Below are 144,179 nucleotides of genomic sequence, written 5' to 3'. Positions count from 1 at the left end.
CCAGCCTGGTCTAAAAGAGCTAGTTCCAGGACAGGCTCCAAAACCACAGAGAAACCCTGTCTCAAAAAACCAAAAAAAAAAAAAAAAAAAAACACATTCAGCAATGAATCAGGATACAAGATTAACTCAAAAAAAACCAGCTGCCTTTCTTTACACAGATGATAAATGGGCCGAGAAAGAAATCAGAAACTCAACACCCTTCACAACAGGTACTAATAGCATAAAATACCTCAGAGTAACTCTAACCAAACAAGTGGAAGATTTGTATGACAAGAACTTTAAATCTTCAAAGAAAGAAATAGAAGAGGACACCAAAAAAGTGGAAAGATCTCCCATGTTCTTGGGTAGGTAGAATTAACAGAACAAAAATGGCAATCTTACCAAAAGCAATCTACAGGCTCAATGCAATGCCCAGAAAATCCCAGCAAATCTCTTCACAGACCTCGAAAGAATGGTGCTCAAGTTCATATAGAAAAGCAAAAAAATCCAGGATAGCCAAAACAATCCTGTACAATAAAGGAACTTCTGGAGGCATCACAATCCCTGACTTCAAACTCTACTACAGAGCTACAGTACTGAAAACAGCCTGGTATTGGCATAAAAACAGACAGGAGGACCAATGTAACCAAATCGAAGACCCAGATATTAATCGACACATCTTTGAACATCTGATTTTTGACAAAGAAACAAAAAAATATCAAATGGAAAAAAGAAAGCATATTCAACAAATGGTGCTGGCCAGACACTGAGAGAACCAATTAATAAATGGGACCTCCTGAAACTGAAAAGCTTCTGTAAAGCAAAGAACATGGTCAAAAAGACAAAATGACAGCCTACAGAATGAGAAAAGATCATCACCAACCTCACATCAGACAGAAGTCTGATCTCCAAAATATACAAAGAACTCAAGAAATTGGTCATCAAAATAATGAATAATCCAATAAAAAATGGAGTACAGAACTAGACAGAGAACTCTCAACAGAGGAATCTAAAATGGCAGAAACACACTTAAGGAAATGCTCAACAACCTTAGTCATCAGAGAAATTCAAATCAAATCAACTCTGAGATTCTTTCTTACAACTGTAAGAATGGCCAAGATCAAAAACACTGATGACAACTTATGCTAGAGAGGCTGTGGGATAAAGGGAACACTTCTGCATTGCTGGTGGGAGTGAAAGCTGGTAAGGCCTTTTTGGAAATCAGTATGGCCATTTCTCAAAAAATTAGGAAACAATCTTCCTCAAGACACAGCAATACCATTTTTGGGTATATACCCAAAGGATGCTTAATCTTTTCTTACTATTATTGGATATTGTGGCCAAGTAGATGTTTCAACAAACAACCTGTTCTACTATGCACACACCTTTACAGCAATGATCTAAATCTGTTGCTAATGTTTGTTTTCTGGGTACAGCTTTTGACTCAGTTCCTAGCTTCACTTAGAATCAAGGATACCATAGTGCAGGACATTAACAGGACATTAAGCTCAGTGTTGTCTTTAATAAAATTCTAATCTTTTTTAGCTAAATAAAGTGATGTTTAAAGTATAAACAAACAAGAAAAACACAGATCTTCAGTATATTTGAAGAAATTAAATATAACAAGATACAGAGATACATAATTTATTTGAAAGGGATTTTTTAGCACAAGTGAAAATTTATAAACTCAGAAGAATTTTTCTGAAATGTGAGGAAATTGTCTTAAGTAATATATTTCTCATCTATTTTTTTTGCTTTCCAATATTCTATTGTTCATTTTGGATGCCATTTCAGTGCCTTTGAATTTTATCCCTTCCTCTTCACTTCCTCTTGCCTGCTCTAGTCATTTCCATTTCCTGATGATTGTTCCTGCTGTAGCAGGATTCAAATCTCCTTAGTACGCTAAGCTCATCAGTGTTGGATTTGTCTTGTAGAGCAATACAATATGTGCTTATATCATTTTCAGACTGGTAAACCAATTTCATTGAGGATGGATTTTCAAATTACCATCAATGTAGCTGTGGTTCTTTTAATAAAAATATTTCCTGATATATATATGATTAATTGATTTCTTAACTGTTTTCTGAGTATTGCATTCTCTGCATTCTCATTTCATCTTTAAAACTAAGTGATGCCAACATTTGATCTTGTAATTCTCTCTTTATTACAATACATGCTTTTACAATGCTAACTAAATGCACATCTTTCTCCACAAACAATTAATAAATAAGTAAACATAATAATTTTATGTTTATTAATTATTGCAGCTGAAGGAGACATGTGAATTGTATTAGACCAGATACTCTTATGCTTATAATAATGGTCTTGACTTTTTTGCAAGAACACAAAAATTTCATGCATTTTTTTCTATGGGTGCTGCATAAATTTTAATCATGTTTGCCTTGAGGTGAATGTAGGTCAGCTCATCACTTTCTAGTAAGTGTATGGGCTAGCACATTTCTTCTCTGATTTGTTCACATCTATAGTCTTTTGTAAAGTAAGAAGTATTTTTTTCTCATGTGAAAAGTAGGATGAAATATGAGTGTTTACCCATGTAGAGGTACACACAGGACTCTCGGTGATTCTTTTAGACATCTCAGGAATGTACATGCAACTTTAGATGGCTTTCTTGCTGCCTTATATATCACTGTCTCTTCTCTCCTTTAGTTTATAAAAAGCATGACAGTGGACCAGGATGAAAACTATTTTCTAATTCTACAAAAAAATATTAGAAAAAATATTATTATTATCTTACTAAAGTAAGGGCATAATTGACTTACCAAGTATGGCACTTAATACTGTGAATAACCTATCCAAGTTGAGGGACTCACTGTCCATTATTATATGTGATATGCTTATGTACAAAATACACTTGTTTCTAAGTTGAAAAGATATATAGATAAAATTAACACAGATACTTATTATGTAAGTCTAAAAATAATTAAAGAATTGCTTTAGTATTGTGGAACAAAATTGAAAAGCCCCTTTGATGTGAGATTAATAAAAACTCAGAGACAGAAATTGGGGTTCAACCTGAAGATCAAAAAAGCAAAACAGCCAGATACTGGCTTTTACCTTTACTTCAGTCCGAAATGGCAATCCTGCCTCCAAAAATGAGTCTGAAACTGAGAGCTGTCTCCTGTTTTATAATCCTCTTTAGTTATGGGATTAGGGGAGTGCACCACTACTGCCTGGTTTCTATGTCAAACTAGTGTGGCTACTGGGATTGAAGGTGTGTGTCATTGCTGCCTGATCTGTAAGGCTGGCCAGTGTGACTGTTTTACTTTTATGATCCTCAAGCAAACTTATTTATCAAAATACAAGTGAAATGTCACTACACGTTTTCTATTCTGAGATTTTATTGAAGAGTAAACCATTTTGAATTAATGAAAACTATTGAGTATGCATAATTGTGTTTAAAATATTTGTACTTACTAATGTTAGTGATGAAGTTTTAAAAAATAAATATAGTAAGCTATACTGATTCAATTGGAAACCATGGCTGTGTTTAGATTATTTTTGTTTATAATGATTAGCAATATATTATTTTCACTTTCATTAGTCATCAGAATACTGAGGTAAGACAGTAAACGTTTGCTTTCAGAATTATCAAAGTTATTGTATGTTTTCTCTAATCCTCTTACCTTCTTATTCTGAACTGTGATGTATGATGCTTATACTGGCTTTGCCTTGTGTTCTAGGCTGTACCCTTGAAGGACTAGCTGATGTTTCTCAGCCACACTCTACTTCAAATTCTTCAATACTGAAAGGAAACCCAGGTGTTGTGGCATGGAACTGTAAACTTAATCTGTAATCAGTAGGTATAAATTCGGGTGGTCACCTGAAAGTTTTCTCGATTAAACGAGGGGTTTCAGGCTGTCCTGTAATACATAAGATATAAGCAAGACTTTGCTTTAAATAATAGCAACAAAGAAGATAAAAGAATGAAAGAAAGAAAAAAGAAAGAAAAATAAAAAAAAAATTAAAAATTCATCTTAATTCATGATAGACTACCTTTCCTTTCCTGCGCTGCTTGGTTCCAAATCTCATTTTATTAGAGTTGACAGTAGAAGATGGGGAGGAAAGCCATTATTGAACCATTAAACTTGATTATATATAATATCCTTTCATATATCATGTTTTACTTAGAACACATATCAGCTTCAGAGAAGAATAAAGTGTACAGGTTAGTTGCACAGAAGACCAAAATACACGATCATGTTCTTAGAGTGGTGAGACAGTTATCCTTGAACAGAACTCTCTTCTTGGATCAGGAGACCTCATATGTCATGCTGTTGGGAGTTGTGAGGCCCAGTGAAGGATACTGTCTGTTCTTGGAACAGAGTTATATCTGAAAGGTTTTCCGGGGACTCAAGCTTTTGGGAGACAACCACACCTTACTGATTTTCTAGAATTTTTGTCCCTGCCTCTAATGGGATAAAATGATTGAGTATGAAATGTTCACTAGCTTGTTGATTTGTTGAAGAAACAGGTAGAAACTGTCTTGTGGAGTCAGTTGTTTCCAATCACATTTACATGGGTTCCAGGAACTGAACTCAAGTCTTTGGGTTTATACAGCAAGTACCTTTATCTGCTGACTATCTTACTGGCCCACAGAATGACTTTCTAAGCCTATGGTTCACCTCAAGAACCATATGGTTTTAACCTTATATATGCATGTGTGCACACACCAAGCGTGAATGTTCTTTTTATTTCCTTTCTGTATGATCCTGGCATTCTATTGGTTTTGTTTTTCTATGTCCTTAAGTTCTCCCTTTCCCATATCCTTGGCTTATTGGCTATGAGGCTTGCAGAAGGCTTCTTTCCATCATTCTGTATGGATCCTTTATTCCCTGAAATACACATCTCTCCTGCCTCCACATCTTTTTGTTTTATCTTATCTTTTTAGGAAGTATCTCCCGTGGTAATGCCTGAGAAAAGATGCATGAACAGTAAAATCTTTAAAACCTGCATGGCGGAGAATCTCATTAGTCACTCTCATATTTGATACATTGATTTTCCAGTTGGGAATCATTGCTCCTCAAATTGTTAAGGTGTGTAGCTTTAACTGCATTTTAGGTTTTAGTTATTAATCTTTGCACTCCCAGAAAACAGAAACTTGTCTAAAATCTTGCAACTAGGACTCTACCCATTCTCAGGCCCACAAATGGCTTAGTTTAATTGCTTGACATAATATTTTTTTCTTTCTTTTCCTCTTTGTCTCTAATTTCCAATTTATGATGTTTCAAAATCATCAATCTAGTGTAGGTCTTTGAAAATAGCATAGAAAACAACATAAGGAGAAATATGTTTCTGACAATTTCTTCTCTTTCTCTGTTTTCTCTGAAACGATTTTTCTTCATATTCAAATTCTTAAACCAACTGACAAACAAATGTTTCTAATCTTTTCATTCTGTTTTCCTTACCCATTTCCACATTCGATTCTTCTGACATTGTCTGCCGTATTTTCATTTCTACAATTGCATTTTAAAATCAGCAAGAACTTTTTGTGTGTGTTTGCTCTGTTTGCTTTTTTTATTTATAAACTTATATTCTTATTATACAGTTAAAAAGATCACATTTTTCTGAGGAAGTTGAAGTTTCTCAATGTTAATCTTTTCTCTTTAATAATTTTGTTTTCTACTAATTCTTCATTTAAAAAAATTTGTTTGTTCTTAGTCTTTTGGTGACTCCTAACATGAGTTGATTTGCATGTGGTTGTTTTTATAGTTAAGAGCTACAATGGAATAGCTATATAAAGAAATTAAAAATAAACAGCTTTAATCAATAACCACAAAATATGGAATAGATGAATGGTTATTGCTTTAAGCTATTCATCTTGGATTAGATTTCTACACAACAGAACCTATGGGATATAGTAGGTGGTCATTATATAGTAATAGCCATAGAGATTCCAATGAAAACCATTCTTGAACACAAAATTACTCGCTTGCTCTATAGGACCTGGTTCTTGACTGACTTGGCTGATTTATTTTGTCTTTTACATGTTTCTAAAACCATCATCTACACTGGCTGGCAGGTGGATGGTCTAGGGCCTCAGAGGCTGTAGTTGGCAGCTTGTTGTCTGAGACTTTTTTTTCCTTTTCCTGTTCTTGCAGACTAGATTGGTCTCATTTACATGATATTCTTAGTATCCCAGGGGCAGTAGAGAGCAAGACCTAATGCACAAGTGGCTCACATGCATCTGTTTTGTATTGTGCTTGTAAATGTTCTTTTGGCCAAAGCAAGCTACATACCAAGCCCAGATACACAGGGTGGAGAAACTGCTCTCATCTCCTAGCGGGAGTATCTGTAATGTTATACAGCAAGATGCATGAGCAGGCCCTGTGGTTATGTTTATCATGTGCAATGGAATGGCTCCCAGCTGTTCTGCTGAGTATTTTCAAATATCATATTCCATAAGTATTTTAGGAACATTTTACCAAGAGTGAAATTTTCAAGGGGGTTTGAGTCTGGCTATGTAAGTTCCAGTTGGAAGAGAAGCTGGAAAAGCACCACCAGTCACTGTCATGGTTCGAGCCACACAGCATGGCTGGCACTTGCGAGTTCCAGGGCCATGGATGTACAGACAAGCCCTCAGGCAAAATACCTAGCCGCACTGGGGACCTTAAAAGGCAATACTAATTGTACAAATCCTGGAGCATGGGAGGTCATTCCATCTTCAGAAAAAAAAAGTTTATCATTCCTATCCTTGAATATGATTAGCTTAATGCCTGCTCTTAATTTTGTTCTGAAGACTTTTAGCTAAAGAATGTGTGATTCACTAGCAAAGACTCACAAACTTTGACAATGTCTTCCTTTATGTGTAGATAGATCAGGGAAAAAAATGAAAATCGAAGAACCCACAAACATCTCTGGAACCATTGCCTTATCTGTTTAATAAACTTTGTATATGGCTGAGACCTGTGTAGGGTGCTGACTTCTTCAAAGATGCCTGGAAGTGTGTATGTAATGCTGTTATACAGAGGTGATATGAAAAGCGTGTTACCCTTGAGGGAAGGTAAGAAGCTAAGTGGGAGCAGCGGATTCTAGTGGACCAAGAACAAGTTTGAGTGGGGAAAATTCTGCAAAAGAGTTAAGACAACTGAGGAAGAACTCAAGAGTTATCCTAAATATTTACTAATATTATGATGAATAATTTTAATGGATTACTATGAAAAACAATGGTCTTGGTGAATCTGAAGAAAGGATACAGATTAGCTGCAGTAAATGATCAGAAGTAAGGCAGAAGTGGAACAAGAAAGGTTATACATGCTTAGCACAGAGAAAGCTGAGTCAGGAGCCTCACCAGACTGAGACTAGCCAGAGTTCATGAGATCCTGTCCTTTTTTGTTTTAAGTATTTTTAATGCTATGTTTAATATGGGAGTAGAATGGAAATAGAAGTTAGAGTTGTACATTTTTTTCTGTGGATGTGGTGTGGTATGGTGTGGATAGTGTGTGTACATGTGTGCATGTGATTGGGATCCCCCTCTGTATGCTATGAATATGTTTTATTACTATTGGTTAATAAAGAATCTGTTTTGGTCAATGGCTTAGCAGAATAAAGTCAGGCAGTAGGCAGAGTTAAAGATGCCATGTAGTTGCTTAAGGAGACAGATGCTCCAGAACCTTTACCTGTAGGCTACAGCCTCTTGGTGATACACAGATTAATAGAAATGGGTTAATTTAAGATGTAAGAGTTAATTAAAAATAAGCCTAATCTAATAGGCCAAACAATGTTGTAATTAATACAGTTTATATGTTCAGAACTGAATGGCCAGGAAACAAAAGAACAGCCTCCGTTTATGTGTGTGTGTGTTTGACTTTTTTTTTCTCATACAGAGTAGTTAACTGAAGGGAAAAGAAAGCCATTCTATTCTTCAGCTCACTAATATTCAACAGTAAAAATGGAAGTAGGTTTCCATGAATCCTATTTCTTATAAATTAGATTCTAGAAGAATCAGATTCTTAGGGTGCAGTTTACTATCAGGATGTTAACCAAAGCAGGCACTTGAGACCAACACCTGAACTAAGGGTGATTAGAGGAGAAAGTAGTACTAGGGACGGCCACAACTGCTCCACAGAGACCACCAGGTACTGTAATAGCTATTGACAATATTCCTAACAGAGATAAAATTCCAGGCCTTTGTTCTCTGGCATGCACTGATATTTCATGTAGGCTACCCTGGAAAGTGTGTAGGCATGATGGGATGTGGTTGAGTTCTCTGCAGCTAGGGCTGACACTAAATGAACTGTAAGCTCAAGTTAATCTGCTGTCAACATCCTGGAACCTAGTGTATCAATCCTGTCTCTGGTGAACGATCTGAGAACATGACCTGTGCCTGGCCCATTACCTTCTCCTTCAAACCCCTTTTGTGATCTTCAGCTATTTGGGCCACTCCTCTTTATAGTGATGATTTATTTTCCAAGCTATTGTAGGGAACACAGTTGAGTATAAGAGGTAAATAGTATTCTCCTGTAAAAATGACAGGGTAGTATTTTGTTATGAATTTAAGTTGAACTTTGCATATCACTTTATTAACTGGTAATATTAGCACTATATTTTGTGGGGTCATAAAAATATATTTATCTCTAAGTGTAAAAACAAAAATTAGCCACTCTAGCTCACTACATCTCTTACACATGAAGAGTCTGCAGAATTGCAAGCACGGAGCATGCTTTCTAAATATTACAAGCTTAATTTCTATAAGCATTGAAACATTATGCTATCATTTCTGCTTCAAGAATCAAAGCAAGGCACAGTTGGTTAAAATGAAGCAAGTAACATAACATTTTTATCTTGGTTTATTTCTTTTGCCTTCCCCCTTCCCCCTCCCTCCATCCTTCCCTACCCACCTCTGTCTCCTCATCCTTTATCCTTCTATTGCCATAATTCCTTTGATTTTTGACTCTTCTGTTTCTGCCTTATAAGTCCATTCCTAAGAGTTAATCTATGATAGCCATCTCATTCAGACTTGTAATAGCAACATGTGAATCTTTGTCATGTAAGAGGACATGGGGATTATTAGCACAAGGATATTGTGAGAACTGGCAAATCATTCTTTTCACTGCACGGAGAAAACCTTATTTTAACAAGACTTACTTTTGGATAACATCTCTTATGCGGAAATGCAGAAGACTCCTTTTTGGGATGCTTGCCAAGAAGTCCTTACAAGTATTTCCTTAACTGTTGAGTATGGGAGATTAAAAGAAGCACTGTGACTAGGAGGTCCACAGCTAGCTCATGAAGTATAGAGGGACAGGTACCAAAATATTCGAGATCTTGGTTCTGCCAATAAATAATTATGAAATTTAGATCTTAAATAAACTGTATTAGGACTTCCATTGCTGAAGGAAGTCAGAGCAAGAATGCAAAGCAGGAACCTATAAGCAGGAATCCATGCAGAGGTGTTGTGTAACAAAACTTCGCCTGGAAAGACACAACACATGCCTACTCACTCCAGATGGAGAACTCATGACACACCAAAGTACGGATAAAAACAGCATCCAATTTGGTGAACCAATAGGTTTTATTGATTTCACTTACAGGGGCAGAAATGACTCCAAGACAGCTGTTAACAGCAAAGCCCACCCCAGCAGCAGTGACAGCTTGTAAACCTGGGAACCTGGAGCACAACACACAGCCTGTAGGTAGCTTAACAGGGTGGGCAGTGTGCTTCCCAGGTGGCTCAGCTGGTCTGAACCTTCCAGACAGCTCTTCAGGCTTTCGCTTCTTTCAAGTAGTGGGGTCTGGATTCAGTTCTTTTTCTTTGTAGCTCAGCTTCTCTTGGTTTGAGAGGAGAAACTCTTAGCTACTTTGAGTTGCTTCCCTTCCTATTTAGAGAGCTTCCCTATAGGATGTAGTGTTTCAGTCTGGGAAGAAACTGTTATACCATGGAGAAATTCTGCTTACTGGCTTGCTCCTTATAGCTTACTCAGCCTGCTTTCTTAACAGCATCCAGGACCACTACCAGCCCAGGGGTGGCGCTAGAATGAGCGGAGTCTTCTCACATCAATCATCATTCAAGAAAGTGTGCTCAGGCTAGGCCACAGGTCTATCTGATGCAAGTATTTTCTCAGTTGAGGCTCCCTTTTCCAAAATACTCTAGCTGTGTCGAGTTGATATAAATCCAGCCATCATAACTGACCCCTTGTCAACTCAAAACACAAATGAATCACTGCTAAACCATAGCCTTTCCTTTCTTTTGAGGACAGCACACTCCATACTCATCTCTGAGTTCTCAGCCGGTTCTTCAGCTTCAAGTTTCAATATCAACACAAGGCCCACCCCAAACACAGTTAGCTTTGTCACAGCAGTACTGCGGGACCTGGAGCCAATAGCTGTCTTGGGTAGGATTTCTATTGCAGTGAACAAACATGAACATAAACATAAACACCATGAACAAAAGAATCTTGGGAGAAAAAGAAGTCAGGGCAGGAATTCAAGGTGGAACCCTAGAGGTGGGAACTGATGATGGAGAGGCCAGGGAGAAAATGCAACCTCTCAATGGAGGTTCCCTCTTCCAACATAATTCTAGCTCGGGTCAAATTGACATAAACTATCCAGTACATTAGCCTATTCAATAGGAAATTATAAAATGAATACATTTTCATTATAAAATTTTATTATAAAATTATAAAATGAATATGATTTCATCTCTTTCAAAAAGAAAAAAATAGGACTTTATATTGCTATTTTGCCAGAGGAGAATTACAATATACCATCAATACAGGGTCTATATAACAAATATGGGTTTTAAAAAATAGTGGTATTCATAGTTTATTTTTTAGGAGTTAGAGCATTAATGTGGTGGTAACATTCACTGACCACTCTCTGTTACTACAGAAACCAGCACGGTTGAAAATGGAAATCTATCTACAGCTTGTAGTGAGACTTTAAATTGTAGTGTTATTATGGATATATGTTTTACTATGTTAGAAAAATATTTAGAAAAGGAAATGGAATTCTAAAATCAAAAAATACAAGCCATTAAATAAAACATATCATAACCATTTGAGTATAGATTATTTATCAATGTCTAAATATATATACGATGATATTCACTGAAAAGTTTTATAATCAGAAGAATATATCAACTGGAGTATGCACTAACACAAATGCATCTAAGAAGTATGTGGAAAATCATTGTAGGCTAGGTTTTCTGGGAAGCAGATGTTAAGATGGAGATTAGTAGGTGAGACATATATTATGAAGTGTTCTTGGAATCCCAGTCTGTGGAAGGGAGGAGGAAGAAACAGGACTGAGTTGAGAGATGAGTCAAGTTTCAGTGTAAGGCTGAAGATAGCCTTTGGAGCTGTTATGGGCAGCCAGAGTTGGCCCAACTTCAGCTGGAATCGCCATAATATTTTCTCTTTGCCCTCATCAATCACTGAACCGAGGACTCCCCAGAGAGGACACGGGTCTCTCTATCCTAAAGCAGATGGTAGTGCTGCCAGCTGAGCCTACCGGAAATAGTACTCGTGGAATCTTTGGCCAAAGACTTTTCTGGGTATGACAATGCTCCATCTTCATCACAGAACATTATAGATTTAAATGTTATTAAATAAAATAATGTCACATTTGAATATGCATACATGATCAACTGTCCACTAACTTTTTTATGCTGTAGTTTTCTTTCAGTAAGAATTATTGAAACTGGGCTGGGCGGTGGTGGCTCATGCTTTTAATCCCAGCACTCGGGAGGCAGAGGCAGGTGGATCTCTGTGAAGCCTGGTCTACAAGAGCAAGTTCCAGGACAGGCTCCAAAACTACAAAAAAAAAATTATTGAAACTGATATGTTAGTAAATTTAGAATATTCCCTATAATGTAGTGGCCACTGTTCAAATGTGAGTATAAAATGTCAGTATAATTTCCTGCACCCAGAAAGGTTAAAATAATATAATTATCACCATTCTAATGATAAACTCTTCTCTAGATTTAGATATATTGCTAAGCGAAAAAATTTCAAGAAAACATTTCATTCATGGTTAATTTCAAAAGTAAAATAAACCTTTAAAAACTGCATATTGATCTGCCTATATCCTCTGAATTTTTCATTGTATTTTTAATAAGTTTACCTAGTGTAAATATTTTAGCAGCTAAAATTCCCTTTTGTTTTCACCTAAAGGGTCTGGAAATTATGTGCATAGTCTTTAAAAAGTACCTTTACTATTTCGAAATACCAACCTACAAAACTTAAGAAATTGGAAGTTATTTAAACTAATCTAGAAAGATAAATGCAGTATTAAGTTTTTTATGCTAATTTGTAGCCACTTTTGTATGCTTGCCAAATACTTTGGCAGAAGTAGGAGGGAATTGTTTGGTTTCAAAATAATTATGGAAGTTGGAGAATGTGTACAGTTTTCATCTCCTCCAGCTAATTTATATGTAATATTTGTTTTCTGATGAATTGACTTCTAGGTTCATATTTCAGGGCTTCTCTGTCAGTAGGAAACTTGGCAAGAACTCTGTAGATAAAGCATTCAGTGGTGTTGGAGCCTGCAGCAGCGACTGGACCAACTCCCATCCAGTGCTTAACTTTGCTCTAAAAGGTTTCCTTTAAAAGAAAGAGGGGAGGGGGAGGGCAATTTTGGATGAGACACTTGAGTGAATGAACTTTCTCTCCACCAAACTTCTCTATCCTCTTAGCTGTTGAATTAATAGAAGGCTTGTGTGTTTTTGTGGAACAAGCTCATTATGTTTTTTTCCACTCATGGAAAGAAATGTAAGCTAAGTACATGAGAGAACTTAGAGACTGTACACACTTGAGCCCGTCAGTTTCTCTCCAGTAGAAAAGAAGATATCGTGCTGGGCAAAGTGTAATCTGCAGAAAAAAGTTAATTGATTTTTTTATCTAATTTTATAAAATTTATATTATTCAGTGGGGTGTGTGTGCACGCGTGTGTGTATGTGTGTGCATGTGCACATGTGTACACAGAGTGTGTCAAGGCACACACTGTGAAGGGCAGAGGAAAACTTGGAGAATTCGTTGTTTCTCCCCTTATACCATGTGGGTGCCAGGGATTGAACTCAGGTCAGACTTGGAGGCAGGCATCCTCACCTGATGAGCCGAATTAATTGCCCTCATCTAACTTGTAAAGATGTAAAGTATTCTAAAATCACACTCAGATCTCAAGTCCTGTACTCTTGAGTTTCCAAAAGGATGTAGTTTCGCCATTAGTTGGCTTATCAGCAACACATGATGATGTTAAAAGTTTGTTTTCTATGACGTTTAGTTGGTTTTGAAAGGGATCCTAGTAAGTTTTAGACTAGTTCGCTGTGGAGGTGTAGTAATAGACTAAAGTCAATATGAATGGCAGGAAAGAGAGTACTTTTCTCACATGAAGATTTGTGGTGACACACGACCCAGTAGGTAAATCCATGTTCTGTCCTCTAGAAGCAAAGGGAAATAATCCTATTCCAAGCCCACTGAAAGGAATCCAGTATTCATACCTCTACAATTCCACGATGAAGTCACAAAGTATGATAGAACATATTACTTTTCTGGAAAACTACCCTGAATGGTCAGATATAGAAATACCCCAGAATATCCCTCTATTCTTTATTTAGAAACAAAATTTTGTTGAAATATCTGTTGTATTAAGAATGGCAGGCCGCTTCCTGCCACCCGGCTAGCTTTACCCAAAATAATTACATGGAAACTGTATTCTTTTAAACACTGCCTGGCCCATTAGTTTCAGCCTCTTATTGGCTAGCTCTTATATATTGATCTAACCCATTTCTAATATTCTGTGTAGCACCACGAGTTGGCTTACCAGGAAAGATCTTAACCTGCGTCTGTCTGGAGTGGGAGAATGATGGCGACTGCTTGACTCGGCTTCTTTCTCCCAGCATTCTGTTCTGTTTACTCCGCCTACCTAATTTTCTGTCCTATCAGGCCAAGCAGTTTTCTTTATTAGTTAACCAATGAAAGCAACAGATAAGATACAAGACCCACCTCCATCAAAATTTGCTAGAGATAGAATTGAAGATAAATAATAACCTAAATGAAGTTTAAACAAAAACTCCAAGTTCCTAATATCTGAATTATGAAGAAGTGTTAATTCTTCATATGGATACTTTCAATTTCTTATAGTCATGCATTCTTTAGCTGTAGCAATCTTTTCTGCCTCGTACAAGCAGAAAACCAACTGTATTATGTATTAAGTTAATTATAGAAAATAGAATCATTTATTCAAATAAATTGTAGACAGGAGATTCTAGAATAACAAAGGATAACATTTTCAGGCTACTTCTCAGGTCCTTAAATCAACAGTTCTCAAAGTTTCTTCCTGGGACTAGCAACATAAACATATGGTACTTGTGAAAAAACTTCACACTCTGGGATTTTATATCAGAACAGCTAAATCAAAGTCCTTGTCTAAGGCTCATTAATTTCTATTTTAGCAGCCCCCTATGTGATTCTGAGACCTACTGAGGACTGATAACCTTTGTGTTTGAAAAGACTCACATACTTCCACTAAAATTATACTCAGATTCTATCACTTATATGTTTCAGTTTTGAATAATTGTACTCATCAATGTAACAAAGTCTTAAATACAGATGAAGATCATAAAAGAGAGTTGACCTGTTGACTTAGTTTCATGTATGGTAATGTCAACAGCTCAACTCTTTCAGGACCTTGAGTTTTGAATAACATATACTTTAGACATTGGCACAATTATTTTGATTTTTTTGCTTTGTTATTTCAAAGAATGAGAAACAGAAAACCATCAAAATGCTGTGAGTGCTTTTTAAAGTATAATTCATGCAATTTTACGCAAAATAATACCTGTGGGTTCGTATCTAATCATTATTACCTACACCAGAAATTACAAATATTTAGTGTCACCTAGACAGGTTACTTGATTCTATTGATTTTGTGTTTATTTATTAGGGATGTTGCTGGGTACCAAGCTGCAGATTTGGGTGTGCTCAATGCCTTCTTAACCACTGAACTGATTTTTTTTTCATGTGGAAGGAAAGGCAAAGTCAGGAAAACAAACTTCTGAAATGTCAGCAGTGAGTCTTAAAAGATGGTGACTTCAAATATGACTACAAGTCTTCCAGTATGCATTTTTATCCTTCTAGGAACCAAAAGCTTCCTTTCAGAAGCGTAAAGCTGTCATTCATCTGGAAATTGAAGAAGTGCGGCTCTTGTTGACTTGTGAGTTTCAGAGCATGTGAACGGATTTGGCTTTCCTTCACCAATTAATGGTGGCTATTTGTCATGACTTGGGCCTCCAGCCAAAAACAGCCTTCTTTGTTTCTCTCCTTGGCTATGAAAAGCAAGTCCTTTTAAGTCTCAGTCCCCTTGGTTGGTCTTTTAGCCAGGACAGCAGGAAACTCTGTAAGAGTCTGTCCAGCTCTTAATGTATGGATTATGTCTTTCGACTGGTGTTGCCACTTAAGTAATTTAAGCACCCATTATTGTGACAGATAAATAGCTCTTTGACATTTTTGTAATTTCTTTGGCATCCACCATATACAAGACATTTGGGACATTCTGTCTGAGGTAGAGCAGGACACAGCACAAAATCATCAGATCTGGCCATGTCTGAATGTACCCAACACTTGGCAACCCTACCGGCTGTAGATAACTGACAGAACACTCTAGAGCAGGAGTTTTGCTTGCCCTGACCCCATATTTGACCATATCTAGTGATGACAACCTGTCTTCTGAAGCTGTGCAGATTAGTTGTACGAATTAGCTCACCATGAACTCCATGCTGAAAGCTACACTTTATTACCATAAATGTAGGATTCTATCATCAATCCAAACTCTAATCTTTGTAGCCACACAGGTGAAGTAATGGAATCTCCTCAGACATTTACTGTTAGCTATGATATTGCTTTGCAAATATTATCTTGTGAAGGGGGAGGGTTTAGGTTCTTGATTCTTTATTTTTATCTTACCTGATTAGTCAATCTTGAGTTTAGCATAGAGTGAAACATTTCTGTGTGTGTGTGTGTGTCAAATTGTGCTGGTCACTGAAGACCCTCTCTATTTTCTGTTCTCATAAATTGCCCCATTTATCATTTCAACTAACATCCTTCCTTAGATGAATATTGTACTCCCTTAGGTTTTAAATAATGACTTCATATCAACTATTTTAATTAGTATTTCCTTTCCATCAATTTTCACCAGTAAAGGAAAAAGCAGGTTTTGGGTTTTGTTTTAGTTTTTCATTTCACATAGAACCTAGACATGTAATTTTCTGGGCCATGAGCTCTGAGCCTTTTCAGCCTTTTCCTTTAACAACTTATTCATATATTTATTTCTCAATTCCTTCCTGTCAACCTCTGTATCCTTTTCAATCACATCTCTGAAAATCTGGGATTAATTTTTACATTGAACAGTCTTGCTTGGAAGAAGTTATGTCTTCATAGATAGAAAGTAGTTGTGAATCATATCTAAATACTTTATTATAATATGACTTTAGTACATTACAAAAATTTATAGGATATCAAAAGTTTTCCAGTTTTTAATAAAATCTTACTAAGTTTGTTGACATGGTATTTGCAATAGAAACCCCAAATCACAATATTTTTACTTCCATATCATAGATTCCAAGGAAGACTTTACATTATTCATAACATTTAAATACTGCAATTCAACCTTGAAATGAAATCCAAACAAAATGTGAAGGAGCAAATGATGTCCCTATTTGCTTGCTGAGCACAAGAACATTTGAGTTTTGTATACAACATTTTATTTTTTATGCACAACATGCCATTTTAATATATTTTTCATTTAAATGGTAATATTTGATTTAAATTTTTTGTATGTTGATAAGTTAACAACTGGCTTTAATTATAGGTTTTATATATATTTTAGTGTTCTTCATTGATTTTTCAAAGTCTACATAGTAAGTAGAATTGTCACAGCTGCTTTAAATAAAAATATTTAAGTAGGCAAGTAATAGTTTAACAAAGAATTGAATCTTTGGAGATATAAGCTGCATGAACTAATTTGAAAGTAACTCCTGCTATCTCCCTTGGAAGAAAATATGTTTTCAAGTGTGTGTGTGTGTGTGTGTGTGTGTGTGTGTGTTGTGTGTGTGTGTGTGTGTGTGTGTGTGTAGTTGAAATGCATAAAGACATGGCATGAAAATACTGTAAAGTGATAACTCATGAAGTTTCCAAAGTTTTTCTGTTTTTTATTGATTTGTCAGAAGCATTTTGAGTTAGATGAGAGTTTTACAGACTTAATGATTTTAACCTAAAATTTGAAGTCCTCAGGTTTTAATACTAGTGTTCTGTAAAAATTAAAAAAAAATGAAAGAGGCATTAAACCTAGAACCATATACAGTGCCATTGTAACAAACACTTCGGGAAAAAATATTCAAAGAACCCAAAAAGAAAATGTTTATTTTGGCTTACAGTTTTAGACATTTTTATCCAAGGCCGGCTGACTTCATCGCTTTAGGCCTGAGAGTAGACAGAACATTTTGGCTGCAGGGACGTGTGATAGAGGAGGTTACTCACCTCAGTGGTGTCTGTGGAAGAGGGGAGGAGACATGGTGAGGGAAGGAGTGTTTTCTAACACTCATGTGACAGGATATTCCCTTCAGAAGCCTGTGACCCCGAGACTGGATCTTAACTTACTGTTGGCCCATTCAGACGAATTCACCAATGAATGAATCCACTGTACAGTTCTCATGACCCGGTCACCTCTCAAGACCTTGCCTCTACATACTACTAGAGTGTTGATCGAGCCTTTATGATTATAGATTTTGTGGATTGCTATTTAAGAAAGGGCTTAAAGAGGACAAATATTTCTTGTTCCACAATGTCTGGTACCCCTGCTGGGAAGACCAAAGGATAACTACGTCTTAAAAAGTGTGAAGGCAGGAGAGTCTACTTTAAAAATAAAGTCTACTTGCAGTTTGGCATTTAGACTGAGTCTGTTGACTTGAATGTTTACACAGGGCTTCTTCAGATGGCGCAAATTCCTTCAAGTATGTCAAGTGGATTCTCAAAGGACATGTCACAAAAGAGGCCTATGAGAGTGAGTGATTAATGTGATTCGGTCAAAGAATGGTGATTCTTTCTAACCCAGTGTTGAAAGTCACTATGCACCAGTGTCACAGGGCTCTGTAATAGAAATGAACCACTTAAGATTAGCCCTGAGTTGCTGGATGGCAGTGGTGCACGCCTTTAATCCAAGCACTTGGGAGGCAGAGGCAGGTGGTTCTCTGTGGGTTCTAGGCTAGTCTGGTCTACAGAGATAGTGCCAGGGCAAGCTCTAAAGCTACATAGAGAAACTCTGTCTTGAAAACCAACCAAAGAAAAACAACAAAACAAAACAAAAAAACCCAACAACTAAAAAAAGATTAATTCTAAGTTAAAGATGTGGGACACAGGAAGAGACACCACTTATGGTAGGAGAATCAAAATGGTCAAACTTTATATATGAGTGCACATGTTTATATGTGCATGTTCACGTATGTGTGGAGGTGCACATGAATGTGAAGACCATAATTCAGCCTTTTGGTTTGTTCTTCAGCTATCATTCACCTTTTGGAGATGCCAGGGTTTCTAGCAGGCTGGAGTTTGCCAGGTTGGTGAGACTGGCTTTCCTGAAAGTACCAGAGATCTGCATGTTCCATGACTGGGATTACAAGTATGTGGCATCATGGCTAGCTTTTCCCATGAGTGGTGGGCATTGAATTCAGGTCTGTGTGCTTATACAATAAGCACTTTACCAACCACGCTATCCCTTTGATTGTACATGCTCTTCAGTATTTTAAAACCATCCAAACAGCATGTGATTATACCAACACATTATCGTTTTTCTATATTGTTTAAATTTTATCTTATTTTAATTATTCTCTGTGGTGCATGTGTGTGTGATCATAGGTGCCCATGAAGATTGGAAGTATCTGATTCCCCCTGGAACAGAAGTTACAGGTATTGTATACACCCCAACGCCAGGAACTGAAAACTTGGATCTTCTGCAAGAGTAGTACACACTCTTAACCACTAGGCCATCTCTTTAGCTGTCTTTTAGCCCATCTTTTATTTTTTAATAAAAGAAGAAATGTTTGATATCACCTTTGTTGTATACAGACCCCAAGTCAATACTTGGAAAGTCTCACTCCTAGAATTTACATCTTTGCACATGGATTAACTATGGTCCTCTCTGGAAATGGAGCTGTGTCTACAAATTGCTCCCTGCCTACAGCTTATAGTTATCTTTTTAATGATTGCATTGCATGATGTAAAGTGTTGTATTAGCATCCAGAAGCCAGAATTCTCATGTTTTTAGTGAAGAAAGAAGCCATCCCAAAGGAACCCACACAGCAAGGTACTTTGGGTGCTTATTGGGGTGGGGTGGGGGGTACATTTCAAATCCAGGCCAAAACCCAGATACACCTGTAGTGAGATCCTATTAGCTTTCTGTTAGTGTACATCTGAACTCCTTATATAGCCTGAACTGAAAGCCAGTCTGGTCTGCAGAGCTAGTGCCAGGGCAGGCTCCAAAGCTACACAGAGAAAGCCTGTTTCCCAGATTGACCTGAAGCTCCTTATATAGCCTGCCTAGGTTGGCACTAAACTTGTCACCTTCTTATGTCAGTCACAAGATTGAGAATAGCGTTATAAATGAATTTAAAGTGATCTTTTTAATTGCCTTCACAGTAGTTTTCCTTTTCCAACAAATTTCTTTTTTTTAAATTACCCTCCTTGTTATGGTGCTGTTTTTAATTTAAAAACAGATAAGGGACTAGCATTTTCAGAGACTGCAGCACCCATTGGTTCAGACAGTCTCCCTCCTGTGGTTGACCAGGTCTTGACTTCTAATGATCTTTGCAAGGTCTCTACAACCATCTGATCCTGTTCTGAGAAATTCGAGACATGTCACAAAAGTGGAGCATATACAACTAGAGGGCCTCACTGGACATTATCATCATCATCATCGTCATCAAAGAGATATTCAAAATCATTTTAAAAGTCTGCATAAACTACATTTTCATTGGCTGCCACGTCCATGAAGAACCTGATGCTCCCTCCAGCTTCTTCCAGGGCCTTGTGCCCTCTGGGAACATCTCATCCATGGCCGCTTCATCTCAGGGCAGCAGCGTTGCCTCCAACAAATTTCAAGACAGAACTCATTAAGCATGATGTGTATATCAGTAGTTGTAAACAATTTAATGTATTTTTTTTTTGTACATGAAGGCTAATAGTCTATTCAGGATATACTTTGTTGACATTTTCAAATTAAAGGTTGTGAAGGTATAAGCTTTGTCATTAAATTTAATTCTACTCTCATTTATAAGATAATCAAGGGGAAAAAAATCTAAGTTTATTAAAATATCTTTTCCAAAATTCCAAACACTCAAAATCCCCATCATGTAATTTCAGATTTAAATCTTCTACATCACTTTAAATTTATTTAGTTGAAGTAGTAACGATAAACATTAATATTTTCTATATTTATCATCTCTCTAAGAGAAAACATTATCACATTACAGAGGAACCCTTAGCAGAGACATCTAATATCATGCTGAAGTATGACATTGCTCCATAAAGTTTCTGACATCGGACCAATGGTCATGAGGAATGAACACAATATCATTTATGTTGAAGTTTTTATTTTTGTTTTTGACTTCAATTCCTTGTAAAAGCAATTTACATAAATGATTTGCTTCCTAGTGTGCCTAGTTTGGTTGACACCCACATTATTACAGTGATGAGGACAATCTCTCCCTGGGTGAAGCTAAGCCTTTGTCTCCTCCCTTGTGCCAGCCAGTCACCTGACCAAGGAACTACTCTCAGGGAGCACGGTTCATGCTTAAAGAAATAGGAAAAATAATAATGCCCCTTAAAGGAAAATTTTACCTTTCCTTCCCCAAATTTTTGCCTTTACTGTCATCTCCAGGAGCTGTCATGAGGATTTTTGGGGGTCTACTCACATTTCAGAGAAACATTCATCTTTCCCCCTTTCTTCTCTTCTGTCTGTTTCTGAATTAGGCCAGAGCCTAATCACTCTTTTCCTGGCTCTCTGAGCTTCCCTTCCCCGTTTTGTCACCAGCTGCCTGTCAGCCACATGTGTCTTGTCTCCATGCATAACTTCACAGCCCTTTCTCTTTCCCTCCTAAGCTCCCGTCTATAAATCTATGATGCTCTGCTCTTTAAATCTCAGCCTCTGAGTCCCTTGAAATTCATCTTTCAACTCGGGAAGAAGGGAACCTGAAAGCCACTAAATGGAAGTGGCTTTACGAGCCACCAAATTTCCAGAATCCTGGCTCACCGGGAAGAACTCTGTAGTTCCCAGACATCCCAATATTCCTTATTAACTTTTCAGTGGGAGTTAGTAGACTGTTTCCCTGTATCTGTCCACATGATTGGATTATTTGTGCTTCCCATCCAGTTCCGATTACACTTCTTCTTCTTAAGAACTTTGTCCTCTACTTCTGTGCTTTACCCAAAGTTTTGTTTCTATCAACACAGCAAAAATTAAATAATTTCATCTCCAATGTTGAATTTTAAAACAAATCAATAGTAACATTACCGATAAAATTAGATCTATCCCCCTGGCACAATAAAAGCTAGAATCCCAGTGAAAACAACTTTTACTATAATTGAGTGAGCTGTGATTCGGAAAATCTTTGAGAACCATGTAATCAACAGGAAGTTCTTATTAAGGAATTGTTGCTCACATAGCAGACTAATTGACCTTCCCTTCTATGCAATTGACAGCAGCAACAATAAACCTCTTAGAATGTGAGTAGGTATGGTTGATTTAAAATAGTTAAAGAACTATTTACCTGGGTCAGGTCTAACAGTTGGGGAGCAGTACATGTTATGTACCTAGTCTTCAAGGTACTGCCAATCAGTTCAAGGATTGTCTTCCTAATAGCTGATACTTTAGTAAGAATTTGGTGTCTTCTGATTTTGTTGCAAAATAAGAAGTATTAACAGTGATGGAAAGAAAGTTAAGAGAAACTGTATATTTGAAGAATAGCATGAAAAACAGTTTATCCCAAGCATTGGCTCCTCTCTGCCATATGTGGCAGGCCTGCCCAGCCTCTGCTATCTCACGATGTTTATGTTTCCATGATTTCAAATGTTTCCTTCATTCAGCTTCAGAGAAGTCTCAGGACAATCAGGAGCCAAATTATCTAGTAGAACAAAGACCTGTCAGAGTAACAGGGCTGGTTTATCCTCCCACCATCAGCACCCAAGATCAGAGAGAGTTAGGACTCCCTCGCTGCTTCTCTCAGAACACATTTCATTTTATCAACGGGCATTCTGCACGCTGACTTTGAAAGGGAGATAGTGGATATGCTGCATCTGGAAGAGATCAAGCTAAGGCGAGGCTTGCTGGGTCATTCTGCAGATGTAACCATGTGCTAAACTGAGAACTCCATTCTCAGAGCAAATGCCTCACACACTGCAGGAAGAGGCTGGGCAGAAGTCAGAGCTACACTGTGAGGATAAATTCCCCCTCCTGGTTTTATTCAGTTATCAGATAAATCTCTTTGCTAAAAATGACCAGTTAAGCTAATCCTAAGCAGGACAGGACCGGTATTAACCAGGACTGAACCAGGTGAATGGGGATATGCCGTTTCAAGGACAGGCTTTCAGCAGCCAGGGTCAGAGGCACAGCTCCACACTGTCACCCTCAGCAGCCTGAGAAGTTCTCTAATCTTTTAAGGACCTCAATTCAGATGAAATAGGATCTTTGGTTTGGATGTGGAAGAGAATATTGGTGGGCGTCATTGTGAAGTGGAGTTTGAGGTTATTAAAAATATAAAGGTGTTCAGAGAAAGAATAAAATACACCCAAGAGAGTGGGTATGGGTCTTTCGTCACTGTTAATACTTCTTTAGTAAAAGTTTATTAAGATACATTTTTATTCTTTTTGTTTGTTTGTTTTTTGAGACAGGGTTTCTCTGTAGCTTTGGTGCCTGTCCTGGAACTAGCTCTTGCAGACCCGACCAGGCTGGCCTCGAACTCACAGAGATCCGCCTGTCTCTGCCTCCCGAGTGCTGGGATTAAAGGCGTGTGCCACCATGTCCGGCCATTTTTATTCTTTTTATTTGCTATAGTTTTATTCCTCTTATTTAGTGTGTGAATGTGTATATGGTATGGATATATATAAGTGTATTCTCTTCTCTCTCTCTCTCTCTCTCTCTCTCTCTCTCTCTCTCTCTCTCTCTCTCTCTCTCTCTTGTACATTTGTAAGCATTTGTGTGTCCATGCCTGTGTTGGATGCCTTCCTCTTTCCTCCACTTTATTTATTGAGGAAGGGTCTCTCGCTGAACTTGGAGCTAGCCCAAATTTGGCTATGCTCTGAGGATTTTTTCTCTGCCTCCAGAGTGCTGGGGTCATAGGTAGCTGCCACGGATGTTTGGCTTTTAAGTAAATTTGGGGTATCTGAACTCTGCTTCTCAGTTTGTACTATGAATGCTTTGTCTACTGAGCCATCTCCCCATCCTTATTTTTAATATGGGGTTTAAGTACAGAGATTAAAAGAAAGAGAGATGCTCAGAGAAAGAAAATGACATACCGAAGTGTTGGTGTGGGCTTCTCAAGGCATAGTCAAAGTTATGTGCCATAGCATAATCCTACATACCACTGCGCCTTTCAAATGGTACCAATGATTTCTCAAAGTGTTTCCAAGAAACATTTTAATCTGTCCACTTTTCTATTTGTTTGGTTGATGAAATTATGGGATGGCTATGGAGAAGGCTTGGATGAGATTATAGCCTGATAAGGTTAAAACACAGAATCACTGAAGTCATAAGGTCTTTGGATTGGACCTTTTACTATACCAGACAGTTCTAATAGGAAAATCTGATAGAAAGATTCTCAATTACGGGTCTGGAGATGAGAAAGGAGAAGGGCCTCAAGCAAATGCTAGCCCTGCTGGGATTATAATTGCACTTCCCAGCTGGAAAGAGGTTTACATCAGACTTGGATGGATCTTTCCTTTCCCATGTCCCCTCAACTTCCCATCTTCTCATTGTGGTTCAAGGCAATATAGAGGTGGGGAGAGGTCTGGAGAGATAGTTTTGTGCTAGAAACATGCTTGCTGCTCTCACAGAGGAGCAGAATTTTGTTTCCTGCACTCACATGGCCAGTTCTAGGGCATCCCACTTCTTTGTCTGGGCTTCGTAGGTACCAGACACATACATAATGCATTTATGTCTATAGAGGCAAAACTCTCATACACATGAAATAAAAGTAGATAAATCTTTTAAAAAGTAGAAACATGAGGGCAGGTACTTGAATTATTGGCAGAAGGAGGAATGGAAGTTAAGTGTATGAGTGATATTTTAGAATTATTGACTTTAAAATTATCTTTAAACATTAATTTATTTATTAATAAAGAGTCAACCTATGCTGTCAGGAATTTTATAGATGATATAGTTTAAATAGATAAATGAATTTTTCCTGCTGTGAGTGAGACACATGTTCTAATTAGTCTATCTATCAAATGATGAGGGCTATGGTATCTGGTGGTAATTCCTCCAGTCTGTTAGAAAGGCAGCCTACATAAGTTGAAACTAACAAAGCATTGGTGTCAAATAACTGGGTTTATAGACAACTGAATCACTGCATAGATCCATCACTTTGGTCCTGAATGAGACCATAGACAGCTGAGTCACTGAGTGGATGGATCACTTTGGTCATGGGTGGCTCTATATTGCAGCTGAATCATTGACCTGCCATATCATTTTGCTCAAGACTGAGTGACGTAGGTGGGTCTTCTTTCTATGTGATGCTTTCATTGGTTAATTAATAAAGAAACTGCTTGGCCCAATTTCTTTGGTGGTGTGATAAGGGTCTTTCTCTGTGGACCTAGATGGTCTAGAGCTAGTTATGTAGCCTAGGCTGGCCTTAGACTAATGGCCGTCTTTCTAGCTTACCTTCCTAAGCAGTATGACACTAGGCTTAGAATCCAAGTTTCTTTATTTTTATAAGTTTTAACTCAAATAAATCTATTTTCTGTTTTCTTTCATTGAAAAGCAAAGCAAAACATCAACAACAAAAACCCCATGTGTATATGCATGTGTGTAGGGGTTCCCTTGATGCTAGAGGAGTCAGATCCACTGGGGTTAGAGGTCATAGGTGGTTGTGAGTCACCCTCCATGGATGCCAAACTCCCGTCCTCTATGAGTACTGTACAAACCCTTAACCAAGGAGCAGTCTCTCCAAAGCCCGGACTCCTAGTTGACCTGGCAAATGAAGAAAGAGAACTACATACTGTGTCCCAAAGCTCTGTGCTCTCTAGACCTTTTAAGGCTTGCATGCAGAAAATAAGATATTGAGTGCTCAGCCCTAAATGGGTCATACATATCCCACTCTGAGCCCCAGGGCTCAGAGAAGAGACAGCATATAGTAAGATCCCGGGGTGGTAAATAACATCAAAGAAACTGTTTTTCGGGTACCACAGGGCAATTGCACAAACTCGTAACAGCTGTAAGAACATACATAGGACCAGCACAGGCTCCAGACTGATAGAATCTGGGTGTAGGCACAGGTGGGCATGAAATCCCACCAGTATCTGAGGAGCTATTTGGCATGTGATAACTCCCCGAAGAGGGAGACTCCGTTGAACACACTCTAGGGTAGGCCCTATTCTCAAGAGTGGCTGGGCAACACAAACTGGACTTGTTGGAGGGAAAGGAAAATGATAAGAGATACCTTCAACTTGGTGGAGAGGGTGGCTGAGGGGGAGATGGAGTGAGTATGTTCAAAATGCCTTCTATGAATTCTCAGAGAGTTAACAAAAGTATTCTCTAACAGATCTGGATCATGCATCCCTTTGAAGTCTCTTCCTATTATGCTCCAGAAGTTAATCTTTGTGCCCTCCATCGTGTGTGCAAGCGTGTGCATCAGTCCATGCTGATCTTACTAGCTGGGGAGACAGTATGGTCAGCTAGCATCTTGGCCATAGACACTTAGCTGAGTCTCTGGGAGACTGCAGAGACACCTCCCCCCTCCTGCCGCCCAAGACTATTCCTGGTCTATTGTGTCCTATCAACTGCAGGCTCCAGCCTCCACACGGAAGAGTATCACAGTGTTGCAGTCTGAGGATGTTTGTGAAGTAGGCAGAATGAAGCAGGTCTTGTCTGGTCCTAAGGCTACCATAAAAATCCTCAGTCCTAATCTACTTAGAACCGTGTTTGGTTTGAATGGATCTATCTTTTTAGGGCCTTGGTTACTGTGCCGTTTCTTTTAAAGTTCTTTTTAAGTTCTTCAGGCCCAGGGAGCTCGTAAGGAGCTTGTGGCCAGACCGCCACGCCACGCCACTCTGAGGTCTGTTCCTGACTCCCACATGGTAGTGGAAGGAGAGAACCATTAAATTCAATGAAAGTAAACCAATGAAAATAGTTCAGCATTTTAACATTTATCATACACTATCGGCTTTACTGACAACTTCTTGGGCTGTCTACCTACAGTATCTCCCCTAATTTAGGATTCTCTTTTATAGGGTTTATGTAAAGCGCCTCAGCAATTTTTAATAGAGTTTTGACACAAGACAAACTCAAACGAATTGGGAGGGACAACCCTACAGGCTTGTGGCTGGAAATGAAAGAATGTCTGTGCTCCTTCCTCTCAGAGGCCTCTCTTCCCCCAGAGCTCTGACTCAGGCATGAGTAGGTGGGTGAGCACCTGCAGACCATCAGCCCCAAGAGCCCCACGGTCGGGGAGTGGGGCCTGGATGTGTGCCACCCTGTCTCACTTTGCTGTTCCCATCCGGGTTCTGGGTCTCAGGGCTGGGACTCAGGTGCCAGCTGCACCCCTGCCTGGGCGTTGCCCGGGAACCGCGCCGCCGCAGTGCAGCTCGGACCCCGCGCGAGCACCCGCCGGACTCTCTCCCGGCCCGTACGCGTTTGCGGCTCAGGCCCTGGGATCCAGCACCGCCTGCGGCACCCAGGCTGCGCCATGGGGAATCTACCATCTGCTGCGAAGCACTGCCTCAGCTACCAACAGCTTCTCCGCGAGCATCTGTGGAGCGGAGAGTCAGTGGCAGGGGCACTGGACCCCGCGCAGGTACCACCTCGCGGCCTAGGGCGCCCCCACCCTCTGGCACAGCCTCTTCCCTATCAACCTCACCCTAATTCCCTTTGTGTCACCTCTGTATGCCAGGACCCTGCCCGCAGCAGCTCCGCTGTCAGTGTGCAGCTCTGTAGCTGAAAAGGCTTTTCATCCTTCCTGCTGTGAACCAGTAGACTCGTCCTTGCAGGCCTAGCAATTTCCCTATTCCGGACCATTTGCAGGTGGCCTATAGGAGTGATCACGTCTGTGTGTTTTCCCTTGGAAGGGATGCATTATCTAATGTAATTTAAATCCACAGGCGTTCTTTCAAGGACAGTGCCTCCTTGTAGTGTGTAACAGACTACAAGCTTGTCACCTTGTGGACTAGAGAAAGGAGTGAAGCCAGTACACACGAGGAAGGTACACTACGTTAAAATCACCTGTCAGGTCAGAGCGGTGACTGTCTCTAATGTCGCTGTGTTTTAACAAAATCAAACAAACTTGAATAAAAGGATTATATAATGAAATTTTTCCTGTATTTTCCCGAAAGTTGTAATAACTGTTGTCATGGACTCCGCAAGGTTTTGACTTTTAGCTTCTTTAATTATAAGTGCCTGTTTGCCTTGTAAACAAGGTAGTTCCTGTTATTTTAGTGGGCTAGTCCAGTTTTGTTATGTGATGCTGCACCAACTATTCTAACAGTAGTTATTTTTTATTTTATTTTATTTTATTTTATTTATTGAATTAATTTTTTTTGTGCAGTCTCAGTCCAGTGTTCCAACAGGTGAAATTGAAACCTTGGATCCACAAGTAGGACCCAGAATTTGTGGGCTGTTTTATAGATAGTTTCTGCCTCATCAACTAGAATATGGCCAGGGCTATTCACAAGAGTCCTAGAATCAGCTCGGTATCTATCAACAGACGGATGGATACAATACAGAAGATATGACGTATGTATACAACAGGCTATTATTCAGAACAAAGAACCCAATCAAGTCTTTTGCAGGTAGGTGCCTGGAACAGAAAGTCACCATGTCACATGAAATGAGCCAGAGCCTGAAAAGATTAGCCCTGCATGTTTTCTGTCTCCTGTGGTGAGGGGGTGGGGGCGGGAGAAACAATGAAACAAACAAAGGAACAATGAAAGCAGAGACTGGGAGAAATGAAGAGGATCAGCAGGGTTAATGACTGTAACGAGGCAGTAAATATGATTGCGCATGGAAGTGTCCTGACGAAATCCATTATTTTCTACAAGTAATATGTATTAATAAAAAGGCACAAAAGGATGGATAAGGGCCCCCTGATAGAAACCCAGGGATGACCGAGGTGAAGTGGGAAGTCATGCTCTATCTCCTCCCATGTATTCTCGTGTGAACTTCCTAGAATGCTACCAACAATCTCTAACAGTTTGTTTTACACAATCAAGAATCCCTAACATTTATTTTTTTTTAAAGATGAAATCACACGATTTTATTGCTTAGGTGATCTTTATAGATGTGTGTATGTACATTCTGTGGGCTTTGTAGATGGTGACTAACATCAGGATAATGGGGGATGGTTTCCACTTTATCTGTTAAGATGAGGAAACAGGGGAAAAGAAGATTGCTTGGATTACTGATGAGGCAGTAAAAGGACATGACTTTCAGACTCGTGTACTTTTCTGGAAAACTCTCTAAGACATTTTAGCACCTTCCAACTCTTCCGCCTGTGACCCTCCTGTTTGTTCCTTAATTATGCCTTGCAAACCACTTCTTTGGTTCAGCTCTCTTATCCTTGTGTCCTTGCCAGGCTCAGTAGCTTCTGTCTCTCTGGGCCATCGTGCCGGCCTGTCTTACAGCTTATCTCCTCTCATAGTCCTGGTTATTATTCGTGTCCAAGCTCTTGGCTTTATATTTTCTTCTCTTTTCCGAGCTTCAGACTGCACTTAGCTATCTCAACAGAAATTGATACTCAACATCTCCACCTTGCATTCGTGTCCTCTCTTCCTGGACTGGCAAGTTCTTTCTGGAAAATCAGCCTTGTTCTATGCACAAGTCCTTCAAAGTCACTGGATGGATTTCCATACATTCTGGGGTCATCTGGGAAGAGGGACCCTCAATTAAGAAAATGCCCCCAGCACATTGGCCTGTGGAAAAGCCTGTAGTGCATTCCTCTTTGATTTGTGATTGATGTGGGAATGCTCAGCTCATTGTAGGCAGTGCCACCCCTGAGCGGGTGTCTTGGGTGCTACAAGAAAGTAGTCTGAGCAAACCAAGAAAACCAAGTCAGTAAGCAGAGATTGTCCATTGTCTCTGCATTAGTTCCTGATTCCTGGTTCCTCTTTTAGTTTCTGCCTTGACTTCCTTCAGTAATGGACAGGGATATGGAACTGTAAGCTAAAATAAATTCTCAAGTTGATTTTGGTCGTGGTGTTTTATCATAACCACCAAAACCCTTACTACAACATTTTCCAAACAGATTTTTCCCCCATGATTTCCTGTTGCAAAGAATCCTCTCACAGTTTGTTTTGTTCTACAAGGTTCAAGTCGAAGGCTCCTTGCCCTCCATTTCCATTACTTTTAAAGCATCACGGAGTCCTGGAATTTCATTCTTGAAATCCTTTCTAATGTATCTATTTTCCAGCTTCACCAGCACTTCAATTTTAAAATAGCTCTATGTGACCTCCATGTGACTAAACCATTGCCTTCCCCCTTCTTACTTTCAATTTTTTCCCTCCTACCCACTGTATAGACAGTCGAGAAGTTCTATATTTCAAGTAAAATCATGCCATTATCATAACTGTCTGTGAATTCCATTGTTTTCAGAAATCGACAAACAGCACATTGACTTGGGTCTCTGAAGCCTCCAATAGTCTTCATTCACCTCATCTTAAACTATTCACTTAGTTCTTGTGGTATTTTTTTTGCATAGTGTCCTTCTTTCTGCTGTCTATAAATCATGTTCCCTTCGCTTGTTTCATTCCTCTGCTAGAAGATATTTCTCAATTAGCTTTTATTCAATCTTCAGCATTCAATGTGAATGTCACGTTTTCATGAAAACTTCCCATTAGTCTTGGCTATGATTTTACTGTATTATATACCTATTGTATATTAAATGGGTTATCTATTTATTTGGCGATTGTTTGGAATATAACTCTATGCCAAATATTAAGGCCAAATAAAATCCAGAAAAAACAACCCATAACTGGACTTACCACACCTAACAAAATGCCTGGTTAGTTCTTATGATCAGTATGTACTTGTTAAAGAAATGAAGGACTGCTCATCTGTACAGAGGACAAGCCATGCATCTCATATTTGGGAAAATGTTTCTAAAACAATGATTAGCACATTAGTTTGTAATACACAACTGTTCAATTTGTTCAAAATTAACAATACCAAGCACTTGTTATCATTTGAATCGTAGTACCAGTGTGTGTGTGTGTGTTTACGTTTATGACTTGTCTTTTTATTAAATAGACCTCAGCCAGGATTTGATCATGAAGAAATGATGAAAATGAAATTTGAATACTGTAAATGAACCATAAGGAACTTTGCCTCTCATTTGCTGTTGAATTTGATAGATGATATGATAAACAGGGCTGGGGGATGCATTCTGAGATGACTTGCTTGCCATTGGGATTGATAGAAATGTCTCTGTGTGAAAGAGTGCCATGCTAGCTACCAACAGGCTAGAAACCAACTTGTTTTCCTCCTTTCTTCATTTCTCCCTTCCCCAAAGTATCACAGTGTGCTGTGCAACTTACTATTTGACTTTGTGCATAAACTAGCTAGCCTGCCTTTACTATAAAATTTCTCTGTACACATTAAATATAAAATATCCTGATGAATTAGAGGTAACCTCTTAAAAATCAATTTATCAGGCTAGTAAAGTTTAATACCTATCTCTAATTTTAAACTATATGCAATATTTGTGCTTAAATTTGGTGAAGGAGTAATCTAAACTCTATACATTTTTTTGTGTGACCCTGTAGCTTTAGCATTCTTTCCAAAAAACTTGAAAGGACTGGAGATTAATTTTTAGAAGAAGAAACAAACTCACTTCTTTCTATTTATTTTGTGTTCTTTCTTAACTGTTAACTTTCATTTCTTCATTTTTTACTTTATTTTGGAATAATGTATTTTTAATTTCCCCATGGAATTAAACTATCAGTTATATGCTTTTTAAAAATTTATGTTCATAGTTGTTAACCATAAAGTGTCAGCATCTAACCTTGACTTACTAAACTATAATATGCCTGGTATTATAACATGTAAACTGAAGATGTAACACAATGCACTGCTGCCTATTGGCTTTTGATACTTCTTGTTGTATGTGCTTATTCTCCACATGGGATATTTAGAAAATGTTTACTCAGTCACTGTTAATTTTTATTTATGCATGCATTTTTTCCTTTCTTCTATATTCATTTATTCATTTCCAGTCCTGCTTTGGAATTATTTTCTTTAACCAGGAGTATTCCCTTCAGTCTCCTCTTTATTGAAAACCCACTGGTATGCAGGATTGTGATATGGCTTAGTGGGCAAAGGCAGTTGCAACCAAACCTGATGACCTTAGTTTAATTCTGGGAACCACCTTGTATGAGAAAAGAACCAGGTCCTACAAGTTGTCCTCTGACTTCCACACAGACACACACACTCACTCAAACACACACTCTCACACACAGCCCCCAGACATTAAATAAATAAATGAACACATAAATAAATGTAATTTTAAGAAAACTTAAAAAGAAAAACAGCAATTTGGTTGCTCAAGTACTGGAGAGGCTGAGGAAGGAGACAACTAAATGAGACAATGGGAAATTCAGTGAAATGCTCTCACAAAATAAAAGTGTTGGAGTGGTTAAGAAGAGAGAAGAATGAGAGCGATAATCTAGCATGCACGGGTCTCTGAGTTCAGTCATCAGTACCACAAACAATGTATTTGCTTGTTTTGTGTAAAACCAGGCAACGATTACTTCTTTCAACATACTTGTGTGTATAATACAATAGAAACAAGTGACTATTAATATAAACACTTATGACACAAAGGATTCAAATTAATAAGTAATTTAAATACATAGAAACAATAAAAAATGCAGATTTCTTAGCAGTTACAATGAAAAGATTAACAAGCAATATCAGCTATTTGTCTTATTTCTTGTCTGATAGTAATGTATCTTTCATTCTCTTTTTGATTTCCAATCACATACATTAAAACTATTTTCATGTTTTTAGTTAGTGGCATGTAGCAATTCTGATAACTAGATACTTGTGTATATTTCACATTTCTTACTGCATTTTTTTATTCCCTCTTTTCCATGTTCAGTAGGTACATTGTCTTCTTGTATTCTTTTGTGCCAATTCCTTCTTAAGTGCTGTCTTAGTGTCAATCTAATTATTGGATTTTATAACTTTATCTTTCACAATTTTACGTGTGTATGTGTGTGCAATGTATTTATGGTGTGTGTATGCCCGTGTGTATGCAGGTACATGTGCACGTGTGTGCATGTATTTGGAGGCCAGAGGTTGATGTGGTTTTCTTTGTCTCTCTCTACATTATACACTGAGGCAGGTCTTTCACTTAAACCTAAAGCTTACTGTTACTGCTAATTTTGCTAGTGAGCTTGATCTGGACATCCTCTGTCTCTGCCTCCTGAATAATAGCACCACCACGCATTTATGTTGGCGCCAGGAACCTGAACTCTGGTCCTTATGCTTGGGCAGTATGATGGTTAGTTTTACTTATCCCATTAACACAACTTAGAATTGCCTGGGAAGAGAGTCTTAATGAAGGATTGCCTACATTGGGTTAATCTGTGAGTATGTCTCATATAATTAATTATTATGGAAGATCCAGCCTGCTGTGGGCATCACCATTTCTTAGAAAGGGAATTCCGGACTATATAAGTGGAGGAATGGAACTGAGCACAAGCAAGCAAATTACGAGAATGCATTTGTTTATCTCTGCCCTTGACTATGGATATGATGCAAGCTCCTGCCACAATGGCTTCTCTACTATGATGAACTCTTACCTGGAATAGTAAGTCGAAATTAACCCCTTTATCCTCTTAAGTTAATTTTTTCAGAATATTTTATCAGTGCAACAAAAATAAAACTAGGGCAGGTACAAGCCCCAAGCCAATGATTGATCTCCATAGTCTTGATTTTATAATTATTTTTATTTAAAAATTATTTTCATTTTATATACAAACCCTAGTTCCCCCTCTCTCCCTTTTTCCTGCCACTGCCTCTGCCTCTGCCACCCCTCTCCTCACTCCCCATCCACTCCTCAGAGGCCTTCCTTGGGAAGTTGACAAAGTCTGGCATACCAAGTTGAGGTAGGACCTAGCCACTCCCCCATGTATCAAGGCTGAGAAAGGCATCCCACCACATGGAATTGGCTGTAGCCAATGAATTGCTCATTGATCAATGTTTAAAATATATTTTTATTTTGACTTTTTTCACTCTTGATCATTCTACTCCTCTCTTTTTTTCTCTCTCTCTCCCTCCCTCCCATCTTTTATAAAGAAACTAGTTGCCTCTTTTTAAAATATGTGTATGACTGTATCTCTTTTCACTTTTATGTGGTGTGCTAGCAAAATAAGTTTATACTCTAACATTCTGCATTTATCTTCTGTTTTGATATAAATATCTCTTGAAATCCAATACTCTGGTTACTCACTATCTTTAGATGATGTAAGGTTTGATTGTGTCTGATTTGACTGTTGTTAGAGCTGTCCTATTTTCTCCCAAATCTATCAGTCTAACATCCTCACCACTCCAAAATTCTTATTTTAATAATGTTCATGTGCGTCAAGGGTATTTTACATTTAAATAAATACTATTGCTTGGAGAAAAGTTGTATCTCAAATTAAGAATTTGTTCACTTTAAAAGTTGCTTCATTATTTTTTTAAGACTGAGAATTTGAACTATCATCTCCTAGTAAAATGGATTATCAGTTTTTTATTTAGACTATTGAGCATTTTATATGTGAGTATTATATTTATATCACTTTTATCCCTCTATCTCCTTCTAAAACTCCTGTCTCCCCCACACCCTCTAAAATTGATGACGTCCTCTTTAATCATCATTGTTACATATATGCATGTATGTATATGGAAATACAACCTACTGAGTCCATTTAATGTTGCTCATATGTATATGTTTATGGCTGACCACTTGGCATAGGATAACCTATCAGGTCACTTGTTCCTGGGAAAGTTGAGTCTTTCTCATTTAGCAAACATTAATTGATTTGGTTAGGGATTTGTCATTGGTATGTCAACTGGTATTGTCATATTGTTGGCTTTATTTAGGGTCAATTATTCTATGGTTTAGATTACATAGGTTCAGAATCCCTGTCATATTTGAAGGCACTATCTCGTAGCAGACATCCTGGTCCCATGGTTCTTAAAATGTTTCTGGTCCCTCTTCTGCAATGTTGCCTGAGACTTGGGTGTAGGGGTTATGTTATAGATTATATCAATAGGAGATGGGCAGCCAAGGATCAATATTCTCTGCATTTTGACCAGTTGTGGATTTCTGGAGTTGTCTCTGTCTGTGCAAAAAGAAGCTTCCATGATGCGAGATAGAAGGGGGATAGTAGGATACAGCTGCTATCAAAGGGAAAATGGGAGAAAAAAAAGCAGAAGACACTACATACTTTAGATATAAAACTTGGAGAAATTAGCTGGATCTGGCCCAAATGCTTCACCCCTGAGGACTAACTCTCACAGCATCTGAAGGTGCTATGTATGCAAGCCACCAAAGGAGAAAGCAATCAATATTCTATCTAACTGTGAAGCCTATGGACCACAACAGTGGGCAACAGCTACCTTCAGGAGTTCCATTGTGATATATCTTAGGGTAACCAACAGCTGTCATATCAGACTCCAAGCCTGCCCAATAGGAAGGAATTCAAGCCTCTTCTGTATACCTAGGCAACTAACCAGTTACTGGTGAGGTCATGGATCCTCGAGGGGACTTTACTACTGCCACATTTTTAACACTATATAATTTCTAACTGTGCTCTAAATATTTATCCTTAAACCCACACGAGAACATTTTTCCATTTTTACACTATTACTTATCAAATAACTTTATGTCAAATTTGCTCACACTTAGATTCCTGAATGGGCATGCCTGGCCTGGATATGTAAAAACATGGCTGGAAATCATGACCATGGCTTAGTTCCTATATTACTAGGAAGTGTACTTCTTTGTGTTTTATAATATGTGTAATAATTTTGTATCCATGTAGTTTTTTTTTTTTACTCTAGGTCCCCCACCATCTAGCTTCCAAATAAACATACACAGAGTCTTATTTTTACTTATAAATGCCAAGCCTTAGCTTGGCTTATTTATAGAAAGCTTTTCTTAACTTAAATTATCCAATCTACCTTTTGCCTCTGAGCTTTTACCTTTGTCTTACTTCTGTGTATCTTACTTTTATTCTTACTCAATAGCTGGCTGGCTCCTACCATCCTCCTATCTTTATTTTCTTGCTCTTTGATATCTTCTTCTCCCAGATGTTTCCTCTTTATTTGATCTGTTTTCCAGCCTCACCCATCTTATCCCCTTCCTTGCCACTGGCAATTCAGCTCTTTATTAGACCAAACAGGTGTTTTAGACAGGCAAAGAATCACAGCTTCACAGAGCTAAACAAATGCAACATAAAGAAACACAATAATGATCTTTGAATCATTAAACAAATACTCTACATCATAAACAAATGTAACACATTCTATAATATATCCTCATCTTCTTTAATCAAACTATATTAATTTGTATGGACTTTCTGTGTCAAGTACTTTATTTATTTATTTATTTATTTAAGATTTCCGTCTCTTTCCCGCCACCGCCTCCCATTTCCCCCCTCCCCCAATCAAGTCCCCCTCCCTCATCAGCCCAAAGAGCAATCAGGGTTCCCTGCCCTGTGGGAAGTCCAAGGACCACCCATCTCCATCCAGGTCTAATAGCTGTATAGCTACCACTGTTAGATGCTAAGTACATTCCAGGTGTCACCTGATTGCTTATTAAATTGTCACAGTAGTCTATTTAATAGGTTTCATGAGGAAGGCACACATTGGTTAAACAACTTGTTCATAGCCAGCACCTAGCAAAGAGCAGAGTTAGGTTGGGAACTCCGTAAGTTCCATTTCCAGAACATTGAGTTTGTACTGCTGTTTCCACTGTAGTCATGAGAGGAATCACTTGTGGAGTTTATTGAATATGCTAGAAGCTCTTACTCAGCAGCATGCAGCTGACTGCCAGCTGTCTTTGTGTTCCCTTCACCCTGCCTTGGTGAGCACTTTGCTGGATGGGGCTACCACTGCCTACCAACTGGAGTCAGCCTGGGCTAGTATCGTCCTTCCTTTTCTGCGTCTTTCCTTGGCTCTTGGCTTTTGCTCATGGGGTTCAGGTTGCGGAGAGACTGCTGTGAGTTTTGACTTCCCTTCTGCCCTCCCTGAGGTTGGGAGTAGAATTCATTCTGGAATAGAACTGCATTGGATACAAAAGGAAAAACAACTCGGTTTCCAATAAATTTCCTGTTCCCTTCAATCTTCAATATTTTCTGTCTGTCTTTGGATTTCTGTTGGCTTCTGGATTCCTTGCTTTGTCTGATTCCAGCTGGCTTTCACATCCTTCCTTCCCCCTATGCTGTGAGCTGTGTGATCTTTTTTTTTTTTCTCCCATCAGCTTCAAGCTCCTCCAAGTCTTCTGGCTTTTCTTCTGGTTATTCACTCTGTGCTGTAACTTTCTCTGACCCTTTCTTCTCTGTTTTCCACCCTGTTACTCACTTAGCTTTTAGTTTTGTTTCTTTTTTATTTTTCCTAGTCAACCAGGAGGCCAGACATCATGGACCCAGAGACGTCTTGTGTTGCTTGCAGGTGACATGTGGTGTTGGAGAGATAAAATCAGAACACGTATTTAGATCATTTTAAATGGATTCTGGATTTGTAAGGTTTTGTCAAGCCTGGTTAAAGTCCTAAGAACAAAAGCAGCTTCTAGAATTCTGGTTTCCTACTAGCAGCCTGGCAATTAGAAATCTGTGTAGGAGAGATAAATTGCTGCCTAGTTGAGAAAATTTAATCCCTGGAAACATTTGATTGTTCTACACTTAAACATGTAGATGAAAAAGAATACCTTTATACACATTTGCCTTCTAACTGTCTTAGGCATCAGGAAGGTTTGTTTTGGGGATCTTTGGTGGTGGACAATGAGAGTTTGGTGGACAATGGTGTGGGAATAGTGTGATGAGTTTGTTCAAAACATTTCTAGTTTTCAAATTTTTAAAATTTCTTCTGTTAAATTGAAACTTTTTATAACCCATTTTATATTTTCTTATAGAAATATTGATTAGTGATTCTTATTCTCAGAACCTGTATTTCAAAATAAGACTTTACATGAAAATAATTATACATCAAGACTCTTAAAATTATCCAGATCTATGTGGTTTAAATTTTAATTTATCTGCCATTTCACAATGTATGTTAGCATCAAGTAATTAGATGCATTCAATAGATAAACTTAAAAGGCTTGTGTGTAGCTCAGTGATAGAGAGCCCTTTTCTAGCATGGGAAAGCTCCAATTCTAATTCCCTGCATTAAAAAGGAATTTAAAAGCTATTCTATCATTTCTCCATAGTCCTAGAGGGATCAAAGCTGTGTATTCTTTTTTCTTTTATAACAATATATTATATAATTATACAATATATTTTATATTCTTTTACCTTCCCAAAATGCCTCTAAGATCCTCTCTAATTCCCTACTCACCAAATTTCACAGTCTCTCTCTCTCTCTCTCTCTCTCTCTCTCTCTCTCTCTCCTCTCTCTCTCTCTCTCTCACACACACACACTCACACACACACACACACACACACACACACACACACACACACACACACAAATAAAACCAAATCAACCAAGAAGAACCTACTCCTGGGCATAGGGTCCACCCTGGAGTGTGATTGATACACACAGTGACACTTCATTGGAGAAAACTAATTTTCTTTTTCCACGTAGACATAAATTGCAAATAGCTTCTTGGTTATGGGTGGAACATTGTGTTGACTTTCCCTTCTTAGTTCCCAGCCTTTGTCTGTTTTGAACCTGTGTTTTCTGCCACAGTGTCTGCGAGTTCATATGTGTATCAGTCCTATTGTGTCTAGAAGATGTAGCATGAATTCTAATTGTTCTTAATACTGAAACCTTTGAGTCAGATATTGGGGGGTGAAAGCTGCAAGATCAGAGAAGCAGAGCAGTCAGCCACTAGAGTTCTTACCTCTACTGAATCCTCTGATTGAAGGGGCAAGATCCTGTCTCCACAAATCCTCAGACTGAATGGCTTGTCCTGTATCTATAAATTCTCAGACTGAATGCTGAGCTCCTTTCTCTTCCTGTCTTATATCTCTCTCTCCTCCCACCTTCTTAGTGCTAGGATTCAAGGTGTGATCCACCACTGATTGGTCCCATTTCTCTTTTAGACTGAATCAATCTTGTGTAGCCCAGGGTAACCTTGAATTCACAGAGACGTGTCTGCAAGTCTCTCAAGTGCTGGGATTAAAGGTGTGTGCCACCACTGCCTGGCTCTAGGGCTAACTAGTGTGTCTAACTCCACACTCTGATCTTCAGGCAAGCTTTATTTGTTAAACCACAAACAAAATATCACCACAAAAGAGATGCCATTTTCTTGGAATTATCCATCACCTCGGGCTCTTTGAACTTTCTCCCTCCTCTTCCACTTGTATCCCTGAGCTTTGAGGGCAGAGGTTTGATAAAGGCAACCTTTTTAGAGTTGGTATGCCAAAGTCTCTCACTGTTTGCACATTGTACAGATTTTGGTATCTGTGTTAATTACCATATACCAAAAAGAGAAGCTTCTCTGATGAGGGTTGAGTGATTCACTAACCTGTGGATGTAGTAATATGTTATTAGGGGGTCATTTTATTGCTGTATTTCTTTAGCAGAATAATAGTAGCAAGTTTTCCCTTGGGCCCCTACCATCTCTTGTCTCAGCTTCTTAGCCATTTTAGCAGTGTCAGGAATGTATTTCATCTTGTGGAGCAGACCTTAAACCCAACCACAACGTGGTTGGTTATCTCTGTATCATTTGTGCCACTATTGCAAAATACATATTGTAAGCAGGCCACATGTGTGTTTCAGTCCACATAACCACAGAGCTAAGCCACCTACCAGGAGACCAGTAAGTGGTGATCTTACAAAGATCGGGAAATAGAATATGATGTTATAAAGAGATAAAGGAGAAACTAGAATAGGGTAAAGGTGGAAGTGTGGAGAGGGATGGTTAATATTTAAGATCTGTGAGTTCTATCATTATTTTCATTGAAGGAACTGGTGCTTCTTTTCCTGTTTTAGAAAGATCTGCTTTTTCTGGTAATTACAATGCTGTGAATAGAAAGAAGAAAGAATGAGGGTCGGTCTCTCTGATACAGCATGGTGAAGACCATTAAATGGGGGAGGAACAAAGACTTATGGGAAATAAAGTCACTAGAACCTTTCTCCCAAGACTCCATCTTTAAAGATTTATTTTTATTTTAAATTTATGTGTATGAGTACTTTGCCAGCCTGCATGTATGTATGTATACCATGTATATGCTTGGCGCCCCCAGAAGCCAGAAGAAGGTGTGAAATCCCCTCAAACTGTAATTACAAACTGTTGTGAGCCATCGTGTGCATTCTGAGAATTGAACCTGGATCCTTTGCAAGGCAATGAGTCCATTTAGTGGATTTCTCTAGCTCTCCAAGGCTGCATTTTTATTCTGCATCATGGTGTTCCTTTAATATATAGCCTCTCTCTTCCACTTTTTATTTAAATCATTGTTTTCCAATTCTATATTGCAATTAAGCATTTTAACACTTATTTAATTGTAATTTAACACTTATTTAATTTAATTGTATCTGTGTCTGTGTGGTGGTATATACATATGAGCACAGGTACATGCAGAGTCCAGCAAGGGTCTCTGACATCTTGTTACAAATGGTTGTGAGCTGCCCCATTGTGGATGCTGGAAGTCAAACTTAGGTCTTCTGTAGAGAAGCAAATGCTCTAAATTCCTAAGCTACCTATCCAGCTTCTGTAATTCATTACATTAAAAATGCTAATCTATAAATTTGTTTTAATCCAGTACATGGGAATAGTAGTTCTTATGGAAGTGGTAGATTTGAGAGTCATGTAAAATTTGAGTAGGTAAGAATGCATTTCTGGTCAGAATATGAGCTGCAGGGTTAGTGGAAAGAAATATGGAGAGTTCTTTCTTTTTTAAAATATATTTTACTTAAAACTATAGTTGCATCATTCCCCCTCCCTTTTCCTGTCTGCCCCCCCCCATGTTTCCCCATCACTCTTATCCAATTGAACTCATTTTTTATTAATACGTGTGTGTGTGTGTATAGATATAGAAATATACAAGTGCAATCTGCTGACTTCATTGTTGTTTATGTATATATAATTTCAGGTTTGACTACTTTGCACTGGTTAATTTCTTAAGGGGTTTTTCTTGGGAGGGGCTAGTTCTTCTCTCAGCAGTCATTAGTTGCATGTTTTGCCTATAGTTATTTCTCGTAGGAGAGAAACCCGATGAGACACCCCTTCTTCCTTAGCACGTCTATTGATATCATCATTGTTCCAGACTTGTATAGGTAGTCATTTCTAGGAGCCTTGCAGTAGACTTCCTGGCTGTATAGCTCTTGCAATCTTTCTGATACGTTTCCTGATCCTTAGATTCAGGAGTTATGTTGAAGGTATGTTCCTTGGGATGTAGCTCTTTATAATCTATTGATCTATGTATTATATCTAATTGGGGTTTTCTGAAAGAGAAGTTTCTTTAATGAGGGGCGAGAGCTACACTATGTGTGGGAATAAGGATACATTTTAGAACAGGTAGGACTTGTACTGGTCTAGTAAAGTGTTGGGATTAGGTTCTTTTCTAAGATCCATGACCCCACTTGCCTTGCATAGTTGGCTATGTTTCCAGTACCAGGTGTGATTTCCCTCCTGTGCAGTGGTCTGTCCACTTAGTCCAGTTAGAGAGCTGTGGTGCCTGCCAACACATGAGTGCCATTATTGTACCCTGACAGATATCTTGCCATGCTGGTCATTTTTGTGAGTCATTGATGTCACAACTGGATAGAACTATTGACTGCTTCCCTTCTTTGGCAGATTTCATAGTGCTTTCTGGTACTTTCAAAGCTAGACAATAGGAAGTAGGCTTTCAGGGTAGATCCAGCTCAAATCAAACCTGTGTCCTAACTGTGAGTGTCTTTAGCAATAGGGGCTTACCTTCAGCTTTTGAGAGGTAACGAAGGGCAAGGGCAGTAAATATTTCTGAAGTCACTTGGACTACGCTAACCAACAACTTGAATGGAGGTTTCTCATTTCTGGTACTGGGTTTTTGTTAGATAGTCTACTGTTGTGACAGCATTTAGTATTGTTACCCTATGTGACCGTTTTAAAGGGTATATTATGCTGGATTGTTTTATGTCAAGTTGAAACAAGCTAAAGCCATATGAGAGGAGGGAACCTCAGTTTAAAAAGTACCTCCATAAGATCGGGCTGTAGGCAAGCCTGTAGGACATTTTCTTATTTAGTGACTGATGTGGAAGAGCCCAGCCCATTGTGGATGGTGCAACATCTGGGCCAAGAAAGCAGGATGAGAAAGTCATGGAGAGTAAGCCAATAAGCAGCACCCCTCCACAGCCTCTGCATCAGCTCCTCCTTCCAGGTCCCTGTCCTGTTTGAGTTCCTGTCCTAACTTTCTTCAATTGATGAGCTACAGTGTAGAAGTATAAAAAAATCCTTTCTTGTCATGGTGTTTTATCAAAGCAATTGAAACCCATTAGAAACCCTAACACACACACACACACACACACACACACACACACACACACACACACACTGAGGAGGACTGGTATAGCTGGGCCATGTGTTCTCTTTTTAGTTTTAGAGAGCAGTCAGCCACACCGATTTCTCTAGTAGCCGCTCAACTTTACAGTTCTACCAATAGTGAAAGGTTGCGTTTCCCTTTTATCAGCTCTAGATATGGCACTGCCAAAATATTTGTTTCTTAAAAATATACAAAGTGTGTGGGGCTAGAGAGATGGATCAGTGCTTTCTGCTCTTGTGAAAGATCCAGTTTAATTTCTGACGCCTACATGCTGGCTCACAACTATCTATAACCTCAGTTTTAGGGGCTCTGATGTCCTTGTCTGACACTTCTGGGCTCCTACACACATGATTCACATATGTACACTCAGGCACACTCACACACACACACAAACACACACACATGCACACAAACACACACACATACATGCACACACAAACACACACACACACACACACACACACACACACACACACACACACACCTATAAAAATAAGCCCCAATTTGGAGGAAGCATTTTTACTGGTACCATCCCTGTATCCTGTATTGAAACTGAAATCCCTACTGAGTGTGGTTAAACAGATCGAAATATCTCTGTGTTAAATATATGATTTGTGTATCACTGGGTTGAACTCTTCAATAGTTTCTGCTTTGTCTTACTTTTCTTTCTATTATTTAGTAGACCTAAATATTCAAAGCTTTATTAAGTGTTTATAGAAGCAAATGGTTTGTGTCTGATGGGCATACCATACTTCCATGGTATAAATTATAATTGCTTCTTACTTCTTTTTCTTTTTTTTTAAACAGGGTTTCCCTGAAACTCCCTTTGTAGACCAGATTGCCCTTGAACTCAGAGACCTGCCTGCCTCTGCCTCCTGCTGGAATGACAGGCATGCATGGCACTTTTTCTTTTTTATTGGAAAATTGTATATTTATTTTTATGAAACATATTGCTATTATTGTAGTTCTGAAATTTATTAATTATATTATTTTAAGCTAGAATTTGTGTTTTTTCTTACTATTTTTCATATACTACTTATTTTTAAGTCTTAGTGAAACCTAAGTTAAGAAGTTCGTTTCCTTTTTTCCTTTTGTGGCTTACTGTTGTAAAGACCAGAGAAATTCGGATTTAACTTTTTCTTCCTTCTTCACTGTGGTGTTTATATTGAGTTAGTTGATACAGTGTGCACGTTTTATCTCCCTGCTCCTCTCTCGCGCACCAGAAGAGAAACACTAACGTCCCTGAAGTGGAATCCTGTGAGTCCACTGGCTGTTCAGATGCTGAGCTTAACCTGTGGCCTGCAGGTCCGGAGTCAGCAGTGGCGCTCAGCATTCGGTCCATGTACTCCAGCAAACGGCACCTCGCGGTTACGGTTTCCTAAGTCACGTGTCTTAGGATTTGTGAAATAGGATAGTACAGATGGCAGGAAACTTCAACTACATTACAAACTCCTTTAGTGCACGCTTCACTCCGAGAAATCAATGTTCATAAAGTCTCTTTGTTGAACTTTATTAACAAGCAAGGGGTCTAGGAAGCTTGGCAAACCAGGCAGCTGGAAACCCCGGAGAATTTGTCTGTCAGACGTCTTTCCTTCTGGGGTTTCCTTCCAAATGTTTTTTGGATTTTAAAGGAAGTAGAGTGGCTCTCTGCCACCGCGTTTCTCCATCTGTAACCCACTGGGTGTACAGAGTCTGGCATTCACTTTTAAAATTCTTCACCCAATATGTATTCATTTCACCGGGAAATGGAAACTGATCATAGGTTAACGCTGAAGTCAAAATAGGAATCTTATTTTCATTAGACACAATTTCTACTTTTTGAGAGTTTTGATTTAGGGGCCAAGATTTCACTGACTTTTAAAGTGATACGGAACGGTTCTAACCTTACACTGCACAGAAAGCCGTGGACTTGCTGAGACGTTACAGTACAGGGCAATTTGGCGTTCCATTTGCCCAGGCTTTAGGGGTATGTTTAAAAGACATTTCCAAGGCCTGTGGAGAAACAGATGTACTGATTCAGGACTTTCCTCATGAATGTCTGCTATCACTTAGCCCTCATTCCCTTATGACATGATTTTAATATTTAATTTAATATATTTCTGCTGAATGCATGCTCTAGCAAATATGGAAAGGAAAACCTAAGCTAAAGACGATGGAACATAAAGCTTGCTGAATGCTCATCTGTAGAGAACCAGATCTCTCCAGTCTTCTTGCTCTTTGAAATAGTTACACAGCTGCTGATCTTTTAATGGGAAAGATATAGTGATGATTTATTAAACCGAATGTCGATTGTCTTAATCAAAATGCATTATATATAGAAGTAGTATTATCTTAATATGCTTGCTGTGGATTTGCAACTGATTTGTTATATAGGACAGATCAAAGAGTGTATGTGATGAAAATGACAGATATATTAAATATTAAAATTAGTAACAAGATTTTATGTAATTATATAATAATAATGATGATGGACCTATCAGAGAATTGAAATAATTCCAGTGGCCTTTCTAAATATTGCTTATGCTTTCTGCAAAATCATTATTATTCTCACTTTCAAGATGAATCAGCAGAGAACTTGAGTTAATAAATCTCCTCCCAGGCCATTAACCTGGAAGCACAGGACTTAAACTTAGGTCAGGCTGCAAACCATCTTTGATTTCTGTCATATTCAGGCAGTGACTTGCCCAGTAGGACTAGCACTGAAAAAGTAGTAACCTTGTCAGTAACGTGTGGAGAAGTTTCTCGGCACTTGCAGAATGGAAATAAAAGTTCTTAGTTATTTATCGTTTGATGTTTGGTGTTTTATTTTTAATAGAAAGAACAATTATCAGGTTCCAGATTATGTTGTCACTTTGAGGAAAGAAACATCCATTGATTACAAATGCTTACACAGTCATTTATCTTCCATTATTAATTCTATTTCGGATCCAATTCTTCCAACCTGACATGGTAGAAACATGGATTAATTCAATACTCTGGCCCTAGAAATGGCTTATTCTGGGTCTTTAAGAGCAAAGAGACTTACAGGGCAATTATATTCTATACACATCCTCTTTAGTTTTTTAGTATATAGCTAAAATTGATGATACACCCAGTTGACTAAAGTCAGTATAAAGTTGGGGTTTATATGAAGTATATTCTTATACTTATTCCTAATATTGAGCACAGACTTCATACACATATAACTTAAAGTTCTTGGAAAAATTCCTATGGAAATCTACTTTCTTTCACCATTGAATCTTCTTCTACTATGGTTCCCAACCTCTGGGTTGCAACTCATTTGGGGTTGAGTGACTCTTTCTCAAGGGTTGCGCATCAGATATCCTGTAAACAGATATTTACATTATATTTATGATTAATAAATAAACAGCAAAATTCTTTGTCTAAAAGAGTGGTTCTCAAACTTCCTAATGTTGCAACCCTTTAATACAGTTCCTCATGCTGTGTTGACCCCAAACTCTAATTGTTTTTGTTGCTACTTCATAAATGTAATTGTGTTATTGTTCTGAACTGTCATGTAAATATCTGAAACACAGGTATCTGATATATGGCCCCTGTGAAAGGATTGTTTGAAGGGGTCATGACCCTCAAGTTGAGAACCGCTGATCTAAAAGCAAGAGCAGAAGCCCAGAAACTCCTCAATCAATTGGGAACAGAGAATAACCTATGATCTTAATAACTGACTTTGTATCAGCTCCTTTTTGACTGGCTTTCATAAAGCCACAAATAAAACTTGTTGTCAGGATCTTTAGTTGCTCTGAGTAGAGCAGCAAATTTTTCCCGTATGAAAATTCACTGTGCAGTTGCAGGCATGTTCTGTTAGGGAGAGCATGGAATGAGTATGGAGAACAGTTACTACATTAAAATGTTATGAATAAAATAAACAGAGTTATGCTAAAATAATTACACTTCATTAAGGATAGTTATAAAATTAGTTATTCATAATATGTAAAATACACAGTTTCTCTGTGTTGTTTAAGTTAAAGAAATTGAAAGTCAGAAAACAAGAGTGTCTGACACAGGTGTGCTGTCTGTATTACAGCTGTGGCAGAGGATGGTGTTATCAGAGGGAATTAATGAGTTTATCACAGAGAATTTAGGTCTTAGAACAACTGACAACATTTGGGTATATGATTGATTGAGATAGACTGCTCAAAAGCAGGTGTGTAGGGACGGCAATGGAGGACACTGGCAACCATAGTGCCTTCTCTTGTCTGCGTCATCTACCTGTAGTTGATTAGAGAATCTGTTTTTGCCAGACTTAAAATCATAATTTCAGTAAATTGTCAAATGACCCTTTAAAATTACCTGATTTGCTCTTTTGGACCTTTAGTGGAAGAACTGGGAAAGTGTTATTCAAACCATATTACAGAATACATTATTATTGCAAGCACTGGACCTTAATTTTTAATTCCTGCTGTGCTATATTGAGAGTGGGATTTAATTGATGTTGCAGTTGATAGTGATGGATATTGCTTAAGCATAATCATACTTTTTTCCCCCCACAAAGTTGGCTTAAACTATAACTCCATTTCTCAAATTGTGGTACTCTGATCAACAGTGACATCACCTCCTGACAACTGATTAGAAATCAAATCCATGTAAAGAACCCGACCTAATGGATCATCTTGTCTGGAACTGACCTGGAGAAGCTGAGGTATCCAGCTCTACAGGAGATTGAAATGCATGTTAAAAATTTAAGAACCCTGAATGAGAAAGCCCATGACTACAAACCATCACAGTCTATGCAGGAAACATCTGGGAACTTAGAGGTACAGGTTTGATTCAGTCTAATCTGTAAAGGCCTTACTTTTTTATTCTGTAAAAAGAGTCTTCATTTACTGAAACTGTAGGATAGGTCCAAATCTGTAATTAGTCTTTTGTAAGATAACGTAGTTTACTTACTTTTATTGTTATTTATACCAATGTCTTCTAGGAATAAATAATTTTGGTAAACTTTACAAAGTACACGCATAAAGTAAGCAGTTCAGTGGAGCATTTTAGTTTATTTCTTCAATTAAATCAACTGTATATACAAAGAATAAACTTGAACTTTAGAGCAACCTGATGGTTGTGTAAGACATTGGTTTTCCAAAAGGTTTAGCTCACTTATCTGGGAGACATGGAAACTAATTAGTAATTGCCAGTACATGTTTGTTAATTATTCCTTTGAGAGGAAGTTGAAATTTGCCACTATGGTTTATTTACTGGAAACTGAAGAGAATGTTGATTTATAGCCCAAGACGGCTGATAAAGTCTTCATCCAAGTTTCGAAGAATTGTGCAAAATCTTGTTGCTGTTTTGATGCTCCAGTCTGCAGATGTTCACTGTTTTGTGAGGAAATGATGGCGCTAGCTATGAGGTTTCTTGGAAAGAAAGTGCTTAAAAGCTTCGGAGCACTGGGCTCAGGGCCTGCCCCGCCAAATGAGCAGGGCTGGAAGGCTAGGTGAGGCCCGCCGGGAGCCATTCCACAGCAGCATCTGGAAGGAAACAATAAGTGACCGCGTGTTTAGTTTTCAGGCAAATGATTAAGAGGTGATTAAATGAAGGTGTTAGGATGTGAAAGCGGGAAGGAAGCACCGATGGTGTGTATATAACATGAAGTGGGGCTATTGTGGAGAAGACAAAATGAGCTGGAGATCACAGCTGAATTTGCAAGACGAGAGTTGGACGTTTTTCAGAACAGCTTATAGGTATCACTTGGAACAGAGCGTGGACTCACAGGACACAGAGCACACTGGGAAGCAACATTTTGGAACCATAAAGCACAATAATGATGTCTAGTTAGTCAGGGCCCTGGAGACCATGTTTAGATCTAGAAAGACATCCTCCTACTTAGGCTTTATAGTCTCCAATTATATTGGCCCTGCTTTAAAGTCCTAGCAAAGCTTTGATCAACTGAGTAGTTTTGGCTTAGCAGTAGCTTGGTACTAACTGGTTCATGACGCAGCAGACAGTGTTGCTCTGAAATACTTTGAGCAGACTTTTCTGTTGTCAACATCCATCAGGCCTTCCTGTCCAGTCTCATCTGTAAATGGACAAACGAGCTAATTAATGAATAAAGGAATAAGATCGATTTCTCTCTAGAAAAAGAGGTAATAACTATCCCCCAAGGTCACCTTTATCCTTAAAAACAGAATCAAATTTGCCCTTGATTATGATTTTGTTCTTTGTGCCAGACATTGGATCATCTTAGAAAAATGAGAAGTTTCAAATAGGTATCAGCAGGATAGACATCGGGGTCTTTGGCTGTAGGCATTGTTCCTAGCAGTCACTTAGAGGTCCTTTAAACCCTAGGACTTTGAAAATATAATGCTTAGTCACCATGTTTCTGTTTCTCGTGTTTCATTAGCCAATACACCTAACTTCTGTAACACCCAAGCCTGCATCTGAATAACCACAGACAATTTCTTGGTTAAGTCTAATGAGGAAGACGTTGGGACCCAGGCTCTTCCTTGTGTTCCCACTCTTCACTGGGTCCTCTCTAACTTGCTGAGTGATGACCAGGGAAAAGACAAATCTACCACCTACCATGACACTCAAGAACTAACGCGATGTTCTGTGGGAGTGGCCAAGCAATGATTGGTTTAACTTGAGACCCACACTAAGGGAGGGAGCCCATGTCTGACACTGCCTGAATGGCCAGGAACTGTGTAGTAAACTTTTCTTTGTAGGCCACTAGCTCACAAATAACAGCATGGAGACTTCTTATTAATTATGAAAGCTTGGCCTTTAGCTTAGTCTTGTCCCACTAGCTCTTTTAACTAAAATTAACCTCCTTTTATTAATTTATGTTCTGCCACATGGCTCAGTTAGCTCTACTCTATACGTTATATCTGGCCTCTGCAGTGTCTCCCAGGCGTCTCTCAGGTCTTCACCCCTCTGACTTCCTCTCTCTCTCTCTGCTTGGAAGTCCCTCCTATACCTCCTGCCTAACTATTGGCCATTCAGCTTTTTATTACACCAGTCACAGCAACACATCTTCACACAGTGCTCAAATATCCTGCAACAGAACTGGAGGCTGGATGGCCCAAGAGACCTAGGGTAGAACCAAACATGATTGGCAAAAATAACGAACTCAAATATTGGTGCCTAGCTCAGTCACCGTTAGAGAAGCTTACTCTGGCAGCTGATGGGGCAGATGCAGAGAGCACAGCTCTTTTTCTTTATCGTAAACAAATGTAAAGGAAATTTTCTTGGGTAGGGACAGGGGACTGGGATAGTTAAGTAGATGGTTATATATGGGGCTTGTATGTTGCATGGGTTTTTGAAGAACAAAACTTTGTATGGTGCTTCAAAAATAATCTTAGTTAAACTGGGCAGTGGTGACACACGCCTTTAATCCCAACACTTAGGAGGCAGAGGCAGGCGGATCTCTGTGAATTCGAGGCCAGCCTGGTCTACAAGAGCTAGTTCCAGGACAGTTAACTCTACTTCAACATTTTCCCACTCTTTATACTTGCATTCCCTCTCCCTTGGGGTAATTATTTGATTAATGGGTCTGAACAGTCAAAATGTCAGAGGTTCCACACTGTTAAAATGTGAGTGAGGTTAGGTACATCAGTAGTAAGAGGTCTAGAACTTTGCAGGCCCCATATTTGTTCTAAGCTAGCCTGTGGCAAAAATATTATCTCTATAACCACGATCATACATGCCTCTTTCCGGTTATAATAGGGTTGTAACAAGCATTGGGGGGATTTAGGAAGAGTAGCAGCTTTGACACCTCTGGTAGTGATAGATCATAGATGAATGGAAAGCAAACAAATTTTAAAAGGACAAAAGGATCAAATCTGGAGGAATGCAGAGATGGAAACAAGTCTCTTGTTTCATGTTTGCCTGAAGTTTATCCTATGTATAACATTTTTTTTTCTGGAAATGTAGACATATGGAAATGCAGTGCCTGGCAGGGGCTCTGTCTCCGGGGTGTTCATGCGCTGGGATAAAAGATTGTTGTATGGAAGGTTTTAGTTCCTTGTGACTGCTTTTGGTCATAATCATATGGATGGATGGTAGGTAGATACCTTGGCCTTGTGACTCAGTGAAGGCTCTGTGCTCTTGGAGGGCTAGAATTGCTCTATAATATGACTAAGCGTGTCTTCCTTCAGATTATAACCTTTATTAAATTTAATGTGATGGATAGTCCAAGAAAATGACACTTTGAGGGTAAAGGGGGAAAAATTGCCTTGGACATCTAGGTGTAGATGGGGGATCATAGTCACATGACAGGAGGTGCCGCCACCTCTCTCAGACAGCGCCTTTTCAACTGGCAGCTTAATTTTAATCCTATGTTAAATAAATTGTGATAGAAAAGGGAACCTTAGGAGGTAACCCAACACACGTCTGAGTAATATAAACACTTGCCATTTGTCTCTGTGCAAGATTGGATATCCCCCCACTGCCTAGTGGCCAGCCCCGCTCTTGATTCCTATGCCGGCTGCTTTAGTCATTGTTCAGACCTCACAGACGTCCTTTTTAAGGAGTCTGTACCATGTCTCGGCTTTCCTAGGTTCCTCTCAAATCCTCACTGAGGTGGGAGTCCATTAGACTGACCGCAGCCTGCAAAACGTCAGTCTCTGTGCACTCTTGTTAACTTGCTTAGGACAGCAGGTTGTGGAACCAATTAGGCACAGTCTTCGCAATGGGCACCAGCTGTCCTCCGTACAGCAGACGTAATTGACTGAGTAGCCCCCTACTTCCCAGGATGCAGAGAGCATTTAAGCAGGACTGGATTCAGGTTTACATGGAATGAAAACTACACATGCTATGATTTAAGAACGATTTAAATGCAGTGGCCCCGGACCACCCCTCATCAGCCTGTTTACATTCCCAACATTAGAGACACCTCCGGGGTTCGAGATACGGTGTCTCTGAAATGAAATCGGCCACCTGGAAAGCAATGGATAAGAAAGCGAGCAGCAGCCTCATCAGCAGCGCACAGAATGCTATGGAAACACAGCACACATTTTAATTAGAACGAGGGCCGGGAAAGGTCACTGTTCGAAATCCAAGCCAGGTGAGGAATAAAGCAGTGGGAAGCAGCCACGAAGCCACTGAAGATGAAAACGAGGGTGCTGATGAGTTCTGCCAGGAGACACAGAGGTGTTGCCAGGCAACCTTGGGCATGGCTGGTTTCCTGTGTTGGCCCGGGCTGGATGTTACAGGCAGTGAGACCAAAGCTCTCAGGTTCAGATACTCATCAGTGGGAAATAGGTTAAACGGTAATATAATTTAAAGAGAGCTGGGGGGGGGGGAGCACTTTTATAAGAATGTTTAGTATAAATTAGTGTCTGTAAGTGAGTTTTCAATTTTGAGACCTTATAAATAAAATGAAGAGAGCGAAATGTTGGCATCATTAGGGCGACTGAATCTAACTTTATAAAGTGTGGGGCGGCTTCCTGCAGGAAAATATTTAGTACTGTTCTGGGGAAGGTAGGAAAGAGTTTAATGGAGATGTAAGTTTTAAATAAATTTAACAACTTACTTTTTCTTACATTTGGGACTATTTCCCTCTCGTAAATATCCTGGCTTTTGTATGCGTTTTACGTTGTTAAACTTCTAAAGGAAATGAGTATCTAAGATACATATCTGCTCTGAACAGCCTGGGTATCAGGAGACTTCCTTTGCAAGAATTAAAGCCTCGGCTGTTGCTGTTAGGGTCCAGTCTCGCCCCTGCAGCACTCCCTCATCGCTGCCACTCTGTCTCTCATCTCACCATTTCCTCTCAGCTCTCCTTCTGCCTGTTCTCACTAGCTCGAGACAATGCAACCAGTGCACCTCAGGCTGCGCCCTTCCTCTACTCAAAGTCATTGTCCCCTTCCTCCACCTGCCCAGAAATAAGAATTTTCCCCTGGGTCCTCTCTAAATCTCCAATCCTGATATTTGAAGTTATCCTTTCTACTACTTCTCTATTTAATCCTTGCCTTCTGGCTCTTCTTGGAACTGTTAGCACCTGGGCTCATTTTTCCCCGCCAACTCAAGAACACTGCACCGACTGTTCTCCAGTATCGTGGAGCTTGGCACTCTTCCCTTCCGCCCACCTCATTTTGTTCTAACTCAAAGCCTACCTTTTTCTGTAAAACTGTACAGTGGCTGCTGTCTCCCCTCCCCCAGCTTCTCTCTCCCTTATTTGATGTCTTTACTGCCATACATTACAGTTATTACAATTTTAGTGTCGTCTAGGAGTTATGCAAACAAAGAACCGCTCCCTATCGCGGCGGCTGCTATGTGCCAAGGTGCACTAAATGAATAAAGGAGTCAAGTGCATGAATGCCACAGGATACTCAGTTGATTCTCTGACTGTGATAGTAACCATTCCCCAAGGGATGCCCAACCTGTAGCCTTAGGAACATCTGTCCCAGGAGCCTGTGACTGTGACTGTGACCTGACATATTTGGAGATGACAGCATCATATCTCAATGTCCAAAGATCAGATACACTTGCTTACCTCCTCTAATTTCAAGCGACCCTACGGAGTGGCAAGATTTTAGAACTTTAATATGGAGGATCTTGGTATGTAATCACCAGTTTTATAACATCAAGGCTTAGCTAATCCACCATGGTTAGCAGAAGCTTCACTACAGAAACAAGTATATTCCTTTAGACATAGGGCATCCTGTCCTTTAGAAAATAAAGGTGTCCAGCCTGTTCTTGTTTTGAGGCTGCCACACCACATGTAGCTCTCATCCAAAGTTTTCTTTTTTAAGACTCACCTTGGACGTGCGGTGTGCAGTGGTTGTCTTTTCCAGTGCGTAATGGATTTTTATTTTGAAATCCAACATGACACCCTCTGTTATATAACTGGGCGTAAAATAATTGCAGGTCTGTGAATTGGGTGAGACAGACCCATTTGATTCATAATGTTTCTTGAGGATGCCCTTCTTGCCAGGCGTTCTTCTAAGAGGTGGCTGTGCACTGAAACAAGTGTGTGTATCTATGGGCTCCACTCTAGGAAAAGAAGCAAGACTCAAACAAGGTATGCATATGTAACTCGGTAAGTGAGGAGTGTGCACTGGAAGCATCTTCTCCACCTTGAAACCTTTCCTCCTGGAGATAGGAAGGAGGCTCCTAAGACAGGAACTGGGGCTGACAAGGTGTGGTGGTTTATATTAATTGTCACTGTGTAGAAATGTAGAATCACCGTGGAGATGAAAACATCTGTACACGCCTGTAGTGGATTTTCTAGATTAGGTTAACAGAGATGGAAGCTGCCCTGCCAGTCTGGATAATAAGGAGAAGCTGAGCTGACCATTGACTTTTACCTCCTGCTGATGGTAACTATGTCCAGGAGGGGACATTCTCCAACAGCCAGGGCTACTCTGCAAGTAGGACAGGGAACTTCAGGGATGCAGCTTTTGTGAATCATTGCCCTCACTTTTCAGTGATGCAGATGCCTGGAGTTAAATCTGAGTTCATGGTACTCTTTGTTCCTCTGTAAGTTATCTAAATAAACCCAGCAGTTCACTCTTTTCTGGAGTCATTGCCTTTGTCTAAGCACTGTGTTTATGGCATATAGAAACCTGTTTGTGTTTCTGTAGGAAAGTTACACAACAGTGATAAAGATTAAGGATGATAGGGCTAGAAAGGAGTTTTTTATTGCATTTTACTTATTTCCATATTATTTTGTGAAAAGATTTTAGAAATGAGGAAGTGAATCCCAGAGATATAGGGAAAGAGTAGTTCATCAGGGTAAAGTACAGTGTTCAAGAGACGGCAGAGAACTCAGTGTCATGGAACTGAGGTGAAGAGCAAGTGGCAGAGGCTGCCAGGCAGCCAAAAGCTACAAGATCATGGGGCATGTTCATAGCTATGGGAAAAACAGAAATTTATTTACAAGGGAAGTGATAGAAGGTGTTGATGAGGGATGAGGTGTGAGCAGGTAGTAAAGGCTGCTGGATACCTCAGAGAAAAGCTGGCAGGAGTGGAAGCTAAGAGCCTGCTCATTGTCTTCTTGAAATAACACAGGTAAGAAATCATTTCCGAGAAAACAAAAGCACGATTTACAAATAGCCCCTATGTGGAACGCCAGTGAAAGAGAGAACCAGCTAGTGATGGGTCCACATGCAGACTCGGACAGTTTAAAATATGTGCTTGCAAAGATGGGGTGAGCTTTAGGGGAAAAGGTCGCAGCCCTTAGGCCTGAGCAAATGCCATGACTGATGAACGGTGTGCCTAATGGGGCCATATGTATTGGCGTCACCTCCTCAAAATCGCTGAGTCTTCTTCACTGCTTGACTGTTCACAGTGTATTTTATGGCTCTTAAAAATAGGAGAATTCCATGTGATGTGATTTCTGAAGCTTCTAATCGATTTGAGGTCAACAAACTGTTTTGTTACATTCCTCATAGTGATATCTCACCCCAATAACAATGACGTAATGCCTGACTGGGTTGCATGAAGGTTTGATGAAGTCCCTTGTGCCCAACCTGGGGGTCAAGTTAAAACTTCCGTAGTCATTTGAATGTCTATTCACCTAAAACCTCCTTAGCATAAGAGACTCTGCATTTTAAAAGGTGAGATTTTTGATTGGAGAGCTAGCCCAGTAGGCAAAGGACTTGCTGTGCAGGTATGAGGACATGACTTCCACTCCCCTAAGACAGCACAAATGCAGGAGTTATAGTGCGTGGATGCAATCCCTGGGTCAAGATGACAGGCAGAGACGTGGGAATCCCTGGAAGCCAGCTAGCCTGGTGTGCATAGCAGAAGCCAACGGAAAGGGCCTGTCTCACAAAGAGTGGAAGGTGATGACAGACACCCGAGGTTGTACTCTGACCTCCACGGCATGTTGGGGCACCTACAGAGGCAGGAGCTTAGTCCTACTTTAACCTGAAATGCCATGCTTTTGACAGAGGAAGAGTAGATAGTAGGGGTGCAGAGGGGAGGAAGGGGAGAGAGCGGGAGGAGAGATAGGAGGGGAAACTACAGTCGGGATGGAAAATAAATGAAAAGTTTAATTAATAAAAAAAAGAAAGAAAAAGACCACAATATGTACACAAAACAGCAGCAAAAACAACCAACCTCTTACATCTGTACTTAAAACTATGCTTTCAAGCTAAAAGATCGATGAAGTTAAGGAGAAACTACAACCAACATTATTATTATTTGTAGAGCTCCTTGAGGAGCTCTTGCCCCTGAGCATTTGGTGCCAGTCATGATTGTTAATATGTTTAATTTGCCTTTTAAATTAGCATTTTTCCATAAAACGTTTCCAGCTAGTCAGTAACTGGCCTTGTGTTCATACTTGGCATTATTCAGCCAGACTTTGAACCCGAGCTCTCATTTTTTTTCTCCTGTTGAAGTGAGTACCCCTCTGTTGCTGCTCAGAGACTCAGATTGAGGTTGGCATGGCCCAGTGGAACAGGATGGGTGGAGTTGAATGGGGTCAGCACTGAAGGTTAATTAAAGTGTTGGCAAGTTGCAGATGGGATAATATCTCCAAAGGTTTTGAGCTATTTACCAAAAGATCTTGAATAATTTCCATAACTTATCTGGACTGTGGTTAAGAACTCTATTTAAGGTTGTCTACCTTTACTATCAGCAATTCATCTTGTTAGAAATGTTTAAATCAATAAGTATATTTTACAGTGGACAATGAAATCATTCTGTTAACTTTTCCGTAAAGATATTAAAATTTAAAAACCTCTCATCTTAAAGTTATTTTTATTAAAGACAAGAAACAACCTACATCATATGTTAACTCTTTACTAAGTACCAGGCTGCACACTTTAGAGCCATGACCTCAATAAATCTTGGCAGTGAATTTTGGACCAATTACCAATATCACCTCCTTTGATTTTTTTTCCCCTATGGTACAGCCTGGAGATTGAACACAGGGTCCTGTTCATAGGATTTCAATACTGAGGTAACACCCATAACCCTTTTTAAAAATTTTTTTCTTTTTGTTTTTTTCTTCTTTAGTTTTGAAACAGAATTTTGTTTATTTGCTCCCACTGATCTTAAAACTTAAAATTGTCCTGCTCCATTCTCCTGAATTCTGTTATTCCTATTTTATGCCAAGATGGGAGAGAAAGAACAATTAAATGATGTGTTGCTAGCATTTGTACAATAGCTCATGATAAAAGGTGTTTATTTATAACTTGTAATTACTACACTGCATAGCTAACTATAATATTATTTTCAAGACATCTCTCGGGTTTGCTTCAATAGTATTATTAGAATCAGATGCTCTTATGGCTAATGCTTTACTTTAGATATGCTTAAACATGGTGGTTATTCCTTTAATATTACCTCTGTAGCCAAAGAAATTTTCTTTGGCCAAGTTGTGGCATCAGGTTTTGTATTCACTAGATGTCTAATCAGTATTAAGAGACCTGATTTGTGGTGTGGTAATGGTTCCTTTTTTTTTTTTTTTGCTCTGGTTTGTTTTGTCTATCTAGGATTTTAAGGGCCTTCCATATGAATCTCAGGATGTTCTTTTTTAAAAAAAATTCTGTGAAGAATGTCATGGGAATTTTGATAGAGATTACATTAAATGGCTTTTGATTGAGTGCTCGTTTTCATAATATCAGCTCTACTAGTTCATGGCATGGGAGGTCTGTCCATTTTCCTGTCTCTTTTTATTCAGAGGTTTAAACCTTTCATTGTAGATGTCTTTCACATCTGTTATTAAGCTTATTCTCAGATACTATAATTTTCTGAGGCTGTTGTGAACCAAGTGTTTCCGCAATCCTTTCTCAGCATATTTATTATTTGTTGGTCTCACTGAAAAGTGGTAGCATGCCTATCAACACTTTGTTTCACACCCAGCAGTTCTCTGTAACAAATTCCCAACCACTTATGTATCATGTAGACTAGACTACCATGCCCTTATTTGTTATTTTCTAACAAATTTGCTATTTTTATATTTATGCATATTTGTAGTCCTAAAAGTGAGCATGTATCTTAACCGATATTAGCTATCAGACTTAAACATTACATGCAAGTGTTTTGATGGGTTTCGTTAAAATCTGAGACATTTTCCCCCCAAGTTTAAACAGATCCTGTAGATGGCTGACTAGTTCAATTATACATCAGAAAGAGTATTATGAAGTTAGAAGGTCACAATACATCTTTGATTCCCCAAGTCGTCATTGTTATACAAAAGATATAGTATAACTGTAGCTTGATGAAGAAATGTATTTTCGTCAATATAACACCATTTTAAAATAATGAATTGAATAATTCAATCAGTTAATATCTTGTGTTTGAAATTACAAAAGCAGTTTTAATGGGTTTCAAAAACAAAATTGGGAATGACATCAGAAAGGTGGCCGAATGTGAGCTAGAGAGGTTTTATTAGGAATAATACCAGGAAGACAAAAAATTTCACACATACATTACTGCCAGTCAAAAATTCCTTTTGAGGTTTTATTAGCATTTCATTTCTATCTTGGTCCATAATACCTTGATAATAGTGATGAAAAGTCTAGAGATGACATTGCCTGGTTTCTTATAGTTATTAAGTTACCATGACTGCAAGAATTATTTTTCCTTGACTAAGTAAAAGCTAACATTTAAAGAAGCAGAGTTATGTATACAACCTTGGTTCTACAAATGCATTAACATTCTTCCTTTTTTAATTTTTCAAGCCTTTGTGGGATGTTTAATTTTTGCATTAAAATTGTTGTTTTTAGCTCCTTACATTTATTCTTATATATACTTCCATTCATTTTTATTCCTGTTATTTTTCAATGTCTTTGTTTTTGGAAGTTTTCATATGATTTTATATATGTTGCATATGTTCATATATGTTGTATATATTCACATATGTTTATATATCCTCTCCTTTTACGTCTGATGACTTGACTTGTACATGCTACAGTTGTATTTTCATATTGAAGAAATAAGAAAATGATGAATAGAAATACATCCACATGTTTATTGTTTAACTCACATTTTAAAAATATTATTGTGTACCTTCATATGTGTGTCTATGTTTGCGCACATGCATACTACAGCTTACATACGGAGGTAAGAGTACAACTTTGGGGAGGTGGTGCTTCTATCTCTATGTGAATTTCAGTGTATCAACTTCGGTCCTCAGACTTGGCAGCAAGCTCTTTTACCCAAAGAGCCATATAGTGGCCTTGAGATTTGTATTTTTAAATTAATAAATATATTCAAATGATTTTAAATTATTCATTTATGGTTTATAATCTGCTATATGTGAGACGTGATAATTGCTTAATGCTCTTATGCTTTTCTATAACTATACAAATAGAGAAGAACTCACACTTTTAAACCTCTTTTCAAATCTCCATTTAAGCTATAGCTAAAGGCTGCTTTTTGCCACTGGTTGTCTACAAATCCATAGACATAAGTGGGGACCCTTGCTAATGTTCTGAGCTAACAAATTATGGAAATATTTTCCATTGAGAGTTAGGTGCCTTTACAGGATGTTATTTCTTTGGTTCCAGAGTCATTTTTATTAGGTTGCCAAAAATTGGCTTCAAATTAACCTGGGTACATGGATTTTTCTGAAGAAAGACTTTTCACATCTCAGCTTTGCTAAGTCAACCCTTCGTTCTGTGAGAGCGCCTGAGAAATAGAATTGTCTTTGGATCATTCTGGGGAAGGCAGCTTCATATAGATAGCTACATTCTTGCCAATGATAATGGTTTACAGACGTCTGATTAATCTGGGTGAAAAGGGAAATTAATATTTGATAATAAAAAAGAATGTGGAGAGTTTAACATTGCCATAAAATGCACCACACACATAATTCAAATGAGATAAAAATAACAGATTTTTTTTGAAAGTTGATCTCTAATGTCCCCTTAAGAGGTCCAATTTAATTTCAGAAGAAAATCTATTTTTTAGGCCCAGATTTTTTTACATATCTATAATGACAACATTTGATTTGCCTATTATAGTTGTTCTCTCTGAGGATGCATGTTATGAAACTGGATACTCCATGATCTGGGAAGACTTTACTTACACAAAGATTACTCCAACTGGACTCCATTGGGGGGAGGGAAATAAATTCAGAGACAGGAAGGTAGCAAGGTGAGGGTTATTATGGGGTAACCTAGAGGCATGTGAATATGACCAAATACATTTTCTGACATTTTCAAAGAATTAATAACATATTATTTTTAAGATTGCCTCAGCAGAAAGAGGGAGAACATGAGCAAAGAAGTCAGGACCACAAGGGGTGCACCCACCAACGGAGACAGTGGGGCTGATCTATTGGGAGCTTACCAAGGCCAGCTGGACTGTGACTGAAAAAGCATGGGATAAAACCGGACTCTCTGAATAAGGCGGACAATGAGGGCTGCTGAGAAGCTAAGGACAATGTCACTGGGTTTTGATCCTACTTCATGTCCTGGCTTTGTGGGAGCCTAGCCAGTTTGGATGTTCACCTTCCTAGACCAGGATGGAGGGGGGAGGACTTTGGACTTTCCACAGGGCAGGGAACCCTGACTGCTATTCAGACTGGAGAGTGAGGGGGAGAAAAGTGGGGGGAGAGGAGTGGGAGGAGGGGGAGGGAAATGGGAGGCTGGGAGGAGGCGGAAATTTTCTTTTTTTTCAATAAAAAAAGTTAGAAAAAAAAAGATTGCCTCATCTAGTGCTGTGGGAGAATGCTCTTGTACACTGTAAAGATTTGTCACCCATACTGATTGGCCAGTAGCCAGGCAGGTAGTAGTATATGTGGGGCAAGCAGACTAGGAGAATTCTGGGAAGAGGAAAGGCAGAAATACAGTCATTAATCAGATGTATAAAAAGCAAGATGATAATGCCTCACTGATAAAAGGTATCAAGCCACTTGGCTAAACATATACAAGAATTATGGGGTGAATTTATGTTGTAAAAGCTAGTTAGTAATAATCCTGAGCTATATGCCAAATAGGTTGTAATTAATATAAGCCTCTGTGTGTTTCTTTGGGAATGAACTGCTGTGAGACCAGAAGGGACAGAAACTTCTGTCTACATCCAGCCTTAATAGAACAAGAGTTGCCTAGACTCACTGAAACTTGGTATACCATGGCTGGCTGATATCCATCCAGATACGTGGCCACCTTGTGTCTGAAGAGAAACAGTGGAGGAGGAGTGAATGCAGAAGGGGGCAGTGGAGGGTATAGAGGAAGAGCTTGGAAGATGGGAGGGAGAAAAAAACAGATCAGGATGCAAAAGCAAGAAAATAAACAACAATAAAGAAGGAATGAAATGAGTGGAACATACACACATCTGCCTAAAATGGATGGTGTTTCATAGAGAAAATATGAATACTTAAATGGCAGATACTAAAGAATCTTATATATTACCATGAAGGGAATTGACTGCAAAAAGCTGCCAATTATTGCTAATAAAAAACACGTATGCTATTCACATGCTCATCCATACACTAAACATTGCAGAGAAATACCATCAGTATAAGACTTCCATTTAATTTTATGTGTAAGTGAAAACATGGTTCAAGTAGCTCATGTATGTTCTACATGAAAGTGATTCATTTTATTTTTCAACCAAAGCTCAATAGCTGATGGTATGTTTAATCTCATCTTAAAGAAAACTAGGGTGAGAGTCAGGGATATTAGCAAATTAAACCCATGTCATCCAAATTTTTCCAGTTCTACTTAACTAATAGTGTAGCTTCATATGTGAAAAGTAGATAGGAAACTTCCTTGGAAAACTATAGCAACGTGCAAACTTAGCCTAATGTTTCTCTTTCGTCTCTTTATGAAAGTGAACCCTTGCTGCCAAAGGTTCTGCTGCCAAATGTGGGCATGAGCAGTCTCTTGAGCTGCTCATGCTGGCTGGCACATCTTCCGGGTGTCAGTGGTGTCCGACAGCGCTCTACAATGTTGCTCGCTTCTAAAAAGTAACGTTTTAAAATCTCCGTTCATTGTTACTTATTAATCATTTTTTGACTCTCACATGTTCTATGTCTGACAGTAATACACCTCAGCCCTTGTCCCAGCTCAACATGCAGAGCCTTTCCCACGTGCTGTGGTAAATTATCGTCAGAGAGCTTTGTTTGTATGCTTCTTTACATCCACAGAACAACTATAAAAATGTTGGTTAATGTGTTGGCTGAATGAAAGGATGATTTTACTTTTCCAAATTTTAGGAATTATTTAATTGACCAACACCTTCAGTTTTTTGTTTTTAAAAAATCAGATTAATTGTTAATATGTCGATTCTGGACAGGTAAACAAAGAAGGACTTGCAGGTATATTTTTAAATAGAGATTTATAAAGTGTTGTTAGGTTATAGAAATGAAATTACTATACTTCTATCCGAAGAGTTTCCAAGTAGATGTTAAACAGAATGTCAGATGCTCAAGGATATAGTTGGGGAAGTTAACTTATTGTTGGTATTAGTAAACACTGGGAAAGGAATTTTCATGGGTGTCTTGCATGCTAACATGTTTAGGAAGTAAGGTTTTTCTTAGGCTGATCTTTTCAATAATGTTGGTCTAACAGATGGTATTGGAAACATATAGATGATTCTCACTACATATCATGGAATTTTGAGGCTCTTCAAGTGAGGTTCCAGGAAGGAAACCTACTTCCTGTGCAGACATACGCTTGTGTTCTCCCGTGTCTCATTCATCTTTCAGCTTTAATATGTATAAAAGTCCTCTTTTGGCAATCTTTAGTCTCTCCCTAGCCATCTCCCTATGTATTGAATTTCTAGGAAGCTTTATAAATATGCAGACAAAACCTCATAATATAATTGACATAAATTTACAAGTATTTAGAATTCAAGGGCTGAAATTAATGTCATTCATTGTCTCACCTCAAGAACTTACTGGCCTTTCGATGACCCATCACTCATTATATTGTGCCTTTTTTTCTTACTGCTTCTATCAGGCCTGTTCATTTATAACTTCTTCTCTTTTAACACAAGGTCTGTGTGCAATGAGGACATGTTGATGACATTAGGGAATTTCTTCTGTCATTGGCTTAATTAGAGTTGACTAGAAATAGTGAGATTAGATTCAAGAGGAAAGTAAAAGCATGTCCAGTAAGAAGGTTCTCTGATTTGACTGAAATGGCCATTATTTTTGCTTTTCTTCATCAGCTGGTGAATAATGGCACCCAAATTACACTGATGCAAAGAATAACACCCAGCTTTTTAATTGTACATGCATATAATCGTCACCTTCAAAACACCGTGTTCCTTCGTTGTGTAAACAGTCCCTTTAATAAAGCAGCACTCTGTGTCCATGTATGCTGGAAGATAATCCATGGCGAAAAGGCAGTGGAAACAATGATAATGAGATCACATTTATGGTCGCCTGGTTTTGATTTTGTTCTGGTCTCATTTCTTCCATTTGAGGAAGAGAGTTCATAAAAAGAAGGGAGTGTCTCCTCTTACTCCATCCGTTCACGCCATACCTCTTACTTCTTCATCAAATTATAACCACTCCATCATTAGGCATGATTTCAGTGTTGTTATCCAGAACAACCGAACCCAAAGCTGAGGATCTTCTGCTACCCTCTCAGCCCCCACACCTTCCCAAGATAATCCCGTGCCTCACAACCAGAGAAGATGCAGAAATGAGAATTCTCTTCCTCCTTTGATTATTTTTTTGTTAATGAATTGTAGTTTCACAAAAATTGTCAAAAATAATAGAATTGTGTCAGGGATCATCTGGATTCTTACAGGAAATTAACACAGAACACTAACCAAGCCAGTCACAACTTTGGATGCAAATAAGACAGGAAGTTCTTTCCTTGTTACACACACACACACACACACACACACACACACACACACACACACACACCACTGGGGCCTGCATCAAAAATAGTCACTTTAACTGCTTGGAAAGATAGTCCCAATGGTGTAATAGTGGCATTTATATCCTGGGCTAACCAAAGATGTTTAATTGAATCAAAGGCCTGCTCAATAGGAGGAAACTTATTCATGCTACTGTAAACCCAACCAAGAACCACTGACTGAAGAGGTCATGGACCCTAGAGGAGAACCTGCTCTGGTCACTTTCCCAAAACACTCTAAGCACTAACTACATTCTCAGTTCTTATACTCATTGCCACAGGTAGTACAGCCCACATATAAGATGTAGATAGGCAATACAGCTCTCATAAAAGATGCTTCCTTTTGCAGAATGCAGAGACCATTACAGAGATTCATGTCTAGTCAAAAGGCAGAGAACAGTGACCATTATGACCAACCCCAAAATGGAATATCTCTAACACAACCCCTACACTTAAAGCTCAAATAACATTGAAGAAGGAGCATTAAAATTGTTAAAGACTCAATATTAGATGAATACTATGCTATACTGTGTTATGGACATGACAAGGATGTTGCATCCTTGAAATCTCAACATTATGATTATCTATACAAGACCTACAATAACTATACCAGTCAACATGCCAACATGGGTGGAACAAAATTTCACAAGGCTACAGGCAATCAGTGGATGCCGAGGGGAAATCAGTTTTCCTCACAGAAGAGCCCACTATTCATAGTGGTCAGCTGTAGACACTTGTACATGTGGGCAATACTGAGTCAGTAGGTTGTGTGTATATGTGCACATTTGCTAGGTATGTATGTATAACCATAACCACAGCAGAAGAGGTCATGATTCAAGGGAAAGTGGGGAACAGAAGGAGTTGAGCAGAGGAGAAGAAGGAGTGGAAATGATCTAATTGCAGTGCACTCATATATGAAATTCTCAAATAATTTTTAAAAAGCTACCTCTCCCTTGAATATATATGATATCCCAAGGACAGAATAAATCATATAAATTGGTCAATTTGAGTGCACTGTATTTTACAAAAAGCAAAACAAATCACAAAACGCCCCCAAAACTTAATGCAGGTCCTGAGTATCTAAGTTGAGTTCATTTACTCATTTGATAACACGATGAGTTGTCCACACCCAGTTCAGAAATACCAAGTTTGATGCTTGTATTGTTTGAAAGATGTAGCTTCTATCTCATTTAAACTTTATTTAAACTTTGTAAAGCCTATTTTTCTTATTTAATGTGAACCTTTTAATTAAGCATAATTTGTTCTTCTAACATGCTCATTAATACATATTCTTATATTATCTAATTATCTCAGATGATAATTAATAATCTAACACATCTTCTATACACTGTCTATAGAACCAGAGACTACAGAATCCAAATCCTTCTGTGTAGGGCAGGCAAGGCGCTTTGGGTCCTATTTGAGAGTGAATGTCAGTAAGCTGCATTTGTTGACCACTGTGATGTGCGAGGAAAAGGAGCAAGCAGCACCCTCTCCTTCCTCCGTAGCCTCTGTTGTCCATGCACACAAGACCAAACCCCATTCGAATTCAGGGGATAGTAGTTGCTTCTAGCTTGACCCTTTGTGGTTGAAATCTTTTAATACAAAAATCTATGTTTAAAGCAATACATGGTAACAGTACAATGTACTGGCTTTGTTATAATGTTTCTATACATGGATACAATATATTTGAATTGGAGTCTCTTCATATATTCATTATCCTTTTTGATTTTCCTTTTTCTGCTTCCATATTTCTCATAGTATCATTTTACCGCCTCCAAATAAATTCACAAAGAAAAATGATGTTTATCTTTGTGAAATTGACTTATTTGGCATAGCACAATGGCAGACATTTCCATCTATTTTCCTGAAAATAGCATTATTTTTCTTTATGGATAGATAAAATAAAGAGATCACAGTTTCTTTTTCCACATATTGGTCGATGGGCACCTAGAATGATTTCCTGACTTGGCTGTTCTAAGTACTGCCAGCAACAATATGTATGCATGGCTCTGTAGGTAAATATATTGTGAGTTGGCATTGATTCATTCGGGTATATATTTGGGACTGGCTTAGCCAGACCATATGGTAGTTATATGTTTAGCCTTTTGGTAAACCACTATACTGTTTCCATAGTATCTGAACTAGCCACCAAATAGTAGATAAATGTTTCTTATTTTCCTGCATCCATGCCCAAACTTGTTTTTATCTTGACAGCCATTCTGACTTGGGTAAGATGGAACTGCAGTGCAGTTTTAATTAGAGTTTTCCTTGTGGTTAAAGTTGTTAAGATTGTTGGGCAGTTTTTTCTTATATTTATTGAGCATTTGCACTACTGACTTTGAGAAGTGTTAAGTTCTTTTGCCACATAGTGACTAATTTATTTGCTCTTTTGGTGTTTTTTATGCTCTTTCCTCTAGACACTCTGGTTTACTTTGAATTCTTTACTGTAGATATTATTGTCTATGACTAGTTTGTAGTGATTTTTAACGATCTATGACAATTAAATTGAGTTATTAAAAAATTGACTTTTGGAATTTCAATCAATACATATCATGAAGTTATAATAAACAAATTATTTCAATGTTGCAAATAGTATACATGACATATCATGATTATATCCTATTGCTTTCTTGCTGTTTTGACCTTGTGCAGTGAGAATTTATTTAGCAGAGTATAATTATTTAACTCTAACAGTAAACTAGTGTATGAGTTCCTCTTCTGCTGCTGTGATGAAACACGATGGTCAAGGAAACCATTGAAAGGAAGAGTTTTCAGACTCACACTTCTAGTGGAGGAAGAGTCCAGCATGATGGGAAACCTAGCAGCAAGAAGCAGGCATGGGGTCAGGAACAGGAAACTGAGAGCTCATACCCTCAATTACAAGCAGGAAACAGCAAACCGGACACACATTCACAGAACCTGTCCTCAGTGACATGCTCTCTCCAGCAAAGGTCACATCTAAACTTTCTTAAATATCACCACCAACTGGGAACAAGTTTTCAAATACCCGAGCCAGTGGGGAACATTCCCATTTATGTCATGACTTTTCACTCCCTGACCACGCTGTATCATATTTCAAGTGCTTTTGGTCCATGCCTAAAGTCCCCACTTTTGAAATATAACACTGTTGAAGAATCCAAAGTTTCTTCTGAGACTCAAGGCAATGTCTTCATTATAATCCCCAATTTAAATAAAAAAACACATTAAACTCCTCAAACAAGATGACACAGAAAGGAAGAATGGGGTCATAGTTAGGAAACACTGGATCAAAGCAAGACCAAAACCTAGCAAGTCTTGTAGCTCCATGTCTGGTGTCTAATAGCTTGGATGGTCTGCTCCTCAGGCTTGGCCGCCTGCAACATACACGTTTCCTGGGATAGGTCCGCTCCCATTTGCAGTTGTTCTTGGGAGACAGGCCATGGTTGTGAAATCTCCAACATTGTGGGGTCTTCATTGCAACTCAGGTTTTCCTTCCACAACTTCATGTAGTGGCCTCTCGAAGCATACGCCACTCTGAAGACCTCCATGAAGGGACTCCCCTGCCAGGTGCCGTCTGGCCTCAGTGGCTCTCTGAGACCACAGAAGTAGAATCCAAGACCTCTTCAGTTCTTTCATTCTCTGTGTCTCCGAAGCCCAAACCATGTGGACAACACTGCCAAGTTAGGCTGCCAGCTTGGGTTGGGCCCTGGCCCCTTGAATCACATTACAGTGGTGCTTTCTGTTCAGTTGCTCTCAGAAAAGGCCCCAGGCTTTCTGACACCAGTTGGAAGCTTAGCTGGGTGAGGTCTATCCCTTTATTATGGTGTAGAATGGGACTTCTCTCTGCAGGCTAATCGCCTTCACAGTTACAGCCTCTCTTCCAGCACATGCCTTGGCCATAATCTTTAGCTTCCTTGTGCTTTTTCTATCCAAACTGTACGTTTTGTGTTTCTTTCTGCCCCACTTGTTCTTATTTCATTGTAGATCTGCATAACCATTACCAGTATCAATCATGGCTTGGGCTCAATGTTATAGTGTCTTAAAATTTCCTCTGACAAAAAGTTAGCCATCACTTTTTAATTTAGCCTCAGTTAAATTCTTAGTGCACAGACAAAAGGCACAGATTCTTTGCCAAAATATCACACAAATGGCCTCTAGCCCAGTTGCCATTAAAAGTCTGCTTTTCTCCGAAGCCCAGGCTTCTACAATTTGCTTTATGTGCAGTGATGTCTTTTAGGCTCCTACTAGATTAGTGCTTTAATCTCTACATTCAGCATTTGCCCACTTGTCTAGTCCCAACTCCCAGCATTCCTCAAACACCGCAACAAAACCTGGTTCTTCACAGCAACACCCCCCTCTCTGGTACCAACTACTACATTAGTTACCTTTTCTATTGCTACAATAAAGCACCATCACCAAGGTATATTGCAGAGTTTAGATGGTTAATATTCCACCATGATGCACAACAGCAAGCAGCAGGAATAAGGCCAGGACCTGAGACAAAGAGAGAGAACTGAATGTAGAGCAAGACAATGAATCCTCAAAGGCAGCCTTTGGTAGCAGCTTCCTCCAGCAAGGTTATGTCTCCTAACCTCCTGAAATAGCACGGCCAGCTGCAGACCAAGTGTTTCCAGGACCAAGTCTATGAGAGATATTCTTAGTGCAGCCTCTACAATTAGAGTGGCAATCTGAGTAATCTTTTTTTCTTGCACTCATGCCTTGCGTTTCAGGAAGTAGCCCACTTCTCTGGACTCCCTGAATATGTGAAAATAGTAGAAGTCGGACCTAGGGATGGATTGCAGAATGAAAAGGTAGGTTTGTATTAGCTTTACATAGTGAATTTCTTAAAGCTTTAATGATACGTAGATTCTATATTTTAAATAATATTTGTGTGTAGTTACTATTTGCATGCTTAAGGCATATTGTGTTTTATTTCAATTAGGAAGTAATACTTTATGCTTCAATAGGTCTTATACAATTTACTTATACAATATGTTTATGGCTTTTTTTAGGTTATAGTGCCTACAGATATAAAAATTGAATTCATCAATCAACTTTCCCAAACTGGCTTGTCTGTAATAGAAGTTACCAGTTTTGTGTCCTCCAGATGGGTACCACAGGTATTCCAATTTATAGTTGCATAATTTAACATGTTTAAGTTTAATGAGCTCTGTGATATATATGTGTACAAATATACACACATGTATATATAACCAAATGTAACTGGTATAATAATTTCCATATGTTATATATTATTAGTTTATTTCTGATAGGATTTGGAAAGCCTGTGATATATGAATTGAATCTTAGCACTCTTTAAGAATCAATATAGTATTAATCTATCTTTAAAAAATAACCTCAATCATATGCTAATACTATGTAAACATAGGATACCAAACAATAAATACAGGTCAAAGCTCTTAAACAGCGGCTTTGGGTCCTGCTTTGGACTCACTATTTATGACTGACATTTCGAGTAACCTGAGCATCTTCAGGTGTGGTAGAACTCACATTAGCAGATGGAGGACGAGAGGAGATTCTTCTCTTGCTTCTTTTATCACTCATATTTGCTGACGTGTAAAGTGGGAGCTACACACGGGAAGAGAGAAGCCATTTACATTCTCCTCATTAGAAATGAAAAGATGCTATAGCGCTACCCAGAATTTCAGACATTTAACCAAACTCATCAATCCCGAGACTTGATTAGAGTTTTTGAAGCATAACTAGTAATCAGTGACCAGTATAGCCTCACCTTTCGTAACCCAGTATCATTATGATACCCCAAACTCCACCATTTTCCCATGTGCTTCATTCCATTGGTTACTTTTGATCCCATTCCATAGTCTCCATTATTCTCTATACTCCTTCTTTATTCAGCCAATTTCATATCATTCTATTTCCCTTATCTGTGGCACCTTGTCTTGCCTGCTAAAGTTTGGTACCCTTGACTCTCTGCTTTTCTTGTTCTTCCCTGCCTAAACTCTCTCCCCTCACTGTGCTTCTTTTACCAGAAATTCCTTTGTTGAGGAAGAAAAGGTTTATCTTTCTGATAAACTTCAATTGGATATGAAATTTTCATCTCAGACTTATTGTATTCAAATACAGGCTCACCACTATCACACACTGCTTTGTATATAACAAGATTCTGGGTTCCCCTCAGAATCTTAGGCTTGATTCTCCAAGGGGTTGCTTTGTATATGTAATCTGTTACTGTCCTGTTTAGTGATGGCTAGAGTAATGGAGTACCAATGTGGTTCATATGCTAGAGATCTATTCTAGAGTCCGGGAAACCAGAGTTTAGGATGCTAACAGTCGATTGTCTGTGAAGTCTTGCTTTCCAGTTTTCACATCTCCGTCTTTACGTTGCATCTTCATCTGGTAGACGGAAGAGTAAGGAAGGAAACCATTTTCTGTCTCCTCTTACAAGAGCATTATTTCATTATTGGGGCTCTGTCGTGATGATGAAGGGACTGTTCAGAGTACTCCATTTCAAGCACGATCTTGTCAGGACTAATACAAGGAAATTTGGAGGAAGGTGGTGCAAGCATTCAGTCCACAGTAAAACAAAAATCAAACCAAAACAAAAGCCCAAAAAATGTTTCTGGAGTTGGCAAGATGACTAAGTGGGTAATGGGACTTTGGATCAAATCTGACAACCTGAGTTCAACCCCCAGAACCCACATAGTTAAAGAATAGAGCTAATTCTTGCACATTATAACATACCCACACCTACACATGTGTATACACATGTGCACATGTGTGCATGCACACACTCAAAACAAACCCACACAAAATAACTATGCAATAAGCTAATCTCTACTATATTCTATATTTATTTTCTATTTCAATTCCACAGACTTATTAGCAACCCACAAAACCACAGATTGTACATTCCCTTACATGGAACACATGAGCGTTGTTTCTTCCTTTCTCTCACATCTTACTTAAAGTGACCAGAATAGGCTTCTAGGAATATCAGCTCTAACAAACACATTCTAACTCATAAAAAATCCCCTCTCTCTGAAAAAGGCTGGAGTATTCACGTTCAAGTCTTTGCTTCTGTGACCCCAGTTTTCCTTTTCACCACAAGCTCCATTGATGCAACTTGCTTTGCTGAAACTCCTGCTAGTATGAACTGATCCTCGTCCTTATTTTCCTGGCTTTCAGACACAGGTCCCTTTCTGCAAGGCACTGTACACATCCCTCAGTTTCTGTATTTTCTTCCAGTGCTAATAGGACGATGTGAAATAACGAAAACAATGAATCCTTTCTGTTGCAACGCATTTGATGTGAAAGAAAACACCGTGCAATCAGCAATACTCACTCTTTACTGAGTTGCTCTCATTCCCTATCAGAGAGTGATTTTTCTTCATCTCAATGTTGCTGTTTATGATCATAAACTCTTTATATACTTATAAATCTCTGATTATTTGCTATTCATACTGTGTCTTGAAGATAATGTCTGTGTCTCTTTTGTTCACCATCCTCAGTGCTTGGGCCATAGTTAGTAGATACACAGTAAGCTACTGTGAAATGAATAATTAAAAGGTCTTCTTGAAAGAACTGTAACATATTATTTCAATTATCTGCATAGGCAACTGACCCAGCCTTTTATCTATATATCTGTTATTATGTAATCAAGTATACAACTATCTTTCTTAGGAAAGCATTACTTGATAGAAACATATTTCCTTGGTTATTTTGTGAAACAACTATACTTCACAAGTTGTCATTAATTTTAAGGGGTGCAAAAAATTTTCATCATCTTTAAGAATTGAAGTTGCTTGGTTTGCAGCCCATTCTGTGCTCTTTTACGTATTTGACTATAGCTGGAAAGAGATAGGACACACTGGCATAGTTATAAAATTAGCTCTAAATCTTGTTAATATTAAGAAAAAAATTTAACCAAAATTTCATTTCAGATATTAAATTTTCTATTTTCAAAATTCTTTAATTTTCCAGTGATTTAAAAAGTTGCATACAAAATATTCTTCTCATATGATAATGTTGATGGCTTCATGCTACTACTATTTTATGATAATAGAAATTATTTGATAGACTATCCTTTAGACCTATCTATGATGGTCACGGAGACATCTGAAAGAATAAAGACAGAACAATTCCTAAAAGGCCATACTTATTCTCTTATAGTTAATGAGAAGAAAATATAGACAAAAGAAAAAGAAATTGAGTCTTTTTATAAGTAGGAACGGGATTGTGTTCCTGACCTTGCTTAAATACACATGATGAGCATATAAATTGATGGATTTTATTCTGCATTTGGTCCTGAGTTGAATTTGTGAAAATTAATGAGCCCATTTCAGCTCAAGGTAATATTAAATAAGTGACTGAATTGTTTCACATAGCTCCCGAGAACATCTGTGTTGAGGACAGATGGTTCTAGATTTGTGCCGTTATCCAGAGTGTGCCATGCATTTAAGTGATTTAACCTCTCTGAACCTTGGAAATCCTAGCACAGATGCCTGCAGTACAGGATGGTTGTGGGTAACCACAGAAGGTCAGTCACATCAATGGTCCTTGTGTGTGCATGTCGGCAGGGCCAGACTCATGTTCAATACTATGTTCTATAGGGACTCTATTAATATGTGTTTACTTTAAGCCTCATCTGGTTACATGCATCTAAAGAAGAAAGTGATTTATATAAATCATATAGCCACAAAAGAGCAGTGTGCCTGAATCAAAGACAAATACCACAAATTTCATCTTTCAAAGTCTCCTAGCCTTGCCTTATATTACACACAACATAGCAACTGTTTCTCTAAAGATAGTCTTTTGGGTAACCCATGTTCTTGTAGTTTGGCCGTCATTGTGTGGCTGTTTTAGATTTCCCTTGACCTTACATTCAAAAACTTTTCTTTTTAAATTATCTTTTAGAAGAACATCATGTAGTAGAAACTTTCAAAAGAATGTCTGAACTTGACATAAATTTTGATATAGAAACTTGTTATATGTTGATTTCTGGTTCTAAAGACAATGTCTGTGGTTCCTTTTGGTATTCTGTGAGTTCTGTGTTTCCCTGGAGCCAATTCTGTCTCAGACGTAGGTCATGGGAATAAGTTCTCCAGTTTATGTTTAGATTGCTGCTTCTTCACTTACTTCTTTTTTTAGCATTTTAAAGCTTTTTTTTTTTTTTTTTTTACGGTTTCCCTCCTACTGTTTTGTTTGGCAGAAGCTGCTAACTCAAATAGCTTAAAGAAAAGTTCCACGGTAGCAGGGTGCCATATAAAACAGGATCCTGCACCTATAATTTAAATGATCACAGATGATAGAATGCCTACCATTAAGAAATACATGTTCTTTATAGCTTATCTGGAAAGAGATTTCCTTAGAGTGATATGCAATATAAGAATTCTTGAAATTAGTCCAGGTAGCCCCTCAGTTAGATGGAACACACACTAGCATGAGAAAGAAAGCACATTAAAAACAGACTTCCTGCATGTGTCTCTTAATAGTAAGCTATTTAAATTATTGTGACTATCATAATTTTTAAAGTGATCTAAATTTTTGTGTTAGTCATTAACTTTCTCTTTTGATCTGTAAATATTTTTATCTATATTATTAAAATGAATGCTATTTTGAAAATAAGAATCAATTAGGCGTGCAACTCTGTACATATACATACAGACATATATATATATATATTATATCATATGAAATGGATTGGTTATAAATATTATTTGTTCCTGATGAAGTTTTAACCTACTGGAATAAATGGGTAAAAAGTCTTCCCAGAAGGGAAAGAAGTGCGTTTTTCTTTTTCTTTCTTTTTTGTTTTAATTGATTTTATTGAGCTATACATTTTCCTCTGCTCCCCTTCATTCCTCTTCCCTCCCCTTCAACCCTCTCTCATGATCCCTATTTACTCTTTATGAGAGTAGAAAAAATTGTACAGGAACCAAAAGCTACGGAGAAACCTTGTCTCAAAAAAACAAACAAAAAAAATGTAGCTTTTTTTTCTCAAGTCACTCTAACACGTAAAAGTAGGGTCAAGGTACACATTAACCAGAAGATCTCTGTAGCCTTTTTCCATATGCTCATTTCTTTATTGAAATGCAGGTACATTTACTAGATTGGAATACCAGGTTTAAATGCGCATTTATGAAATGTAGGAGACTATATCTTCTGTTCCTGCTCTGCCTTGGTCTTTGTGGCTTTGTTCTTCTTATGGAGTGTAGATGGTAGGGAGAAAATAATGTTGGAGAGATAAGAGAGAGAGTGGAGGAGGAAGGGAGGGAAAGGGGACAGGGTGCTTCCACATTGCTGGTTTCTGAGACATAGTTATGTTTCCAGGCAACAGAAACATCTTTGGATTATCCCATATATTTTGTGTGTGCAAATATGTCTGCATGCTTGTACTCAAACACTGGAAATTGCCACCTCTCCCTGATAGCTGAATCAGACAGGTTTTCACAGTGTGCATAAGAAATAGTCCTTAAGTTCAGTGACTTAAAATAATAATAAGTTTTGCTTATGTCTTTTAACCATAAACCATCCATCTAAAATTGTACTAAGCATTCCAGAGACTTCTTAGGGACTAGTGTGGTAGAAGAGATGGTGGTTAGAGCAGAACTCGAGGGCACAAGGGGTTGAGGGAGTTGGGACTGGCTGGTTGCTACTTATTCTCTAAGAGTTTTCAGAATTCTCTACAAGGTTCTCCACGTGTGTTCCCTTTAGACATCTAAGATGATGCTTAGCAATTCACAAGTGATATGCATTTTATAGCTAAGCTTGTAATCTATATAGCATTGATCTGGCATAACCTGTTATTTGAGACAGTTACAAAGCCCAGCAAGTTTCAAAGAAGGAAGAAAGACACCACTTTTTTTAAAATTGAAGTATGGATTTCTGGAAGATAAGTGACAAAGGAAATGTCGTTGGAATCATCACTTTTCAAGTGTCACAGATTTATTTTCAAAACTGATATAGAAATAATTAACTATTTTCTTTTTCATGGTAGTGATTAAAAGGTAAATGTAGTCAACGGAGGAATAAAGCCTGCAATCTAAAACCCCTTAAAAGAAAACGTATGTTAGCCCTGGCATGGTAAGTCCTGGGCTGTTCATACTCCCCTCACTCTAACACATTTCCTTTATTAAATTGTTTGACTTAAAAACAACTGAGTGTATACGTGAGCAAAATCTGCTGACACGACGACAGCTTGCAAAATGAGAAGAAAGAAACCTGCCTCTCCAGCCCATCTCTTGCCCATTTTTACTGCTTAGGTTAAGCAAGGCAGACACGGGGGAGAAGCTGATGAAGGCATATCATAGGCATGGCCTTCTTAACAATATCTATTGGGCAAGAACCCGACACTTCCCAACACATAGGCCAAGCAAGAGAGAATAAAGACTGGAAATCACTTACCTGAGAATCACTCCAACCTCATTGTGGAGGGTCTAATGCAGGATAGGACATGCTGAACATGACTTAGTTTAACACTGTTATTACACAATCTCTATGTTTGAAGGGAAACGAAGTCTCTTTTCACAACTCAAGCTAATGTACTCCAAAAAGGAAACGTGGTCATCAGGTATTTAGTGTTATTTCATTAGCACAGAAACTGTTTCTCTCTGTAAGTTGTTCTATTAAAATGCTTATCCAAGTATGCAATTTTTCTTTTAATAAAGAGAGCATATATTATTTGTATTATGGTAGCTACTTGTGTTGTAGTGTGAATTTCCTTCCTATCTTGGGCCAGCGTTATTTCTGTATCAGTGGGCATCAACACATCTTTAGAGTGATGATGCAGATCTCTGTATTTCTCTGTCAGAAGCGGCAAGGGGTGTGTAGTGTGTGTGTGGGTGTGTTTGTGTGTGTGTGTTTTGAAATCAGTGATTAACTTCACTGTACTCTAAGGCAAATGACTGCTTGAAATCTATTCCCAAATCTTTAAAACTCCTTTGTTTGTCTCAGAAAGATAAGAATGCATGAACAAAAATTAGACAGAGTTGTCATAGTAGGAACTAACTTTCTGTCCTGCGCTTGATTACAATTAATAATCAATAAAAATAGAAAAATCATGTTCGTAACAGTGTATTACATTACACAGAATTAAATAGTAATTTCTTCTCTAAGATGTACTTTTACTACTGTGTCAAAGGAAAAGCAAAGCTGACAAGATTCCAGCAATGTTATTGTTGAGCTCTTTAAATGTTTAAGTGTAAGTATAATCGAATTTTATTTTAGCTTTTTTTCTTCCTGTACTCTAAAATTTATTCTACTCAGAAATTTATGTATTCTGGTTTTCAATAATATAATTAATTAACTTGATTAGTTACCTTTCCATTAACAAGATTTCCATTTCCTTTGTCTTTAAATGTATAAACGTAATCAAGATGAAACGCTATAATAAAACATTGTACCTCATCTTATATTTAGTTATTTTAGTTTGTTGCCTTTATCAAAATTTTTGTTTCCCCATGAAATATAGAGATAAAATTTCAAAAACATTTTAGTCTCCTTAAAGACACCTCTGTATCTAATTGGAAACATTTCAAATTCCTTTAAACTCTTTCACAGTTTCATAGATGTATTCAATGAATGTTAGTAATTTTCACTCTTTATTACCCTTCCTATCACTTCCTTCTCCCAGGGGACCCCTTATTCTTACCAACTAATTCCCTTCCTATTATTATGTAATTGAAATGATCTTAAAATTTGTTCCTTTATAATTATCTTTTATGTTTATGTTTTAGAGTCTGTACATAATATGTAATTGACAAAATTCAAGTAGAGATATATTTTCTCTCAGAAATATTTGATTTTGAATTTTTACGTTGCCTATTTGGAATTACTCTGGCTGTTTTGCTGATTTATCTCTTTTAGAGAGTCTACAGACTGAGCTTCCTACATGCAGTGGGCTGTGGGAGACACAAGACCAAAAAGAAATAACTTGGGGACTTCTGGTGTACCGTAATAATTTCATAATAATTGAGATGATTGTGTTGAAAACCTTTTAGAATAACAGAATAATGGATCTGAGCTATTTTATTGTTCAAGTTTGACATGAAAAAGACTAGAGATTATATGCGTATATTCTTTGAAATACAAATATGTTGAAGTAAATTCATGCTAATCATGCTCCAGCATTAATATGACTAATCTCAGACTGATGCAACTATTGCTGGTGTGAGTGCAAGCTGGTAGAGCCCCTTTGAATATCAGTATGGCAATTTCTTAGAAAATTAGGAAACAACATACCTCAAGACCCAGCAATACCACCTTTGGGTATATACGCAAAAGATGCTCAATCATACCACAAGGACATGTGCTCAACTATGTTCATAGCCGCATTGTTTGTCATAGCCAGAACCTGGAAACAGCCTAAATGCCCCTTGACAAAGAATGGATAAAGAAGATATGGTACATTTACACAGCAGAGCACTACACAGTGGAAAAAATAATGACATCTTGAAATTTGTGGGCAAATGGATGGATCTAGAAAATATCATATTGAGTGAGGTAACCCAGACCCAGAAAGACAAATATCATATGTACTCACTCATAAGTGACTTTTAGATATAAAACAAAGAAAAACCAGTCTACAATTCACAATCCCAGAGAACCTAGACAACAAAGAGGACCTAAGAGAGAAATTCCTGGATCTAATCTACATGGGAAATAGAAAAAGACAAGATCTCCAGAGTAAATTGGGAGCATGGGGATCATGGGAGAGGGTAAAAGGGGAGTGGGGAGGAAGGGTGGGGAGCAGAGAAAAATACATAGCTCAATAAAAACAATAAAAAAGAAAGAATGGTGTAATCCGGGAGTCTAAACACACACACACACCTTCCCCATATCCTTCAGGCTTCCTGCACTTTGGCGATACCATTATGTCTGTTGTTTAACTTGTGCTTTCTGATGAAGTAGAAAATCTGAGACCTGACTTTTACTCGTATCTGGTATGCTGTGGCAAGGCATTTTCATTTCTCTATGTGTTGGATCCTTTCCACTTATTCATTCTCCCATTTAGTGCTTTCACTTTTTTCTGTTTTAAAAACTATACAGAGCTCTTTGTTAGACTCAAAAGTGAATAACAGTGTAGGGATAACACTGTAATTATAATGTAAAAGTGGATGGGGGATACAGTTGCTGGGAAAATGAAAACACACAAGGGGATTTTTAAAGGCAGGTGAGTATGAATGAGTTATAATCTGGTAGAACTGCCTAACCAGCATATGCTGAGCAGGTTGCCATTCAGCAAGCTGGCACCTTCAGATGATCCGCTTTCACTGTTACTAAAGCAGAAACCTCCAGCATACATATCATAGCCAAGCCTCGATCTTACAAGTGACAGCAATGCTTTCTGTGGTTATGAGACCTTACTTTTGTCATAATGTTTTCTCTTGATAATGTCTGATCAGCAGTGAGTAAGTAACCCAGGCTTATCCTCTCTGCTGCAGCTCTCCACAGTGTTGTAGGTTTAAAGTGTTAAGAATGCAAAACTCTACTAACAAAACACACTGATAGCAATTTACCCCCTACTTTAAAAATACCTCATGCTTTCATGCAAGGGAAATAACAATGGCTGCAATGTTATTAACATATAAAAAGGCATAGTGCATAGTACATAATAGTGACAGGCAACACAATTGCACAGGAACAGGAAGAAAATTATACTGGGAAGTTTGGAACTTCTTGCCCTTATTTCAGAATGATGTTGGAAACATGTTATTTTTAATATGGGAAGAGCAGGCAGGTGGTCCAAAGGCATTGACCCTAATAAAGAATAACTAATGTATAATTGCTATGTTTATCTTCCTGAACTGTTATTGAATAAAAAATGACTTTCATTTCTTCCCTCTAAGACATTAATGTTACAGTTTTTCGCCCACAAATCCATTTAGGTGGTGTTTGTCTTGTAATATAAAAATGAGCATTTGTAGACATCAGCGGATTATGATTAGAATCTCTTCGTTTTCACAAGGGAAGAGGAGGGGTGGTTGTCATGGAAGCTTCTGAGACACATCAACGTTCCACCCAATAGACGGCACTACAAAGGTCCTTTGCATACAAAAGCCAAGTTGAACAAGGAAGGACAGGAAATTATACACCAGACCAAATTAGTTTTAAGGCTTCTGGACTTGAGTTTTGTGAGATTGGTGTCAGATCGTTTTAGCTTTGGCAGTCAAGCAGGGTATTGGGTAGAAAAAAAAAAAGGATGTTCAATTTTCCAGAGATTTCCTGTGTTTGTTATTGTAAGGCTATGATTTATTAAGAGTGTCTTACTTCTTCAAGCAGACCAAGGTTTCCCCTGTGCTACTGAGGCTAAGATAGATGAGGTTTGTGCTTGGCGTCTAGGAACGGGACGTGGTTATAGGACCCAGGCTACAGCGCTATTCATAGCTGCCTTCAGCACTTTCACCCAGGATTGTCAGGAAGCACTCGACTCTCATTTGTTTCTCATTACCAAGTTTCCAAATGTTACCTTTAAGAAGAATTACTATTCATATTGAGTTTTGAGTTATAGGGTCTGAAACCACATCATTCATGTTTTTCCTCTAATCGATGGCATGTGTTGAAGAAACTGCATATTCTCCTATCTGCCCTTCTTTCCCACTTACTGTATCCCTGCATGCAGAAAGTAGCACTGGCAGACTTGGCCAGAGGAGACTCTAAACAAAAACTTCCAGCATTATTGTTTTGTTTCAATAAGATTTGAATACTGTTCTGTCCTGATGCTAGACAAAAGCAAATACTTCAAAGATACTGGTGAGCAGGGAGAAAGGACAGTTATATATGTCCATATGTATAGGTCTGGTCTGGAAAAAATTAAGATAGTGTGTTAAAAGAATTAATAACTAGATATACCTAGAAATGCTATGAACATACCAAGAATAAATAACACCCACTGGTAAGGAGCTTCCTTCCTGAGGATATAAGACTGGAGGACCCTCTTTCATAAAAGTAATTATGATACCAGATTTTATTTAGCTATGGCTAATGATAAAAATTAACTCATTATATTATATATATAAATATGACATGTATCTGTAAATTAAGTATGATAATAATTTTAAAAACTGAGAGGAATGTGAGAGATCATTTCATAAAATATTTCCTTCAGTGTTCGTGCATTAATTGCCTTTTTGTGTGACAATGCTTTTTAATACTTTCTTAGTGAGAGAAGGTGATATGCAGATTTTTGAAGAAGAATTAATATCAAACCTAGATATAGATAGTGCATGCTACAATATTGAACTGTCTGGATAGATGAGGGTACTGGTATTTTGCCACAATGACTTGATTGTTTTGGGGTTTGAGTCCCACTCCATAGACCTTGCATGTTACAATACAGATCTGCCTAGCGCAGCTTCGTGATAATTGGTACATTAGTGACACGGATGTTTTGGGGATGATCAACTGCCTCCTGGTTGGTTATGAGGTCTGCTTAGTGGGGAGATATTCATGCCTCTGGAATTCAAGGCGTAGTTAAAAACAGATGGTTGGTCACAGGACCTATTTGGTAATTTGCTCCCAATGTCTTGTCAAACGCACTTGCAGGAAAGTCACCCTGTAAATATTTATTTTTATACCCATGGACTAGTGCACCTTTCAGCCTTGGCCTTGGAAGCTTCTTTCAGCAATGGGCACCTGTCCAAGCAGGAACCCTTAACTGACTGAAATGCTGAGAGCAAGGGACTGCTGAGTGTTTGTCCCCAAGAATACTGTTGCCAACCCTCTGGGGCTGGGGACATATTGCGGAAGAACCGTAGAAACCAAAGGATAGGGAGAGTGCAGTGAAGTGCTGTCTTCTGGATACAGCATCACCATTGCAGTCAGGAATAAACAGCTTTGGCTGCTTGCGCAGGGCCTGAAGAAGAAAGAAGAAAAGAGAGTGGAAGAGGAGACACATGAGAATAGGAATGAAGAGAGGGAATAGAGGAGACAGGAGAGGAGGAGGGGCCACTGAGAAGGACTTAGTGAGAAAGGAATGGAAGAGGTTCCTGGAAGGTAACTGGAACTACAGCGCATTGTGTACACATGTGATGTTGACGAAAATTGAAAAAAAAAAAAAAGATCTGCTCAAACCTTTCCATGTATAATATTCAGACAAACTTTCATATGCCAGCAGGTTCCACACACTCAATATTTTTTTCTCTTCAGCCATACATTCTCAGCAAACACGCATCTCTCTCTCTCTCTCTCTCTCTCTCTGTCTCTCTGTCTCTCTGTCTCTCTCTCTGTCTCTCTCTCTGTCTCTCTCTCTGTCTCTCTCTCTCTCTCTCTCACACACACACACACACACACACACAGAGAGAGAGAGAGAGAGAGAGAGAGAGAGAGAGAGAAAGAGAGAGAAAGAGAGAGAGAGAGAGATACACACACTGTTTGATGTGTTAGAACTTTTGCTCAATATCTTCAAAGTCCTGAGTTTAATACCTAGAATTAATAGAAAAAGAATTGCTCTTTGAGTAGCTGACTAGATTTTTATAAAATAGTTCCATTTTGGCATGGGATATAGACAGAATCTACAATAATTTCTGAAATGGTAATAAACTTATTTCTGACATTTTGGGCTATGTATTCATAAAAAACAGTATTTTAAACATTAATTATTTTGAATTTAAAATATTAATCAACTCTAAATGCACTGAAAAATTTTGATTTGTAGCTGGCATCATCAAATATTCAGTAAACCATTACTTCTTATGTGTAAAGAATTTAGCATTTCTATCCTATTATTATGCAAATATACTTACATTTTTAATGAGTAAAAAATTATATATTATAAAATAATTTAAGAATAAATTTACATATGGTTTATTGTAACTGTACACTTGTTCTCTGTACTCTGGTTGTGGTTTTCTACAATGTTCTCCATCTGATGGAAAGAGATATTTCTCTGACAAAGGGTGGAACCGACACTTATCTATAAGGATAAATATTTAGATTGTAGTTAGGATTTATGCTGATTTAGTGGGGTTGGAGGTAGAGCTGCCTGCCTCAGTGGATGTGGAGGGAGTGGGCAGGACCTGTCTCTTAAAGGGATGGACTAACTTTTATACCACCCTAAGATTCATTTCTGATTCTGAATTTGTTCCAGTCATTTCACTATTTCAATACCCATTCTCTGCCTTTATATTGCCTTCAAGACAAATCAGTTCTGACTAATATAAACCCAATTCAAAGACATGCGACTGAGTATGGTCACCTCCTTCCTTTATGACCATAGCCTCAGATTATGTGCTTACACTGCTGCCACATGCATCCTCTCTACCAAAGATACCTATTTTTTAGTTTTCTAGCTTTTACTACTATATAATGAGTTATTTGAGATCTAGGTGTTAGAAATAAATACATGTTGTATTCACTAAGTGTGTTGATTGGGAATTTGGTCATGGCTTAATGGAGTGGTTATCTTTATTACATAGTTTCTAGGATCACAGCCATAAACTGAACTCTTTGGGGCTAGAGTAATCTGAAGTTGCTTTAATCCAGATATAGGGACTCACCCTGGTTGTTGGCTTGGTGACTCTATTCATCTTCATGTATATTCTCTGTGGAGGCCTGCCTCATTTTATGGCCATTGCATAGGAGATTTGGGGCTTTCTCCTGAAATATCAGGTGTTTTATTGTGTCTCCTTTTTATAAACTACTTTTAGAAATCACATAATATTGTCTCCACTCTAAGAACACTTATAATTGTTCTAAATATTACTTAGAACAATCACAGTATACACAGCTTCAAATAGATGGATAAATATATTCTATGTCTTCATCAACAGGGAAGAGAACTTGGAAAAGAATAAGAGACCAGAAATAGCATCATAGCTGATTTAAAATAACACAAAACTAATACATAATGCTAAAGCTCTTAGTTCATAGTCCACTGTCATAAATGCACTATAACAAGGCATGACCTTCCTAAGTCACATAGCAGTATCTGTTTAAAGGGGTGATTACAGAAAACTAGGATTTCTGCCATTTTCTTTAACCAATTTTCTTGCAGTCATTTGGTAGTTCAAGAATTAGCCACTCATGATAGTATGGAGAATACATGGCAAAACACTGTGTATTTGCTGTCACAATATTAGTAAGAAATACTTTTTCTTAGTTACATGTGACTACCTCATTTCAGACATTAAGTTGTAGAACATGTTTTTTATGTAACTATGTTTCTATGTAACATATTTCTGTGTAACTCATGCAGAAGGCTAATAATGTCTTTGATACCTTGCTTAGTTTTATTCTTACATATAACTATTATGTATTTAAGATGGCTGACCACACTGAAGTGATGAGAGGCATTCATCGGTACCCAGGAGTTCGCTATCCTGTCCTTATACCCAATCTTCAGGGTTTTCACCATGCTGTAAGTCTGCTGCTGTTCTTCTAAAATTGCCTTTATTGTCTTGAAGATCTTTGAAAGCTAAAATGCTGTCATGTTCAATTCATTACTCTGCTGATAAACTAACATAAAAACAGAGATCAAGATTCCCCACGACATTGTTAGGACCTATCGTGTTCCCCACATAGCTCGCTCAGTGTAACTATTCAAGAATTTGACAATAAAAATATAATTCTTTATTTAGGATGAAAATTTGAAAGTTTATTTTGTGCTTCCCTATTAAGAATCTAATATAGGGTATATCTTAAACATTTATTGATGAAGCATTATAATTGTTAATATTCCTGAAATAAATGTTTTGTCAATATCTTGGGGCCAGTCTTTTGTTTCTATGGATTCTCCTCTTGGCTTAAAACCAGTCATTGTCATTGCATCAGCTTCTGATGACTTTCTTATCCCTCTTCTGTTTTATTTATTATGATTCTGTGATTTAGGAATTTATGTGATTTAAATAAGAGTTTTAATGAGTACACATAAGCAAAGAGTCACATTACTTTTATGCAAAAACCTTTCCATATGTTTGTTTCTAAGACGTTCAGGTATATATTCCTCTTGTCAGTGAGTTTGAAGCTCTCCATCTGATCCTATGCTTCATGAAGTTGAAGTTATATGAGTCTATTTAGTACATTACTGTTGGTGTATATGCTGTTAGAAGTGTTTGTTCTTCATTTGATTTGATATAATTTCATGGTATTATAAAATTAAAGAGTGTTGCTGTCATCAAGTCATCCAAAGAAGAGAAGGTCTCTATTACAGAAAATACTCAGGATATATCCTAACAATGTTTAATAACAGAATAAATATTGTCATGGGAGTTGTGGGTTTATAATCAAAGCATGGTGTAATAAATTACTAACACCCGAGATTGGATGACAAACAACTTTGTGCCACATTTGTAAAATGAGCCCAATAATAGTTACAGGAGGTTTTCAGATTACAAAAAATGCAGGCAAAGTTCTGTTCTAACATTCCTGGCAAGGAATTGTACTAATTATTTCTATTAATGAAATAGAACTTTCATTTAATTTGTTCAAAATTCACATTTAAACAGTGGAACAAAAACTAAATGTTGCAAAAGATAAATTCTTTTTCTTCTTAATGTATTAACAGGCGATCAGAGATGAGGGCATGTAAATCCTAGTCAGTGAGTGAGACATTAACATGACGTCTTACCAATGAATCTTAGAAATGCTGGAAGCTTGACTTTTGAAATTATTATTACAGTGGTCATGTGTAGTATGGTGGTATAAATACAACAAAGGGGCAAAGGGAATAGACAGCAAAATCCAAGTGATGAATTGGGAAAATATTTTCTGTTGGCAAGACATTCTCTGTTGGATTATAGGAAGAAAAGAAAAACAAGTAGTTTGTATTGCTCTCTTTCAGCAATAGATTTCAAAATAATCTTCTCCTAAAAAATGCAGGCTTTAGTGGGGTACGTGTTTCCCCCCATAATTATGGTTAACGTGTTTTGAGGATAACATGATGACAGAATTAACTGGTTGTAGTTTGTGGAATACTGGTGTTACTACAAAATGATTTTCCATTTCAAAACAGTGTAAGTGGCAAAAAAGAAAGGAATCTGGCTTTACATCTTAAGGTAACATGAGAACACAGACATGCCGTTAGGGTAGTCCATCTCCTGCTACCATTCCAAGACATTAAAACATGTTAGCATTGGGCTGTACTTTGTGTCTTTCAGGTTGCTGCTGGGGCCACTGAGATAGCAGTTTTTGGTGCTGCTTCTGAATCTTTCAGCAAGAAGAATATTAACTGTTCCATTGAAGAAAGTATGGGAAGGTTCGAGGAGGTTATCAGCTCTGCAAGGCACATGGACATCCCAGTACGAGGGTACTCAAGAAACCCAACTCATTCCATTAGTATCTGTTTTTAGAGTTCACTTACAAACCACCATTTATGAATATATATATATATATATATATATATATATATATATACTATGAACCATATTTATTTATAATAATCACTGTGCTTACATCCCATTAATTATAATTACCACGTTTCTAGCCCATGGAATATAGAATTGGATTGATACCAGGGGAGCTGGATGTGAATCTGACGTTAAGATTCAGCTATTCAGATGTGGTTATGTGTTGTATCAGACTCACATGTGTCAGTAAATTAGAGCTGTTTCTATAAACACAGGTATATTTGAGATCCTTACTCTTTGCCTTTTCATGTAGGAACTATATTGCTTTGTATCTACATTGCTGGCTTTCATTATAAGAAATCCCATTAAGGGCAACAGAGGAGGAAAAATTGTCATAGATCAAAAAGCCAGTTTTCTCTTTTAGGAATTTACATGGCTGCTCTGAATTGAGATATCATGTAATGTCATTCCTGAATTCACTGTCCTGGGACTCTTACAATAGAGCCATGCTCAAGCCATTAGAAAACAGGGTAGTAGAGAACAGAGACAGGAAGATAAGGAGGCCATTAGCACGGTGGAACCAAAGGAAGGGGGGAAATCGGCACTTGTTTTTGTCTGCTTCCAAGGTGAGCAGATGCAGCATAGATTTGGAGTTGTTTCTGCAATAAATTGTTTGTTATTGAAGAAAGACAGTCGTTTGTTTTCTAATAATTATATAAATATTTAGATATGATGATACTACTATTCATTCTGGGAAATGGATTTAACTGTACCTTGTAATTCTTTTAGTTGAGGTGAGCAAAATCCCTAACGGCGGAACAATTCAACAATTACTAAGGGAAGATGTTTGGCTTAATGATCACCAGCCCTGCAAATTTAAAAATAATAATAAAGCATGTCCTAGTTAGGGTTTCTATTGCTGCAATGAAACACCATGATCAAAAAGCCCGTTGAAAGGAAAGAGTTTATTTGGCTTACACTTCTAGATCTATTGGAGGAATTCAGAACAGGCCCTCGAACAGGGCTTGAACCTGGAGGCAGGAGCTGATGCAGAGGCCATGGAGGAAAGTTGTTTATTGTTTGCTTCCCCTGGCTTGCTCAGCCTGCTCTCTTACAGAACCTAGAGCCACAAGCCCAAGGATGGCACCACCCACAATGAGCTTGGCCCTCCCCCATTGATCACTAATTGAAAACAATGTCTTGCAGCTGGATCTCATGGAGGCATTTCCTTAACTGAAGTTCCTTCCTCTTCCATGACTCTAGCTGTGTCCAATTGACACACAAAACCAACCAGTGGAATGTTAAAGACATTTTGAGGAAGGAAATTGTGACAATTGGAATTAAACCTAGGCCATTGGGAGAAGAAACAGATTTAGAGTATACCACACCATGTTTTCTATTGAAATTTATCTTCTCAACTTTCTATCATAAAGCTTTTAAAAAAGTATCTAATTATCTTTGTAGCTTAATAGATAATTTTCATGTAAAGAGCTTGTAAAAAATTTAAATCCAAGATAATACACACCCATTGTCATAATAATGTATTTATTTTAAGGTTAAATTATATAACCACAATAAAAAAGAGAGATGGTCTATAAACCTTCAAATTCAAATATCACTGAGTTGTTTAGCCTTTCTTACCTTGACAATAAAGGGCATACTTTGTCTACTTCAAAATGTGAACAATATTTGGAGGAGAGTGTTTCTCACTGGAAAGTTAAGGAAACAGCATAAAATCGTATCAGTGGACTACAATTCTGCTTATTGCAGAGTTGTAATGTAGACAAATGTGGGCTTCCCAACACACTGTTTTTTTTTTCTTTTATCTCAATTTGAAGTTTATTTCTGGATTTTCCATAGGATTATTGACCCTATCCTATAGCCATACTGATGAATATCTTGCATATAATCATTTTTAGAAATACAATTATAGCAGTGTGATCCTTAATTGTTTGAGTACTTCATTTTCTTTCCTAACTTAGCACTGAATTTAAATATGATTCTATTTTTCTGTTTTATTTTTGTATTTTATTCGTTCTTACACACACACACACACACACACACACACACACACAAACACATTTTGATCATGTTAATCACCCATTATATCCAAATCCTCTTACCTCTTCTTTACTTTTACATGCCTCCTCCAACTTCATGTCCTTATAAATGTATATTATAAAATAAAAAGTCTAGTTCAAAGCAAAAAACATGAAAGATCTGTGTCTGGGCAGAGTGATATGGGCTGCCATTTTACCTCTGACATCTGAGCTATGTGAGGCATAAGTGTATTACTCCCTTGTTTACTAGGAGCCTAAGTCATTTATCTATTTTCAAAAGATTACAGAATGCAAGACTATATATCTGTGAACAGCGTCTGTGGCATTTATTCTCAACTTTCCAGAAAAAAACTTAAAACGAAATTATGAGACTAAAGAATAAGGCAAATTATTAATTAAATAATATTTAAAAACTCATAGATTTTATTTATGTTCAGAAAGCAAAGATAATTGTGCAATCTAATGTTTTATTCTAATACCTTGTTCTTATAATGTAAATAATATTTATTACTAACTAGAAAGAGGTGAGGCATCAGACTTTCTTCCCGTCACAATTAGTGCAATCCTTATTTACCTTTTTACCTGTCAATCAAAAGCAACCTAGACCAAGTGTGCTTTGTTTCCAAAATATATTGCATCAGAGATACTAGTGATCTATTTCTTTAGTGGAAGACACTCACTGTAAAGGTAAAGGACTTCCTTCACTATACAACGTTTTCCAATTGGCTACTCAGTTCTGTTGGGCATCCAACCTCCCCAACTGCCAAAAAAGGAGGGCAGTCTTCCCCAACTTTCACTTCAAGGAATGATTTATAGCCCAACACATTTATTCAAAACATCCATTTTTCAACTTGAATTAGCCAAGCCATCTATCTAAATCATATTGCACAGTTTGTATGTCTTGCTCTTGTTGCTGCCTGAAGCTAGATGCCACATAGATTATGATCCTGACCTGGAAGGTGAGGGCAGCCTTATTTCCAGGGATAATGAGTCTCTGTATTCAGAGCTCTGCTTTTAGGTGCACAGGGGGCAGCATCTGAATGACTATCGAATGGCTTCCAGCACACAGTCTCCTTCCAGGAACTTGCTTGTGTATGCACCACCATCTAGTAGCAGAAGATGCTTATAAAGCTACCTTTTACCTTCCACCATTAAACAGGCCTAGATTTTGGCCTGCAAGAAAACATGAAATAATTGGTTACCGAAATATGGTACATAAAACTAAAACTCAGACATCTGCTTTGACATATTTTTTCATATGTACAGTGTTTACTTAAAGGTTAAAGGTTTATATTTTGTTGGAGAAGGAGCCACTTGTTTGTCCTGTCTGCCCAGAACCAAAATAACCACACAGAAAACTATATTAATTAAAACACTGCTTGGCACCTTAGCTCTAGCTTCTTATTGGCTAATTCTAGTCTGGTTATCCTTTTCTTTATGTCTAATATCCACTCATGAGTGAGCACATACCATGTTTATCTTTCTGAGTCTGGGATTTTTTTTTCTAGTTCTATCCATTTGTTTGTAAATTTCAAGATGGCATCTTTTTTTCCTGCTGAGTAATACTGCATTGTATAAATGTGCTGCATTTTGTTTATCCATTTTTTGGGTGAATGGCATCTACATTGTTTCCAGGTTTTGGCTACTAATGAATAATGCCTCTATGGACACTGTTGAGCAAGTGTCCTTGTGATATGAATGTGCATGCATCCTTTGGGTACATGCCCAAGAGTGGTATCACTGGGTCTTGAGGTAGATTGACTTCCAATTTTCTTAGAAACCACCATGCTGATTTCCAAAGTGGCTGTACAAGTTTGTATTCCCACCAACACCCCTTATTCCACATTGTCCCAAGCATAAACTGTCATCAGTGTTTTTGATCTTAGCTATTCTGACAGGTGTAAGATGATATTTCAGAGTTATTTTGATTTGCATTTCCCAGATGGCTAAGGATGTTGAGCAATTCCTTAAATGTCTTTTGGCATTTGAGTTTCTTCTGTTGATAATTATCTGTTTAGATCTGTACCCCATTTTTAATTGGATTATTTTGTATTTTGATTCCTATTTCTTTCAGTTCTTTATATATTTTGGAGATCAGCTCTCTGTCAGATGTGGGGTTGGTGAAGATCTTTTCCCAGTCTGTAGGCTGCTGTTTTATCTTACCATATCCTTACAGAAGCTTCTCAGTTTCAGGAGGTTCTATTTATTAATTGTTGCTCTCAGTGTCTATGCTACTTGTGTAATATTTAGGAAGTAGTCTCCTGTGCCAATGTGTTCAAGTCTACTTCCCATTTTATCTTCTGTTAGGATCAGTATAACATGATTGGGGCCTGCTTGTTGGGGTTTCCGCCCGGTACCCCACTGCTGGCAAGCCCCAAAGAAATTCACAGAGAGCTCTATAAGGTATAAAGCAGATTGGCCCATTAGTTCAGGCTTCTTATTAGTTCTTGTAACTTTTATTAACCCATTATTCTTATCTATTTTAACCACATGACCCAGTACCTTTTTCAGCAGGGCAGGTCACATCCTGCTTCCTCGGTGATCTGCACAGGACTGGGAGGAATCAGCTTCCTCCTTCCCAGAATTCTTTTGTTCTCCTTGCATCATTTCTACTTCCTGTTTGGTTTTCCCGCCTATACTTCCTGCCTGGCCAATCAGCGTTTATTTAAAACATGATTGACAGAATACAGACAATTCTCCCACACCAATTAGTATAACTGAATGTATGTTGAGGTCTTTGATCCAATTGGACTTGAGGTTTGTGCATGGTGATAGATGTGGATCTTTTACGGTTTTCCACATGTTGACATTTAGTTACACCAGCACTATCTGTTGAAGATGCTTTTTTTAATTGTACAATTTAAGTATCTTAAAGTCAGATAAAGATATAGTTTGTGGAATATTGTGTTTGTTTTGTAGTGAGTAACTCCATGCATAAATAAGTTAAAGAAGGCACACACAAAATTGAGCAAGGTCCTATGAAAATAAAGTTCAGTGGAGGTGAAACCAGAAAACTTTATACTTTGGAAGCCCACTGGTGAGAAATGAATGAAAATACCCATATAGCGATTTAGGCCTTAGGAGCCAGCGGGACAGAGTCACGGCCTAGCAACAAGCTGAATAAGCATGGGATGCATGTTTTGAACAATTTCAATTTACTGTTGTTTATTGGCACTATTTTTCTTATTTAACTTAGTTAAAAGGAAAATATGAGGCAGGCTGTGGTGGCACATGCCCTTAATCCCAGCTCTTGTAAGGTAGAGGCAGGCAGATCTCTGTGAATTCAAAGCCAGCCTGATCTGCAGAACGAGTTCCAGGATAACCAAAGCTATACAGATAAACCTTGTCAAAAATATAAAATATATAACTGGCACCTTAGATCTTATTAGGTCTTATATTTAGTCACATATTAATGTTTGGAATTTAGAACAAATGTAATCAATCAGTTTTTGCACGATACTGTAATAACCACTGGATTGGAATTTCTCCTCATTTATACAACTTTCTCTAGTTCTATGCCATTTTTCTCATGTATCTTGGTTACACTTTAAGAATTATCTAAAATGTTGATAAAAGTTTATATAAGAACTGGAAGAGCAAGCTATATTTCAACAAATTTGAATTCTCCTTCCTTATCTTTTGAACTGTGTGATGGGCTTGTTAAACAGCTTATCTATTCCATCCTTAAACCTAAATTTTTTGCATATTAATATATCCAAATGAAGCTACATCTGACAATCAGTGAGTATCTAAATTCTGTTTGAAATTTCATTTTGAGTTTTCTAATGAATCACAGCTTAGATCAATGAACATGTTAGTATGTTCTCTTTTTGTTCCTACCTTCCCTCTGATGGCCACTGTATGAAAACTTGATTTCTATAAATCAAATTTCACTTTTCAGGACCTTTTCTGAATATTCTGAGTGCCTCAGAATAGTTTGGAATCGTCTCAAAGTCTAGCTTCCTTTGTAAACACAGCATGTGCTATCTAGAAGCTTTCTTATCCTAGATCAAGAATTGTAGCTCCAACCCCACTTCCACCACTCCCCACTCCCCAGGTGTCTTTCTTCACCCTGAACACCAGACATATGATGCATTATTTTAACACTGCGTTGTAAGAGTGTCTGAGGATGTTTTGGTAAAGTGGGGTTGGTGATAAGCTGAAAATAGTTACAATATGCTTGTCATTGAGCTTGATAATAACATGGAAAGGAATCACCATCTTTAAGTGGAAATGAATTGCTGAGGAAGCTCACAGAATGTCTTATCCAGAACCTTTAAACCCGTTAGACATTACTCTATTTGAAACAAGTTAGATAAGTTCATGAGAGAAATAAGGTGGATTCTGAGGTGGTTGCTGCTTCCTGAGGTTGGAAATGAATAATGGCTCTATCTTATTTGTTGCCAGAATATCCAGATAGATGCATGGAGAGAAACTTCATTTTTGCATGTCAGCTCTATATAATTCTAAAGACTTGGCTATTTAGATATGTAATTTATAACATTCTAAACAAATACATTTAACTAGTCTTTCCTGCTTTTGATATTTATATGATGCTATAGTACAATGTTTCTCAACCTCCCTAATGTTGCGACCCTTTAGTACAGTTCCTTGTGACCTCCAATGACAAAATTATTTCTGTTGCTACTCCATAACTGCAATTTTGCTACTATAATGAAGCATAATGTAAATATCCGATATACTGCATTATCTTAGGTGATCTCTGGGAGAGGGTTTCCAACCATCAAAGTGATCAAGACCCATAGGTCAAGAACCACTGCTATAGCTTGATGTATTTTTGTTATTTATTTGGAAATTTGGAAATGAAATATCATATTGTTCTGTATTTTCAATGTAGGTATGTGTCTTGTGCCCTGGGCTGTCCATATGAAGGAAGCATTACACCAAAGAAAGTTGCGGAAGTAAGAAATATCTCCAGCCTTTATGGTTACTGGTAAAATGATGAGTATTACTGGTAAATTTAGACAGTTTATTGTTTATTGAATTTCAGTAGCAGAGACCAAAGAGAAGTATGGCTAAGAAATTTTCACTGAAGATGTGTTTTGTTACATAGCTAGTCATTTTATTTCAACATAGACCTATCAGCTATAACAGTTTAAAGGTGGGTGATAATAGAGTCATGATTCAGATACTTTAAAGAGTAAAGAATTCTGTCTTGCTTGTGCATGACCTTGGCCAAAGAAATGCTTTTCCCATGTCTCTTCACAATGTCAGACAGTTGTGCACACACGTGTGCAGCTCTTTCTCCTCCATACTTACATAGAGCATGTGTTTCAGGGTTTCTGTTCATTTGTGATCTTCATTACTATATGGGCTATGTTCTTATAACGGAAATTTATGGAAATAGATTGTAGTCATTAAAAATCTGCATATTGGCTTATTAAATCTACTTATTGTATTCTAACTCCTTCTTTACCAATAATTCATATCAATGAATGTCAAATACTCTACTTTGGAAATTAGTTTGGAAACTTATTTATAGATGAAGTATATTAATGTAAACTTTTGCTAAGATTGTAATTTTTCTTAAATTTTGTAATATAACACTGAAACAGTAAATGTTGCATCATTAGTAAACCCCAAGTTATGTAAATTGAACTTTTAGTCCTGTTGAAGTAATTCCTTTTTTGCTCACTCATTGGAACTATGAAGATTACTGAATATTTTTCAAATGAAGACTAGCTCATTATGTCTTTTATTAAAGGTCTTTGATTAAAGAGGCAAATATATTAGGAAATAAAGAAGCTTAGGTTTTATATCACTTTACTTGCATCCAAGACTGTGTTATGTATCTGCACAGACCATTATATATTGTCTTTTTAAAGGAATATTTCCAAAGGACTTGATTTTGGGCCTTAAGACTTATGTCCACTTCTTGGAGACACCAGACTGTTTGTCCCCCTATTGCACTTTTCTAGCATGGAAGACCTACATACTCATTTTTTTTTTTTTATGTCATAACAACTGGGGTGCTGCTGAAGGCTTGCAGACAGATTAGAAGTATTAAAAAATCACGATCAGTGGCCATGCTGCAGAGGTCTTTGTGCTAGCCTAATACATTTTGTGAATTTATTCTTTTCTTTCTGAAATGACTATTTGAAACGTGATTACTTTTACAGACGCTCAGCCTTCTTCACACTTAATGCTTCTGTTCTTTGCTTGCTCGTGACACTCTCTTGAACATCTAACTTTTCCTTGCTTTGGAATGCTCTCTTCCTTTCACACTTCACTGGTTTGGAACCCACTAACCTTTGTGTGTGTGTGTGTGTGTGTGTGTGTGTGTGTGTGTGTGTGTGTGCTTTTCCAAACACATTTTAGACTCTCCCCTCTCACCCTTTTCAAGTTATTTCATCTCAAGGCACTCACACCGCCTCCCCTCTAACTGACAGCTCTAGGCCAGTGGCCACTGTCCTTTAGGCTCTTTGTCCAGAGTTTTATTTTAGTTTGATTTCTGCATATATCCATGATATTGACAAGAAAACCCAAACAAACAACCAAACAAACAAGTGGTCCTGGTCCTCTCTGCTTTCTCATCAGTCCCATCAGCTACCACATCCCTGGAATAAGGTGATTCTGGACAAGCACAAGTTGAATAAACAAAAATCCTTTTCTTTATTTTATTTTGCAGCCAAGCATGTCATGGTTATTTGTAAGTATTGAGAGCATACTGTCAAGGCTTTGGAAAGCATTCTAGAAGAGAACATTTTGTCATCTTTATTCAGCAAATTAGTAATTGAAGCACCAGTAGATTATTCTCATGATCAAACCAGTATTAAAGGGATGATCTGGGTGAGAGCTAATAGTCAAATCCGTACTTGTCTGATTATAGAACCTCTACCCAAATACCATGCTGTCTTTGCACAGCCCACACTGCTTTCTCATTGCAGTGTTGGTTGCTAGGCTTAAAGAAAACTTAAAATTTATCTGACGTGAGCACCTTCACCCATGAGATAGAACATTTAAGCTAGGATTAATAAGTGATTGTTATTGCTAAGCTACTTAACATCAGAACTGAAATTACTGTTGGTGTCTCATGACCTTTGTTATAATACCCAAAGAAACCTACTTCCTATGTAGACCTTTAATGCTTCTTTTCAAATTACAGTTGAGAAATTTATATGAAATTACAGTTTACACGAATAGATAGATGAGTGGGCATATGTGAAAACAAACTTGAACAGACAATATAACAACAATTTCATCCAAAATATTGATCCAGGGTTTAAAACTTAAATGTCCATAAAAGAGGACCGGTAAACTAAAGCAAACACTTTCCATGAGCAAACTCATCATCACTGTAATTTTTTATCTCTAGGTGATGCTTACTCATGACTCACAGGGTTGGAGTCAGCTTATTTCCATTTTCTTACCAGCATTTGCCTTTCCGCAGGTCTCAAAGAGGTTGTACGGCATGGGCTGCTATGAGATCTCTTTGGGAGACACGATTGGAGTGGGCACCCCAGGCAGCATGAAGATGATGTTGGAAAGTGTCATGAAGGAAATCCCTCCAGGGGCTCTTGCTGTTCACTGCCACGACACCTACGGACAAGCCCTCGCAAATATCCTAACAGCTCTTCAGGTATTTGTAGTCTCGTGTGTATGGCGTGCTATGCTATAGGAATGTACGGTTATCTATGATATAAGCATGGTGAGAGTTTTAGTGAAATAAATTTATTAAATGCAAATCAAATATAATGCCTAAACATGTATTAAATATGTATTGTATAGTTTATGTTAAGATTCTATGAATATGATGTTTCAACACAGCTACACACATGGAATATTTGTAAATGCTATATATTTTTTTTAGGAAAATGGGGGTCTCATTACTATTTATATGATTTGGCCAAGTTGGTGGTCTTTAATTTTTAGAGTATAAATTCTGTTAGATCTATGTCTTCTAATTTCAATGTTTATGTACCTCAACTATAAAATTTAATGCAGTTGAATATTATGGCATGTTGAGAAGTAAAGACACAAAACAGTAGCATGCACTGTTGTGATCATGAAACAAGGGGTCTCTTGATAATTGGGTTGCCCTATGATGAGTATATGTGGAGTGGGAGCAGAAACTATTTTATTAAAGCATTTTTCTAAAGTTTGCAAGCTCACATTGCGTGCACGCACACGTACTTACGAATTGAACCCAAAGCCTTATGCGTGCTAGGCAAGCACTCCACCACTGAGCCCACAACCTCACTTTTTTTAAAAAAATATTTATTTATTTATTTATTTATTATGTATACAATATTCTGTCTGTGTGTATGTCTGCAGGTCAGAAGAGGGCACCAGACCTCATTACAGATGTTTGTGAGCCACCATGTGGTTGCTGGGAATTGAACTCAGAATCTTTGGAAGAGCAGGCAATGCTCTTTTAACCACTGAGCCATCTCTCCAGCCCCCCACAACTTCACTTTTAATAGAACTCTTGTTTATTTCAGTCAAATAGATCCCTTTATGTTGTTTAAGGAAAAAAATATATAAAAAGTTAGAGTACTAAGAACCACTAAATTATATGCTATTCTAAGTGTGATTATCTAAAGAATAAATTTAAATGATTTTATTTTAAAATTTTCTTAATTGTATGAAAAAATAGACTCATTTGATATCTGTACAGCTAAAATTTTGACAGAGATAATACTATTACAGTTTTATTTTGGTAAGACTGAAAGCCAGTTTGTAAATTTTAATGTTACAATTCCAACATGTACAGTTATCGACAGATGTTTAGACATAATGCGAGGAGCTTATTTGACTTGTGTTCTATATGTGAGAAGAAAAAACGATTAACTCATGATTTTTCAGGGTATGTGCTCCTGAGAACATGCCTAAGCTTTTCCCACAGGTCTGATATTTATTCATTATTTCTGTATTTTCACATTATGAGTAGTAACTTATTTATATAATATGCTTATTAGTCTATGGATGGTAGTTTGGTTATTGGGGATAAAGGCTTATAGTGTAGAGTCTCAGAATATAGACAAAAGTCTTCATTGTCTACCTATTAATACTGCTTGTTTAGGTACTAAATATTTTTATATCTATTGTGATTTTAACTGTTAAGAAAAGCATATCTGCAGAATTATAGCAATATTATATATTGCTATTATTTTATATTTATATTAAATATTTAAAACGATTAAGTAAACCACAAATTACACATACAGTAGTGTTCTTATGTAATGATACTAGTGCTGAAAAGCTATTGTCTCCAAGGGATCTGGTGGTCATTGTGATGCCTTAATGGGATGATTAGCCATGTGCTCTGATGCTGCTGTTATCAAACATGTATGTTGCTAATATAGAACAATGCACCACAGAAGTCATGTCTAGTACGTATAAATATATTGTAAACTTGGATATGTAATTGTATAAATATGATGTTTACAACTAGTATTGACAACTAAAGTATGCAAATATTTTTGGTTTATGTATTTTTAAACTCTTTCTTTTCTGTGTGTGTATTTGATTCTGGCCATCAAACTTGGGGATTCTTCATATATGCTAGGCCAGTGTTCTAATATTGAGCAGTAAGCCCAGCTCTATTGCTGCTAAAAAGCCCACTGAGAATCAGTGCAATATTATGCTTGTACAACCTCATATATTTCATTTTACAGAATCAAGAGGCCATGCAGAGTGATCCACTCTGTGGTTTGTGTAAATACATTATCTGATGCACAGTGATGGAACCTAGTCACAATGCATTTCTCAGAATGCTATTATATATGTTTGTACTTGTTAAAATTAACCTACAGAATAAGAAGAAATAATTACCAGGGATGTGTGTGTTTTTAGAACTTAAAAAATAATCACTGAGGCAAATATCTTGGGAAGATGGGGTGAAAGATTAGATTGAGGTTTAGAGAACTTGATTTGTTGAGTGGCATACTCTGCATTCTTTGCATATGTTGGGGAACATTGGAATCCCGTGCTGGTCATATAGGGGAACATTATACATGTTTGCATCCAAGCACGTGGGGAACATGAAAAAATCTTTGTGTCCAACACTCCTCAAAATAACGCACTCTTAATCAAAGGATAAACAACAACGGCACGATTCTCCCCATGCAAGGAAGATAAGCATGCATTGACTATACATGGAAGATAGATAGAAGTCCTCTCTTTGTGCATCATAAATTTCGTAGCCCTCATGAGTTTTGAGCTTGGATTTACGTTGAATTTGAAAGTTGAATTACTTTCAAATAGTTGTGGATCAGTAGGACCCTTCATTTCTAATCACATTCTGAAAGGATTCTAATCTATTTCTCTTTAAGCTAAGCTCTTGGCAATTTGTGTGTGTGTTCATCAGAGAAGAGGTGGATATTGTAGTCCTCAGTAATTCCTTTTGTCATCTGTAAAAGCTCTAAGAACCTGAGATTATATATTCTGTCATACCCATCCTAATATAGATAAGCTCTATGTATATATGGAAGGCAGAAGACAGAAGGGAGGCAAGATGGCCTGGGAAAGGAGTGATATTCTTCCAACTCCATAAAATCAAAGAACTTTATTTGTAGTTTCAGTGTAAACATACAGATTAAAAAGTGTCACAGCAATTTGTATATAAAGAAATATATTGTGCATAAATGGACTAGTGATAACATGGTCAAAAGTGGAGGTGGGCAAAGGAAGCTAATGTTTCAAAATTATTTATTTATTTTTTTCTTTTTCTGTGTATCAGTTTTCCTATGATACTATATGGTTGCATATAGTTTGATGAGATATTGACAACCAAAGAAAGACACACACTCCCACTTTCTGGTAACTGCATAATTCAGACAATCTTTAGGTCTTTTCTAATTTTAAATTGATTGAAGACAGATGGGTGTGGCATTGGGATGTCTCTGTAGACCGATGTGGGTGCCGGTCTTTAACAGACCTACATGAAGAAAAATCTACCAGAGACTATTTTTAACCCCAACTTTTAATAGAAATGGCAGCAACAACAATAAAATAGGCAGGTTTAAATTTAGATAACAAGAACCAAAAATCTTGGAAAAAAATCTTAAAGTTTCAGTGCAGGGGAAATGAGAGAGCCCAGCTTCATTAAGAACACAGCTAACCTGGCTTCAGGAGGCAGCGGCCATACTTCATTTTAATGGAATCTTTGAAGTGGTTTCTAGTAAAATTTGTGGTGGAGGCAGAGTGGATATCATTTGTTTTAATTCAGGGGTGGAGAAACTGTTTGCAGTGTTCCAAACTAGAAGTTACTATTAGGCGAAAAGACATGTACTAAGCAGAAACTTGGCTATCGTGGTAGGAAATAAAGGGGAGTGATAAAAGGAATGTCCCCCTCAGTCTGGAAAGCCCAGTGAATCAACTACTAGAGGAGCCTTTCTTGGATTCTCAGGTTTTATGTGTCTTTTATTGCTTAAACATGTAACTCAGAGGACCACATGGGTATATGAACATTAATAATTCATAATTATCAGATATTTTAATGTAGAAAAAATATTCTGATTATAGATACAAGTGTGGGATATTTATAACTACTCAAAAGCAATAGAGCAAGAAAATGAGGTGATAAAATGTACAATAATTTAGTAATGAAAGAAACATACATGGACCTATATATGTGTCTCCAATTTTATGTAAAACCTGAGTTTTACTCTGCTTCATATTCCCCAAGTCCCTAAATAAAACACCAGTTTAACAAATTGGTTAATCTACTTAATATAAAACAATTGCTCATTTTTCTCTGTTAAAATGTTTTGAGCCTTCATAATTGGGTAAAGTAGGGCAAAACGAATGAGATCCAATGCTACAAATAACAGTCACATGTTAATTGCTAGCATAGAGACAGAGCAGAAAGGCCAATATTTCTTATGAAGAAATACTACATGCTTTTTCTTAAATTTAATAGACCTCTAGCTAGTGTGCCTTTCCTTATAATGCTTTCCATATGTTTATTATTCTCTTTTAGAAAGACTAAATTATTAACCTAATTTTACATCAAAAGCATTCGTGGTTTTATGTAACTCTTACTAAACCATGTTAAAATGCCACCAAACTGCAAGTTTTTCTTATTGTAATTGGTTTATGTGGTTCTCAAAGAGGATTTAAAGCGATTTCCTCTACTACCTAGCCAAGTCTTTCTCTTTTTTCACTTCCTACTTGTTACAAAGGATGTAATTGTGCAAAATTGAGACAAGTCCCAGAATTTCCAGAATTTCTTGATAATGGTACACTTGGTTGGCAAACTCGTGACACTCAGTTGCGATTACTGCCTTAGCCAACACTATTAACTTTTAGTGTGTATCTGTTTTAGAAGCAAAGACACAGTACAGAGCATTGGGTAGCAAATATATTTATAAATATATGCATTATATATTGCTCATTCATTTGATGCAATTTAAACAGCTAAGTAAACAGATAGATATACAGCAAAGGAAAGGATGCAGGGGACTTCTAGGGTAAGATGGGGAGCTTCTTCTGCCATCTGCAAATAAGAAGTGGTAAGGCCACAGGGGAGAGCAGATATCAGAAGGAGAGAGAAGACAAAGAGACAGAGAGAGAGACAGAGAGAAACAGAGAGAGAGAGACAAAGAGAGAGAGAGAGAGAGAGAGAGACAGAGAGAGAGAGAGAGAGAGAGAGAGAGACAGAGAGAGAGAGAGAGAGCTATAGAAGTTAAGAAGAAGTGACAATACAGTTACAGATCCCAGAGGGGTAAAAAGTCACCACCAAAAAGTAGGAAATGTCCTGAGGAAATTATTTAAGTAAAGGACTAGAGGACAAATATGGAACTTCACTATGGAAGACCAAGAGAGCCTCCTCCATATCATCTCATTGTTAAAAATCTAAGTGTGCAGCAGAAAGATGAGACATGTGTGCTATCGTGAGAAATCTATCAGAGTAACACCAAAATTTCAGCAGAAAATTTTAGGCAAAGAAAGAAGAGACAAATGTATATCAAAGCTGCCAAACTACTGCTGTACCCAGAATACTGTTTTTAAAAACTGAAGGAGAAGCAAAGACATTCCATGATAAACAAAAGCTAAAACAATTTATAGCAAACAACTAAGTCAGCCCTGCAGAAGAAAACCACACCAAGAAGAGAGATAAAATCACAACCGTGAAAGGCTGGTAAGACTAAATCTTTTTTATTTTTAAACAATCATATTTTACATACCAATTCCAATTCCTTCTGCTTCCAGTTCTCCCACGCCCCTCCATCTTCTCCCCAACCCAAATCCATTTATTATTCAGAGAGGGTAAGGCCTCCCATGTGGAGTCAACAAAGTCTGTCACATCACTTAAGGAAGGACCAAAGCCCTCCCCCTCTGTATCTAGATTGAGCAAGGTATCCCTCCATAGGCAATAATAAATCTTAGTAAAAGAACAATAGACAAAAAGAAACTATGGAGATTGAACAATATATTTTTGAATGATTGGTTGGCTACTAAAGAAAACAGGGGAGAAATGATTTTTTTTAAATTCTCGTAATAAATTAAAATGAAACTTGAATAATGAAAACCTGTGAGACACAATGAAGGCAGTTATAAGTAGGAAATCTTTGTCTCTGTGTTAGTGCATCTTAAAAGAGATCTCAAATAAACAATCTAGTCATGTGGTTTTGGTTCTAGAAAAAGAAAACTAGTCAAACAAGGACTGAATGGATGTGGAGAACTATGATTAGCAGTGCAGAGATGCATGAAGAACAACACAAAGGGTCAAACAATAGGGAATTGGTTCTTTGAAAGTAACAGAGTCAACAAATGGTTTCACTAGTCAAAAGGAAGTGCAATTTAATAAAAGTGGAGATTAACCATAGGGTATTTCACAGATTTCTGTCAGAGAATGAGGGGGAGGTAAATGGGAGGCTGGTGGGAGGAGGTGGAAATTTGTTTTTTTTCTTTTCTTTATCCTCCTTTTATCAATAAAAAAAAATCAAAAAAAAATTTTGGACTATTTTAACAAGTTGAAAAACATAGAATAGATAAATTTTTAAACACATGTGGCCTATTTAAATGAACCAAAAGAATGCAGATGACCAAACACAGTCTGAGAAATAATGAGGCTAAGGCAGTAATGAAAAATTTCACAACAAGAATATTCCTGGAACAGATAGATTCACTGCCAGTTTCTAGCACCCCTCCAGGGAACGGACTCCAATATGATTTTTCCAGAAAAGCTCTCAAAAACAACAACAACAAAAAGAAATGATGAAGACAAAAAAAAAAAGGAAAAACCCTGGACCAATTATTGTAATGGATATAGATACAAAAATTTCAATGAAATACTTGGAAATTTGATTCGTTAGAACAATGAAATGATCTTATGTCATTATTAAGTGGGTTTTAATCCAAAGTTGCAATGAGGATTCAACAGATACAATATATTGTGTCTCTTTATGGTAAGAGTCTTGAGGAAACTAGGTGGGAAAGGACAGCCCCATATAGTATCGCTATTCTCCTCAACAGGCAGTAACAAACTGCCTCCTATGTTCTTAATGTTATACCTTGTTTATTTGATTTTATTTTAAAAATTTTATTCACTTTACATACCAATCACAGTTCCCCCCTCCCTCCCCTCCTCATACCTTGTTTATTGAGAGACTGGATCTTTCAGGAAGAACTGTGGCTCACCATGAGGCTGCTTTATTATTGAACCCGAGGAATTCACCTGTCCCACTTCTCCACTTTTACAAGACTTGCTAGCAGGTAGGACCTTGTACCTGAGTATTGGGGGCTAGTCTCAGACTTCTTAAATATGTAAAGGCCTCCACCTGTGTGCTGGGATTCCAGGGATATAGTACCATGTGAGGCTTCCACGCTGCTTAAGTAGTTAACAAAACAAAACAAAATTATGCCTAGGACCGTTTTTTCACAGGCTTCTCTAATCTTCCCGTTTCCTGAGTATTCCTCATAGCATAAGACAAAACCATTGAAAAAATAATTTACTTAATATGAAAAGTTATTAGTAGGCAGTTATTCTGTTTGAACATATTTAAAAATTAAGTCAGTATAACTTAAATTTATAAGCTGGAGTAAAACTTGATTCTTACATAAGCCCATTAAAATGATTTACTGAAGAAAATGATGTGGCTGGAGAGATGGCTCGGTGCTGAAGAGTGCTTGGTGCTCTTGCAGAGGACCTGAGATCTGTTTCCAAAGCCCATGAGAGATACCTTACATGCGTCTGTAACCCCAGTTCCTGGGGACCACCAGCATCTGCACACATACAGAAAACACCCAAACATCACACATATACACATAATAAAAATAAAAATTAATATTTTGAAAAGTAAGATGTTTTTCTTTCTATAAAAATGCTTTTCTTATCTATGTACCTATTAGGATACAAATTACCATACTGAAGACAATCAGTAAATACTTTGATTCAATGGGTAACCTGAAATAATTCAGCACATTTGACCCAAGTAATTTGTACTGAAGAATCCATTGCATGGTGAAGAGATTTATAAAGAACTGGAAACGCTGGCTGCTTCCAGGGAGGGATTCCAGAGTGTGTGATTTGCAATTACTGAACTCTCTTACTGCCTTTCCAACTCGAATTTAAACTTCACTGATACTGTGAAATTAATAAATACTGGTATTGTGCATTGTGAGGCTGCTTTCAAATACTGAGCCTTTTTAATCTAACACCGCAAATTGCTTTCACCTCATCAAATCGGGACTGGAAATAGTCTGGCCATCTATGAGAAAATTATCCAAATAATAAAGCTAAGATATTGGTGCTTATTCATGTATAAAATATTAAAATGTATTTATTTTAAACATGTGGATACCTTGAGAAAATTCTTGGGGAAAGTTTTCCCTGTAGGATGTGGAAACTATTTTTAAGAGTAATTTCATGAGGTTAAAAAAAGAAGAATGTGGTTTAAATAGTGTGTCTGAGAACTACTTTCCTTTTACTTTGCTCTCACAATAGCTACAAGAAACTAAATAACTCTCATTGCTTTTGATGTGATTTTGCTCCAGTAAGCGTTCTTGGAGACATTTGTTTATATAACCCAAACTTACTGTTTTCAACTGAAAGTCTGAGCCTATACGAATAGATTTTCTGTAAAGACCAAAATGTACTTGCCTTTTCTTTTAAAAATTATATATATATATATATATTCATATGCCTGTATGTCTGAGTACCATGTACATCCCTGGAGCCTCTTGAGGTCAGAAGAGGGTAAATGATCCCCTGGGACCGTACTTACACACAGTTGTGAGCTGCCATGTGTGAGTCCTGGGAATAGAACCCTGGTCCTCTGAAAGAGCAGCCAGTGTTCTTAACCACTGAACCATCTCTCCAGCACTCATTTCCTTTTGCTACACAGACATATTGAAGCACTTCTCCTTGAAAATAATGTAAAAGACCAGACCATAGAGTATATTAGTATGCACTTCCGCTGTAAGAAAGACAACATGATTTTAGAAAGATAACAGATTAAGCAAATAACACATGAATTTTGCATTTCCACAAAATAAATCATTTTTATTACTAAGACATCAGTCCAATAAAGATAAAAATACAAGCCGGAGTCCATTCAATGATGTTGGCATCTATGTTTCTAGGACTGATCACTTGGCATTGGATAACCAACCAGGGGCTCATCCCTGGGGTGTAGTAATTCTTATTCTCACGGTCATTAATTGCTTGTAACCTTCATCTAGATGGGGCCACCCTCTGCACTGGGATGCTATCCAGTGTTGAAATTGTTTAGGACTTGTTTAGGCAGGCCTGATACAGTCTCCGAGCAGACTTCCTGGTTCTTATCACATTTCTGTTTTCTCTTCCACTATGTCCTCTGAATCTTAGGTGCAGGAGTTGTTTTGCAGTTCTGGCTGCAATGCTCTCCTTCTGCTACAAAAAGAAACTTCTTTGTTGAGGGACAGTCTACAGTTATCTGTGGGTGGAAGGATACATATTTACAATGTAGTTCGGAATTAGACTGGGTAAGCAAAGCAGCAGTAGTAGGTTCTCCTGTGGGATCATGCCCTTACCAGCTACATTTAGCTGGCTACGTTTATAGTGTGATTGCCCCCCTGTTAAAAGACTTTGGTTCTAATTAGACAGCTATTGGTTACCACCAAGATACTATCTAGATAAATGGATGGAATTAGAAAATATGTTGAGTGATATTACCAAAACCAGGAAGACAAACAGCATGCATCCCTTTCACCTGTGCTTCCTATCTCTCCTTCTTCAGGTGGGAGCATTGTACCTGGAGTAACTACACAAACAGGAAAGTAAAAAAGGACTGTGTTGGGGAGAACCCCACATAGAGAAATAGAAGGATACAGGGGATATGGAGGGGAGAATGGGAAATGGGGAGGGAGCTTCGAGGGAAGGCAATGTGAAAAATATATAGGGAATCATTATTTTATATTTATCTAAAATCGTATATTTGTGTGTGTGTGTGTGTGTGTGTGTGTGTGTGTTAATACCTATATCTTAAAATGAAGTGGCACCAGTTGAGGTGATAATAATCTCCCCAAGAACCGTAGACTGTCTAAAAAAAAAGCAAACAATAACAACAAAATTCAAAAACCAAAACCTCAAGAACCAGGCATGAAAAACCTCCTTTGGAATTGCTGGGCAGGGAAGCTAGGAGACACCCAAAATAATATAAACTAGTTATTGCTGTTGTTGCTGTTCTTGATCACCTTCTTACCTCCAAGAATTAAAGGCAAGTCCCACAATGGACACAGTGGATTTTAATGCAGGTGTACCTTCTTGATTAATTTAGCAAAAGTTATAGGTTAAAATGAGCTCAATTGAACAAGGGAGTAGACACAACTTATATATGGATAATTATAATTATTTTTATTCTTACCCTCTTCAAATTTAGACTTCCATGGTTGAAGTAGAAGGATTTTCTTAAAAATAATAAATTAGGACTTAAGGAATGATTTGTTGTTGAACCTTGCTTAGCATGATCAGTGTCCAGAGTTCAATATTCAATTTAAGTAAATAAATATAGATAACATTGTGTATTCTAATGAGATTCTGTACTAATGAGAGGAGGTTAGGAATATGGTTCAACCAGTACAAAGACTGACAAACAACCATGAGGTACCTGAGTTTGAACCCCAGAGCCTATAACCCATATAAATCCAGGTATAATAGTGTGTATCTGTAATCCCAGCACGTCTATGTCAATGTTGTCACAGAGGTAACAGAATCCCCAGCTTGCCAGCCCCCCAGCTTGGCCTGCACAGTGGCAAATAACAAGAGATTCCAACTCAAACAAGACACAAGATGAGGAACACCACCCAAGGCTGACCTTTGGCCTCCACATGCGTGCCATGGCACACATGCCTACCCCTGGATGCTCACTGCACAGCTGTCATACAGACACAAAAATTTTTTAAGGCAGAAAAGGATGTCTAAGGAAAAATAGTAGAAAAAGATATGTAGTTCCATAAAAATAGTTTAGAAATTTATTAAACTTGTCCAGATTTTTATTAATGCTCTGTATTTAGTGAGTCATACCACGTGGGTTCAAACATAAGTGGGCAAGTGTTATAATGGAGGCATATAGGCAACACCGATATATATAGGCATGCTGTTAGGGAGGAAAGGCCAGTTGTTCTAGTTTGCTTCTATTGCCACGAAAAACACCAGCACCTAAAGCAAATTGGTGATGAGAGGGTTCGTTTCATCGTACAATTTATAGTCTGTCATGAAAGGAGTCAGGGCAGGCACCTGCCAAAGAGGAATGCTTCCCCCAGGCTTGCTCTTCATGCTCTAAATCTACCTTCCAGATCCCAGCACCCACAGTGGGCTCAGCCTCTTACATTAATTCTCACTTGAGAAAATGCCCCCACAGGTTTATCTTAGGGTCAGTCTCACGGCAGCATTTTCTCAATTGAATTTCTTTCTTCTCACATGGTAGTAGTTAGTGTCAAGCTTACAATGTGCCTCTCAGCAGGTCATATGCTGACTGAAGAGTAAAGGCCATCGTCAAGAGTGTAGAAAGGCTGCAAATGGTTGTCCCTGCTCATCAGGTCTGAGGTGAAATGCTCCCGCAGGCCCACACATTTGCACACTTCTTCCCAATGATGGTGCTGTTTGGGGAGACTGTGAAGCTATTTAGATAGGGTTCTTAGCTGGAAAATATGAGCTCATATGAATGAGATTGGAGGATTGTTTCTGGGTTTGACTTTTAGTCCAAATTGTTGCATCCTCAAGCAAACACTGTCACCACAGCTGGGGGCTCTTCCCATCACCACGCCTTCCGTGACACAATGTACTGTATCCTCTGAACAGAGATCCTGAGTAAGTCTTGAATCTCTTCAGCTGTTCTTGTTAAGTAATCTGTCACAATGATAAGTCACTAATAAAAGTCATTGGTACTGGACATAGAGGAAGATGCCTTTAATCTCAGCATTCTGAAGAGACTCTTTTTTTTTTGAGACAGGGTTTCTCTGTGGTTTTGGAGACTGTCCTGAAACTAGCTCTTGTAGACCAGGCTGGTCTCAAACTCACAGAGATCCGCCTGCCTCTGCTTCCCGAGTGCACGTCTTTAATCCCAGCATTCTGGAAAGAGAGGCAAGCTGATCTCTTGAGTCTGAGGCTAGCCTGGTCTACATAGTGAGTTCCAGGACAGCCAAGGTTACACAGATGAACCCTGTCTGAAAAAACATAACACAGCAAAACAGCAGCAACAAAACCACAAAACAAAACAATTGATACTGAGTAATGGGGTATAAGAACCTGTCTGTTTATTGAGCATTTGGAACTAGTTTGCTGGAGAAATGTGGAACATATTGGAACCGTAGACTAGAGCATCTGCAGAGTACTACAGGCAGAGTTACTGTGCAGTTACAGAGGAAAAGCAAAAGAAAAATGCCAATAGAAAGGCTAGCCATGATGACCCAGGCTATCGGGTTTCAGAGGAGAATAAGGACTCCATCATGAAATACACTAAAGTCCTTTATGCTATATTCTGGCAAAGAAACGGAATATGTTCTTCCTGTGTTCTGAAAGCTTCATTTGGGCTGCTTTCAGAAGAAATGAACTGTTTTGTTTGGCAGAGGAAATTCCAAGACAGCATAGTATTCAGGTTATGGCAGTTATTACTCATTTTATTTTGCAACATTTCCAGTTCTTCTGTGGGATATTCCATCACAAATTAAGAAAAGCAACTAATGACTATTGCATAATATATGATCTACGTGTGGAGAGCAAGACCGATGAGCGTGGTCCTTCTATCCATAACCTTTGTCTTTTGGTTAGAGGTCACTTTGGTGATGGTCTCTGAGGTCTGTTTTAGCTTAAGTAGACATGAGATCAAAGCACTTACTTAAAGGTCTGTACAGTACAAGTCATTGACATAGGCAAGTGAAAGAGTTCAGTTAGCGAAAGAAGGGCACTGGCAGCCTTAGTCTTTTAGTTTTGAAATTTGATAGGAGGATACTAGTGAGGAATGATTTTCTAAAGGTATACTTTCCCCTAAATATATTGAATATATCCATTTATCATGAAAAGAATCTGATACGAAATCCCCTTTTAGCCAGTAACATGCCATTGGAAGCTTGTCTAAATAAAGCATGGTCTAGTGAACAAGATTTCCTCGTAAGATGAGTCAATGAAATTGAGCTGAATTTTTCCCCCCACAAATTATTTGGTAGTTGTCATAGCACTGAAAGATAAAACATATGTAAACTATTTTCTAGACGATCCCCCTCCCCATGTACGTTATGTACCTGCTCACGTGCACAACTGTACATACATGTATCTGAGCATGCCTGTGGAAGACTGAGGTCACTGATGCTTGTCTTTCTTGTTTGCTCTCCACATATTTTTGAATACAGGATATCTCACAGGACCAGCAGCACTGTGGTCCCAGAGGTGTGCTGCTGTGTCTAGCATTTATGTGGTGCTAGGAATCTAAACTCAAGTCCTGGTCCACTCTATTGATTAACCCATGTCCCCAGGCCAAAGGGAAAAAGTTTGTAAGTTGCTTTAGAAGCAGTCATTGATGCAGAGATCCCCAATGTAATGTTAATGCAGTCATGAGGCATTCTGCTCCTCTCTACATTCCAAATTTATTTATTTTTAATTTTTATCTTTTTGAAAAACAAAATAAAATTTTATCATTTTCCTGTTACATTTCCTCTCTCAACCTCTCCCTTGGACTCCTCACAACCTCTCAGATTGACAGCTTCTTTTTCTTTAATTATTGTTGTTATGCACACATATGCATACATATATAAATACAACCTTTTTAATTGATTTTTATTGAGCTTTACATTTCTCTCTGCCTTTACAATCAATTTAAAGTATTGCTGATATGCATATGATTTCAGGTCTTGCCATTTTGTATTGGATAGCCAGTTAAGGCACTCATCCTTGGAGAGACTAATTCTTCCTCTCTCAACAGTCTTTAGTTGACTGTAGTTCTTTGTTTAGAGGAGAAATCCATGAAGTTTTCTCTCCCTCCACAATAGCATGTCTATTGAAATTGCCATTGTTTGGGTCTTGTTTCTGCAATGATTTCTACAAAAGACTGTTTCAGAAGACACTCTGATATTCTGACTCATAAAATCATAAAAAGTTTTTAGATAGATCAGTAGAAATAGTCAGAAACAGTGATTGTAAAACTAATTTATCAATATAATAAAAGAAAAAGATTTATGATAATCTCTAATGATTTAGAAAATCATTGACATTCTATCCACCCTTAGCCAAGATCTATGTGCAATTTATACCCAAAGAGAAAATCGATTTTCTCCAAAGGAGTGTCACTGGGTTATCGTCCACACTCCAGGACAATCATCTCCAGAAGTAAATGATCAACAAAAAATGAACTCCATGTGAGAGAGGAGGGAGGATTTTTGTTCTGTTTTATTTTGTTTTACTGTTCTTTAAATGATTTTCACTTTTAATTTTGTTTTTAAGAGAGGGAAAGATAGAAAACAGGAAGTTGGCTATTGCCATGAAGAGGATCTGGGAGTACTTTGGGTGGTGATATGATCAAAATATAGTGTATGAAAGCAAAGAAAATTGTTGACATTCTTAACAAATAGGATATTCTAACCAGAACAGAAGTACAAGACATAGACAGGAAAAATCTGTAATAAAAGAGTTTTCATTTCAGATATCCTATCTCTATACTCAAAATCTTCAAAGAGATTTTAGGAAAATTGATAAAATCAATAAATACAACAAGATCACAGTACACAAGCACAATATATAAAAATCATAATATGTATGGGTATGCTTAGCTGCAAAAACTCATTGCAAGATGTATTAAATTTATCACTATGTAATCATTAAGATATCAAATAAATAATAAGACATTTATCTAGCAATATATTTGATTTTTCATAAGTAAAATAATACTATGGAGAAAACTAGTATTTAGGTACATGAAAAGATTAAATTTCTGGCATGGAAGACTTAACATTTGAACAAATGACAACTTTAAGTTGATCTATTTATTCATGCAAAACTTATAAATTCTGTGTCAGTTCTCTGTGTGAGTAGACATAGACAATGTGTACAATAATAAGATTATTAACACATGGACAGAAACTAAGACATAGTTTAGAGAAAATAATACAAACCACCCCATGCTAACATAAATGAAGGTGTTTTAGACAGGCTTCTTGGCAAGCTGGCATGACAAAGGAAAGAGTAAAAACCTGAAAGACGTCATAAGGAACTTCAAAGGAACATATAAAGCAATATTTCCAATCTGTAAGGTTCAAATAAGACAAAAAATCCCCACCCAAATATTTTACATTGTAATGCTTTATGTAAAAAAAATGGAATTATTTGAAATTTCTGAAAGAAGGGGGCAAATGACCAGGCAGAGCTTACAGGAAAACCCAACATATTAGTAGTGTTCCATTTACTGCGTAGGGAGTAGAAGTATGCTCATTTAATTATTTAATTAAAAAATATGTTTCCACACTTAAAGTGACAGAAATATAAAAATTAAAGAACAAAAAGGGGAGGATAAAGTATTCTTTATAGCCACATTTGGGCTTCTGGCCGTGACTTTCTGAACCAAAGCTATCAATGAACATTTAATAAAACTTGATCTTTACCCCTAAAAGTTATTCTAGCCAGTGCCCATCAGATCTTTCCGTCATTTGAGAATGCAATGAAGAGACCACTTGAGTAAATAAAGCCCCCCGGATGTGTTTGCACAACACAGTCTGTGGCTGGTGAAATATTCTGTGCTGATGTTTCTGAAACCAGAGACCGGAAACACACAGTGAAAACGAGACCTTTTACAGTTCTTGCGCCAACATCAGCATCAATTACAGTGCTGTGTGGGAAAAGTTGTAAGAAAGTCTCCTGGTTTCGCAAGTCAGCAGATATTTTAATTGTGGCAGATGGGACCCCAAAACTTTATAGCCTTCAGCAACAAATGGCTCCTAGACATTAAACTGATCCCTGATAAAACAACCCTGAGGTTATGAGAAGGCTACTCTGCCAATTTCATCTCTCTGTGGGATCCACTGACATCTGGTTCAGCTGCGGAAGCTGGAAAACGTCTTTAAAATTCTCTTGACAGTAAAAATGGACATGTGGAAAACATTCTAATCTGTTAATCTTTGGTGCTCCTGAACAAGGGACATTTGGCTTTAAGCTTCATGATGATAAATATGAAACTTCCAGATCTAGTTGTAAATAACCTAATGGCATTTGAATACAGAATAGCACTTTATTTCCCAATGGTACCAAAATATGGATATGCACCTGCATTGACGAAAGGACCGAAGCGGTTTTACGCTCTTTGTTTACACCTGTGTTTTATAATTTGTCAACTTTTACTTTGGTTTCATTTGGTCAGTGAAAATTAGCAAACAGTGGCAAGTAACTACTGCTTTCTCATCCCCTGTCTCTTCACTCCCTTTCATTCTTCCCTCTGTTGCTCTCCATGCTGGATCAGGAGCCTCCCTTTCTCCCCTTCATTGTATTACATATTTCAAATAACCAAGAAACCAAATAACAGAAGCAGTTATTTTATAATGCCGGTAAATGACCTTCAGGGTCACTACATAGATATATTAGGGTGTGAACAGGCTAACATGTAAGAAATTGTATGTGTCTCTCTGTCTCTAAACAGATAAACAAATGTCTTTAAAAGCAACAAATTCTAGAAAAGATTTCTACAAGATGCACAAAACTATCCCAGAACAGGGCACGGTGCCCACTCCTTGATTGTGGTGGTTAGTTTTTCTCAACTCGAAGTCATTTGTGAAGAGAAACTCCAGTTAAGGTAGTGACTCCACCAATTGACACAGGCGAATTTTCAGGAGCCTTTTCTTGATTACCAGTGTGGAAGAGCTCAGAGCACTGTGGGTGGTGCCACTTTTGAGTGGCACAAGGAAGCCAGTCAACAGCTCTCCTGCTTTGTGTCAGTCCCTCTGCCGCTCCCACCTTGTGTCCCAGATGCTTTGTGGCTTTCACTTCTAGCAGTTTTATTTCTTTTCCCGGTGCTTCTGCCACAAGATTCTTCTTTTCAGAATGAATATATGTGTTGAAATTTTTATACACTAACCACAAATGCCATGGATTTAAGCTCAGCAAAGAAAAACATGAAAGAAATATTGAATATAAATGTAGGTCTATATAATTACCCATCAAACATAAACTGCTCAAGAGTCTTTCTTTTCTAATCCCAAGAATCATGATGTCTAGATAAAAATATGTTAATAAAGAAACTCATTTATAAATATATAAGTTAAAGAGAATAATGCACAGCAATCATTTCTGACAAACTAAATTTTTTTCCTTCTGTTACTGTCTATTGAGTTTTAACCTCTGAAAAGCAAAATGTCACATGATGGTTAAGTGCAGGGCTTTTAAACATATACATCTAACATCTAAATGTTACTCTGCTATCTTGGACAAGCTACCAAAGTTGCCTGTTCCCTGTGTCTTCTCATATGTAAAGCTGAAATACAAATAGCTTCCGAGAGTGTTAGTTTTTCTTCTCTTTTCCTATTGACTCCATTCTTTGGCTTTCAGTTTTTTGCCTCCATAACTGAGGCCAATAAAATCACTCAAGAATGTGATTTATCTTTCCAATAGAAGGCTGGCTTCTGAAGTCTGTTCTGAATCTAAAGGATGAGTTTATATTTTAATTTTATAAGATTTTAGTGTATGAGTAGTGTATTATTTATGTTGTTTGTCCCCTCCTCTCCTCTCCTCCATGTACCTGCTCCCATGTTTCCACCACTCCTCAAAATCATGGACTTGTATTGTTTAATTATTATTGTTACATATAACACGCACATGAATTTACAAATATAACTTAATGTAGTGCTATTTGTGTACATGTGTGGAGGGCTTATCATCTGGTGTTGTACAACCTATCAGAGGGCTCATCCCTGGAGAATACTGATTCTACTTCTCTCACCAACCACGAGATTCCATTGACTCTCCTCTTGAGGCGAGAGTAGTGGCATTTCCTCCATCCACACTGGCATGTCAGCTTGCGTTGTATATTTCATGTTGTTGAGATTCCATGGATGCAGCCTCCTGGTTGTATATAAAAGCCCCCACCTTGGAGAAGACATCTGGTCCTCTATCTTTCCAACCCCTTTGCTGTGTCGGTTTTGAGCCATAAATGTAGGGGTTGTGTTGTAGATGTGACAGTTGGGAATGGGCATCTATTCTCTGCACTTTGACCTCTTGTGGATTTCTGTAATGTTTTCTGTTTGAGGGAAAAAGAAATTTCTTTGAATTGTGTGGGTATAAAGATAAATATTTAGAATAAAGTTAGAAATTATACTGGATTAGAGAAGCGATAGTAGTGGGTTCTTTAGAGCTCATGGTCTCATCAGATCTGGAGAGTGATGTAGATGTATACCTTCTTATTCTTATCCTTCCACACCACTCTTCCTCTGTTTTATTGCTTTCCACCACCCTCCTCATTTTTTTGTGGTATTTTGTACTTTCCTGTTATCTGAAGTTACTCCAGTTTATGTACTCATAACTAAAATTTCAGAGATAGGATCTAAGAATAAGAAAATATGGGTCTGGGTTACCTTACTCTATACAATATTTTCTCGTTCCATCCATTTACCAGCAAGTTTCATGATTTCAATTTTTTTGTGGCTGAATTGTGTATATATACTACATTTTCATTATCTATTCATCAGATGAAAGATGTTCAGTTTCCTTCCATTCCCTGTGTATTATGAACATAGTGGCTTTGAACATGGCTAAGCAAGTATCTGTGGGGAAGGATGTTGAGACCTTTTGGTAAGTTGTCTTTTTAGCTTTTTGATAATTCAGCACACTGATTTCTACAGTAGCTGTTTGCAATCTCACCAGCAGTGAATGAGGGTTCCCTGTCTCCCACATCCTGTCTAGCATTTGCTGTCAATTGTTTTCCCAACATTAGTCATTCTGAATCAGGCAACATTGTGCGTGAAAGCATCCTGCTGTGTTCCTCACGAGAGGTCTCTTGACAGTTATTACTGAGCATCACATCAAGGCATTGTGCTTTGTTAGGTTCTAGATTTAACTGTTTTCTAATTTTCCAGAGATATGACTAGGAGATAATATTTGGCAATTCATTCCCAAACAATTTTCCAAATCATGAAACTTTCATCCAACATAAACTTACAGTGTGTATTGTTAGATACATCTCAGATTGTGCATGGATACTTTTTGCTATTCCATTACATTCTTAATATCATATTCTTGAAACATTCTAAGTTTTTGATAGACCACAGCAACCTTCCATTGCTGCCTTGTATCCCATGGTCCTTTTTAACAATCAAACTCTTGGTACTAGAGGTCTTCGCAAAGGTACCTCTCCATGGCAACCTTCACCCCACTCTACCTCAACAACTCCTATTCATTCTTCAAGTTGTAATTTAGAAAGATTTCTTGAATGGTAGGCCCTCTGCATGTGGGTGACAGTTGTGTAGCTTGGTCTGTTTGAAGGGCTCCTGGCAGTGGCATCAGGATCTATCCCTGGTGCATGAGCTGGCTTTTTGGAGCCCATTCCCTATGGTGGGGGATGCCTTACTCAGCCATGATGCAGGGGGGAGGGGCTTGGTCCTGCCTCAACTTAATGTGTCAGGCCTGGTTGACTCCCCATGGGAGGCCTTACCTTTTCTGAGGAGTGGATGGGGGTGGGATGGGAGAAGTGGGGGGGGGAGTGAGAGGAGGTGAGGGAGGGGGAACTGTGATTGGTATGTAAAATGAATAAAAGATTTCAAATTAAAAAAAATTTCTTGAGCAGTTGTTTCTGGGACTACATGGCACCCTCACCTCTTATCATCTGGCTCATTGCTCCTACAGTTTCTTTGTTCATTTCTTAACTATAGCACTGATTAGTGAGGAAGAGCGTGCATTATAGTATTAGTCTCAATCTCAAAATCTAGCATATGTGCTTACGCTTAATTACCTATGTGCAAGGAATGACATACGCTGTCAAGATAAACAGTTGCAATTGAGGCTCTCATTTCTTATATCACTTCTAGGGATTTTTGAAACCCACTTGATTTCCTTGTGTAAAGAGCAGCACACTTGCCACTGAAGTCAAACTCTGGAAGTCTTTGCAAAGTTGTTTAAAATTGAAAGCCCTCAGCTTCTAGGTCTCTGGATTTTCTTCAATTGACCTCTCGTTTTTATCTGAAATTTGGTTCTAGTTGTCATTCAGTTTAAGGTAAAGAAAGAATGTGGTCTGTCAGGTGGCATAGCCACTGAGTCCTAACTCTTTTTACACAAGTCTTCACTAACTCCTCATGCTTGGCTGACGCATTCATAAAAAAAAAAAAGAAAGAAAAGAGAAAGGAAAAAAGCTGAAAATATTTGCATATTGGATGTGTATCTCACATTGTGTGGCTAAATGTATAGCTGAGCCACAGGTGCAGGGAGTCCATAGGATGACTTTGTTTTGTGCACATGCAATAGCTTTAAAAAATAAGACTTCTACTAGCTGAACCCAAAGGTTCACTCCAAACACTACTTTTTGAAAGAAGCAAATGCTTTAAGTTGAGGAAGAAACTCATTGAGATATAGTTAGGGATTCCAAGCAAGAAAGTTAGGAGCACTGCAGAAGAATCTATGAGAAATTTTGTGTTGCTGAAACATAAAGTTCAGGAAAATGGCAAGTTACTGAATAAACGTACATAACATGAGATGCAGAGAGGCAAGATTACGTATTCTGGTCCAAATTCTAAAAGGCTTCATTGATAACGGATGATGATCTTGCACTTTGTCTTTCAGGTGACCTAAGAACAACAAAGAGTTTTAGGTGGGAGGCAGATATTTGCATGTTAGACTCATACTGCAGAAAGCCCTGCATCTATCACCTCCTTACAAGATATATTAGTACAGCGTAGAACAAAACATAGATTGAGGATTTTAGCCAATCTGCAAAGAGATGTTGAAGGCCTTATGCAAAGGGCGCACATAGTGCAATAATACAGGAACAGTGTGTTTTAAAGTGGTAGTAATGAGTGATTAAATATGAATGCCAGAAAGAGGAGAGAAATAGAGCTAAGACCCATGACTTCAGCGTGAGTAGTCAATGGACAGTGATCAAGGGTTGTCACGTGTCGCAAACAATTACAGCAGAAACAGAGTTCACTACTATGCCAGGGAGAGTGGAAACTCAAAAGGTCAAACAAAGTCTTCGTAGCAAAATGTCAACTCAGCTCAGAGAATAGTGTCTAGTCACCAGAGTCCCATGGCATTGCTGCCTCATTCACTGCCCTCAACTGAGACTATGTTTTTTTTTCTCTCATCAAACTTCTCATAGAACTAATTTCCTCCACGCACATCTGGTAATAATATTCTATATTAGTCAAAATAACAAAACACGTGAGACATAATACAGTCAAATATCTATCTCACTCATCATAGATACTTATTGAGTAGGATGCAGAACCTCACTACTTGACCTCAGAGAAGCAAAGTCTCAAAAATATCCGAGTAAAATGGTCTCATCCCTGGGGAGTGGTGGTGCATGCAACAAAGGGCACTTGCAATGGTTTTGAAGCCAGAGAATCCTTGCATCAAATGATGGTATGTGAGAATGAATGGAAAGGGGGGATTATATGTGCGAAAGAAGATGTGGAATAGTTTAAGAAGACAGATTTTGAAACCATTACAAGTAAGATCTATTAATATATTTATTCTTCCACAATTGTATAGATATAAAACAACTTCGAGCATGTTCGTGTCCCTTCATCTTCCTATCTTCTTTCTACTCCCACCGGACCTGTTCTTCCCAACAGCTACCCCTCCAACCTCACTCTTCTTCCTTGGGACACACTGATAGAGATTATTCTTGTGGCATGGATAAAGGATTGTTTACTTAAGTCAGGCAACTTATCAGTGGCCATACCATTGCGGAACTTGACTCCATAGAAGATACAGCTTCACATAAAGTGGTAGGGCCTTGTGAGCTCTTCTTCATCCACGAGGGAGTATTAACATGTCCAGTCTTGGGCAGGTCTTGTGAAAGTAATCACAAATGTTGTGGGTTTGTAAGCACAGCAGTCATGTCTAGAAGACGGTCCCATCACATTTCTTCTCACCTTCTGAAACTTACACTTCAGTACCTTCTTCTGTGATGTTTCCTAGCTCTGGAGGAGGCATTGTCAATGTTGTGTTTAGGACTAAGCACTCAGTAGCATTGTATCTTTATCACCTTCATTACTTATGAGTCTTTGAATTCACTGTCAATCAGCATAAAAAGAAGCTTCTCTGACCAGATGTGAGGGCAGCACGGCACTATCTGTATAAACAAATATTTAGAAGTAGCAAAATATAACTTTTCCATAAATGTCAGTGTTAGATTTCCCCTCCCATTGCTCCTTACTAGTTTCCTAGGGTCTATGGTTATTCTAGTAGACACACATATAATATCTAAAGGTTCAAAGCTGGCATCCACATATGAGAGAAAATATGCGGTGTTTGTCTATCTGGGTCTGAGCCATCTTGCTTAGTATGATCATTTACAATTCCATTTGCTTATCCTTGAAATTCATAATTTCATTTTTCCTAAGAGTTAAATGATATATCATTGTATCAATGGACAAAATTTTCAGTGTCCATTTGTCAGCTGATGGAAATCTAGACTATTTCTATCTCCTGATTGTTATAATGACTATCTATGGAAGATCAGGAGCCTCTGTGGTAAACTCTAGAGTTCAAAAGTGGTATAGCTAGATCGTATGGTACATCTATTTCCAGATTTTTGAGAAAACTTCACGTTGATATTCATACCTTTCAAGGGAGGTGAGATAGAGTACAGTGGTATAAAAAGGGGAAAGGAACAGTTAGAGGAAGGATTAAGGCAGTTGAGGGTGGGAACATACAGTTGAGGAGGAAATGAGGCCTATAACTAACATCACAGGCCTTTTGAAACAGCCATAAGGAAACCTTTTCCTGTAGGATCTTCCTAAGCTACACATACATATATAAAAATAGTTTAAATTGTGTTACCCTACAATAGGGGCACAATGCCAACTAGATACCATGTACGAGCAAAAACAGCAACAAAAATTATTCTGGGGCCAGGATTATTTTTTTTGAATTGTTGTCCAGTGATATCCCATAGCCTTCCCCAAATTACAGGCTTTTGTCATTGTCCCTGGATATCTTGCAGAACATGACAGTAAGTCTTACTACTGAAGACACATGCACTTGAGTCACAGAGCATGGAGAAACCAATTCAGTACTGACTAGGAAGCTTCTTTCCTACTGGTTGGCTCTCATAGACATCATGCCATTATTGTACAAGAGGCATACCTGGCCATGCTAGTCATTACTGTAGCTTTCCGGGTTTATAGCTGGGTATAACTGATGATTACTTTTCTCCAATCTTGCATAGGCCTTCCAGCACGAGGAAAGCTCTTCAGTAGGGATTATGCTCCATGTTCACACCAGTTTGATTTCATCACATTCTATCAATTAAGTATGTAGTGTGTTCAAAGATAGGGTCTTCCTTTCAAGGAATTAAAAAAAAAACTAAAAAACCTTTACTGTTGAAAAAGAACAGGTAGATGGCTAAAATCACAGAGTGGGTCATTATTCTTTAGGATGTCTATACTGCTTGACTAAAAATTACATTGTGTATTTCTTTTCACATAGGGTATAAGAGTCAAGTGATCTTTTGGTTTGAAATTCCAAATGCGTGGTATCACCACGCAAGGAAAAAACTAATAAAGCATAGTGAAGTGTTCTTTCATGAGATTAAGTTATAGCATATATTTTATGTCTCACAGAAATGTTCTAACTTTGCATAGACAAATGTTTAAATGATGTTAATGTTATGATGATAAATAATGTTGGCATTAAAACTCGACATCACAGTAAACAATAGAAAATGCTGGTTTAAAGAGCCCCAACACTGAAGGATGTTAAAAAACATGAATTACTGAACTCACAAGTAATAGTTAATGTTGCCCCTGCCACTTTGGATAATGGTAACAGTGAAATGAATTCGTTTAGGCAAGTGTTCTGTCATAGATCAGATCAACGTAAATAATTTTAAGTGTGTCTCTGTGTGTGTTTTTTCCTACCTAGAGTGTATAATGTTTTCTGCAAGGTCTTAAAAGATCCCATGCTTTACAAACATGAACTTTGTTTTAGAATTTTTTTCTTGAGAAGTATGGAGACCTGCAGCATGATAAGCCATGCCCTTGTCTTGAAGTGCATTCAAAATATTCACAACTTTTATTTGGAAAATAATCTACCAGAAGCACAAGCATATTTGCTTTCATCAATTAATGTATATGTCCTGTCTATGATGGACAAGACTGCAGAAGGATGTAAGGGAGGAGGGGACAGGGAAGGAGAATCAGGGAGTAGAGAAACAACAACAACAAAGTTTATGTGAAAACTGTCATAATGATCCCCAATATTTTGCAGGATTCTTTAGAAAAATTAAAAGTGACAATCATGGAAAATCTAAATATGCTTATAGACATTTGCAGAACTTAATTTTATATTGTGAGGTATGCAAAAGTTCTCAATAAAATACTTGCGAATAGAGTAAAGGAGTATAGAAAAGATGATCACCCACAATGATCAGGTTGATTTTATCCCAGAGATTCAAAGATGGGCCAACATCCACAATCAATAAATTTAATGAATCATATAAATGGATTTAAGGATTAAAATCTGATAACCCTTTCAATAGAAGTAGACAAAATTCCAAAATTTCTTCATGATAAAAATTCTATAGAGACTAGGACTAGAGGGATGCTACTGAAAAATAAAGAAAGCTTTATTTGACACACCCACAGTCAGCATTATCCTAAATGGATTAAAAACTCAAAGCAGTGACATCAAAATTAAAAGGAGAGAGGACTAGTCACTATTCTACTCCTTTTCAATATCTTGAAGGCCTGGAAAGAGCAGTAAGAAAAAAATTGGAAACTAAAGGCATACACAAGTGGAAGACGTGAAACAATCCCTGTTTGCAGAAGATATGACAGTGTGTGGAAGAAAACCTAATGATTCCACCAGAAAACTAGACACAATCAACACTTTCGACAAAGTGGTAGGATACAAAAGTAGCTGTTAAAACTCAGTAGTCTTTCTGTATCCTAAAGACAGATATGCTGAGAGAGAGATCGTAGAAAAAAACTTCTCCTCATAATATTAGAAAAGAAGGTATCTAGGAATAAACCTGAACAAGGAATGGAAGACATCTACAACGAAAACTTTGAATCTTTGAAGAAACTGAGGAAGACTAAGATGTAAAGTCCTCCTGTTCTTATATATTGGTGAAATTAATATTGTGAAAGTGACCATTCCTCTCGAAACAATTTACAGATTCAGGACAATCCTACTCAAGGTTCCCATGATAGTCTTCACAGAAATAGGAGAATGTCTTAAAATTCATATGGAAGCAAACCTGAATGAGCAGAATAATGCTGGAGGGAGGGATAGCCATATCAGATTTCAAGCTACATATAGACCTGTGATAACAAAGATACTGTGTAACAAAGAAAATCCTGATGCAAAACCAGACATAAACCCATAAAACAAAACAGAACACCCATATATGAATGCATGTAATTAAATACATGATATAAAGTCTCAAATCACATGGTAGAGAAAAGGCAGAATCTTCAACAAATGGTGCCAGGAAAATTGGATGTGCACATGTAGGGGAATAGAATTAGATTCATATCTCTATATATCACTGTGCCCAAAAATAAACTCCAAGTGGATCAGAGGTCTCAATATGAAACCCGAAGCTCTGAAACTGGAGAAAGAAAACATAAGCAGTGCTCTACAGGATATAGAGTTTAAAAAGGACTTTATGAAAAGAACTCCATTTACTCAGGAATTAAGGCCAACCATTGACAAATAAAACTACAATTGTCATAAAACTAAACCGTTTCAGTCCAGCAAAGGAAACAGCCAGTTGAGTGAAGAGGAAGCACACAGAGTGGGAGAAGGTCTTTGCCAGCCATGCATTTGATGGAGAATTAGTGTCGAGAATATAAAAAGAACTAAAAGAAAACAAAAACAAAACAACAAAAGTCCCAACCAAACAAAAATCCCAAATCATCAAGGAAATAAACAACCCAATTAAAAAATGAGTCTGTAATAGATCTTGAAATCTGGAATGGTAATCTTTCCAGCACTGTTCTTTTTGCTTGGGATTGTTTGGGTACCCAGGGGCTTTTGTGATTCCATGCAGCAACATTTCTGCCAAAATTTATAAAGTGGAACAAAATACGGAACCCAAACAAGACTTTTGTGTAAAAGAATTCTTGAACAATGGCCATGGGAAATACTTGTCAAAGGAAATGTGTGTGCTTTTTTGTTGGGTGTTTACTAAAGTTCACTTGGTTTTATACGCTGAAAACTATTAATGACCGTATAAGGACCACTTTCAAAAGCCTCTGTCCTCAACAGTGAAAGTGGTGATATTGATCCCTGAGCTGGTCTTAACAACTCAGTAACTTGCAATGCAAAACTATTTGTGTGCAGAGAAATCTGGAACAGACACCCAGTGTTTTTACTGTCTGGAAAACAAACAATAATAGCAACAAAAACAATACAGTGATGTTAGTTCCTGGCAAAATTTTTACTTGCAATGACAATCATTTGTTATCTACATAATGAATATCTAAGCTTATGGAATTTATAATATATATATTTTTCTAACAAAAAACTAAAGTTAAAATCAACTGGGAATCAGCTGGGCATAATAACACATACTTTGAATCCTAGTAGTAGGGAGATAGAGAGGCAGGCAGATGTCTCTGAGTTTGAGACCAGCCAACAAAACATATCAATGGGAAACACTGATTGATCCTCAAGAGGAAAGAACAATCTTTATTAAAAGTTATAAGTGCCAAAAATTAAATGAATCAGTAAAACTAAATAAATAAGACACTATCAACATTTTTTTTTACATAATGGGTACCAGATCTGAGCAGAGAGTTCGCAAAAGAAAAAGTAAAAAAATGACTATGAAATATATTAAGAAGTGTTCGGTTCTACATCCTTAGCAACCAGTGAAACAACACTGCTCTGAGATTTCATCTTACTCCAGTCACAATGGCTGAGATCGCAGAAACTCCTGACAGTGAATGCTGGCGATGATGTGGGGAAAGAAGAACCATCACTCATTATTGGTGGGATTGCAAACTTTTGCAGCCACTCTGGAAATCAGTGTGAATTCACAAAGAGGTAGAAGTAGATATGACCCAGCTATACCACTCCTTGGCACGTGCCCAGAAGACTCAATCTTCTACTCCACAGACACTTGCTCAGGCATGTTCTCTGCCACTGTATTCACAGTATTTAGAAAATGGAAAAATAAACATAAATACCCTTCAGCTGAATGGATATTGACCCACAGACAAATATTAGGGATAACACAGGAAACCCCACAGAAGACAGGAAGGAAGGATTAAAGGAGCCAGAGGGGTCAATGACAGTGGGAGAACACAGCCCACATAATCAACTAAGAAGGGCTCATAGGGGCACACAGAGACTGAAGTGACAATCAGGGAGCCTGTACAAGTCTGAGCTAGGTCCTCTGCATGTATGTTGTGGCTGTTTAGCTAGGGGTTTTTGTGTGACTCTTAACAGTGGGATTGGGGGTAATCTTTGACTCTTTTGCTTGCTCTTGAGACCCTTTTCCTCTTACTAGGTTGCCTTATCCTTCCTTATTATGAGGATATGTGATCGTTAACAGTGGGATTGGGGGTAATCTTTGACTCTTTTGCTTGCTCTTGAGACCCTTTTCCTCTTACTAGGTTGCCTTATCCTTCCTTATTATGAGGATATGTGCATCGTTTTGGTGCATCTTATTATGTAATGTTTGGTTGATATCCCGGGAGGTTTATTCTTTTCTGAAGGGAAACTGAGGATCTGTGTGTCTGGGGTGGATGGGAGGTAAGAGGCGGGTTCTGGGAAGTATGAAGGGATGGGAGCCTGCAGTCAGGATGTGTTGTATGAGAAAAGAATAAATAAAAAACCAAAAAAATGAAAATGTGAGATAGATATAACTGTATTTGTCTACATATATAATTAGAATCTTATTTAGTTGCAAAAGTACGAGATAATAAAATTTGCAGTTAAAGGACAGAACTAGAAAATGGTACATTGCTTGAGATAACTCAGACCCAAAAGGACAAGCATAAATGTGTGCTCTCCTATTTGGGTATCCTAGCTCCAAATCTTTATATTTGAGTACAGAACCTGAAGTTACCATAGGAGTCAAAAAATGAAAGGGGCTATGAGGGAAGACAAGATTGTGTTTCAGAAAAAGAGATCAATAGGACACAGGTAATATAAGGGGGGAATGGGGTGGCTTAACTAGAGAAAGGGGTGCAGTGCAAAAGGAGAATGAGGCTGGGCGGTGGTGCCACCTGCCTTTAATTCCAGCACTTAGGAGATAGAGGCAGTCAGGTCTCTGTGAGTTTGAGGCCAGCCTGGTCTACAAGAGGTAGTTCCAGGACAGGCTTCAAAGCTACAGGGAAACTGTGTCTCGAAAAAAAGAAAAACAACCAAACCTAAACCAAGTAGCCAAACAAACAAACAAACAAACAACAACAATCAAACAAACAAAACAAAAAGAACCCCAAGGAGAATGAGGAAGGAGAGAAAACTAACAGTAACAATGTTAGAAAAAGCTATAAGGAAATATTATTTTATAAGTTTGCTTGAAAATGCACATTATGTGTGTGTATTTATCATTCTAGTGGAGGTTTAGCATACAGAGTGATAGTGCTTCCCATAGGTGTTGTAGATTTTATACCATATACTTCGATGCCGTGCAAGGACAACATCCCTTCAGACTGTTGCTCAAGTTGGTTCAAGAGTCATCCCCCAAACAATATAGGCTGTTGTCATTGCCTCTGGCTAACAACCAGAACTTGAAGATCAGATCCTGTTACTGAAGACACCACACACTTGCAGCACAGTACTTGGGGACTCAACCTGTTGCTCTCTTTCCTGAGGAGTAGCTCTCACATCCAATACTATGCAAGCTTCCAGGAGAAAAATAACCCATTGTCCTACCCAGATATAAACCTGTGAAACACAACAATGACCAGCACTGACAAGATCTCCCACTGATGCTATAGTGGTGCTTAGATCTTGAGTATTCCAACGGTTGTCTAATAGGGCCTAAGGCCTTCTCAACAAGGGGGAAATCGTAGTTGGTTCTAAAACTTTGTCAGCTACCCATGACTGTAGATGTCATAGAACCTAGAGTTAAAACAACTACTACTGTCTTCCTAAACTGTATCTGTGTGTGTATGATTATATTTTCAACACTTATCCTTATATCCATGGATATGGTTTTTCATCCTTCATCAAAGAAGCCTCATTTTGCAGCTGACTAATGCTACTGCATAGATTCACAACTAATCAAAATGCAGAGAATTAGTAACTATGAAGTATCCAGTTCCAATTAGTACATCTATAACAATTCCCATGCACCTAAGGCTCAGGTAACATAAGATCAGTGCAAATGGAAAGATTGTAAAAGGCACAGGACCGGGACTTCTGAGGCATTTATCTATATCTATCTATCTATCTATCTATCTATCTATCTATCTATCTATCTATCTATCTATGCAATAGAGAAGTAATAATACATTGAGCAAACTAAAGTCAGTATTTGTAGAAAGTCTGCTTTCAAAGCTGATGATCTCTTTATTATGGAAGTAATTCTTTCTATAAAGTTTAGATTGTCTTAGTATTTCAGAAATGGAGAGATAATTATTTGAATACTAACATTTGAGAAGAAATAGGTGGCCAGAGTTATTTCAAAATCAACCAAAATCTACATTTTCCTCTGTATTCTTATTATAGAGAATTTTTATTGACCACAGAAACATCTTAAATTATGTGACTAAAAGTCTTTCTTTATCTACATCTGTCTTTTCTAAGAAAATATGCACAATTATCTCATACATTAATTACATAATGTTTTCTGAATATGCTGTTTTGTTCACAACCCACTTTATTATTTCATGTATAATTAATTGTAGATATATCTACTTTTACTTTCTAAGAACTGAAGGTCTGGGGTTGCCAGTGTTCACAGAAACAGTGCTTACCTGTAGTTCTTACGTGAGAGATCTCAAAAATGGATGATTTGTTTGCCTTTCTTCTCTGTCCAGATCAGTGCACATTACACAACGCACACACACACACACACACACACACACACACACACACACACACACACACACTGGGTGTTTAAGGAACTATGGTTCGTGGGGTAAACACAGGTAATGAATAAATAACATAAATGTTTATTTTTCCCTACCCTCAAATATGTAACGCTGTCTCGTGAGTTGGACCAACCCCAGCTGTTCCATTCACAGACTCGCTTGCTCTTGGGAGTCTGTCTATCTTGTATTTCTGTAATTACTTCACCAGTTATACTTTAAGTACTTTTCACAATGGCTTGTTTGAGTCTAGGTATCATGCCATATAGTGCAGGATCAGAAGAGTGATGTTCAAGCCAATATATTCCTTGCTGTTTTGACTTCTTCCAGACAGCTGCTCTGCATAGTCTCACAGCCCTCTCTGGTTTGTCAATACGGGTAGCACTATTTACCCTCTATCCAAAACACTGCACTTCCAGTTCTTTTCTCCTTTAATCAGTTCCCATCTTTGTTGCTCCACTCTTTGCTTATGTTTATTGGCATTCAGCTGTAACTGTTAGGGGCCTCACATCAGCATCTGTTTCAAAATTGGAAGCTATTTACCTCTTTACCAGAAACAGTCCAGAAATAAGGCCTGTTCTGAATCAGCTCGTAGCTGAAATCCTTGTGACCCTGTAACTTCCTAGAGCAGCTCAACTCACTTAAAATTAGTTAACTGATCAGTTGCACAGGAGGTTTGCCTATTACCTGATTGTAAAGCCCTGTGATTTTTTTAGATTATTGTAAAAGCATACAGTGGTCTCCACCACTGGGCGGAGAGCGGTTTACACAGCTATGCAGATCTGTCCTCTTTCCTTGCACTTCATTAAGTCACTCTCCCCTCCCCCAGCTTTGTACAAACTCAGCAGAATATAGTAAGAGGAAAGCTAGGCTGAGAGCTTGCGTCAGAGAGCCAGAATGCAATGGTCAAATCTTTTCTGGACTCTGAATGTATAGACTCAAGTACTATATTTTTGACTAGGTTGGTCACAAATTTTTCTCAAAAGATCCAGCACCCTTGTTTCTTTATCATAGCTCTGAACTTTTATCTGCCTGCCCCACAGTATCTCAAATAATAGCTTCCTCTATTAATTTACTTCTTCATCTTCTTGTTTGTCCTATGGCCACTAGTCATAAGAATGCTGTTATTTTTTCCTGTGTAAGGTACCATTCTATACTTTGAATTTGAACTGTCCTATGGCATCTAACTTAAATGCTGTCTGTAATCTTCCTTCCTCTCATTCAGAGATGCCAGCTCCATCCACGACTCTTGTCTTTGTGCATAGCATAATTCTTCCCCAGTAGGCATGTCACACGGATTTTTATTTAATTTTCAAACGTTTTTATTTATTCAGTGAGAATTTCAAACAATATATTTTTTAATCATATTCTTTCCCATTGTCCAAACCATCCCCTGTTCCTAGTCCCTAGCAAACCAACTACAGGTTCACCTAGACTTAGAGCCTGCTTTTGATAAACCCAGTATCACTCTATTGAAGAGAATCGACGTTTTCTCTCTCAGCAGCTATCAATTGCAAATAGTCTCTAGGCTAGAGGTGGGACTTTCTGACACCCTCACCTTCTCCTCCTTGTTGAAACCCTGCCTGTCTTGAGCTTGTGCAGGTCTTGTGCCTTCAGCCACAGTCTCTTTGAGTTCCTATGTGTGTCTTTCCTGTTGTGTCTGTTTTTTTTTTAAAGTCCTCCACCATTCTGACCATTAGGATCTTTCTGACCCCTCTTCTACATAGCTGAGTGCTAGATGCTGGGCTGTGTAATCCGCACATTCCTCAGCTCTGTAAAGCACTGCAGTCTTCTTCATTTTACAAGTAGGGAAACTGGGAGGCAAAATAAAATGACATGGTCAACAAGTGACAGAGGTTACCAGACAGAAGTTAGTCTTTTTACTTTATTACTTATTTATTTACCCTTTTAATTTCTGACAATTCCACACACGTATAAAAGGCATTATGGGTATATTCTCCCCGTCACTGTCTCTCCCCGCCCCCACTCCTGTGATCTCCTTCTTCACATCGAGTCCTACCCCCACTTCCCCTTACTGCATGTGCATCCGCCTTTTCTGTGATGTGCTCTGATCCTTGCAGAGGGAGATTTTTTTAATGGATATTATTTTCAGGACTGAGCACCATAGTTGTGTTTTTTTAGCACCTTGACTCGTTATGAGTCTCTGCATTAACTGTTACCCACTGCAAAGTTTGGTCTTCATTAACTAACTGATAAAACACTAGGCTGTGTGTTTTTCATCTGCCTTTAAATCGACTGATAGCTCTGCTGTCTTCTGTCATCATGATGACGTTATTTGTTTCAGAGCTTGTCACTGATGGAAAACCAGTGGATACCACCACTTAATGCCACTTTCTTAGTTTTCTGTAGTGTTAGTTATTGAACTGTAAATGATTAAGGAATATTTTCTATTTCCTGGGTTCTAATGTTCTCTTTCCCTAACTCACCTTTCTTTTTGGTCTTCCCCCCCCCGCCCACATACAAATGAGTTTTCATCAAGACAAAGCCTTGTTTCTGCCTTTCTTATTCTATACAAGTTTTTTAGAGAGCTCAGAAATGGAATAGTAAATAAATTTAGAGCTTTAATTGATCTAACAGTGGCTTAAGAGATAAATCAGTAGTTAAGAGCATTAACTCAGAATTTGTTTCCCAACACCCACACAGCACCTCACAATCACTTGTAACTCCAGCTCCAGGGGACCCGATGCTCTCTTCTAATAGCTGTAAGCAACAGCTCTCTCTCTCTCTCTCTCTCTCTCTCTCTCTCTCTCTCTCTCTCTCTCTCTCTCTCTCTCTCTGTCTCTCTCTCTCTGTCTCTCTCTCTGTCTCTCTCTCTCTGTCTCTCTCTGTCTCTCTCTTTGTCTCTGTCTCTGTCTCTCTGTCTCTGTCTCTCTCTCTCTGTCTCTCTCTCTCTCTCTCTCTCTCTCTCTCTCTCTCTCACACACACACACACACACACAGACAGAATAAATATTGTGGGATATTCTATACAGAAGTGAAAAGTGGGGAATGTAAACAAAAAGAAGATAAATGAAAGTACAAAGAAGATATTAAAGGCCAATTGTTCTGAGGTCCGTCTACTGTTACACCATTAGAAGGTAATTATGATTAAAAAAGGCTATTACAGGTGTTATAGGGTATTATTATTTTTATTACTTATTTATTTGCCTTTTCAATTTTGACAATTTCACACATGTATAGAGTCATTCACAAAGTAACTTAGAAGTAAAAATATTGTTACCATCATAGACAAAATATAAACATAAAAATAGCAATTAACAAAAGAGCAGTTATCCAAAAGGAGGAAACTAAGAATGTAGGAAATAAAAAGAAATGAGCCAAACAGCAGACGGTAGCCAAGAGCTTAGTAACTGTGTTCTGGCTGGATATTCTTAAATCATACTATAGGTCAAAATGAACAACGGCTCAATGTTTGCTTCACCTAATCTTCCTTCCTTGTGTATGGTCTGGGCTCATGTGATCATCTAGGACCCCAGGTGTTTTCTTGCTTATGGTTCACCATTGCTGTGGGCCTCAATGTCATTTGCATTTGATTGTTTGAAAGGAAAAAGCCACATAGTTTCTGAGAAAAAAAAAAACTTGTTTGAGAACGGGCACGCATGGAGTTGCTCACATGCTATTGCTTAAGCACAATCTCATGCGTTTAGCTACAGCAGCAGTTTGCCAGTGTGTGGCTGGATCCTGGAAGAAGATGAAACAGAGCTTCAGTGAAGAACAACAATGATCTGTAATTCTTACACAGTGAGATCAAAAGATTATAGTATCCAATCTTGTTTATGCATTAACTTTCATTTTGGGTTTTGAAATAATGCATATTTTTAGTGTTCATAAGAGCAAATGCTGAATTTTTTGGCATAGAAGACAGAAATCCTCAATTAAACTAGAATTTCAGACTATTTTTGACACTTAAATGTTCTTATTTCAAGAAATAATGTACAAGTCAGGAAGCAGCATTTATTAGTATCTCAGTGTTTACATGTATAATGTTTTTATGTCAGTTCTGTCTCTTGCTACTGAAGAAGTAACCTAAACCTTAGTCGTCATTTAATAGTTAAAGGTGTGGAAGTTTAGGTCCTGCCTTATATTTATCTATTGACAGAAACCAGACACTCATTAAATTCCTTCGTGTTGAAGGGACATTGGTTTGGATATTTTATATTAACTTTGTTAGCTAGAAACCTTGGGTGACTGATAACGAAACAAAGAGATAGAACTAATATTTTCTCGAGAAGAAACAAAGTAGATAACTGTGCGGTAAGTGTATTCCTGCAAGTATACAAGAGGGTTTAGTATGACTAAAATTCACTATGCACATGAATCTTACATGTACACAGCTGAGAAGTGTACAATCGACAGAACACAAACTTAAGAGGGGAAAATGGGTGACATTGAAAACAATCAGATACAGGACTGAATGCAGTGAGTGGATGAGATAGACTGGAATAGTCCTGTGAGTATTATACTGCCAGAAGAAGAGAATTGTGACTAGAGTAACCATTCACTAGTAAAGTCCATTTGCCTTGAGTACCTGGGATATGTGATTATTATAGAGGACTGGATACAGTCTGGAAATGCAAATTTATACCAGAGTATCTTATTATTTTATCTTTTATCTCCTCAAAAATTAATTCAAACTTTAAGTATTCTTTGAAGTATTAACCATGCCATGAATTATTAACTATTTCTCCTTGTTGTACATTTAACACAAGAACTGATTTCTGCTCTTAAGAGAAATAGTACAAAGAATGTTCAACCTTGAGCATAACTCTATGTAAACCTTCTCTGAGATTTTCTTGGGCTGTACTCCTAGAAATGCAAGCAGTAGGGCAAGCATATTTTCCCTGGAATGTCTTGATGACATCGCTAAGAAGGAAGTCTCAAAAGAAAGAGGAGGCTTTCTGACCTCTCAGCCCACACCACGGCCCAGACCTATGCTTCCGCTCTAGAAGGATGGGTGTAAAGTGTCTGTGAGGATCTGGTATGAACTAACACTATCAGCTCCAGCGAACACTGGCCCTTCCTTAGGCTATCTCCTACTAAACATGTAAAGTGGTAGGTATCACCTGCCTTCTGTGAGCCTCAAATCTCTCCATCCTCCAGTGGGCATGTATTATTAGTCGCTTCACATTAGGGTTGTGGACATTTTGCTATTGTGAAGTTGACAATCCCTTTGAAAAATACGCCTATATTTGTTAATACCTTTGCTATTTTCTCAGTCTTATCAAAATGAGAATTTCCTTGTTACACATTTTTCCACCGAATCACAACTCTTTAATCTCTATTTCTTTTTTTTTCAAATAAACATTTTAATGGCCTGGCAGCTCCCACAAAGTCAGCAGCCACCAGTTAAAGAAAAGACCATTCATTTAAGAAGAGAAGTGTCAACACAGGTTTCCACAGCAGAGGGACCCTATATATGGTGACAAGCGAATTCGGACTGGAATTAGCCAAACAACATCATCACCCAAAATAAATGCAAGGGGCATGTTGAAGGCCCCTTTCCCACTCCTGGACCCATCTTCTATTAACAAAGCTTCATGGGACTTCTCTTTTTTATTATTATTTATTAATTTCTATTTCAATATGACTATACCAAGTGAAGGCATGATATAAGTTGACTCGTTTCTAAAACAAAAGAGGAAGGTGTTTAAGAAATCCTATAGATAAGGTCTGTTATATGAAAGCTTAATAATGACCATATCCATTCTTCAATGTAAATGCATGCTTGCATGCATACACATAGAATGGCTGATACACTAGTTTTGACACAAGCACCAGTTGTCCCAGACATTGAGCACGATTCATGGTATCAACTGTTTTTCACCTATGATTCTCATAGCATTATATCATCTTCACAAATTAGTCACATAACAAGTGGGGGTCACCTGGGGTACCATAGTTCAACATGGAGTAGCAATTTAAGCTTTCGGTTGAGAAGCTTTTTTTTTTTCCTTTTAAAGGATTTCAGATCCGGAGGGACTAGAGTTACAGACAGTTGTGAGCAGGCATGTGGGTGCTAGGAACTAAACCAAGGTCCTCTGGTGAGCAGTCGGTGATCTTACCCACTGAGCCATCTTTCCAGCCCTGAGAAGTATTTCTTGACAAGATCTGGGCTTTCTGAAAAGGATGTTGTGATCCATTAGTGATGTCTGGCTTAGTGAAAAGAAATAATAATAATACTGGTGACTGCAGTCCTTCACTAGAGAGAGCACTGGTAATGAGTCAAATTACCAGAAAATGATAGTAGCTTTTTATTTTTTATAAAGATTTTAGACTCTGTGTGTGTGTTAGTGTTACATCTGTGGCCCCGGAGGCCAGAAAAGAGTGTCAGATTCCCTAGGGCTGGAGTTACAGGTGGTTGTTAGCCAACCAGTATGGGTGCTGGATCCAAAGTCGTGTACTCGGGAATAGGAACTTCACCACCGAGCTGCCTCTCCTGGCCCAATGAGTACAGTTTTGCTATTTTATCCTGTATGGGCATTTTACCAAAAACATGAATAATTTTCAATATTAGAAATACTATTTTAAATCCAATATCTTTGCTAATTTTCAAAGAAAGTTAGTTTTTAGAGAGCAAAATAGTAGATGGTTTTTCAGAGAGTAGACATTGCCAAAATGTTAAGTGTTCCTTGAGACTTTGGTCACTTTAATACCTAAGCTTAGAGCACATGGGATATATTGAAAACAGAATAGGATGCTTTTTTCAGTTTCTCAAAATGGTTTGTTTTATTTTCATTATGCAGACACACACATATGTATTGATTGAGGATAACTTATAAGCACCACATGAGAATAAATCTCTAATTAGCATGTCTGAAGAAGTGTCTTGAGTGTTGTGTAAACTCCACATGCCTCAGAACTCAACCACTGTTGTAGAACAATGTGCTTACCATATATCCATGCCCAATTTATTGCTTCCCAGAGATGGCAGTTAATATCAATTTCACACCGGTCTGCAGAGCTCAAGCAGGTGGGAAACTAAGCTGAAGTCATAGGGTTGGTTTACTGATTGGTTAGAGGAGGAGTAAATGGGGGCAGTAAGGACATTCAGTTAAGTGTTTTTGTTATTGTTTGCTTTGCTTTATTTTCTGTTTGAGGCCTGGGGTCTCCTTTGATTCTCATAAGTTACCTCTTGGCATACAGGACACAGGATTTCATCATTTTTGTTTCTAATGCTAAGTTCCACCACGACTGCCGGGAGTTTATGTTTAGTTACTGGAATCCTGGTTTCAGTTAATAAATATTTCAAGTCAGGGGAGGAAGTGAACAAACACAGAAAGAATATTTTAACTGTGTCCTTATGCATTCTGCAGCCTTATTGCTCTTATATTTATTTTAAATGTAAAACAGTTGTTTACTTGATGGGTTGTTTTCCATACTAGCTATCCTCTCTGACTGGAACCCAGTGGGTTGTGAGCACTAGATGTGAACGTGGGGATTCTGATGTTACACTGCCCCCACGTGGCTGCTCATCTCAAGATGGACATGCTTCTGAGATAAAGAAATAAAAAGTCAGATACTTTGCTTTTAGTGCAGTGTATGTTCCTTGTTTCCCTGCTCTCTCCAAAACCGTTATCATGAAGGGATGTTGTATTTCGTTGAAAGCTTTTTCGGCATCTAATGAGATGTTCATGTGGTTTTTATTCTTCAGTTTGTTTATATGGTGGAGTACATTGACAGATTTTCGTATGTGGAACCATCCCAGCATCTCTGAGATGGAGACGACTTGATCATGGGGAATGATGGTTCTGGTGTGTTCTTGGATTTGATTTACCAGTATTTTATTTAGTATTTTTGCATCAATGTATGTTCATGAGTGAGATTGGTTTGTAATTCTCTTTCTTAGTAATGTCTTTCTGTGGTTTGGTTATCAGCGTAATTGTAGCATCATAAAAAAGAGTTTGGCAATGTTCCTTCTGTTTCTCTTGTAGTGTAATGAAAGCTTGTGGTGTGCACATCACAAACACAATCCGCACACACACACACACACACACTCACACAACCTTGTACACACCCATCAAGATCCTCTCCTAAGTCAAGCTTTGTGTTTAAGGAGATACAGGACATCCTCTAAAGCTGATAATCTCTCTGAAATAAAGATAAGAGGACTGTGCATTATTTTCAAATATGCATGATGGTAAGATTTTAGTTACGAACTCTAAACATAGTCCTCTATTAAAAACAACTGAATAAAAAAATATTTTTTGTCTGTTCTGTTTGTCTACATGTTTGGTATCACCATTTCCAAAATTTGACTAGAAATTTCTTCAATAGCTTTTTTTTAGAAGTAAAAGCATATTATTTATTTATTGTTTTTATTTTAACAGGTGTATAAAATTGGTAATTATGCAGTACCATGTAATGTTTTAATGTGTATTCAAATTATGGTTCTGTTTGTTTCCTTTTACATTTGACACAAGTCATTCTGTCTATGCCGGTTAGAGAGCCCTCAGCTTCATAATTCACCAGGTGCATCCTGAGTGCTGAACTTAGAGACAGGTGCCTCCACACATGGCCTAACATTGTGCAATGTTTAAATCACATGAAATATATCTATCTCTTCAACATTCATCATTCATGGCTTAAAATATTAAAATTTATTCTCCTGTCTTTTTAACATCTATCACTTAGATCATTATCTGTAATAACATCCTGTGCAATATTTCTTACTCTCATTTAATTGAAGTCTGGTGCCATTGATCAAAGCCCTGTTCATCCCTACCTTCCCCATTCTACTATCCTGTTCTAGGAAATTCTTTTTTGTGTTACCTGCACATGCATAAGGGGATCTTGCGGTATTTGTCTCCCATGGTTTGCTTCATTTCTTGAAAAGAGCTGCAATTCCATTTGTATTGTTGCAAATGATACAATGTCATTCTTTTGGGGGTGTATTCCATTATGCATATGTACTACATTTTTAAATTGCTGTAATTGAGTGTAATTTAGTATCTGGATGACATTACTGTATCAGTTGTCTTGTTGCTGTATCAAAAGTGCCTGACAAAAGAAACTGAAAAAAAAAGTTTATCTTTGCACACATTGTGGCAAGAAAGTCAAGGCCACAGGAAGCCAAGATAGCTGATCACGTTGTGTTCAAAGTCAGGCAGGAAAGGGATGTAAGCTTGACTCACTTCTTCCTCCTTCTTCAGTTCAGGACCCCAGCCTAAGGAGTGTTGCTGCCAGCAGTGGGTTTTCTCACTTCAGTAAACTTATAATCTTTCCCAAGCATGTCCCATCAAGTGGGCAATGGAGATTAATCATCACAACTTCCCACTGGAAAGCCTTTTATTTAGAAGACTACATATAATTGAGAGGGAATTTAGGAACTACTAAATAGCATGAAATAGTTTTCAATGTCATGTTACGCTTCTTAAAAATATTTTCTAAAGGGACTTAAGTTTATTACAGATTTACGTGTGTGTGTGTGTGTGTGTGTGTGTGTGTGTGTTCTGTTAGGAGCAGCTGGGCTGTGTCCCCGGTACCCGGCCGCCCACATGGCTAGCTCTAGCTTATACCCCAAAATAATTACACGGAAACTGTATTCTTTTAAACACTGCTTGGCCCATTTCTATCTAGCCTCTTCTAGGCTAGCTCTTGCACCTGGACTAGCCCATTTCTTATAATCTGTATAGCCCATGAGCTGGCTTACCAGGAATGATCTTAACCTGCATCTGTCTGGAGTGGGAGAACCATGGCAACTCACTGACTCAGCTTCTTTCTCCCAGCATTCTGTTCTGTTTACTCCACCCACCTATATTTTAACCTATGAGGGCCAAGCAGTTTCTTTATTGCTTAACCAATGAAATCAACAGATTGATATGACACTCACACATCGTGTGTGTGTGTGTGTGTGTGTGTGTGTGTGAGAGAGAGAGAGAGAGAGAGAGAGAGAGAGAGAGACAGAGAGAGACAGAGAGATATTTTGTGTGTACCAAGTCTGCTCAGGTGCTCACAGAGGGCAGCTTGGCATTACAATCTGTAAACCACACAGTTTGGATGTTAGTAACAAAGTCTAGTTAATCTGAAAGAGCAATAAGCACTCTTAATCACTGAGCCATCTCTCCAGCTCTCCGATTCTTAATTTTTTTATTTTTATTTGTGTGCATGCAAGTGTGTCTGTATGCTATGGAGATGCAGGTGTCTGCAGAAGCCAGAAGCAGGCTTCAGCTCCCCTGGAGCTGGGGTTACAGGCAGTTCTGAGCTGCTCAGTGTGGGTTTCTGGCACACAACATGGGTCTTTGAGAAAAACAAGAAGTGCTTTTAGCCACTGAGCCATCTCTCCAGCCTCAAATTACATTTATTTATGGGGAGTGGTGCACACATTGTGGCACACAGAGAACAAATTTGGGATTTGTTTTTATCCATCCACTATGTGGCTACCAGGGTTCAAAATCAGATTGATGGCCAGTGCCTTTTCCAGACAAGCCATCTCAGTGGTTTCAAAAATTTGACGGGGGGTGGGGGGAAGGTTGTTCTGTTTTGACTTGATTTTTGAGACAGAGTCTCTTTATGTAGCTCTGCTACCCTGAAACTTGCTATGTAGACCAAGTTGGTCTAAAACTCAGAGTTCCACCTGCATTCAGATGGTTAGGATTAAAGGTGTGTGCCACTATGCCCAGTATGGGATTTAATATTGATGATTTCTCTTAAACGGTAATATAAAGAATGAAGTCTGTTTAACTGCTTACTTAAACTGAATCTAATTAACAACAGCATTAAACATTTTCTATAAGTTTAGGTTTCAGTGTATGTTGTGTATGTTTTGTACCAATAAGACCTTGGTGTCAGAGACCTCCACTTCTACTTTCAGAGAGCTTGCTGATGTGAGTCTTGTCTGTAGGCCTATGTGCCTACTCCAAGAAGCCAGTGCATTGGTCTTTGTGTGTTCCTGTGTCTGCCCCTATGCGGTCGGTAGGTGCCGGCATGAGCCTAGGTACATACAGGCTGCTGCCTGCCTAACAGTCTGTGCTGGTAAATAGCTTCTTATCTGCCCTTGACTCCTCACAACCTTGAGTCTCTTCAACCTCAAATCCTCCCACGATCCTCTGCCTTTCCTGGATCAGCATTTGGTCATCCCCACATGGTTAGCATCTTGGTATTGCAGAATGCAGAACATTCCTACGATTAAAACAGGCGCATGCCCAAGATTGAAAGGAGTAGGTGAATAAGGACCCTGGCTTCAGAAAGTCACCAGGAGCAGCTCAAAGGCACAGAAGAACCCATTCATATTAGAGAACTGGTTTAACTAATTTGCGGGGAAGGACTTGCCACTAGCACTTTTAAGGGATCATAGATAATTCTAGTGGGTACCATTGAAACTTCTGTCCCTTTGGATGCTGGATTAAATTCCGCTAAATAGATTAGCTGACTAGTGAAGAACTGATTGAGTATTTCTCCAGCCCGTGCTCCCATTATCAAGTTGTCAGCTTTCCCAGAGGATGGCACATCCATCTAGCTCCTATTTTATATTCCAGCCGATACCCAGGTCTTCGCTTGACATCACTGCATATCTTCCATAGTCTCAGCAAACAAGCTCTTTGTCGTCTGTATGCCCAAGTCCAAACACTTAGTCCTCACAAATGTGCGGCTTCCAGAAGCTGTGGATAGAGGCAGAGTGGTCCTCTGGGAACAGAGAATTCTGCACCAGACCATGAACTTGCACAGATTCCCTGAACCCGCTCTCCCTGCGGTTCCTCCCTGTGATGTGGGGACGCTATGAGAGAATCTTTGGGTGGGTTTGGTGAGACTTGTGAGTTATGCACCTAAAGCCTTAAAACTGATAGATGGCAATGAGAGTGTGAACTGCTGTAGTTGGAGATGAACAACATCTTGCCTCTTAAACACCTCTTACTTCCAGAGTAACAGAGTTTTGTGGGCAAAATAACATTGGTAAATTGGATCGGTAAATCGGGCCCACCAAGCCTATTGCAGATATTAGCCTCAGCCCTAACTACCGCACACAAGTTCGTCTTCTGAGACTTTGATTTCGAGCTGTAGTGTTGGAAATATTTTGAGTTATTCATGCAGGGCTTCAGAGAAATCAGAGAATATGCAAAACCATAAATGAATTAACCTTACTTCAAGCTATATCCCCACCCGCTGTGCTGTTATAGAGAACACAGAGTCAAACCCCTACCTTTTAGGTCTTGGTACAAGACTGGCACAGAAGCAAAGATCTTTAGCAGAGTGTTTGTTGGTCAAACAAACTTAGAAAAGGGACTGGCTGCCCAGGGACTATTCTAGCATCAAGTGAATAGTGACTATGTTAAGATAGAAGGTTTAAAATTTGCTTGCTATTTCTTCATGACAGGTTTGAATAGAAATGAGTGATTCATAGTTCACACGTGCACGCCCTTAGGTGTTGTGGTTTGTTTTTCAGATGGGAGTTAATGTGGTGGACTCTGCTGTATCTGGGCTAGGTGGCTGTCCTTATGCAGAAGGTGCTTCTGGGAATGTAGCCACTGAGGACGTGATATATATGCTTAATGGCATAGGACTTAATACAGTAAGTTCTTTTAACATATTTTTAAATATTCGTGCTTTCTTTTCAGGTTCAGCTAGGCATACTTTCTCAAACTTAAAGCAGCAGAGGTCAAAGTTTTCCTACACATTTGCTATTTGCTGTAAGGCACAGAAGGAAAATACAATGAAAGCATTTCAGGGACTTAGTTAGTGCTTGTTCCTATAGTTCAGTCCCTAATCACGTTCTCATTCCATGATATAAAGTTTTATGAACTTCGAAATAATTTTCCAAATATTATCTGCTTTGACTTTGCATACTTCCTGTGTGAGAGCTTGTGTCCTTGTGATTACAATGCTTTGTAGTTTTGGTTTTTTTGTATGGATCCTCATAGAATATGAGATTCTCAGGCAGGCTGTGATTATTATGTTGGTCTCAGACTTCTGACATTTTTCAAATGGTCAGTGGAAAAGCAAAGTTTAATTAAGCTTGAGATGTAAGATACTAGGTGGCAAGAACAGCCTCTTTCTAAGTACGCGCAATGGTAGGTCTTATATGCTAACACCGGCTGAAACCAACACTGAGATTTCTTTATGCTTAGTAACAAAATCTATCAGCATAGGAGAAGTTCTACGTTTTGGGAAATGTAAGAAAACTATTCTGAGATTACTGTACATCCAAACAATAAAAACATCAGTTAGCTACAACATAAATTCCCCCCTCTCCTCCTTTCTCTCCAGTCTCACTGTAATTACTCCAAATATCCCACAGCTTCCAACTCACCTGCCATTACATTCTGCTCCTCACTGCGTCTCTCATTTATGCTTCCATGTGGTTCTGACTGGTTGTTTACATCATGCCTTACTTTATCTAGAAAGTGAGGTACCACCAACTGGTCCATTCCTAGCGTCACTCCGACTATCATAGGTAAAGATGTAAGGGTCTTGGTACATCCTTGGCATTCTGTATTTTTATTTCTTCATGGCCCCTAGAGTTGTATCATGATAATGTTTATTCTTCTAGTTTTCTGGACAGTCAAAATGCAGTCATTATAGCTTATTCTCACTCAGTGTCTAACATACAGATGCTCAATAAGTATTCATTGACACTAACAAACACTAACAGCTGTTGTCTATAAACAACAAAATCTATTGCTCATCTTCTCTGTAGAAAATATTGGCTTATTTACACAGTGGCCTAATCATTGTTTTAGAAGGCAGGGACTGAAAATGAAGAGAAATGTTCCTTTCTTAGAACTTAAATGAAATGAACTGAATCTAATTAACAACAGCATTAAACATTTTCTATAAGTTTAGGTTTCAGTGCCAAATTCCAGAAAACCAAATGTCACCCTGGTTGAGTGAAGGAGGATTTAAATACTAAGGAACACTACAGTCACTATGAACCACAGTCCCAGTTGCTTATAAGAGCAAGTAATTATAGACTCTTAGCTCTTTGCCAAGTGTTCATCTCCTGCACTAATTGTGGTTCCAGACTTGCATTTGAGTTCATCACTACCTTAAGACTTTATCTGCACTGCAAGGATGCACATAGTATGATTCTGCTTAAGCAACTACCAGTGAGCTTGTATTTCCTCCAAAAGAAGATTTGCTGCATAACACACTCTGGCCTGTTGGTACCCTCTCCATTACAAACAACATCTGTGGCAGGTTTGCCCATTGCTACCCATATGCACCATGGCTCTCTTTATCCTCCATATAAGTATAGTAATTATAATTATGAGTGTGCAATTGCCTGTGTACACATAAGCTTCATGAATACAAAATAAGGTATAATCTGTGAAATCACACGACATATCGTATTACTTTCTAGACATCTGATAAATGACAAGATTAAATACAGTATTTTTATAATCACATCAGTTAATTAAATGAAATTATAGAGAAATACCAAAGGAAAATTTTTCTTGAGATAATATTAGCATATTCTATGCATAATTGTTAGAAATGGAATTCTTACAAAGTTTAGAGTAACATTAATGACTGAAATATTCCATCAAACCCTTGCTGGATCTAATTCAGAAATGTAAGACATATGAAACTATTTAGCTATCATTGGATTAGGAATTTGAATTAAAAAGTAGACTCAGATGCTCCATGACAAAAACAAATTTCTCGAATCAAAAAGAATGTTGCTACCCTGAAAACACATTCATAATGTAAAAGAAGATAAAAGCCATTTTTAAAGAATCATTTTACAAAACATTTTCTTAGCCATTATTTAAAAGAGTAATAAAAAGAGTGTTCCGAAACATCTCAAGAAAGAAAAAGTAAAATAAACATGTTATGAAACATTGTGAATTTTTATTCTTGTCAATTTTAGGAGAAACTCAGTTTCCATACATATTAAAAATAACTACTAGCAGTTTTCTAGCAAAGATTAATTTTCATTGTTGTCTGACTGTCTCTAGTTGAAGAAGGATGTAACGGCATGTGAGATGCTGCATGAAGGCAAACATATGTTGGACACGCCCATGTATGTGTCCCCCAGGCACAACAAAGTACTGGGCAGAACACTGTCATTACTCCAAGGCCCACAGATGGGGACTGTGCCCTCACGTTGGCCTTCACACCGACTCCAATCTATCATTCATAGATTCTCCTAAGCCTCAGTTACTTTTATTTATCCTTAACACAGACAAAATGTTAGGCACAGAAGGTGCCATTATATATAAAATTGTATTCTAAACACTGCATATTTTCTCTGACTTACAGTTCTCCATTTCATACCATGTCACAATTCTGATTCTGTATATGGTAAATAAAAAAGAAAGAAAAAGAAAAGGGGGAAGAAAGCATTCATCTTTCCTGTAATACATAAAAATGCATCCAGTTTGTTTCTTTATATATAATAAAAACATTATTTTTCCCAATTCAGTTTCTCACTATAAACTTCTCCAATCCATTATTATTTTAGCTTCTCTTTTCTAATACTTCATGGCCTGTTTTCAAATTCTACAAGTTATCCTTCTTAAATATCAGAGGTGTTTGTGAATTAGACTGTTATTCAGAGGAGTCTCCTCCATATTATGTCTTAGTAAAGTAGAGAAATAAAGCACTTCCTACATAGTTTTTGGAAATAAATGCTGACCCTGAATCTATAATGAGCAAACCAATGTTTCATAATTTTAATCAGTTAAGCAACTACTAGTGAGGAAAAGGATTTGCTTCATCTCTTTTCTCTTTCACTCTTATTCCCCATCCCATTCAGTGTCTTCTCTCTCTTTTTTTTTTTTTTTGCCAGGGTGTGAATCTCTACAAGGTGATGGAAGCTGGCGACTTTATCTGCAAGGCAGTGAATAAAACCACAAACTCCAAAGTCGCACAAGCTACCTTCAAAGCCCGACTTGAATGAATCTAGGATTTGAGAGTTAAAAGATTCATTACAGTCCCAATTCATCACAGAATCATTAATGCTAACCCATTTTGAATGGAGGTTAATTTAAAAAAAAGAGCTGGGAAAGAAGCGATGCTATGAAAAGATTATCGCTGGCTAGACCACGACGTAGATGGAAGGCAGTACCAGCCGTCGTTTGAATTGCAAGCTGAGACTTAACACTGGTGGGCAGCCTTCTGGATGTGGACAAAGCCTGCTCATTTGCGTTTACAGAATTCATTTAATTTTTACCTTAGTCGATGTGAAAACTGACTTCAGATTTTTCGAAGTATCCAGTACTGTGTTAATCCTTCACCAAGCCAGCTTACCACAGGGTACATGTTGTTAGTAGTTTACGAGCGTCGACACAACACAGAGTGTGTGGCCCTGATGCTGTGTTTTCTGCCTATGGATCCCGACTTTCCATTTGCCAAGTTTGTTAAGTTATGGACCGAGAGCCAAATTTTCATCTGACCCTACATAATTTTTAGCAATAGAACTTTTATACTTCAAGTATGGCTAACATCTGTTAACTATTTCAATGACTTTACTGTGCTCCAAGATGCTGTGGTCAATGGCAAGATGCCATATCCTGAAAATACATCATACCTCCCATGTTTGCTCCACGCATCCAGTTTGCTGTGTTTTACAATTATATCAATTGTAGAAAACATTCAGTTTTATTTAAACATAGAGGAACTCTAAGGTCTAGTTTTTGTCCTGGTGTCTAAGGGACGGCGATGTCAGGAGGCTGATACAGACGCCAGTCTATTTCCATAATATCTAGTTGACTTCTGAATTGCAAAGGAAATTCTGTTGTGATTTAAAGAATGTTAATATGATTTTTAACTGATAAAAATTCTGTTTCCATTGACTTTCTGTACCCTAGATCTACTTATTTTGGTTTGACTTTAGGATGCTTCTTTTAAAGTTGAAGTGGTAGAAATGCTATCTATTGTGCCAAAATAAACATTGCCAGGGAATAACAAAATTAATACATCAAAGATCAAGGACCGGAGATGGCCCAGTGGTTAAAAGCACTGACTGTCCTTCCAGAGGACCTGGATTCAATTCCTAGCACCCACATGGTGATTAAATACCATTTATAACTCCAGTTCAGGATACCTGATGGCTTCTTCTGGCTTCTGCATGTACTAGTCAGGCAAGTTGTACGTGGCATAAATGCAGGTCAAACATCCATTAACATAAAATACCACAGACATTTTAGAATGCAGTAAAGGTATTAAAATGAAAATATTCCAGAAAATAAGAAAGATATTGATTAGAATCAAAATACCATTAAAGGTACATAGTACCTTTAGAGTAGAAACATATGGGTTGACAAAGAAACATAAATTTCCATGGACGGCTCCAGCTTGTCAGCTTGTAACATGGTTCTTCAGTAGGCTCTGTGACAGCGTGCTTTTCTTCCAGAGTACTGAAAGCAGTTCTGTGCTTGGGGGTCCAGGTTGGAATATGGATGAAGCAGAGGCAGCAAAGATGCAGCCAGTTATGAATATGCTTCAGCACCATCTTCCTGCAGGCCTCTCTTGCACACAGGGTGGTGTAGTTAGATTTGTAATTGCTCCCATGAGCGTACTGGGGGTGGTACTCTTAGGAGACATGGCTTTGTTGGAGTCGGTATGGACTTACTGGAGGAAAAGTGTCATGCTGGAAGCAGGCTTTGAGGTCTTATATATGCTTAAGCCATGCCCAGTGTTTCCGAGCACTTCCTGTTTCTTGTGGGTCAATATGTAGGACTCAGCTCCTTCTCCAGCACCATGTCTGCCTGCACACCACCATGTCTCACCATGATGGATTAAATGTCTGAAACTGTAAGCCACTTCATTAAATGTTTCCTTTCATAAGAGTTGCCGTGGTCATGGTGTCTCTTCACAGCAATCGAAACCCTAAGACGGCTGCATCAAATGTGCTGATCCCTTCATTTTCTTGGGAAGTTGATTTTTTTCTCTCTCATAGTCATGGAGTGCTCAGTTTTGAGATATTTGGGGAAGCATCTACTTATGCAAACTACTTGTAAAAGTAGTGGCTAGTGTTTTTTTTTTTTTTTAAATGAAGCTCTGAACTCTTCCAAGTACGCAGTAAATATAAACCTCAGATACAGTGCTACACAGTACACGTGCCTACCTCAGTGTACCAGCTGACTTCCCTAACTACCTTGATACTGGCTGATTGCATTGACACAAACTAGTTTGTTATTGTCATCCTTTTCTCTCTCTAGCCTGCCTGAAGTTCTTAGGAAGAATTCTCCCAATGCATTTCAGCTAACCAAGAGAATTTGCAATTATTGCAGGACCCCTGGAAAAAAACAAACAAAAAGCTCACCCACACATATTTTGATACCAATTTTTGCTTTGATTCTACCTAGAAGGCTTAAGATTGACAAAGCAAATAGAACTTTTAGCGGACTGTGAATGGCAATAATCTTTCTTCACATCTATTCTTTAGTTAAGGAAAATATCTATTATGTATCTTGGAACTTGAAGTATGTTTAGACTTGAAATCTATAGACGTGTTGCTCTTTAGTGATAGACAGGGCCTCTGTAACTCTGGGCTGGAACTGTTGCTAAATAGTAGATCACTTTACCTAGGATGTGTAAGGACCTGCATTTGTTCTCCCCACTCAACAAACCAACAAGCAGAAAGGATTATGCGTTCTGAAAATAAAGTTTTGTAAATCTTACATTTATGAATTCAAAGCAAGCATTTAATCTGATGCTAATTTTCTAGTAAATTTTATGTTACCTTTTTAGCTTTCTATTTAATATAAAATTTAATAAAGACTTTCTTAGGTGTGCACATATGGCTGTTAATTTCTACATATATGCTCTTAATTTGATAATTTTGAATACTCTGTCATCTAAATGCATAATTCTCGATATGAGTCAAAGGATTCAGCCTTGAGTAAATAGTTCATATATATTGTCCCTTTCATATTTGAAATAAGTAAAACTAAAGACTCAGAACCAGAAACAAATGTGAATTAAAACAATAGACAAGGAAGAGTCCAGTACATCTCCATAATCATTTTGCTCTCATGGACTGGAAGATATGGATTTTGTGCCTGAATGATGTAGGCTCAAAAGTGAAGAGAGAGAGAGAGAGAGAGAGAGAGAGAGAGAGAGAGAGAGAGAGATGGGGAAGAATGACGTGTGAAGACTGGGTCTCAAAAAACAGTCAGGAGAGGGGATAGAACGAGAGAAGAGAAAAAAAGAGGAAAAGATAAAACAATCTAAGTTTTGGCAACGAATGCCCTATAGACAAAAACATTACACTCTTATAACAGTATTAAATATTATAAGTGGTTTAAAACGATAAAAGGTGTAAATATTATAAACAGTATAAAATATTATAAATGGGTCACATCAGTTAGTATATTTTAAACTGTAGGCAAAGTTGGGATGTAATGTATGAGAGAAGAACAAAAGAAAAAAACTGTAGACAAGCAGAAAAACCTGAAACAATAATTTTTAAAACTCACTTATCTGGCAAATATTCAGAATCTGGTTTTCCATTGGTGTTTAACGCAGTGACTCATTCATGATGCAAGTGGCTTTTCCGCACCGCGGTGTCGTTCCCCTGCAGATACTAGCTCCTAAGAGTGCAAGCTCATTGCAGCGCCTCCAGCCTTGCATTCCACACAGCTCTCAGTGTGGGCAGAGCCTTTTGCTTTTCCTGTGATTTGTTATCTTCAAAGCACAGTATACACTTACACCTTCCCAAGCTTCCTCTCCTATTTTATTGAGTTGAGTATCATGACAGACCCTTTCTGAAGACATTTGTTCTCCGAGGACCAGACCAGGAGGACAGACTAAATACGCGTCTGGGAGCGGTCAGAATATAAATTCTGATGGAAATATATGCTATGTTACACGAAAGAGAGGTGAGTCTGTAAGCCCAAGGGAAAAGCCTGTCTCCAACTACTCTGGGACAGGCAGGAAATGAAATAATTTTTTATTTCAGTGGTGTAGACTTTAATATGAAAGCATTGTCATCTAGGAGGTCTTAATCAAGTTCATTTGTTTTGCCAGTTAAAAAATTAAAAAGGTAGGGGAAATGTCATAAGGGAACAGTGGGGGAAATTCTCAAACACAGCAGGCAGCAGCAGACAGAATCATCCAGAGAAAAGGGCTTTTACTGGGGGGGCGAGGAAACACACATAGACCAAGGAACAGAGAGATGACTCTGCAAAGCCCAGGAATACTTGGGAAGCCAAAGGCATGTCTTTCCTTGAGGGATGGGTCTTTTGTGGGTCTTTGTGGTGGTCTTTCTGTCCTAATTTAGGGTTGATCAGTTTGAGCAAAGACAGGAAGCTGATATTACTGGTCCACAAGTTTGATTTCTAAACATCCTGGTCTGGCCTTGAATTCATTGGACCAGTTCATTGTCAGGGGCTTCTAGAGGCAGCATCAAAAGCCCACCAGACGTGGGTGGGGGCTGCACAGTGAAGGATCGTGAAGAATGATAGCACTCTAAGGTTGCTGTTGTGGTGAATGAGTAACAACATCCGCACCGTATCACAGGTTAACTTGTTCTCCTGATGGTCTCCTACACCTAATTCACACTGAGTCGAAACTCACATAACTGTTCTCACTCCATTTTTACCACACAGCCAGTGATGCATTCCCACTTGCTTTAAGTATTTTCTGTTTTTACTACATAGCACTCCCTCCGTATCCTACATCCTTCCTGGCTCAGTCTTCCTTACTTCCACTGCTTTGGGGCTTCCTCTTCTGGTCCTGTATCTTTAACTTCAGACTCAA

The 144,179-nt window shown here is 38.0% G+C and overlaps 1 protein-coding gene across 4 annotated transcripts; it reads left to right on the top strand.

Moving 5' to 3' along the window:
• Positions 1–26,599: 26,599 nt before the first annotated feature.
• Positions 26,600–141,265, top strand: Hmgcll1 (3-hydroxy-3-methylglutaryl-CoA lyase like 1). 4 transcript variants are annotated; one of them, XM_075965221.1, is made up of 9 exons: positions 26,600–26,992; positions 67,300–67,380; positions 67,582–67,689; positions 81,810–81,905; positions 83,644–83,792; positions 90,751–90,814; positions 93,304–93,492; positions 135,919–136,044; positions 139,264–141,265. In XM_075965221.1, exons 1-9 carry the CDS (start codon positions 26,885–26,887, stop codon positions 139,372–139,374), a joined length of 1,032 nt encoding a protein of 343 aa, XP_075821336.1. In that variant the 5' UTR covers positions 26,600–26,884; the 3' UTR covers positions 139,375–141,265. The 4 variants fall into 4 exon arrangements, with proteins under 4 accessions (XP_075821336.1, XP_075821337.1, XP_075821338.1 ...); XM_075965222.1 differs by having other exon boundaries at positions 26,735–26,992; positions 83,644–83,741; XM_075965223.1 differs by lacking the exons at positions 135,919–136,044; positions 139,264–141,265 and adding an exon at positions 131,191–131,274 and having other exon boundaries at positions 26,735–26,992.
• Positions 141,266–144,179: the final 2,914 nt, after the last annotated feature.

The sequence above is a fragment of the Microtus pennsylvanicus genome, chromosome 3, assembly GCF_037038515.1.
Source record: "Microtus pennsylvanicus isolate mMicPen1 chromosome 3, mMicPen1.hap1, whole genome shotgun sequence".
NCBI classification, from domain to species: Eukaryota; Metazoa; Chordata; class Mammalia; order Rodentia; family Cricetidae; genus Microtus; species Microtus pennsylvanicus.
This window is presented reverse-complemented; position numbering and strand designations above follow the sequence as displayed.

Coding starts and splice junctions, on each gene's coding strand:
- Hmgcll1 (XM_075965221.1), top strand. CDS start 26,885: ATGGGGAATCTACCATCTGCTGCGAAGCACTGCCTCAGCTACCAACAG. Junction 67,690..81,809: donor CCTCCAGATGGGTACCACAG/GTATTCCAATTT, acceptor TATGTATTTAAG/ATGGCTGACCACACTGAAGT. Junction 136,045..139,263: donor ATGGCATAGGACTTAATACA/GTAAGTTCTTTT, acceptor TTTTTTTGCCAG/GGTGTGAATCTCTACAAGGT.